Source organism: Pinus tabuliformis, chromosome 8 (genome assembly GCF_031772625.1).
Source record: "Pinus tabuliformis cultivar Carrire ecotype Pingquan chromosome 8, CPIR1, whole genome shotgun sequence".
NCBI classification, from domain to species: Eukaryota; Viridiplantae; Streptophyta; class Pinopsida; order Pinales; family Pinaceae; genus Pinus; species Pinus tabuliformis.
In genome coordinates this window covers 1901167600-1901311778 of record NC_142294.1, presented here as the reverse complement: position 1 = coordinate 1901311778, position 144179 = coordinate 1901167600, and the positions used below count along the sequence as shown (strand labels likewise).

General features: G+C 39.6%; 1 pseudogene; it reads left to right on the top strand.

The window, feature by feature from the left end:
• Positions 1–26748: 26748 nt before the first annotated feature.
• LOC149244015 (T-complex protein 1 subunit gamma-like) lies at positions 26749–134716 on the top strand (annotated as a pseudogene).
• Positions 134717–144179: the final 9463 nt, after the last annotated feature.

Here is a 144179-nt window from a genome sequence, read left to right as displayed (position 1 = left end):
TCCTCATTTTAGGTCATAGTCTAGGGTTTCACTCCATGTGTCATCATTATACCATATGTTTCCAAAAACATGTCCATCATGTGATTAAGTGGGTAAAGGGAGTTAGCAACTTAGGGAAAGCAAAATAAAGATAAAGGTAATGTTTTATTTCAAATAAGACAATGTGGTAGTACACTACCTTGCCTCATCATTTCTCATAGGGACATGTTTGCTTCAAAATATGTTTCCGACCAAATGGAGAGGAATTTTAAAATAGTGAAAGAGGTTTTTGTCCATTATAGCTCAAGTAATGAAAACGTTATTCATTGTATGCACAAGTATTATGATTTGAAACAAATTCCCAAACTACACTTGCTACAGGAGAGTTGTTGCACTTCTGGACAGCTTGACTTCAAGACAATGTTTTAGGGGTTTTGGGAAGGTTTTGGCAGTGCTTAAAGATTATATTGTGTATCCTACATCCTAATATTTCCCATGGTACCTTCAGATTGTGACTTTGATTAGTGGAAGGCATCCAAAATTGATCTGCACGTTGGCATTGTGCTTTTGTTAGAGAAACCCTGAGGTTTTGGAGTGACCGTGGAAAAATCAAATTTTTCTCCTTGATGGGGTGTCCAAATTAAATTCTTTAGGATTCTTATTATAGAATACTTCAATAGCTTTCCAACAAGCTATCAATGTCTCAATTTGGCTCCATTTAAGGGCTCCAATAGTGGTTCTGAAGATGGCACTGCGCACGGGGCAGAGTGTCCAGAAAACGCCCAAATTTCTCCCAAATTTGATTTTTAAGCCTAAAAACTTGACTTCATTGCTTCCTAAGCCAAGAAAAAAGTAAGTACACCATTATTCTTCCTTATTTTCTTTTCAAAATCATCTCATGCCAATGATTTTTCCAATTAGGGTTTGTAGTGAAATTTTCATGGAGAATGATAGGTTGATGATGGCCATTTTTATTTCTTGGTTTCTAAACATGTAAAATGTTTCCCGACACCTATATACATGTTTGATAAACCATTTTAACCACTAAATCAACCTCAAAACATAATTTTACCTCTCTAAATGTGAAACCCTAGTTCATTCCTAGGGGTTTTTGGGCACTTTCACTACAAACTCTGCTTTTCCTTCTCACAAGCAGATCATTCCTCCATTGCTTTTCCACTCATTTTCATCAGCTATCCATAGTTAATTTACACCTCTTTCAAACTCCCTTTTCCATTTTTTCCACTCCACCTACCCATAATTTCATTTTTCGCTCATCCCTCACTGTTTTTTCCCTTTTCCTATCATCTAGGCTTTTCAAAAATGAAATGAGTTGCTTCACCAAGCCATCACCAAGACACATTAGCACAACCTATGGAAGTAGAGTTATCAAAAAAATTAGAGGAGTCTCCCAAGGCACCTAGACTTGAGGTGACCAAAACATACCAGAGATAAAAAAAGACTTGTGTTTGCTTCTCATGGTGAGAAAGGGGCCAAGCCTTCTACATCAGCAAACAGGGACCATCAGTGCAGGATAAGGACATGGTTGAGCATGAATTTGAGCTAGTTGATTTAGAGGCAGAGAATTAGACTTCAAGCATGCAGCAGACAATCAGAGATAAACACTATCAGATCAAGGAGCTTACTGTCAACATGGCAAGAGCTAGATACATCATTTAATTCCTTGAACAAGAGAATAGTTAGCTCAAAGCAAAGCAATTGATCATGGAAAAAAAGAAAACCAAGTTATTACTGTAGGTTGGAAAGGGAAAATAAATAATAGAGTCAAGTGAGCCTAAAGGAGAAAAAGGGAAAGGTAAGAGGAAAAGGCCAAGAACAAAGGGCCTAAAGAAGACATTACAAGAAGAGGAAGAACACATCCTGTTGAATGAAGACATAGACCTAGAGGACAGAATTGCTCTTGGGGCCAATCAAGACAAGGAGTATTGGCTCAACAAGGTGACTTAACACTTGGAGAAGCTCCTTAAGAAGGAAAAAAAAGATAATCAGTTGCTTAGGTATATGGCACACCACTACCAAGCTCAAAACATGACCGCCAATGTCAAGGTCAAGCAGCTTGAAAACAAGCTCAAAGAAGCTAAAAAGGACCAAAAGTATGAGGGAAACTTGGAGATGCTTTATGAAGCATCTATGAAGGCTTAAAATACATAATTTTGTAGCTCCTAGCAACTTTTGAGCAAATTCTAAGCACTTTTAGTTTCTTGTGAATTGTCGAGCTAAATTCAAAAAATCAGCAGCTCCAGAAACGCAGCGCCTTGGCATTGCACTTTTTCCTTGGGCATCTATTTCAGGAAAAGTTTATATTTTTGGAAATATCTTTCCACCCTCTAAAAAAACATTTGCTCATATTTTACAGAGGTGGCTCAGTTTTGGAGAAAAGTGCAAAAAAAGTGGCAAAAAACTGGCATTCTGGACCCTTTTTTGACAGGCGCTACGCACCTGGAGCAACCTTGGGAGAATGGATTATTGAAGGCCTTCCCTTGGTCCAAATTAAAAAATTCAAACTGTTATGGAAACTACAATTGAAGGTCTAGTTGACCGTTCTCTCATATTTGCATTTGGACCTCTAGAAGTCACCTAAAAATCATCTCAAATTTGGTGCTACGCTTCTATAGTTTTCTGTGTTTTAATTTGTAAATTTCACTGTGTAAAATTTCTAGTTTCCAGTTTGACTTAGTCAAAGTCAAACCTCTTTATGTAATGGCACTATTTTCAAGGATAGGTGATGTAGGCATGAATAAATTTACATCATAGGTTGTTTTTGATGTTTATTAGGCTTCATAAAGGAAGCAAACTCCTAAACAAACTCTCCAAGAAGTGTTTGAGTTTCACCTTCTCACTCTCACCTATTGGTTGAGAGAATCTTGGAGTTAGTTCCTCCACTAAGGAATTTGACTCCTGAAGGTGGGAAAGTAGTCTAGGAGATTCTATATGTATCATTTCTCTTTAGGAGAAGAGGGTTGGACTTTTGGTGTAGGAGACTTACATGTAATCATCTTTTTAGTTAATACAGAGACAGTTGCATCTATTTTCAAGGCACTCTATTCCAGTGAGTTCATGGTGTTTGTTCTTCATTCTGTTTGTTTTCTAAAGGTTAAAAAATCTTTATCTACATGATATCTCTTCTTTCTATGGATTCCTTACAGTGAAATATACATAATTCTTGTTTCTCAAGCTCTGTTTATCTCGTTTTCATAGTTATGTTTATGTCTTCCTAAGCTAATGAAATCATGTTACTTATTCTCATTAGTTTCTTATAAATTTTCTCTTCTATACTACACTGAAAATATTCTAAATACACCATGGCTTCTCATATCTAGCTCCTTCTCATATTTTTTCCTGCACTCCTACAACCTAGACCTATTTGTGGTTGCAAACCCTAAAACCCAAATTTTCACAAACAAACAAACAAATATGTATATCTATCCTAAAACTCATTTTCTTTAAAGTCATATCACTGATAAGAGACTTAGAGAGATCCCTCACATGCTTAGTAGGGCTAGCTACTAAGCTGAAGTGGTTTGAGGTTACCCTTCTCGACTTCTTTTTCAGCCTAGGAAATTGTAAGGACTAACAGGGTGGAGATGGAGGTTGATTATCTAGAAGCACTTTTCCAGACCTGAGGTTGATTGCTTGAATTTCCATAGCATACTAAGGGTAAGATGCTTCTCCATTGTAGACCTGTTGTGTCTGTCTGTTGTTTGGGTTCAGATTTGTTTGAGTAGGCATCTGAGGTTGCTTAGGTGGAGCAGGGTGTAGGAGTTGTGATTGAGATGGAGCTAGAAGCAGTAAAGCTGGAGATTGGTTGCATGGGGACCTCTACCCCTAGGATGGTGAATTCCACTGAGGTTGTGGAGGAGCATATGGTTGGAATGGTTGTTTTGTAGGTTGGGAATGGTATTGAGGTGCAAAATACCAAGGAGAAGGTGTGGATCATGAAGGATGAGCAAGAGCGAACCAAGGGGAAATGTATGTATTCTAGTTAAGGTTGTATTATGAATAGGATGCCCCTTGCATGCCTTGCTAGTATGGATGGGGACCTTGAGGCCTCCTTTGGTTGTTATAGCAGAGTATTTCAGTCACCCTTAAGTTCCCTGATACGCATCTTTTAATCCAGGCATAGAAGGGCACTTTTCTATCGAGTAGTTCTCCTCACAAACCAAGCATATTTCTATAAGATTCATTGGACATTCGTTCCTAAGGTGCTTGCTGGTGCATCTAGGGTAGAAGACAGCTAAGGCTCTTTCTGCTTTCTCTTGCTTCCTCTTGATCTACATGGTGTCCATTTGCAGAGCAAGTGAATGAAACATTTCACTCTTGAAGTCTTCCAACATGTTCCCAATTTCACTTTTTTATGGATGTGTTGGAGGAGGATGAACTAGCCAAAGCTTGACTAGCCCTACCCTTCTTTCTAGCTTCCCTAGAATGATTTTTGAAAATTTTCTTGATATCATCATAGGGTAACTGATAGATGTCCCCTCCTGACAGTAGGTTTAAGGTTTCTAGGAGATATTCCTTGATCCCTATAAGAAGGACTATTATAAGTGATTCAGGATCAAGGGTGCACTTGGCCGTTTTGTAGTTGAGTTGGAACCTTTCCTCATAATCTTCCAAAGATTAATCATGTCCCAAGGTCATTCTAAAAATTTCCTCTTTTGGTATCTTTGGACCTGCAATAGTCCCTGTACTTATTATTGAACGGTTATTATATCTGAGGCCAGGTGGTGATGTTGTCGCTAGGTAAACCCATGAACCAGCGCAATGCTCCATCTTTGAGGGTGAATGGGAACAGTTTCAACTTCTAGTCATCAGAGGTATAATCATAAGTTTTGCATATGACAACGAACTCGAAAAAAAGGTATCTAGGTCCTCTAAGGTCAGGACATGGAAGTGAGGAAGGGAAGTGGGACTTATGTTTTTCATCCTAGCATCCCCATCAGTGTCTCTAATCGGAAAAGCATCCTCAGATCTATTCTTAGCTTCTTCTCTGTCGCCAATCCCATTTCTATTTTCAACCATGGTGTAGATCGGTGGAATGGTCTCTTCTTCTTCGCCAATAAGCTCTTCAAAAAATTGTCAGTTGCTCGCCTAATGGGTCCTCTAGCTCATAGCCATCGAAGAAGAGGGAAGGTTGGTTGTTCGATGCGGTGGGGGTATTTGGAAAAAATTTCCTTAAGTTGTCTCTACTCCTACGAGGCATGAAATAAGTTTTATTTTTTAGGGTTTTTTTCAGAATTACTTTCAGAATGGAAATAAATAAAAACAAAATTGCAACTACTTGCTAAATGGAACTACTTGGAGAATTGGAAAGAAAGCAAAAGATTGCAACTATTTGTTGAATGGAACTACTTGTAGAATGTGAAAGAAAGAAAAAAAATGCAACTATTTTCTTAATGGAACTATTTGCAGAATGAGAAAGAAAGCATAAATCACATCTACTTAGACACCTCCTTGGCAATGGCGCCAAAATGTGATGAGCACCTTTATTGCAGCAAGTATGATGCAACTCCTAGGGCTACCAACTTTACTTCATCAACCTAGGGTTCGTACAAACTTGGAGGTGAAAGTGTTGTATACATAGTAGATGCAATGGTCTACCCTTGTCACTTTTCAATTGAGGGGATAGTACACTAGGGTTTTTCAAACCAGCCTTATATTGACTAGAAGGAGACTGACTATCAAATGGAAAAGGGAAAATTATCCTTAATGAAAATAGGGAATGCTACCTACTCTAGGAAATGAAAGACTAAATTGGAAGGTGCTATAATGTGACATGAAATCATCTAACTAAACATCTACACATTTTTCTTGCAAAAGAAACCTAGCTTAAGATTGTTTATAATATTTAATGACCTAGACTAACTGAGAATGGAGTTTGATCTAAGAATTATTATGACTACTGCATGCATGTGCTAATTTAGAAATTGTAGAAAAAACCTTTTTTGATGTTTAGTTTTATGGATGCAAATGCTAATTTTTGCTTGTTCTTTAGCAAGGGATACAAGTATGGAGGAAAAGATATGGACTAGTTTCAAGGGTATGGAATCCAAGTGGAGACCTAATCTAAGCTCAAATGAAAATTTCTGCTCAATTCAAGCTTAAAATAGGATGCTGCAAGGTTTCCTGTAGTACTACAGGATGTCCTAGTTCTACTACAAGATGCCCTGTTTTACTACAGAAAACATGCTGAAAGATTAGAAGATGGTAAGAAAGGTAGAATGAAGTGTTTCAAAGGTGTATGATGGGGAAATAAGGCATGTTGGAGGTGCACACTATCTAACGCTCAGTCAAATGATTCAAGATGGTTGGATTTGCTTAGTGGAAATTACCACTTTTATTACAAAACAAGAATTGAGATTTAGGTTTTGGTGGACCTTAGCAGCATAGGTGGATAGGACTTGGACGAGGAAAATAATATGAGGTCTCCTTGCAAATTAGAAGCTCCTACAACAACATACATTCCTTTCTTCATTTATGCACAAATTCATCTATACATGGAAAAGATGAGTTCAATGGAGGAAAATAGAGTTATTAATAACTAATGGCTAATTTTATGAATGGAAGTGCTTTCAAACCATAGAAAACTCAAGAGATCAAAATGGAAATTGCAAATACTTCAAAGGAATTTAGAGACATTGATCTATTCAACAAGAAACCCTAGATTATGCAGTCATCAAACAAGAAATCGGTTTTTGCATTGTGTGAATGGAACCCTCACATCATGATCCCATAAGGGAGATGAGGTGAAAGCCACTATCACAAGTTTTTTTGAAGTGTTCGTTGTCACTATGATACCACTGGTCTATCTATCCTCAAATGGAAGCAAACTAATTAATCATCCAAATACCTGCAGATTAACAAAACCAAAACCACTTCAAAAACTAACTATGAAAGTAATCTAAGCATACAAGTACAAAAAGAGGAACCTTTGCTGCTATGGTTGGGCCCTAACACAAGAGCTTTAGCCCTCTGAGTCAACTCAATGTTGGGTCAAGGGAATTCTTCTCATTTTCATTAAAATACCAAAAATGCATAAGAGTCATCAGTCACAATGTCTTAGCTCGAAAATTCCTCTTGGCTATGTTGGCACAAAAGAGTCATCAGGGGGGAAGACCCTGGGTTCAGGAGCGGAGGGCCAACAATAGATCATTGTAGTCTAGCACAAAAATGGCATTTTCACCTTACCCAGAGGATAAGTAGTCTCACCTGAAGATTTCCACAACCAAAACTAAGAAGGGTTCGTCATGGGATAAAGGGTGCATCAACCATTAATATATAAACAACATCACATACATACTTGAGACAAAAACGTACCATTCAACACTAAGGAGCTACTACATGCATGAATCTTATAGGATATTTAAAATGTTAAGTGGGTCTATACATCATAAGCAACCATGTGCATCATGCTAAGAAACTAGTCCAAACCTTAATTCATATTAAATCAACAGAAGAATATTACATAGTATATCAGCATTCACCACATATGATTAAAAGGAATACCCGATTATAGATTCAGAGGTTCAGTATTTAACCCAGAGGTCCTACTTGGCCATATCCTTGCACTCTAGTTCTATCCTATCGCAACCAATCGACCCACCAGCAACAAGAACCTTTTTCCATATAGGTCTCTCCTTTTATATTTCCCCTTCCGCTTGGACCGCTAGTTCCCGCTTGGCCCTTGGCTGCCAATCCTCCTTCTTCTCCACTCGGCTGCCTCTTCTTTCTACTAACACTTTGCGACAACCCCCTTGCAACTGCCTGTTCATGATTTCCACTCTAGTTGTCCTCCCTGCAATATGACTGTTGCTACTGCCACCCATTTCCTCCTCATTATATGGCAAGCCAAAATAATAAAAATCTTTTCAAAATCAAAACAAAGGCCCCAATAGGTCCCAGCCACAATTCTGTGACTCTTCCCCAATTCAATTCATTTCGATCTCAGTCAGTTCTATTAGGGTCCACTTGGGTGCTCCGGTTGGTGGTTGCGCTGTTGGGTGTGTTGTTGGGTGTGTTGACTGATGAGTTGATGCTTCCTTTGTTTCGGTCAACACTTGCGGGGTCATTTTTGCTCCCCTTGCACTTTCCTCCTTATGCTTGCCCCCCTTTTCAAATGAACGCTCTAACTATGGAACAACTGCGGTGGTTTGTTTCCTGAATTCTTTATTCTTCTGGAGGGCGGCTTCCCATCTTGTGAGGATTGTGTTAGCATAGTGAGTGAAGTCTTCACTCGTATTAGATGTTAATGCAGTTGGTCATTGAATTTGAAAATTGTCCCATTGTTCTCCGCTGGTGTTCAAAATCTCCTTTAGAGACAGAACCTGTAGACGGACAGATGGGCGCAGGTCTCTTATCACCCTTTTATTTACTACTGACTCTTCCTCGATCTAATCAACCTACGGTTGGATTGCAACGATCTGTTCATTAATCTGCTAAAGGTAGAAAAAATCCATGCAATCTCTTGTACTGGCGAACAATACCTGTATTTTCTCTCTCATGGGGTATACCAGGTGATTTTTCAATGCTAGGCTTCCTGTCTAGTCGTGAACCCTATCCATCAGGGCATAGCCGTCCATGAGTGCATCATCGAGTGATTTTTTCTTGGCTTCAACTTCGCTCATCTTGCCCTCCATCGTTCTCACATATATCTCGACTAGGTCTGGTAGCGTTGATCTTCTTGTCTCCAGTTTCTTCCTCATGTTAGCATTGGTGGCTACTAGATTTTAACATGTTGCTTGGATATGGTCGCAACAGCTCACTAGTGTGCATTCTGTAACATCCTATGGGGCTTTCATGTTTGCATCAACGATCGTTGGCCATAATGATCAAAATTTTTGTGTTACCTAGTTAACTTGTGCTTGCAAATCTGTATTTGATCATCACAGATGATCTTGTTCTTCCATCAACTCCTGCATTTGTTGTCTTTACTGCTTGTGCTCTTTGGCCAGATCATCATGTATCTTCTTGGTCCTTTGTGCTGCTTGTTGTATGAATGCAAATAGTTGCACCGAAGACCCATTCCGTAGTGTGTTGGCTTGCATTGTGCTGGGTTCTGGAAAATTTTGTTGTATTGGTAGGCTGCTGGCTATGGATTTCTCGGAGTGGGAAGTAGATGAATGAATGGGTTGTGAGTGTGGGGTGAACTGGGGAGTAGGGGGGACAATATTAGGGTTCGGGAACACGGGGAAATTTATAGGAAAATGTGGCTGGTATGGTTCATTCCTTTCCTCTTGGGGAATAATAATGGTTGGTCCTTTCCCCTATATTGCGTCTGACCCAAAGAGTAGGGACAATAGTGATGTTTGTTGGGTGTTGCTGGCAGAGGTGGTGCCTGTAACTTGCTCGGCTAACTCAACTTCCATTTCTTCAATTGTTCATCGTTTGTCGAAAGGGAGGGTTTTTGACAGGGTTGCGGAGGTGGAAGTCATGTTTTGGGAAGATTCCCACGATTGATGTAGGACGGTGGAGGTGGTGGGGGGAATTTCTTTGACTATTGGGGATGCAGAGACTAAGTGTCTGACCTCATTAGTAGGGTAGACAATTTGAATTGTTGGAGTAGTTCTCGGCTTTTTAACGGTTGGGTTGCAAACGACTTTTTTCTTCTTGGGCTTAGGGATTGTTGCCTGGGATGGAGAGCGCACAACCTCAGTGGGACGTTTCATAGACAATGGAGTTGTAATGATGGGCGAAAACATAATGGAACCTTGAAATTGCAATGGTTGATTATTCTCACCTAATTTCCCATCGAAACTTACAATTGTCTTCCTCAGTGCGAAAATTTTCTCCTTAATTGGTAGCACCATCGGTTAGAGGTCATATTTCATTGGCCTCTTTCTACTTCTTTCCCCTACTTCTCCCTCTTTCCCTTGTGGCTTTAAGGCCCCGAACAGATATTTGTACTTCCCATCAGTAATCTCATAGGACACCCTCGGCCACAATTCGAGCTCCCTATGTAGTGCCGCTTCAGTTAGGACAAATATTTGTGGCCTCATCTTGAATGTTTCAATATAGAAAAACTGTGATCGAAGGTAGGCGTGCCCATGCGAGGCTCCACACCAAATTTCTTTTGAAAACTCATCTAACAAAGTTTAGGGTATCCTTTGCGTCAACCTTATCGCAATTAGTATCATCTCATACCATTCTTTGAAAGTCATTTCATTTACTTCCTTCATGCTTGGGTCCCCTAACACTCTCCATGGTTTGTATCAGAGCACTAACGACTGTCCTTCAATGATAGGTCATCTCCCTCCCTCTTGGTGGATGCCACTTCAACATCAGCGGAGACATCAAAATATGCCCAAACAAGAAATTGGTACTTCTCCTATAAATATCTTCACATGCCTCAAAGAATTCATTTAAAATGAAAGACGACAAGTTGAGTACCACTCCATTGCAACAGTGTTCTGCAACTGAAAGTACATCTAAAGTGCATTCGTTCCTTGAGAAGTGTCTCATAGTTTTACCTGCTATGATGTAACGACGAAACTTGATGTCAAGCTTGTTTATCATTTCAATTTTTTCTCCTCTTTCACCTCGCTCTATTCCATATTTTTCATAGTAGTGCTCTTTGCCCTACTTCTTTGCTCTCTTTGTGCCTACCTATAATGTTGTGTTTACCGCATTCCCTCAGGCTGACAACCCTGTAAGACAACGAATGTCATCTACATGAATTGGGTACTCCTTGTCAAGCCACAAGGATCCCCCATGCATTATGCTGGCCAGTAATTTAGTACATTGCATGCTAGCCTACTAAGTGTTGAAGACTCGAAAACTTCTCAAGTTTATTAGTGTCAACCTCTGCAATCCTCTAAACGCCTTCCTGACTCTAGATGTTTTAGTGTCGTCTTACTTCTATATTTATTCTGTGTAGAAATCCCTCTTCAGAGTCAGAAATTGGAAGCAATTTGTAAGGTCATTGTCTATTAAGATAGCCTTATCATGTTTTCCATACAGATTGTCCACCAGATCAATTCATTCATCTAGCTTATCTTGTGAAACTGAGAGAATTCCCTTCTCCATTTCTCTACATCTCTGGTAAACAATTGTCACCTGAGGATTCATACTTTTGCGTCTCTACAACTGTTCTTCAGAGTGGGCTTGGATATCTTCTGCTTTTTGCAATTGAAATTATGTAGCTTCCTTCATTATCCTTGCAAATTAAGTAGTCAGGCTTGACATGACGTTTCTTGACTAGACTTTGGCAACTAATTACTTCGACAACTTTCCCCATGTATCCTAACCCTGCTTTTCCATCGTCGGCTTACCTCAACTTGACATTTCTAACATGGACCGGGCAAGGACAGAGTGGGTCGCATGGCTCATTAATTTCGCGTTGTGGAGGTTATTTATTAACTAAACTTGTTCCTAATGGGAAAAGATATTACAGCTCCCATTTGACAGTTGCATTATTGGTTACTTATTATGGAAATGACTACTGGTATGGCAGAAAGAATGAATACAACCTGTGACCATCAAGACTGAAAAAGTGATTGTCTACGTGTAATTTAAGAGCTGTGAAAGCCTATACCTATAGGTGATTGCTAACTCTACTTATTCCCCCCCAAACACAAATGGGTTGCGGTGTGATGAAAATATCTCCGCAACCTTATTGATGTTTTTGCTTATTCTTGTAAAAGGATGGAAAAGACACAACTTGAAATGAATGGTAAAGTGACCAATTAACTTTATTACCTCCTACCTACTTGCGGGCTTGTTTCCGAGACCCCCCTTAATTTGAGTTTGTTTGTTGGCCTGTGGAAAGGCTTCGGGCGTGTGCCATTTACCCATCCCTCTGGAATATTTCCATCTAGTTGCGCCAATCTTACTACTACAGAATATCTGATTTCTACAACTATGAATAGGCCCAGCCAGTGCACCTGTAGTTTACCCGATAATTTTTGTAAATTGTCATTGTATAATAATATGTGATCTCCAACTTTGAATGTCTTCTTCCTGATATAACTGTCATGCCAAGCTTTTTTCCTTCTCTACTCTACTGAATGGTGAAACTAGGCTAAGAACCTAGTGTTTCTGGGAAAAAATAGTATTCCTAGAGAATGCTAGCCCTGTAGGTTTGGCAGCTACCCTGGAAACAATAGTTTAAAGCAATTCAAAAATTTCTTCTATGTGTAACAGATAAGAGAAAGATAATGGAACCAACCTGGAACTTCTGCTTAATCCCTTGCTTGACCTCTCTCCCCTTTGACAAAGCCTGCAACTCCTCCTCGTACTTAACATGCTTGGAGAGTATCTGCACAAGTACATCAACAAAGAACCATCAAAGCATCGTGATCTATTACAACATAAACATTACAGAATCAGATATATAATGAACAAATGATAGCATTCACAAATGATAACATTCACAATTGCACAATCATATGGAAGAAAACTTGAAGAAATTTATTAATAGAAGGGAGAATTACAACCCAGTTATCTGATCCAGCATCATCCTCCCAGCTTCAATCCTTCTTCACCTCATGAAATAGCAAGATCACTCCAACAATACAATGCTCTTTCCTCAATTACAAACTATCAACACTTCCTTGCAATTCACAATATTCCAGCCTCTAGATCTCTTGAATTGGAGATCCATTTATAGATGTGTGCAAGGGTGTGATTCATCCATGGGATTTGATTAGTGTCATTCCACCTGTTACAATTGGTTCCATTTGGAGATTTCTTAGATCCCTTATTCATCCTTGGGTGATTTCAGAGAGGCAAGTGGCACAGGGGAAGTTTCTAGAAGATTCCATGAGCAACCACCTAGAAAATTGTCCCGGCCATTTGTCCATACTCGCCCATCGCACCTATAGAAGGCCTAATTAGTATGCATTGCACCTTGGCAGTGTACCACTCAGTATGCATTGCACTTTGCCAGTGGAGCAGTCAGTATGGTTTAATTTAGGCGATTTATGGATGATTTCTTAGTTGGAACTTTTGGGGAATGATGTATTCAGATGACTATGTTTCTTTAGTGTATGAAACAACTCTTTTAGGGGTTGATGAGCCCTAGTTTATCGACATATAAGTTTGGGGTTGATGTGCCAAAATATGTCTATAACAACTAGATTCGTCAAGTTTCATTAGTTGACTTAGTCATTCTCTCAATGCTACATTGTCGGTCATTCTCGTTGCTTCATAGATGAACATTCTTGGTATTATGAACTCTATTGGAACCACTGATTCCTTCCTGTATACTAGCTGAAATGGTGTTTTTTTATGAAGTGTCTTCATCGTGGTTCTGTATGCCCATGGATTTGTTGTTAGTCTCTCATCCTAGCCATCTCTACTAGCTGATATAATCTTCGTGGGACCCTTTTCCAATATTTTATTGAATTCCTTGATAGTTCTGTTGGCCTGTGGATGATATGGACTACTTTTATTATATTGAATCATGAAATTCTTAAAAAGAGCCTCAATAGTTTCATTTATAAAATGCATCCCTTGGTCACTTTTCAGGCTTTTCGGGCATCCAAATCATGAGATTATTCTCTCAAAAATAAACCTTGTGGAAGTGTTAGCTGTACAGACTCTAATGGGTGCTGCTTCTACCCATCTAGTGAGATATTCAGTAGCAGTTATTATGTATCTTGCACATGACTGCCTTGCTGGTGATGTTATGGGTCCAATGAAATATATTTCCCATTTCTCGAATATTTTCACTATATGAATGGGACTTAAAGGTAGTTCATCCCATCAGGAAGGCTTCCCAACCCTCTAATAGATGTCACAATTCTTAGAATATTCCTTAGAATCTTTGTGAAGGATTTGCCAACATATTCTTGCATGCAGTATCTTTCTTGCGGTGGCTTTTCCTCCCATATGGCCTCCTGCAACCCCCGCATGACATTCCCATAACACATGTTCTCTTTCATGTTGAAGTATGCAGCATCTTAGGAATTGGTCTAGGCCCATCTTATAGAGGTGTCCTGCGATTAGTTGGTAGTCTGTTGCCCTTACTATTAAGTGTCGCCTCTATGTTGTTGTATACCCCTCTGGGCATTACCCTGTTGTCAATAGTGCAACAATCACTTCTAAGAAATCGAGGACAGCCTCTATTCTGAATAAGTCAGCATTGGGTAATTGATCATCCAATGCTCCTTCATTCTCCCATTCTCTAGTCATGAAAAATGATCTGGCCCCACATTTAATCTGATGGATTTGATGATCACTTCAAAAGTGAATTCTTGGAATAGTAATAACCATCGGCATATCCTACCTTCTAATACTGGTTTTCTTACTAAGTAATTCAGTGTGGAATGGTCTGTGAAAAACTTGAATGACGCCCCCAAAAAATAATTTCTGAACTTTTATAGGGAATAGACCATGGCCAAGGCCCCCTCTCTGTTGTCATATAGTTTATTTCTGCAGTTGACAATGTTCTGCTGGTGTAATACACTGGGTGATCCATATTTCTCTCGCTTGGTTGCGCTAAGACTGCTCCTAGTGCGATCTGTGACACATCAATATGTACATGAAACATTTTGTTCCAATCTAGATAAACAAGGATCAGGGTGTTAGAGCGTAGATCTCCCTCAGGCTAAAGGAAGGCAGGTCTAGGGTAACATCAAACCACGCTTAACCTGGTAGCTAGCCCTACCAAGTCGGGAGAGGGCTCTCTTCTTGTCAATCTCAATTAGGATATTGGCAATTAGGGATTGAGATGACTGAAGTTAATGTATATTTTAGGCTAGGTATTGTAGCTCAGGGTTTCAGGTTTGATTTTTAGGTTTTGGTTGCTGGATCAATTGGAGAAGGCAGATTGGGTCCGGGAAATCAACTCAGGGATACAATCATGTTCTGTGGGGCGAGGTAGACAAGGGTTTATGTACTAGAAATGGATTGAGATGGTAGTTTAAGACAGCTGAGGAGTTGAGGAGGGCATAAGGAAACTATGATTCCTCTTCAAACAGTTGAAAACATTGAAAACCAAATGCATTCCCAAGACAAAGCACAACAATGTATTTTGTCTATTCGCATTGATTCATTTAGTTTTAGAAGATAAAGATAGAAGTGGGTACATATAAAACATCAGAAATAACTCATTTACAAAGAAGAAACAATACATAAACTCACTATCACAAGAATCCCACAAAAATAGCTATGAAACCTGGTCTTATTCCTTACCAAACTGTTGATGCAAATGTTCAATGAGTGCCAACACTTCTGCCAAAGTCCAACCTTTACAAATGACTAAGAAATTACATCATATAGGCAAGGAAACCACTCGTGCTAGCTATCAGGGTCGAATCCATGAGAAGAGGGGTGGTTTCAACCATATCTAAACTAAGAACAGGAATATAGGCAGTGGAACAGCTTGCCTCTAAAACCAAGGAAACCAATTCATTACAGCTCAAAACCACTTAGAACTTGATGTATCTACCATATGAAGTTATTTTCATCCATATTTACATAAAATTCATCATTTACCATGCTTACATTTACCAAGAAATGAGGAAAAAATGATCTCCCAAGAAAACTAGGAAAAATTTGGAAAATCAGGCAAAATTGGCAAAATCAATTTAATGCGCAGCGCCAAAATTTTAATGCACAATGCTTTTTCTAGGACAATTTTGGAAGCCTTCTCGGAGTCCAAATCAGGTTCAGGATAGCTCATTGGAAATTTTGTCGAGTCTACTTTCTGGAACAACTTGAATTTCTGAATTTGGAGTTCATTTGCCCCTCCAAAAATTGATTCTCCTAAGACTGCTTCCTATGTGGCAACAAAGTGGCAGAGAGGGCACTTTTTGGGTGTTCTTTTTCCCTTTTGGAGACCTAGAACTTGTCCAAAATTCATCACTATTTTTGAGCTTTCTTATGTTTCCATGTTGATTCCAAATATATAAGTTGTTTTACAAATGGATGCCCCCAACAAAAGCGCAGCGCCACCAAAAACCTGTTTTTCCAATTCAAAAATTCAAAAATGACAAAATTTTCCCCAAATTTCTTGAAGTTTGGCATGAATGATCCTTGTTAGGTGCTTTGATGGGCCAATGATGTTTCAGCCGAGATCTTGAGTTTATCTTTCTCTTTTTTGCTCCTCGAAGCTCTTTTTAGCTTGGCCTTTAACCTCTTTACCCTTGTTTTGCAAATCTTGTTCTGGGTTAGGTAGTGATAGGCCATATGGCGCGACATTCTCTTCTCTTTGTTGGCTTTCTCAAGCAACTTCTCAAGGTGAATGTTCACCCTTTCCAACCATGTCTCTCAGTCATTCTCAATTTATTGTTCAAGGGAGGTCATCCCAATCTTTCTTTTCTTTGCCTCTTGCCTATCTTCCCTAATCATTTACAGCTCCATAATAGCTTGCTTATCTGTCAGTTTCTTATTTTCCTGCTCAAGAAAGTTGATGATCCATTTGACCCTCTCAAGGTTCAGTTATAAAGCTTATATTTCAACCTCCTTTTCTGTGATAATCATGTCCTTGAGTTTTTAGCTTTGAGAGCCCAAATTAGTAACACCCTCCTCAATCAGAGTAAATTCTCTGTCTTGCCCTTCAGGAGGGCTCTTTTCATGCATCTTTTGCTTTCCTTCATCTCTCCACTTTGACTACTAGCCAACCTGTATAGCTGGAGAAGAAGGCAAAGCCCCTTTCACCCCTGGTGAAGATAGCATTTGCCTATGTTCTCGTGAAGAAAACAAGACCCCTTCCACCCTTGGTGGAGATAGTACTCGCCTAGCAGCAAAAAAAAGCCTCCTTGTGCCTCTCTCATAGGTGACAAACACCAGCACACCTGTAGTATCGGTCTCATGACCACATAGCTGTCCTGATGGCCCTCCTTCCTCCTGAGACACTGATGGAATCACCTGAGGACCTTTGAAAAACTCATGGGCAATAAAGGTATCCCATGGTATGTTCAGCAAGCTTAGCTGATGCAAGAAGTGGTAAATATTGTTGAGTTGTTGAGCAAAAGGTTTCCTTTGCACATAGTGAGCCATCTTCTCAATATTCCTATATATAAAGCAAGGGAGATTCATCATCCTTACTCTTGTGAAGTGCATCAACAACCTGATGTGATATGCATATAGGCAGGAAAATCTTCCTTCACAGGTGAAATACTTGATGATGAGTTTCATGAGAGGAGAATAAATGTTCTGCAAGTATTTGAAAGGAAAAACCTTACTTATTTGACTGTGATATCTAGCCTTAAAGTAAGGCTCATAATGTTCTCTACCCACATACTGCCCCTTATTCCATTGCCCACTTACATTAGGGATGCCTGTTGCTGCTGAAATGGTGGTAGGTGTCAAGGTGAAAGAGACACCAACAAGGTTCACCTGGCCATTATGGAGATGGATAACAAACAACCTATCAAGCTCATGATGAAGTTTTACCCTCTCTACCATTTCAAAAAATTGATAACAAGACTGGTGTTTAAAGCTAGCTACAGCAAGAGGGCAAGCAAGCAATTCTGTAAGAGTGGTGGGCTCCTCTCGGATGATCTTTCCCCCTTTGTGTGGATTTCTTGGAACATGAGCTTCTATGGAAGAATCACTGAGAGTTTCATCTTCCCTCTCATAATCTGAATCTCTCTCCATGCTTTTGATAATATCATGGGTAATGAAATTTGCAGTGAAAACATGTGAGTATGAAGAGATTTTGAAATAGAAAGTGATATGTAAGGTGAGAGTGTATGTTTGAAGGAATTAGGGTAAAGGGTTTATGAAGGAATGGGGGAAATGAGGGAGGGAGTAAGGTTTTCAAATGTGAGATTAGGGTTTTTTAATGAAGTAGGTGTAATGAGGATGTAGGATTTCGGAGTTTGGGAATGGGGAATTTGGGGCTAGGGTTTGATGTAGAAATTAGGGTTTAATGGAATGAAGCTTAATGAGTGATGGATAGTGAGGAAGAGTTGATAAACCAAGTGTAACTGGAGGAGAAAGGCAGCCAATGACCCTTAGTGGCTTATGAGAGGTAGGTTATCTTTTTTAAGGTTTATGAGAGAAATCTCAATGCCAATAGGGTTTGCTATGAACTGATGACAACCACACTCAAGAAATCAAGCAACAACTTTCTTTTAGCAAGGAGGATGGTGAACTTACTTGGCACAAGCATCAAGGTGTTTTTGAGGAGTTTGAGGGCAATTTGCAGTGTTTTGAGCTTCCCCATCAAGTGTGCACCATCTACTAACAGATGTGCAACGCAAGTTTAATGCGTAGAACCAGACCAAAAATACACTACCCAACTGCAACAGGTGCGCAGCGCAGATTTAATGCGCAGCGCTGGGAAGATGCTGCAAATTTTTCCTCTGTTTTCTTCCTTTGGCTCGAAATCACAATTTGCAGGTCTCCTTAACTCTCAAATTCAACAATGAAACATTATAACATATGAATTGGCCTTTTTATACTTTTCCCTCTTTCCTAACGTTTTGTCACTTTTGAACAATGCTCTGTTTTTCTGAATTTTGGACATTTTGACTTTTTTGCAGGTGGACTTACTCTATTCATGGACCTTTTGTAGTGGCAGGAGCTGACATTGTTACTAGGTCACCAGGAGCAACATGTGATCATTTATTACATATAAGAACAGTAAATTACATAATTTACATGAAATGAAACCATGAAGTACAAATGCTTTGTTTCACTTCAAAACAAAGTTTGGAGGTGAAAGAGCTTTATTTCAGCATATCAGAAGTAAACTCATGACTATATGAAACTTTTTATCCTCCTCATGTGCCTGCTGACCTTTTATTCAATCTTGGATGACCATAATGACAAACCCTAAGACCTAGTGAAACTAAACCCTAAAACTGGTTTTTATAAATGAAATGAATTGAAATGACTATAAATGACTGAAAAGAGGTTTGAACAAGACAACAGGTATATGACATGAGGGAAAATGAAATGAAACCACTACCATCAATTGATCCATGACCTAATGGAATGCAGCTAATTGAATGAGACACCTAACATGCATGCGAGAAAGAGCAATTTGATCACGAAGGAAGTGTGAAGACACTGACACTAACACATGGCACTTACTAGTTTCTCTTTTAATTTATCCAACGTTGCTTGACAGTCCTTTGTCCAATTGAACATTTCTGTCCTCTTCAGTAATTTCTCCATTGGGGCTGTGATCGATGCATAATTCCTGATGAAGCATTGGTAATACCCTGTATAGCCTAGAGTGGACCTTAGTTGCTTTACATTGTGTGGTGGTTCCATGTTGACAATTGCCGCAACCTTCGCTGGGTCTACACATACTCCATGTTTGCAGATGATGTGGCCTAGCAGTTTTCCAAATGGGACTACAAAAATACCTTTCTTAAGGTTTAAGGAAATTTGCAATTGTCAGCATCTTTCAAACATAACCCTTAGTAAGCTTGTGTGTTTCTTAAGCCTGCTATATACTATCCATTCATCCATGTATACTTCTAGAAACCTATGAATGTAGTCTTGGAATGTAGCTATGACAATTCTCGAGAAGATCGTAGGTGTGTTCTTCAATCCAAATGGCATTACATTGTATGCATATGACCCCCACTCAGTGGTGAATTTTGTTTTCCTTTTGTCTTCCTTGGCTATTCAAACCTGATGGTATCCCGAGAATCCATCTGTAAATGAATATGCTTCACTTCCCGCTACATTGTCTAGGACTTCATCACTGAAAGATGTCAGGAATGGATCATGCACGCATGCATTGTTGAGACTTCTCTAATAAATGCAAACTCTGATTTCAGTCATGTCCTTCTTGTTTTGTATGATTATCAGACTTATTCACTCTGCTTCATCTACCGGTAATATAATCCTCACCTCCAACATTTTGTCAATCTCCTTCTTAACCTTTTCCTTCACCCTGGGGTTCAGTCTATAGGGCTTGTGTTTCATTGGACGGGCATCTGGCCTTAGAACAAACTTCATCTGCCCTATGTCTCCTTTGATTCCTTTTAGCTCTGCTACTAATGCTAGAAACAAGTCAGGGTACTCCCTCAACATGTAAAAAATATATTTCATCGTCTATTCCTCCCAATAATCTCCCACAAACACAATTTTGGGTTTATCCTCCATCCCAATGTTTTATTTTAGTAGTTTCATCGGTAGAAGGTGAGCTCCTTCACCTGAGGGACTTTCCCATATGTCTTTTTCTCCTTTTGTTTCCTCGAAGGTCAGGTGTCTCAATCCTTCTAACCCATCCCCGTCTAGTTCCACATCCACCTTGTCATAGCTTTCATATTCTAGAGAATCCATGTCATAGAGACACTGTAGGAAATTTTCATCAATACAACCTTAAACTAACTATCCTGGGGTGAAAAGAATTCTTTCAATTGCATGTAGTGTCTCAGTCATGCATGTATCATCATTCTTGAATGAGAAGCTGCTAATGAACTATGCCTCCATAGCATTCCAATCCTCCATTTTCCTACGGAGTTCTTCTTTCACGTACCATTCTTGGGGAATGCTACCTAGTGTATGTATGAATACATGTACCCAAAGTTCTTTCGGGATCCCCTGTCTTTTCCAATTTTTTATGCAGGCCTCTATGCTCTTCTTGAGATTTGAATTACCTATGTATTTCATATTATCTCGTGGTTGGTCTTCCACTTGACTGGACCTCTCCCTCATGGCTTGATTTATGGCTTCCCATTCTTGCAATGCATTGCGGCGTGTTCTCCACCACCTTTCCAGTGTGGCAAGGAGCGCGATATTAAGCAATGGAATCTTTTGATCTTCCCTCATTGTTTTGTCTTCTTTTTTCAGGAAGATGTCCATTGGTTCAATGCCCCTTGGAATTTGGGATAGTTGCTTACCTCTACTCCTATCAAATTTATCCAGCCTATCGTTTCACAATGTTTGGTATTGAGTTCATATCTTCCATGCTGCCATGCGTCCCACACAGATTCTGAACCAGTCTCCGAGCTCTGAATACTCCTCCAGCTAACGGATCCTCCTACAATAGGATTTATGTAATCTTCCCTTTCTCTTGCTATCAATGCATACAGCTGGTCTAGAATTCCTGGATTGTCCCTATCGTCCACGGGTTCTGTGAACTTGGGTCCTTGATAAGGGTCTAAGGGTTGTATCACTCTCATTCCTTCTACTTTGAAAATCATAAATTCTTTCGGTTTTTCAATTAAAACATGATTTTCATAGGCTCAGTCGATCCCAAGGAGTGATAGATATGGGTCCTTATCTCCGATTATGTTGATCACTTCGAATTCAGTGTGCATCTTCAACCCTGCCACATCTACTTCTACATTTTCTAGCCTTCCAATGGGTAGGATACAATACTGATTTTCCATTATTAATTGAATCGGAAAGTATTTCAGTTGCGACTTCCCCATTTCCTCCCATGTTTTCCTAGGCATGATGTTTACATCTGATCCCAGGTCTAGCATCGTGTCCTTGGTTTGGAATCCCGCAACTTGAGAATTGACTCAAAATTCCTTTCCACTTCTCTTCTTGTTTTGCCGCACTCTTCTGGTATGCTTTTCTCATAAGTTGGTAGATGATTATTCCACTTCCCTTTCCTCCACTCATAATGTTTCCTTTAAACTCTGGCACAATTCCTTTAGTATGTATTCATCTTCGATAATCTGCAGGAATAGTTTAAACCATTCTTCAATCGGATGATTATTGTTGAGTGCATGGCCATTCTGTCTCTGATCGTCCTTCATCTTAATCATCCCCTCGAAAATTTAGTTGCTTTGTGATAATATTGTTTTTGTTGCTTAGGCTGATATGATTTCTTTGGGGATGTTTCTTTAACGATCAAGGGTGGGTCCACCGTACCATGATCCTCCCCTGTCTTCTTTCCCCCTCTTGTAACTATATTGATATTGGTCGTGGGAAGAGCATCGTCGGTACGAGGTTCAAAGTTAATTAGGTTAACCCCCCTCTGTCTAGTCCTATCTTCCCACTTTGCAATGAGGTCTGGGAAATCCTTCGTGGCATGAGTATTAATTCTCCATTGTGAACACCATGGTCTCCTAGAGAGCGACATTCCCTAGTGACATGTCCCTCTTGGTCACAGTTGTAACATCTTATGGGGCCTCTTCTTCCTATTCTTCATCCTCTCTTATTTCCTCCTCGTCCCCCTTGGTTGGACTCATTAATCGCGAATGTCGACTTGTCGAGCCATTCTGCTAGAGAATCCAATGCTCGGCACTAATGAGTGTGATGTGTTGTGGATGTAAAAAACTCACAATAGTTGTTATTAGGGACATTAGAGTACTTCTACAGTATCGAACACATCTGTGGTAGATGTCCATACATCCTACAGTTCTCACAATATTCCTGGTTGTTTCATCTAATAAAAACTCCTTGCGCTCCTACTACCAGAACTCCTACGGTTGGTGGGGTGACATGTCCTTCCACCATGTAGTGTGTGCACCATACGTTGGGTCTGGCTGGCTGCACTAGTTGAAGATCCTTCAATTTCTTCGTTAAAGTTGAAATGTGATTTTGAAGTCCCACAATAGATGGATCCTGCAAACCCGTCCCTCCTCGATATTCATGAGGGTATCTAGCCATGGCCTCTATGTGTGATGCCTGCTCCAAAGCATCTTGGAGAGTCTCGATCTTCTGTTGCGTCAATGGTGTTCTTGTAAGGGGCAAGAGTGCCTTAATGAACCAATCCTTCTGGTGATTAGGATCTAGAGTGTAACTCATCTTAGCAATGGCGTCCTTAAACCTTTACATGAGTTCCGAAGCAGTTTCACCTTCCTTCTGCTTGATTTCCCACAACTCCGATAGCCCTTGTTGGTAAGTCTGAGAACTTTGAATTCTTGTATGAACCCTCTCTTGATGTCATCTATCATGTGATTCTAGTTTTGTTATACCCATTTTATAAACCAACATAGATCTCTCTCTCTTAGCGTGGTCTGGAACTCATCTATTTTGACATTGTTTGGAGTCTGTTGTGCTCTCCATATAGCTTCGTAGAGATACCAGTGTTGTTCCACATCTTCATTTCCCATACTTGGGAAATCTAGATATCTGGTAAAAGATCTCGCCATTGATCCAGATTTAAACAGGAACACAACAAATTATAGATATAACCACAAATACAAAGATGCAGTAGATATAATGCTTCATTTCATTACTGTAAAATACTGAAAATATGCTTACAAATAGAAATGGAAATAAACCAACTAGGGTGATGGTAGTTTATCTCTCAGAAGAAATGTTGCCACTACATGCATCTGAATTGTGTTACAATGAGGCTTGAAGGCCTATTTATTGTTAAGAAATAATGGAAAACTATAAACATCCAAAAACCTAACCCTAGGAGATGACACGCCAAACTGTGGGCCCCGTTTTGGGTAAATTGGTACATCAACTTCCTCGGGTCGTAACTTTGGCATATGATCTCCATTTAACATGCACAACAGCTTGTTTGAAATATCTTCCCAAGGACTACAACTTTCAAAAGAGGAACATCAATCTATTTTCCCATGTTGCTCCCAGATTTCCCAAAAAATGTCGTTTAGGGCCCCAAAACGGCTCGAGAAGTTCAGGACCTGAAAAACTGCTAAAAATAGTAAATTGTGCTACAATTAAGGAAACTGAAAAACTGAAAGAGACAGTTGTGGGGGTCCAAGTGGGACATGTGGGTGGCCACCAACATCAACCTAGATCAGCCATGCTTACTTGAGTATGTGCCAATAACACAAATCCCTTGGTCCCGAGCTAATGGGATCCCTGTAGTCCCAAGTTAATAATGCTAGTTCTCCTGTTGTTTGCTATATTGAAACTAGTCTTATACTTATCATGCACTCTTTGTACCTATATTGCTTTAGCTAGTTTAATCACAAATTTCTCTGGATTATAGTAAGGTACTAAGGGAAGGTTGATAGGAACACTACCTATACCTTGGGGATATTGTTGCTGACTTCTCGTGGATTCTTCTCCTTCGGAAAATAACCTTCTCAATACGTTTCCCATGTACTCTTCTCCTTCATCTTCATTCTTACCCCACATTACTTCCTCTGACATCCTTCCCACAACTTGTAAGGAAGGATCCCTTTCATCATTCTAGCTCCTCTCTTCCCAATTGCCAAGCTTGTCTTGTCCTGCTTCTCCTTCCACTCTCTCTTCCTCTTGGGGTTTCCCCGACACCACTCCTACCTGGTGCGGTCCCATCTTTCACGTCCTCAGAGTTTGAACTACTTTACCTTGCCATTTGTTGGCTAACAACACTCTCCTCTGTGCCCTAACATCTCTATCTTTCAACAACCCTTCTACATCCATTCCTTCCACAACATCTCTATTCCCCAACCAATCGCATTCTCCCCTTAGGCCCTTCACTCAGTATTGGGGTTTTACACTACCATCTTTACGGTAGGTAAGGGCAGTAATCCTTCTTCTACCATGAACATTTTAATCCACAATGATACTTCCCTCATCAACCTTCCTCTTAATATGAACTCGAACACCGCTTCCGCCTTTGATAAAGATTGATAACTTTCGGCGGAAAAATCGACTGTATACCCTTCCACTGTAGTCTTTACCCAAAAATTGACTGCTCTAGTCAAATTGTTGTCTAACTGTTGGAGTGATATGAGGTCTGAGGGAGTCCAGTTGCGGCGATTTGACGTTGGTCCTTCTGATCAATTCTGCACTTTCAGCCTTTTTAACCAGTTATAGAAGTCTTCTGGGAACTTGCACCAAAGGATCTAATACTAGTCATTAGCACCCCCGGCATACAAAATATCTTCACTAAATCTCTCAATCAGTTGATTCTTTCGGGTAGCATGCTTTGATATAAATTGATCTATTCTATGATCCCACCAATCTCTAATCTCTTTCTTGAATATCCTCGACACCATGTTCCGAACCAGTTCTTGTAAGTTCATGTCCCGGCAATAGAACCATTTGTTGGCACAAAAGAGTCATCAGGGGAGAAGACCCTGGGTTCCGGCGCAGAGGGCCAACAATGGATCATTGTAGTCTAAGACAACGTCAACATTTTCACCTTACCCAAAGGATAAGGAGTCTCACCCGAGGCGTGTCGCAACCAGAACTAAGAAGTGTTCGTCATGGGATAAAGGATGCATCAACTGTTAATATAAACAACATCACATACATACTTGAGACAATAGCATACCATTCAACACTAAGGAGCTACTACATGCATGAATCTTACAGGATATTTAAAATTTTAAGTGGGTCTATACATCGTAAGCAACCATGCGCATCATGCTAAGAAAGCAGTCTAGACCTTAATTGATATTAAATCAATAGAAGAATATTACATAATATATCGGCATTTGCCACAGATGATTAAAAGGAATACCCGATTACAGATTCATCGGTTCAGTCTTTAACCGAGAGGTCTTGCTTGGCCATATCCCTACACTCTAGTTCTATCCTATCACAACCAACAAACCCATTAGCAACAACAATCTTTTTCCTTACGGGTCTCTCCTTTTGTATTTCCCCCACCACCTAGACCGCCAGTTCCTGCTCAACCCTTTGCTACCACTCCTTCTTGTCCGCTCGACTGCCTCTACCTTCTTCTAACACTTTTCCACAACCCCCCCTGCAAGTGCATGTTCTTGCTTTCCACTCCAACTGTCCTCCCAACAATCTGACCGTTGTTGCTGCCACCCGTTTCCTCCTTATTCTATGGCAAGCCAAAATTATCAAAATCTTTTTAAAATCAAAATGAAAGCCCCAATAGGCTACAACAAAACAATTCAAATCCTAATGAGGTTCTAGGCCTTCTTATTTATACAACTAAATCTACCAACGACTTCCTTAAATTTAGGGAGGCTTGGATCCCAACTTGAGATCAACTGGTCTTCAACTATCACTGGCTTGGCTACCAATGAACTCAATGGCTTGGCTGCTAATGAACTCAATGGCTTGGATGCTTGTAACTAAGAGCTGATGAGATTTGGTGGAGGAATCTTCGAGTAAGTGAGAAGTTAAGAAGAGAGATCCAATCTCCTAAAATCCCTCTTGCTGTGTACTTCAAGTTCTTGCACTTTAATTAGCCCAAAAATTCTCAAAAGCCTGCAATTAATGCACATAAGACCACAAGACATAACATCTCATCTTTACCCTTCTCACTAAGAAAAATATAACAAAACCTGTAAAGAAATGTGAGAAAAGTTGATTTTAATAAGTTGGAGAGTGGCATTAAGGTCCATATAATTTACCCATTGATGAGCCTCATCAGTTACTATTTTCAAGAAACTCCTTGAAGGTGTCAAACAAGAGTATGGTCTAGTTTTTAAGTCATAGCTTGCATAGACACTAGAATGAATATATACACTGAATAATTTTTTTCTTGGGCTACTTAAAGACTTGAATGTATCTCTTGAATATGGGTCATTTCATGGATATATTGTAGGGATCAAAGTTGTTCTTGCAAATGGAATTGTGCTTGATATGCTTGGGAACTTGAGAAAACACAATGGGATATGATATGAAGTAGTTATTCCTTAAAAGTAAAAGCACCCTTGGCATCATCACAAAGGTTTCAATACTTGTACCACCAAGAATTTCATCAATAAATGTTTCATTTCTTGCATGCAAAGATTACTTGAGTTATAGGAGTCTTGTCTCTAAATCTAAAATGCAATTACAAGAGATTATTTCAGGATTTGAATTTTTAGATGATATTTTAATCTTTGGACATGTATTTGTATCACTTAGAAGGTCATGTTAGGAATAGTTTACCTTCTCCCAAAGAGAAATTCTATGTTTTGGTTGAGACTAATGGTAGCCACCAGTTGCATGACATAGCAAAGCTAGATGCCTTTTTCGAGAGTTGTCTTCATAATAGTCTTATTGTTGACGGTAATGCTACATCTAGCTTCAAAGTCTATGATTGAATTAAGTTGAACTTTAGATGAGGAAGTAGTTGATGGAACAACATGTCTGATTGTGCTAGTTGGTGAGATGCAACATTAGTTGAAGCCTTCATTGACAAGGCTCATCATCCTATTGTAATTTGTAGATATTACAATAAATCTCTTGAGGATTATATTGTTTTTCTTGAAAATATTTATATTCCTATTGATGCAAATGGATGCCCTACAATGTTGAAAATAGTTAAAAGTTATATTGGTACAAAATTCACTATCCAATTTAGTGACCTTATTGTGGATATGGAAATCAACGTAACAACTACCGCAGGTGCTAATATTGGGAATGGGTTGTGTGAAGTTGATATAAACATGTTAAACTAAAGAAGGTTCTTGGAGGCCAGTTAGAAATATTAAAGGTTCCTAGGGGTGTTATGCTTAAAAACTATGTTGTCTCACTTGGTAAAATGAGGAGAAAAAATTTCAATCCCTTAATCATTCTTCTGGACTATTGCTTGCGTATGTTGTAGTGGCTACAACTACCCTCCAAAATTTTGGCTCATATGCAAATTTAAGAGCCTACCTCGGATCCTGCGATAAATTATCCTTGGTCACTTGATTAGTAAGTTGACGATTTCAAGCCCCCCTCCTTGATCTTTGTGGGTCATGAAAAGTGGATGTTGTCTTGCTTCAAGGGAATTGTGTGCGTATGAGTGGTTGTCTTCACATAGACATGTTTCACACTCTCTTCACACACTCACGTCACAAAGGTTTTTGCATCAAGGAAAGTATGTCTTATGTATTCTTGATGGTCTAAATTGTGTCACTAAGTGTCCGTGTGTGATCAAAGTCAATTCCTATCAATGTTTGCATATGTTTCACTAATCTCACACATAGCCATCTTCCCAAGCAGCCTACCCTCGTCCAGCTTCCCGGAACTATGCGCTTTCTTTCTACAACCATCAAGTTTCCTCCCTTACCTGTAGAAATCTTGCAGTTTATAGAGACACTAACCTCCCTTGCCTGCTGTAACCACATAGCCCGTAGAGGCCCCAGCCAGACTGCTCTCCAAAAATGTGCAGTGTATTCCATCTGCACTCCACTCAGAAATTGTGCAAAGGTGTCCTCTCGGGACCCCTGCCCCACACCAGTGCTTTGAGCCTCAAAATTGCACAGTGTTGTGCAAGCTATATTTTCGGTCTTGCTTGCAAAATTTGCACAAACAAGCCTCCCAGGGCCTCATTCTAGCAACAATCATTGTCCACTAAAATTGCGCAGATCTACCTCTCAATGACTATATGAAAAGATGACATGCTAAAATCGCTTCCAAGGAGTTGAGGAGAAGGACCAAGGAACCGAGTAATGGAAAAGATGAGGACCGCATGCAAACTCCGTCAGATGCATAATCATTGTGGAGAGATAAAAAGGTGTCTTTTTTACTCCTAATTACCTTCACATTAATTATCAACCCAGGGACGACTTTTTATTTCAAGAGTGTACTCAGTCTGAGGCAGCTATTTACTCAAGAGTAATGTTTTGTAGTATAGTGCTTAAAATGCAAAAGTAAATGAAAGTTGGAAACAAAATCTAATTGGAACAGCAAGAAACTGAAATGTTCTAAACTAAATCATTCACTCAAACAACCATCAATCGAGGATAAAGTAGCAATAACTCATTCCTCTGGATATTGATGCAATTGAAATCAAAACGGAACAAGACAATCAATCTGGGAACGAGGAGGCAATAACCAATGTTCTCTACAGTTGACAATCCTGCTTTAAAGCAATCAAAAGGAAATCGAAATTGAACTAAAGCTGCCATTGAAAGTAAACTAGGAAAACTCTTTAAAAGCAAACTATTGCAATTAATCAACAGAAATGAACAACAAAGTAAATGGGTAGCAAACTGAAATTAAGGGAAATCAACAACAAAATACCTTGAAGCTTAAATCATTCATTTGGAAAAATAAGCAAGGTATCAGTCAAGGATCCAGTAACAATAACTCATCCCTTTGGAAACTGATGTAACCAAAAGTAATCAAGGAACAGATCATCAGCCTGGGGACTAGACAACAAATGCCAATGCCCACTACAGTTTCGGACCGTTCTTCACACCAAAGCAAAGATAATGCGAATAACAGGAAATGGAACAACAGATTAAATATGAATGTACAACAATCCAAATCAAGCACGCAACACACTTATCATTAAAAGGGACAGTAATCCGAGCTTCGATACAATATGCATGAATCACAGCTATAAAGTAACAGCAAGTGTAACGGAACAACAATCCTGAATAAACAACAGTCACAATTTAAGAATACATCATACAGTTGTACCAATTTAGGAACATACAACGCGGTTAATCTGTAATCGAATGTCAATCTGTAAGGAACAACAATGTTATATCAATTATCAAAAGGAACAGCAATGCGATACAAAGTTAAAATGATAACATAGCATTCCTGTTGCAGATAGCGATAGTATCCAATCAAGTATATCTAATAGCGCTGATATGTAAAACAGTAAAGTGCGTCAGATTACTGAAAAGAGTAAAAGAAAGAGATCAAACCACACATGAAGCATAAAGATATAATACAGCAGTAGTGTACTCCACCAGAGGCTGGGCCCTTAGCCGCCAGCGGATGCTGCTGGGTTACTTCAGGATCAAAGATGGAATGGCAACTAGATTTATATTAAAATATCAAAGCAGAGTTACAGTGGATTACAACAAGAAGTCTCTCAATCTCTCATCCATTATCCATTTTCTCTTCCATCCTCAATTTTGAATCTCTAATTCATCCTCAATTCCATCATTTGAATCCCTCTCCCTCTCTGATCTCTGTTTTCATTTAAATAGAGAGAGATCAGAGAGAAGTTTCAATAGAGATAATTACAACATGATTTCTATTACAAAATTAGATTGTTTCCAACCAATTGATAAACAAGAATATTGTTTCCATCTAGCTTTCAACAAGAGCAAGAAGAATTTGGCTTTGCAGCTGAGATTTGGAGGACGGCCGCAACAACAAATCTGAGAAAATCGTGCTCAAAGAACCCCTCGTTTCTCTCAGTACAAGCCAAATTTGGGCAAACCGTTCTTTTTAAAGTTAATTGGGTCCGTTCTGGACAAAACCCATGTTCCAGATTTTCCAAATTAGGTTTCATTTGCTCAGAATCGCAACCACAAAACTGTCAATTCTTATTCCAGCGAATTTCTGAGTTGGCACTTTTAATGATCAAATCTTTAATCTGGAAATTATCTTGGAGGCTAAAAATGGTGAATAATGTTACAACTGATTTATTAAAACTATCATTGATAAAATCATGCATAATCATCAATTTATTAGAAATAAAGGAGAATAAATAATATTCATTCATAAGAGCATAAATCTTTATAAAATGGATTTATATAATAAATTATAATAAATGATATGATAAAGAATGGTAGAAATGGGTGGAATAAGTGTTCAAAAGTGATAATAATAATGGCATATTAATGGCCCAACATACCCCCACACTCAATATGTTGCATGTCCTCATGCAACGAAAACTGAATATATTGCATGTCCTCATGCAACCCAAAGACAAAAACCCATGTGTTAACCAAGCAATAAAAAATATGTTCATCTCAGCTCATGAAATGGATAGAACAAATGAATTCTTCTTTAATTAATGAATATTCACTTTTAGTAATCTTGATGAAGGCATAACAATTTTTACATTGACATTCAACTATATGTATATATGAAGTTGCAACAAAATATGATATAAGTAACAGCAAACTTCATTAACCATTTTCTCAAAAACTACAAACCAGCTTTTGTTGAAATTTGGCAAGTAAATTTATAATATATGAATGCCTTTATGATCCAAAAATCAGACTGTTTTGATGCACGGATCATGAGATATAAACAAAATGGCTGTAGGTGAGAGTGCATGATTTCCGAAATTTTATGAACCAATTTATCTTGAAATTGTCTGGGTTTGTATTAATGATACGTCTGTGTTTTCCAAAAATCACAAGAATTGAGTTCATAGCTTTAAAAATATTATGGAAATCAATTTCTACACTGAAATTGTATGCCTTAAATAAGAAAGAAAATAGAAAACATCCATCATGCGTAGCAATTCCTCCCCCTCTTTGAAAAATTAGCATGCCCTCATGTGATGCTAGAAAACAAATAGAGGTGGTTGCTACTATCTGTTGAAGTCTATGCTTGGTGTAAAACAACATGGAATAAGGGAGGTGTTGAGAATGAGTAAGAATAGCAATGGATGATAAAAAATATGAATGACATGGTCATAAGAAAAAAATGAATGAAAGCAACACTCCCCCAAACTGAAAGATGACATGCCGCTGAAAAAGGGGAAGTGGTAACGATGTGGAATGAAGGATGATAAATAATGCTCAAAATGGATTTCATTAAATTCTCCTAAATTCATAATAAATCAGAAAATTATGCTATTTTACCTTAAGTTTTACCTCCAAAAGGAAAAATGTGGAATGACATATATGGACTGGCATTTGTTGAAACTGATGTAGGCAGAGTTGGTGCTGAAAGTGATACCAAAGGTGGAATCCAGGTAAGCACATCATGTCTGAAGAATTGTTCACGTTCGCGAGCCTCTTCTGTTAAGTGCAATAGTGTGGTCATGCTATGAATAGAATTCTGCCCATACTTGTTGTTTTCCAGCAAGCAAAGCACTATTTGGCATACAATGTTCTTGAATCCATAGTGTTAGTTTTGAATAGCAACAGATAAGATGCATGCAAAAATTTCAATCAGAAAAACTTTTGTATACATGTAATACTGATATTTTGTCAAATCAACAAGTTATTGCAGAGTGTAGTAATCATAGCGCATGCAATCCCATAATGCATACATTCCCCTCTCCAATTGAAAAAGGGATTTCATGACCATAAAGCCTATGAAAGGTGTTATGCTGATGGCAAGGCAAGGGAATGAACAATACAGTAGTAGAGTACACATATCAATGATAGGACAGCGAGAGTTATGGTTATAATGAGAGCAGAGTGTGTAAAGATAGTTATGAATAAGAGATAGGACACTTTGAATTGATGATAAGTGATGAAAAAGAGAAAAAGAACAATAATATGCCAAAAAGATGCTTTACTGATAGTATGCTAGCTGAAAATGATGCGATTGATCATAAAACAATTTCTCATGCATAAAGGTTCAAAACAGGGAAAAAGTTAAGGAAATAACTTCTCTGATAAAAAGAAAAAATAAGAAAAGGGTATTATAATAATAATTGATGATAAGATATAACTTCAATACCATAAGCAGAGCCGCTGCTACCAGCAGGCGTCCATAGCCTCAGCAGGGTTGCTTTTTAACGCATATGAGCCAGGATCCTCAATTTATAAATGGAGAGTTACAGTGCTGTTCTACAGAAGAGATCAGTGTGCTGGCATGGTAACCAGATAATCACACTGCCATTCACTGGGATGTAGCAAAAGTGATCAGGTCGGCTCGTGATGAGACCTCCTGTTCCAAGGATAATTTGGCTATCCAATGGATCATAACCTTGGTGTGGTGGCCATAATGGGAATGTCACTTTCTTACAACCTTATGAACATGGTAGGCTGGCTCGTAATGAGACCCCCTATCCTCCATCTGCGAACAAAAGTTTTTTGTTATTACACATTTTTATGATAAAAAGAGGGAGGCTCAGTACTCCTTAAGAGCAGGGATGGTGGAAGAAGTTGAACATGCCAATAGAAAAAAAATATACCCATAATCTCATTTATTACCGACAGAGAAGATTATAACCAAGGAGGATGGAACCAGCATGGTATTAAGATGATCAATCAGTATCATGTACAACAGAAAACAATGCAGTAAAGTAATATATAAATAATTATGTCCCTTTTAAAAAAATCTATCATCAAGGAGTTGTCCTGTTAAAGATCATAACGTGAATGATATTAACTCGCTTCAAAAGAATCCATAATTCTTGTCCTCATAAAAGTAGTGTACTTCATGCCATAAAATGGAATCAGTTAAAATGTGGTTGAGATGAATTAGGAATAATCCCACAAGAAGAAGGAAGGGTTGCTCTCGAAAATAATCCCAAAGTGTTGCTCTTTTGAATGAACAACAAAAACACTCAAAAAGTGGTGTTCCTTAAAGGAAATGCACACAAAAAAAGAAAAAATACACACAAAAAAGTGTGAAAATGCAAATGTCGTTCATTTGGAAAAATGAACAGCAAAAACTAAAAGTGTCGTTCCTTTGGAAAAGGAACAACAAAAACGCAAGTGCCGTTCCTTTGGAAAAGGAACAGCAAAAATGAAAAGTCCAAAGGAACAGCAAAAACGCAAGTGCCATTCCTTTGGAAAAGGAACAGCAAAAACACACGTGTCGTTCCTTTGGAAAAGGAACAACAAAAATGAAAAGTGCAAAAGTGTTGTTCCATTCGGAAAGGAACAACAAATCGTGAAAGTGCAGAAGTGCTGTTCCATTTGGAAAGGAACAGCAAAACGTAAAAGTGAAAAAGTGGTGTTCCATTCGAAAAGGAACAGCAAAAAGTGAAAATGCAGAAGTGTTGTTCCATTTGGAAAGGAACAGCAAAACGTGAAAAAGGAACAACAAAATGAACCGTGGAAAAGGAACAGCAAAATGAACCGTGGAAAAGGAACAACAAAATGAACCATGAAAAAGGAACAATAAAATAAACTGCTGCCCCAAAAGGTGTTGTTCCTTTGGAAAAGGAACAACAAAATGAAAGTGAAAAAGGAATGGCTAACACAAAAGGTGTTGTTCTTTTGAAAAAAAGAACAGCAAAACGAAAATGCTGTCCCTTTAGAAAAGGAACAGCAGAAACAACAAAAGTGCACACAAATGTTGTTCCTTCAGAAAAGGAACAACAAAATGCACAAGCATAAAATGTAAGCACGCAAAGAATGAATTCACTGTTCACTGTATTCATGCTGAGGATGAGTTACACTTTGAATGAAGCAACACCTGAAATATAAAATATAAGAGAAATTAGAAAATAAACAACATTTTATTTAAAAACAATATGTAAATAAATTAAGTTACAACAGCTATGATATTATGTAAAAAAAATGATCTTTTTGAAAAATGTTTTGGCAACAAAGACATGACATGAATCTTCAAATGGAAATCAATTATTCATTTCTTCTATTATGAATCTGTTGGGTAATGAGTTGGATGAAATTCCTTTGCTTCATAAAATTTCTTTCAAAAATCACTCGTCGATAAATTGACCTTCTTTATTTTCCCAGGACCTGCAAAAAACGAGTGTCTACCTGCAATAAAACATTAAATCATGGAGAAAGAGAGGTGATCGGGCTCCCATAATCCAAGAATTATGCAAAAAACAACAAGTAGTTACCCTGTATAACAAATCCATTGAGAAAATAACAAAGTAAAATTTATTTGTCACTTGCGGGAAAGTAGTGGCCAATCATGCTAACCTGCAGTGTTTTAATCACAACTTCTTTGTTTTTCATCAAAATTGAGTGATTCCAAAGCAAAATGAGAGCTAATTCAAAGGGTTATCTCCAGTAGCAACAGGTTTTAAAAATTCAATGCTATGATATGTCAAATTTGTTTAGAACAACCTGCATAATAGAGTCATTTTCGATTACCCAATCTAGACCAACGATTGATATTTCAAGCATAGATTCTTCGTTTGATGTCGGATTCAAATGATTCAAATTGGAAATGAAAGTATATTCATTTATTTATCTCCAATAGAAACAGGTTTTGAATAAAAGAAGAATTGATAGGTCAAATACTGTAAGGAACAGCCAGAAAGACATAGTTTTAAGGGTGCTGATTTACGATAGATAGTCAGTATTTTGATCATAACTTCCCCATACGATATCAAAAATGAGTGATTCCAATTGCATTGTAAACTAGATTCATAGGGGAAACTACCATAGTAACAGGTTTTAAAAATTCAAACATTTATGCCTCCAAAAACTAACTGTCCCAACTCTTCTCCTGAGCTGCCCACTAGACACCCTGTCAATGTTTTGTTTCTAACTTTTTCGTTTCAAATCCAAATTGAGTGGTTCAAATTGGGTTAGAAAGTAGACATCAAGGGCCACCTAGGGTAGAAATAGGTTTTAAAAATATTCACTTTTGGTCCCTCAAAACATGACTGTCCCGACTGTTTTTCCAGAAATCTCATCAAGCCCAAAAGCCAAAAAAATAATATTCAACCATTTTTTCATATTGATGATAAAAATGAATATAAGTGTTTGTAGAACTATTATTTCCATTATAATTCATCTACATACACAAATGAATTAAAAAATTATCATCGATGTTGATTTCCATAGCATGTTGCAACAAAAAACAACTAGCTTTACAAAAATAAAAATAAAAAAAATGTGTTTGTTTTATTTGTTTATTTATTTTATTTTCTCCACTATCCTACTCTTCTTTGAGAATCGAATATGTTTATGTATAAGAGTATTTCCAGTGGAACCATTTTAGAATTAAGGATTTACGTATGCACATACCCAAATTTGAAAAATGCATGTTGATAAAAATTAGGGTATGAAAAGCCAACTTCCCTTGAAAAGATGGTATCAAAAATTGTTGAAGTATGGAGTGATGATGCAAACACGTGATGGAGTGAAACCAATCTTCAATATATCCGTTACTTTCTTGATTTCCCATCATACCATGAAGTTCTTGAGCTTTTAAAATGGTTTGTTGGTGCAACCTATAAGAAACCTCATTTTCTTCCATAGCTTCTACAATTTTTGAATTTGAAACATTCTGAATCTCATTGTAAGTTTTCTCTAATGGCACATGTGAGATAGAATGGGTGGGAAGGTTGGATAAATTTGGCAGTTCAACATTGTAAGCATGTTGTACTGGTTTATTGTGGTGAGGGTGTGGAATTAGTTGAGCAGGAAATTCAAAAAAAATGTTGGACAGTTTCTTACCATAACAGAAGATTTTCCTCATGTGTTCCTTCGAAGCTCCTTCTTCCAATGTTCCTGTCAGTTAGTTAGTGAAATGGGTGGTGCTTACATCACCAATCATGTGATTTATTTTTCAAAATTTCTTTTTTTTTCTATTCATTCACACAAAAATTCAAACATCTATTTCTACCCAACAAAAATTAACAAATCTGCAGAAAAGCGGGCGAGGGAGCAGGGCTGTTACATGCTCCGTACGCAGGTTCTTACCTTCCGTTTTTAATACCCAATTCTCTCCTAGCAGGCACTCATCAGATTCACACTACTCTTTAGAAATGGCTACACTCTCCCCGGCAACGGCGCCAAAATGTGGATCGATAAAAATGTGTCTTTTTTACTCCTAATTACCTTCACATTAATTATCAACCCAGGGACGACTTTTTATTTCAAGAGTGTACTCAGTTTGAGGCGGCTATTTACTCAAGAGTAATGTTTTGTAGTCTAGTGCTTAAAATGCAAAAGTAAATGAAAGCTGGAAACAAAATCTAATTGGAACAGTAAGAAACTGAAATGTTCTAAACTAAATCATTCACTCAAACAACCATCAATCGAGGATACAGTAGCAATAACTCATTCCTCTGGATATTGATGCAATTGAAATCAAAACGGAACAAGACAATCAATCTGGGAATGAGGAAGCAATAACCAATGTTCTCTACAGTTGACAGTCCTGCTTTAAGCAATCAAAAGGAAATCGAAATTGAACTAAAGCTGCCATTGAAAGTAAACTAGGAAAACTCTTTAAAAGCAAACTATTGCAATTAATCAACAGAAATGAACAACAAAGTAAATGGGTAGCAAACGGAAATCAAAGGAATCTGAACAGCAAACTCTAATTAATGGAAATCAACAACAAAATACCTTTAAGCCTAAATCAGTCATTCAGAAAAATAAGCAAGGTATCAGTCAAGGGTCCAGTAACAATAACTCATCCCTTTGGAAACTGATGTAACCAAAAGTAATCAAGGAACAGATCATCAGCCTAGGGACTAGACAACAAATGCCAATGCCCACTACAGTTTCGCACCGTTCTTCACACCAAAGCAAAGATAATGCGAATAACAGGAAATGGAACAACAGATTAAATATGAATGTACAACAATCCAAATCAAGCACGCAACACACTTATCATTAAAAGGGACATTAATCCGAGCTTCGATACAATATGCATGAATCACAGCTATAAAGTAATAGCAAGTGTAACGGAATAGCAATCCCGAATAAACAACAGTCACAATTTAAGAATACATCATACAGTTGTACCGATTTAGGAACATACAGCGCGGTTAATCTGTAATCGAATGTCAATCTGTAAGGAACAGCAATGTTATATCAATTATCAAAAGGAACAGCAATGCGATACAAAGTTAAAATGATAACATAGCATTCCTGTTGCAGATAGCGATAGTATCCAATCAAGTATATCTAATAGCACTGATATGTAAAACAGTAAAGTGCGTCAGATTACTGAATAGAGTAAAAGAAAGAGATCAAACCACACATGAAGCATAAAGATATAATACAGTAGCAGCGTACTCCACCAGAGGCTGGGCCCTTAGCTGCCAGCGGATGCTGCTGGGTTACTTCAGGATCAAAGATGGAATGGCAACTAGATTTATATTAAAATATCAAAGCAGAGTTACAATGGATTACAACAAGAAGTCTCTCAATCTCTCATCCATTATCCATTCTCTCTACCATCCTCAATTCTGAATCTCTAATTCATCCTCAATTCCATCATTTGAATCCCTCCCCCTCTCTGATCTCTGTTTTCATTTAAATAGAGAGAGATCAGAGAGAATTTTCAGTAGAGATAATTACAACATGATTTCTATTACAAAATTAGATTGTTTCCAACCAATTGATCAACAAGAAGATATATTTCCATCCAGCTTTCAACAAGATCAAGACGAATTTGGCTTTGCAGCTGAGATTTGGAGGACGGCCGCAACAACAAATCTGAGAAAATCGTGCTCAAAGAACCCCTCGTTTCTCTCAGTACAAGCCGAATTTGGGCAAACCATTATTTTCTAAAGTTAATTGGGTCCGTTCTGAACAAAACCCATGTTCCGGATTTTCCAGATTCTGTTTCATTTGCTCAGAATCTCAACCTCAAAACTGTCACTTCTTATTCCAGCGAATTTCTGAGTTGGCACTTTTAATGATCAAATCTTTAATCTGGAAATTATCTTGGAGGCTAAAAATGGTGAATAATGTTACAACTGATTTATTAAAACTATCATTGATAAAATTATGCATAATCATCAATTTATTAGAAATAAATGACAATAAATAATATTCATTCATAAGAGCATAAATCTTTATAAAATGGATTTATATAATAAATGATATGATAAAAAATGGTAGAAATGGGTGGAATAAGTGTTCAAAAGTGATAATAATAATGGCATATTAACGGCCCAACAATCATCTTTAAGGTAAGTATGGTAAGTACGGAACATCTTTCAAAGTAAAATTCTTAGTTGAGTTTGTAGGACTAATTGTCATTGTCATATCACCCTGTCCTCAGTAACATGCATGTGTGCAAACATGAAAATTCATCTTATGTGTTTCTTATACATGTCTTTCTTCTTTTTCACTTGTTCGACCAACTCTCATCTTCCACATGTTTATTTCTATGTCATGCTTGCAACCTCATTCTGGTGATTTTGAAGGTTGTGTTCGCTATGTAAACATGTATCGCACTCATACACAATGTTGTATGCATTGTCGTGCAAGTGTCGTCGTAGTCAGTCAACGATCTATCATAAGCGACAAGCTTGTCACTCGCACCATTGGTCAGTGACACTGAGTATATGTTGTCTTGATGGTTTGAGGTTTCTTGTCAACGAGTCATGTTGAGCATGTGTTCCCAAGTTCGTGTATGCACAAGTTCAGTCGCTCATACTCTTAGTCATTTTTCTGAAATTCTGACTACTGGATCACCCTCCAATAGCCAGACCTTTGTTGAACTGCATTGCGCAGTCTTAGCCCTCAATGAACATGTATTGCTGCCCAGAATTGTACATAGCTTGAGGCTGTCTCCCAGGTAGCCTGCACTGTGCAATCCTGAAATAGACTGGAGTGACTGTCATCCAGAACAATGTAGAAGTTCCTCAGAAATCCATCTCAATCTGCGTTTCCTACAAGCAAATCAAGCAACCCTCCTGCTAGTCAACCGGAGAGTTTGACTAGGTAGTCACACCGGGACTAACTCTCCTAAAAAATTGACCAGGAGTTACAGACCTTTCTCGCTCCACTAACCGAGAAAATTGTGCAGACAGGTCGGACAAACACCTAGTGCCCGTCCCTATCTGCCTCCAGAAATTACGCAATTTTTCCAACCAGCCACCCAGACAGTCGACCTACTGCTCACCCAGAAAACTTCACAAATTTCATGAGCAAGCCCCTTAGCTTCCCAATATCCCGTGCAGCTTAGAGATTGTACAGAGGTGTTTAGTAGGTCATCCTTCCAGCCATTGTGCAGTTTTTCTCTCTAGCAAATCCGCAGCCCACTACAAGCTCCCTCTAGGAATTGTACAATTTTTGTTGCCAAGCCTCTTGTAGCCCGTAGCCAGCTCCCTCCAGGAATTTCATAGTTTTTGCTGCCAAGGCCGTTGGCTACCCGAACTGCTTCTCTCTAGAAATTGCGTAGATATTCCCTCCAACTGAGCCAAATCCTACAGACAGTCACTGCTGATCCAGATTGTACATCTCATTCCCCCAATGACCTCTGCGCAATTTTCACCAGTAGTGCCCAGAGCTCGCATCCTAGCTTGAAATGCGTCATGAAGTTTCGCAACCTTGTCCTCTCTACCGATAACCTGCATCTGAAAGTGAACGACCATGCATCATGGTAGACTAGGAGGTTTATGGATTTGATCTCATCAATATGAAAAAATGATGCATGAAAATAGATGTGTTCGCAAACGGAAGACCATGTGATGATGTGTTTGTGAACGGACAACATGCATGGATGAACGGATGAGCAAACATGCGAGGAGATATTTTCACAAATGGACGAACATGTCAAGCATGCCAAAGTACAAACAAAGGAGCAACGTGCACATACAACATCAAGTGAACCCAATGACCATCGAGGACTGTTATGGGCAAATTTAGTGTCTTTTCAAACGACTAACCCCTAGACCTAGTAGCAAGTCTAGAACAACAGTTAAAGTAATTCTATTGCTTTTCGTATAGCGAACAAATAAAAGAAAGAGGAGAAAAAGTACCAACCTGGATCTCTCACTCTATCCATCTTCCCTTTGACCACTTTTGCCACTCCTTTGTATACTTAACTCACTTGAAAGGTACCTGCACACAAGCCGAGACAGAAAACCATCAAAGCATACATATCGATCTATTAACTAAACACATTATAGAATCGAAAATACAATGCACATTTCATAACACATGAATGGAAAAATCATAGAACTCTTTATTGATAGAGAGGAAGATTACAACCCATGTAGATGCATGTCCAATTCAGTGTCATCCTCCCAGCTTCAAACCCTTCTCTCCTCATGGAAACAACAATTTGACATGATAACATTACTCTCTCTACTAATCTCATCCAAGCAGCATTTCCTTAGCTCAAGAAGTTTCAACCTTAGACCAGCCTTGAGAGCTTGGTCCTTTTATAGCTGAACAGAGGAGGTTAGGCCATTAATGGCCCTCATGAATGCTTTGCCATATTTGGGAAGTGGTTCCATGGAGGAAGGGATAATGGATTAAGGTTCATTCATCTCCTTCCTCATCCAAAAGCGAGCCCAATCCTTCTAGAAACCTCTAGAAGCATCCATTGGATGAGGAATCCATTGGATTCATTTGAAAAATTCGATGGATCTTGCTCATTGCAGGTGATACAAAGACGAGGTGTTATGCATAGCACCCAGACAGTGTAATGCTTGCCATTCATTGCAGCCAGATAGAAGGCCACCTGCGATGATCTCCTTAGGGACATTTTTTGGATGAATTGTGTCATGAAACTCTTGAGAAGCAAGCATCATGTAGGTTAACTTCATTAGGGAATGAAAACAACTGAATTAGGGGTTGATGGACCCTAATACCATTGATATGGAAGCTGGGGTTGATGTGCCCAAATTTTCCTATAACAGTTGCCCCCTAAAGCATGAAGTCAAAAATAACCATGTCGAGTGAGATGCTTTACCACTTGGAGAGAAGGTTTCGAAACGGAAGGAGACCTGCATCAATTACAATACATATATCATGATACTTTGATTTTTTTCACAATTTAGCTGAGGGAAGGCATACCCATGCTTAGCTTATAAACTTTCATTAAACATGTACAAAATATAGTCGTCAACAGATATAGACCCATGAATGGATGACCATGAATGTAAGGCCATTGTACATTTGATATAGTACTCCTGAAAAATATATCGCAGCCCGCATGGATGAAACTAGGTCTAGGGTCTTCAATCTCATTCAAACTTTCACTCAAGTACAAGTCTAACCATGTGAATAGATGATCTGAAGTCAAACATGGAGAGACATCATCTGATTACCAACCAATGATGTAAGTTGTTAACAGATGCGAGAGGAATCACCGATAATGATAATGACCCTCAAGGTAGTGTAGTACATTTCGCATGGTGTGAATAAATGATTTGATGTTGAACTCCAAACTAAGTCTTTCGATCAAAGTCCAATGATGTAAACCTATTGCCGGAAGCAAGAAACCTGCCATTGATATTGCAAACCTCAAGGTACTGAAGGGGTGTTTCTAAGTCAACTTCTTGGATGATGTGTTGATGTTGACAAGAAGCGACTTGTCACAGGAGGGCCTTAATGCATCCCACATCAACGACACGAAATGAGGTAAATGATTTTGGAGATGAAACATCGAATGAGGACACAAGGTTCAGGAATGGTGGGCATGAAAATGAAGGTTTACTGTATTGTAAAGGATGAAGTTTTGAACTGAATGACTTCTCTTGAACATATCGGCGACACTGAAGTGAATTGGTAGCATTGACACAAAACAAAGTGATGGATGGTATGATAGATCAATGGTGTGATAACCATCAAGCTAAATGACCCAACCCACATAGTCATGGTGATGAGGTGAAAGTGTCATGTTCAAGGGCGACCTGCTGTCATAAAGTGTTCCCAGCTTTTTCCCATTTTCCCGAGTCATTTCTGACCAGTACCTCTTTATTTTTATCAAGCTTGAGGAGGATAACATATGCTTGTTGTATAATTTCACCCTTCAGGTGAATCCATCTCTATTTGATGTTTTAATGAGTGTAGTGAAGGTGAAACTCGGTTTTGTCTAGATGGACAAGTTTGGCACTATTTGATGTTTTTAATGAGTTTAACGACAAAGATAACTCGGTCCTTTTCATATTTAGAGAGTCTAAAAAGGGACTAAAAGGAAACTCCAAAAGTTCTTTTTTGTAAATTTGTCTCTCAAGCCCAAAAAGGCATAAGACAATACAAGGGAGAACCTATTGATCATGTTCGATCAACGAGTACCTTTTTCATAGTTAATCTATCTCAGCCCGAAGAAGGATTAAAACTATATTGAGTAGATATCGATTCTAATCCGTTAACGAGCTAGAAACAACAAGCACTCAACAATCTTTTCATATTTAGAGAGTCTAAAAAGAGCTTAAAGAGGACTCCATTTTGAGGAATGGCTGGTGTCTAGGGTAGCAACTAGTTCTAGTGATGTTGGAACTTCTCAAAACATGTTGATTTATGTGAAGAGGCTAGCTAATAAAACCACTCATTGCAACTGTTCCTCAAAAAGGTAAAACAACCAGGTGAAAGCGTATGATCAACCAAAGAGATGGTGGTGATGGAATGAAACAACCAAGGCTCATATGATAGAAAAGGCTGATAAAATGACAATCACAAGGGTTAAAATGGAAATGGGTTCATTTTTAGACAAGCTTGAACCATAGGGAACTATGCTTGGATTCAGTTTCATGTTTACGCAAGCTTGAAACGACAAACTATGCTTGGACTTAGTTTCATTTTTACACAAGCTTAAAATGAAAAACTATGCTTGAATTGGTTTACATGCCCCCAGCTTGATGAAAGGGAGAGTTTCCTGTAACCAGATGGAAGTCACTACGGTGAAGCAGGACAGTTATCAAACACATTTTTGGCTTCATCCAGATAGACAAAGGTGAATGGGTTGATTCCCTTCACATAACCTACAAGGAAACTTAACTTTACCACTAGGTGCATGCCCCCCAAGATTAATTACATTCACCTAAGTGGACTACTCATGGCTATCTAGTGGATGGAATGAAGGTTCTTTCACGAGATCAAGTAAAAGATTTGACTGGGATTTTACGAGCTCTAATCAAAGACTCGAATTGGAACTTGGGACCTTGTTTCATTTTTTAATGAGCTTGACACATGACAAGGAACTTTTCTCATATCCTTGGTTTCATTTTTTAACAAGGTTGACACAAGACCAGGAACTATCCTCGAACCCTTGTTTTATTTTTTTAACGATGTTGACACAAGACAATGAACTCTACTCAGATTCCTTGTTTCATTTTTTAATGAGGTTGACATAAGACAAGGAACTATCCTCGAACCCTTGTTTCATTTTTTAACGAGATTGACACAAGACAAAACTATCATCGAACCCTTGTTTCATGTTTTAACAAGGTTGACACAAGACAACGAACTATCCTCGAATTCCTTGTTTCATTTTTAACGAGGTTGACACAAGACAAGGAATTAACCTCAAATCTCTGTCTCATATTTTAATGAGGTTGACACAGTAAAAGAACTATCCTCATAGACCCTTGTTTCATTTTTTAACGAGGTTGACCCAAGATAACGAACTATCCTCGGATCCTTGTTTCATTTTTTAACAAAGTTGATACGAGACAATGAACTATCATCGAATCTTTCGATCACAACTCATAAGTGGTCATGAAGGAGAGATCTGGTTCCAATGCCCCCAATACATGATGTACAACATCACTGAATTAATCGTCAGTTGATTTAGGTATGGAACAAGTTTCCACTTAATTAATCCATGGCAGGGATGATACCATTGGTATAAATGGACCATTTAGGGAAGATGGTTGACTAGGAGCCATACTTGGACCGAGAAATGAAAGTTGGTCAACAGTGACAATTCTTCTTTCATGTGGGAAACAAATCACTCGAAAGAGTGTTGAAACAATAGCTCCCATGTCATAAACATAGTCACTCCCAAGAAGTATATTATAATCTAAAGGTCCTGGGACTACCATCACGTTCAAATAAACAGTTTTTCCTCCCAAAGTAATAGGTAACTGAGGGAGGATCCCTAATGGTTGACTCATTCCTCTGTTAAAACCCAACAAATTCTGTGTAACTAGCACAAGAGGTGGAGAACCAAGTGCTTGCCAAGTAGTTGAGGAAAGGATACTCACTGATGCACCTTCATCTATAATAGTGCCTGATATAATCATATTACAAACTTGTACTATGATTTGGAAAGGCACATAAGAAGGAAGGCGGAATCCTGCCAGTCGATTCCAATCAAAGGAAGTGACTAGACTACTTGGAGGGGGTACCATAGAAACGGGAGGATTAACCCTTGAGTTACCAGAGTGGGAGGATTTTTCTCCTGTCTTGATAGAACAAGAGGACTGCCCCCAAGCTCCTTAGAATCTGAAGAAACAAAAAGAACTTGAGTAGTATCATTTTCACTCTCTTCAAGAAAGGTTCGATTAGCTGAAGGTGAAATCGAGTCAACAGTTACCTCAACCTGTTGATTTGGGTCAGGTATAAACTCAGAGGATTCACATTCAGAGAGAGTGGGTTTGACCGATGGTTGATTTGAGTCAGTTAATTCATCAACTAGTGGAGAATTAAGGGATAGTTTCCTGTAACCAGATGGAAGTTTCTGCGGTGAAGCAGGATAGTTATCCAAAATTCTTTTAGCTTCATCCAGATAGGGAAAAAGGTGAATGGGGTGATTCCCTTCACATAACCTACAGGGAAACTTAACTTTTCCCTTATTTCCATGAACTTTACTATCACTAGTTGATGGTATGTCACCAACATGATCTCCAGAGGTTGATGACACGGGATGATGTGAACAAGAAGACTATTCTTCTAAGATCTGAGGAATATCAGGACAATTTTGAAGAATATGGTATCCCACACAAAGTTTGCATGGACATCGAACTTTGTGAGGCTTGACAAACGGTTTCTCATCAGATCTTGCATTCAAAGCAATGGTTGCTTTGTTGCCCCTCTGTTGAATTTTCTTATTCTTCTTCTTCTTAGCCACCTAGTTACTAGTACCAATACTTTCACCAGGCGAAGAGGAAGAAGGGGAGGAAGAAACAATCGAGGAAGAAGGTAAAGGGTCAACTTTAGGATCAATTGGAGCTTGATCTTTTCCAGTTGGAGGTGTACTCAATTGTGGAGAAATCACAACATTTTGAACCAAGGAGGTTGAAAACAACCATACTGGCAAGCCAATGGTAAATCCCGGAAGGGACAATGTAGCCATATAAGTAGCACCGATATTTTTGAAAGGAGGAAAAAGACTAGGCTTCCCATCAAATAGAATTCCTTGATTGGTGGACTCCGGATTTGTCGCCATATGTTTCAATGTAAGATCAATTAAAACACAAGCTGTTGGAAATAATACTGAGGGGGGGGGGGTGAATTAGTATTATCAAATCAATAAAACTTTTTCATTTCCATACTTAGATACATATACGCTACTTCAGTTAATGGAACCTGCGTGTATACGCAACTGTGTCTGATGCAACTAGCGTATATCCAGGATACTTATGATTCAGTTAATCCATTAAATGTTGATCTTTAGTTAGTGCATCAGAACTTCATTAACCATATGAACAGTAAGTAGGTGTAGTAAAATAGAACAGATCATCACACACAAGAAGCACACATGAACACCATGATATAAGGTGGAAACCCAATGTGGGTGAAAACCACCTACTGCAAGTCATCTCTATCTTCTTTTAATAAGAAACTTCATTTTACAATATTTCTGTACTGGTGCAGTCTTATACCAGTACAAAGGCTTCTACCTGCAGAAGGCTACAACCTTCTCTCGTTCTCCAGACTCTCCTGGATGGGAGCTACAACCCCCTTAGCTCTTGTATTAGCTGATCCATTTACTAGTACGTAGGTGCCTACCTACTGAATGCTCCAATCTTCACTTTTTCTCTAGCTGCTACTGGAAGGGAGCTACTACCCCCTTTGCTCTTGTACTAGCTGATGTACTAGTACGTAGGCGCCAGCCTACAATCTCCTTTCATCCTCCAGGGACCACATTTCATACATTTTTAGACTGGATACTCCTGAAGCACAACACTATAATCTAAAGGCCACGTTTCATCAAATTTTCATACTAGACCCATAAGTATCATTGAAGCACAAAACAATCAATACTAGCATCATCAATTTTTGAATCACTGAAATACTGAAACCCTGTCAACAACACAGTCACCAGAACACAGAATAGAACACTGAACTTTGCAACAATATTCAGAACCAACTGTATCATTAAAATCATGCATCAGAGTGCATACGCTACTTGGAAGTGCTGAGCCAGCGTGTATACGCAACTTCACCAAGGTGGACCAGCGTATATGTCATCAATTACTTACTTATAACTTGATGCACTTCCTGACTTCAGACATATCCAGATTATTACATATACAAGGATAATATGTGTGTTAGCACCAAGATCTAGTCCATCAGATCACATAAATATGACTCATTATGATCCTGATCCAATATTAGTTCTCATCCATCAATACTAAAGCTAAACACAATCAACCAAATAGGATATGCAGAATACTGACACCTTTAAACTGTCATCAGAACTCATCAACAACCAGAACCACCTGTAACTTCAAATATCATAGCTCAAATGGTATACGCTACTACAATGAACCAAACCCGCATACATACGCGCTTACACTGAAGCCAACCCGCGTACAGATCTATAAATATTCAATCATGACTTGCAGAGATTTCAAACTTAAGTTATACCCAGTTCAGATCATTACATGTCAGTATACAGATCTAGAATAAACATAATCAATCATATAGAGATAGTTCATTTCAAACCATTTGATCCCGATATATCCTTACATCTTGTTCTCCATCAACTGGTGAGATCCCTCCTTAGCTCAGATCAAGCAATGCATCATCAACTCATAAGCTGCATACTGGATCTCATACTTCATCTGATATTCAATACTTTTTCCATACACTTGCCTAATGATCTTCTTCACTTTTTATAGTCTTAGGCCTTACTCAATACCATGGTCCAAAACCATAACAAATCAATACCATGGACCCAATACTTGGGATCAACACTTTGGACGCAATACCAAGGACCAAAACCATAGATCTAAATACCACAGACCCAAAAATAAGCTTTCCCACATGTACGCTCTTTTCCATGCATGAAAGTGCATGCATACGCATACGCGACTTTTGATCAGCAATACCACGTGTATACGCGCCTTTGTATATAGTGAAGCTACATGTATAACCTGCGTGTATACCCTACTTGGTATATAGTGAAGCTGCGTATATACGCGACTTAGTACATAGTGAACCTGCGTATAACCTACGCGTATACCCTACTTGGTATATAGTGAACCTGCATATATACTCTGAACTTGCATATCTACTCTTCTTTCTTCATTCTTTGTAGTCTGATCATCAAATCTTTGCTACTGATCTGCTGCACTATGATCTATCCTCTGTGTGAGTTGCCATCAAGGACAACACTTGTATCATAATGCCAACAATCTCCCCCTTTGGACTTGATGGAAAAGCTAACTTGTCATACTGAGAACTATCATCAGATTCCTTTGAGTTGTCCTGCATCCCATCTATTCTGTCACATCTGATATCTCTTCTGTAGATTCATCTAGTTATATATAAGTGAGTTGTTTCTTTTACGAGTGGGTTGCCATCAAGTACAACACATGCATCATAATGCCAACACAAGCGTGGAGGATGTTATCTATGGTCAATTAATTTTCACGAAACTAGAACTTAACTTTGCTTTTTCGTTTTTTAAGAGTTGAGAAAAAGCAAAAGATGACTCTAGTCGCTTTCGTTGTTTAATGAGCTTGAAAGGACAAGAGCTCAAATGAACCTTTTCTTTTAAAGAGTTGAAAAGGAGCAAAAGTGACTGCTCTGGAGATACTAAGAAAGAGGGTTTACCAAACTAATCACAAAACTGCAACATACACCTTGGTGGTAAATTAAAGAGAAATTACCAAGGATTTATTGTACGGCAGTCAGTCTTCCTGAATGCTGTGTTCGGTGTATTGTGTTCGGTAAGGCAGTAGACTCGACTTCCTAGGGATAAAGGATTTAAACCTATTGGGGTCTCCCACTAAATACACGACGGTACAGGGAGCACAAGTCCGTACTAGTACTTACCGGTTCAGAGAGGAGGAATCACCCAACCTCAATGAAACGACAGCCACTAGGTTTTAAGACATTGGAACACGTCTCTAGCCTAGACACCTCTAGATGTTTGCATTAAATTCCAATGTGTTATTAGGTTAATTGAGGTTAATTTTAGGTTGATCTTGCTTAAAATTTTCCCTTTGGTTTCACCATGTGATGTTTTCTGAGATTCCTAAGAATGCAATTAAAATGAGAAGCACACTTTCCATTTTGACAATGAAAATCCTAGCTACAAGGGAAAGAGAAAACAAGTACTTTTTGGATCAAACAATAAAGAGCACTCACTAATGCATTTCCCTAACCATTCCTTTTAAGCACACACATTCAATCTCCTAAAATGCAATTACATGTATTTCTTTTTCTTTTCAGTTCTCCTTAATGTGAATTATGCACTAAAAAGAACAAATGCACAATGATTCAAAAGTTTTTTCACAAAAATGTCGATTTATGAAAATTTCACTTAAAGATAAAGGAAGACTAAATGACACTTTTAACTTTAAGGAAGCAAATATTTTCGACACTTAAATGAAAATATGAATCAGATGCACAAGTAGACCAATCGATTATTTTAATGAAGGAAGATTTTACGACACTTTGTATTTGACAAAACAATCGACTGAAACTAATTTCGACAAGGGACTGCAAATGGTAAAACAAATACATAAACAACCATTTAACAATCCATTCTAAAATGGGTCGAAAAAAGGAAACGAAGACTGCTTTCAGAGACAAGAAATTATCTAAATCCAACAGAGAATTCAAACAACTGAAAATTGACTTAAGGCTTCAGCTCCTAGATTGGAAAACTGATCCAAAAGGAATCATCGCAAGCCGGAGTGAGGGACAGTGTGATGCATAGCACTCCCTCTGTGTAGAGGGTGAAATGCATAGCACCCTATCAGTTACAAAGGTGCTATGATTACAGAATGACAATTTTATGCTCAAAATTGACTCAATTTCAATGAATTGGACTTAAATTCGATGAAAAACAGAGGGTAAAGTATGCCAATGTGTTCTAAGAGATTTATTATCTACTATAAGGGAAAAAATCGATCCCCAGTGGAGTCGCCATTTTTTTATGGGAAAATTTAGTGTCTTTTCGAACGACTAACCCCTAGACCTAGTAGCAAGTTTAGAACGACAATTAAAGTAATTCTATTGCTTTTCCTATAGCTAACAGATAAAAGAAAGAGGAGCAAAAGTACCAACCTAGATCTCTCGCTTGATCCCTCTTCCCTTTGACCGCTTTTGCCACTCCCTTCCGTACTTAACTCACTTGAAAGGTACCTGCACACAAGCCGAGACAAAAAACCATCAAAGCATACACATCAATCTGTTAACTAAACACATTATAGAATCAAAAATACAATGCACATTTCATAACAGATGAGTGGAAAAAACATAGAACTCTTTATTTATAGAAAGGAAGATTACAACCCATGTAGATGCATGTCTGATTCAGTGTCATCCTCCCAACTTCAAACCCTTCTCTCCTCATGGAAACAACAGTTTGACATGATAACATTACTCTCTCTACTAATCTCATCCAAGCAACATTTCCTTAGCTCAAGAAGTTTCAACCTTAGACCAGCCTTGAGAGCTTAGTCCTTTTATAGCTGAACAAAGGAGGTTGGGCCATTAATGGCCCTCATGAATGCTTTGCCATATTTGGGAAGTGGTTGCATGGAGGAAGGGATAATGGATTAAGGTTCATTCATCTCCTTCCTCATCCAAAAGCGAGCCCAATACTTATAGAAACCTCTAGAAGCATCCATTAGATGAGGAATCCAATGGATTCATTTGAAAAATTTGATGGATCTCACTCATTGCAGGTGATAAAAAGGCCAGGTGCTATACATAGCACCTAGACAGTGTAGTTCCTGCCATTCATTGCAGCCAGATAGAAGGCCACCTGCGATGATCTCCTTAGGGACATTTTTTGGATGAATGGTGTCATGAAACTCTTGAGAAGCAAGCATGATGTAGGTTAACTTCATTAGGGAATGAAAACAACTAAATTAAGTGTTTATGGACCCTAATATCATTGATCCGGAAGCTGGGGTTGATGTGCCAAAATTTTCCTATAACAAGGACTCTGCACACTTTTCCATGTGGAGGGGAAGCTGTGATACACCAAGAGGACATCCATCACTCAACAACACCATAGCTCGACATGCACACCATCAACAAGCATGAACATACCAGCCCTATCATGTCGAGTCGTGTCATGATTTGTGTCAGCCAAATCACTATTGTGGGCCATATTGTTGTCAATCAATGTAATGTAACGTGGAAGTCCAAGAGACCCACTTGTAATCTGAAGAGTCATGTAATCTGAAAAGTCATGGAAGTCAAACAGTCATGAGGGAAGTCGAATAGTCACAAGGGCCAGTTTCACCCTTGGCTATAAATACCCCCTCATTTGTACATGCAAAGGACTTTTCACCTTGGCTCCTCCCACATAGCCTTGAGAGTTTGTAATCTTTTCTTTGAGGAGCGAATAGTGGCTCCAACGCCCCACCTACAGGGTTAGTGATGTATGGTGTATCAATGTGTCTTGGAACTTTTGCTTAATTTAGAAGCTTGATAACAAGATAACGCGTTTTCACATGTGTTGTAATTGTTTGTAAGATTAATCTGGAACACTTGTAATACATGTTGCTTTAACCTGTGTTAATCAATTGAACTCATTTAAATATTTTAATACATATATTTATGAAAATGTGGTGTATAAGTTGTTAATATTTTCCTGCCTATGTTGGTTACCTCCCCGGACATCATACAGAACCTTTCACGTAAACTTGTTATAGCTATCGTCACACTTGCGCAGACTGTCCCGTTGGGTGTTGTGCATGCTATGTTCCCTAGTGTGTTGTGAATGTTGCATCCATGTGGATTTCTCCTCCAGAAGATGTGCATGTCCTATTGTGTTGTGTGTCTCTGACAGAGTTGGGACTTCCTCCCTTCCGACTGGAGACTCACCCCCACCATCTATCTATGCTGTGAAAAAACCTTGAGACAAATAACACTAACACTCGCCAGGCACACGAACCTCACTACTCGAAGACAAAGAAGACCACTCTCATGTGTTGACAACCAAGCGCTAAGGCATATCTTTAACATAATGGCAACTGGGCCATCGTACCAGATGGGACTCCTACACCAAACAGTGTGAGGTCTACTTGGGACTTCATAATGGTGAGATCCCTTGATGTTGGCGGCTCCAACACTATCAATAGAGTATGAAAGGGTTGAGAAAATGATAGATATATAATTAATTAGAGAAGAGGAATGGGGTGTTCTATTGAATATGGAAGAGGAGTATATTGAAAAAATGTGTACGAAAATTTTATATTTCAACCCAGATTTAGTAATCACGAAAAAAGGGGCTTAATGATATTTCTACTCATGAATTGAGTAAAATATGAGGTATTGCAATCAAAAGACTAAGGAAAATGGATAACAATAGAATTTCTAGAGCTTGTGGAAATATAGTTGTAAAAATATCGAAGGAATAATAAGAAATTGATGTTGGAATTAGGGCAGGCTTGTAGGATTGTTTGAGGTCAAAAATATTGGATATACACATTTTACTTTTATTGTTTACTACAAGGATCCAAAAGATTGTACAACTCCTTTGGGAGGTCCCAACAAAGACCTATTGAGTGAGGTAAAAAAAAATTGCAGGATGCCATGTTAGTAGCCCAAAATATGATATAAAATACAAATGCTATTCTAGGTAGTGTTTCATTTGAATTCATCATATCAACAACTTTGAAGAGAAAGAGTTCATCGGTTGAGGTAATAGACAAGTGGCCTTATAAAGATGTGGCTTTGGATTTTGAGGAAATTCCAAGAAATTTGGCACAAAATTGTGGTTTGGATGTCATTAGAACCATAAAAACATTGCAATAAAATCATTCCAACGTGGAAAATGTATGGACTAGGATAGATGGAAACATAGGAGAAATCACTAACATGAAATAATGTGAGATATGGGATGGACAACTCCAACGATTTCCATATGTTAAATTAATCAGATAGGGTCAAATTCCACTTTGGATAGCCCATTTTATGGATGTTATGATTGCATTGAATTCCTCTTTTCGAGAGGACTAAAATTGACCTAAAGATCATCAAATTTGGACAAGGGAAAGTGTACTTATGAACAAAATCCCAGATATGCACATTTGGACAGGTTGACCCTAATGGTAAATTGGTCACCCTTGGAAGCCTATAAATACAAGAAAACTCAAGATCATTTGGAAATCACCAAACATCTTCTTCTTCTCTTTTTCATTGATTGGTTCAAATAAGTTTGAGGCTGGGACAACAAAAGAAGTTTGCAAAGGTCTAAAATTACAGGGTCTGAGGCTCACATTTCTTTTTAGGGTTTTTTATCACAGTTGCTAGCTCATCACAGGACAAATTTGACCATATTTTTCTAGCTTGCAAGCTCAAGGAATCACCTAGAATATTTCATTTGCTCCTATATCTCCTTCTCCATGTGACCAAGAAGTTTGATTGTTAACCAAAGTCGACTGCAGTTGACCGCAAACAAGAAATCTTGTCTCTGATATATTCTGATGCTAGAAACATATTTCTGAATTTTATGAGGTTATTTTGCTAGATGATATTATATTGGGCTCAGTGCACTCTCTTCTGAACATTTTATTACAATCTAATAGAAGAATAATTTCAAAGGGTATCCCCCTAGTGGGGTTTTTCCCTGGTCTTTGAGCAAACTTGATGTCTCTCATTGATGTGTTGATTGTCTCCTTTGTCATTTCATTTATTGTTCTATTCTCAATTACTATTGATCATTGGAAATACTAATTGTTATTGGAAATATTTCTAATTGAAGTATGTAATTGGGCTTAAGTAAATTATACAACATAGAAAAATATGAAAATTTACATGGTTTCAGAGCTAAGGTGAAGTAAAAACCCAAAAGGAGACAAGCATTGAAGCAATCATCATTGGTAAAGTTGAAGGAGCTAATCTAGTCAAGTCAAGATGTCTTCCTTATGAAAGGAAAATGAAATGTTGGGTAACTCACCCAATTTTGTTGCATGGAAAGTTAGGTTGGAGATCATAGATGATAACAATGACGCTTTGGAATACATTCAAGGAAAAGTACCTAAGCCTCAGGAGAATGCATCCGTTGCTGCCTTGAACAAGTACAAGAAAGGTGAATTGAAAGCAAGGAAAATTATAGCCGATGGTTTACAAGATAATTTTCTTCCATATGTTGGAAATTTGAGAAAGTCTAAGGACACGTATGATAAGATAGTTAGCATGTATGAAGTCAACAATCTGAATGAAAAAATTTCCTTGAGAGATCAACTCAAAGACGCAAAGTTGAACAAAGGAGAATTTGTGCAATCCTACATAATGAGGATATATCGTCTTACAGATCAATTGTAGAGAGTTGGAGAATATGTCCCTGAAATGGAATTGGTGATTGTGACTCTTAAAGGTATCCCTAAAATTTGGGAAGCCTTGATTACTACTATAAGCAACAATAATGTCCTCCCATCATTTGATGAAATTTTTGTAAAGCTCACTCAAGAAGAGTCAAGGATGATATCAAGTGGAAGGATTCAAAAGCATCAATAAATAGATCCTATTGCATTCATAACTCATGAAAATAAGTATAATAAAGTAAAAAGAGGTCCATCAAATTCAATAAATCCTCCTCCTCTAAATTCAAATAGAAGGGAGGAATTATTGCACATTGAAACCTAGAATTTTCGTAAGAAAGGCCACTATGTTCAAAATTTCCCTGAGAAGAACAATAGACCACACTACAATACTAGAAACAAAAACAATAGGTTCAATGATTAAAGAAGAATATATGACCAAAGGAATGATCATAATGGAAGAGATGAAAGAAGAAGAAGATATGCTCCAAGTGATCATGAAGATCATCGTCAACAAAAGAAGTCAAGATTCTCCAGCTCGGAAAACTATCTTAAGAAAAAACACATAAAATTCATGCTTTGACTTGGTATTTTGGAGTACAACTTCAAGCACATTTTTATATTCTGATGAGGGGAATTAGCATAGCATTACTAATCTACCCCAATTCAGATTAGGTTGGTATCAGAGCTTAGGTTTTCTTCGTGAAAGGAGGAATTGACTATTGTTTCAAGTAAATGTGTTTTGAATTTCATTGAAGAGAAGGTTTTGGAAAGGAGAGAAAGATTGTTTCAATCTCTACCACCAAGTTCTACCTCAAATTGCAGTAGAACCTTCAAGATATCATGTCACAAGGAGGAGAGCCTACAATAATGTCAGAGGATGTGAAGGATTTTAGAAAGGATTTCTTAGACATGGCATAAATGGTGAAAGTCCTCTATGAAGAGAGGAATACCAATTTGCAAGGTGAAGGATCTAGACCTCCAAGAGGAGAATGTTCTCTAAGGGAAGAAGGTAACAAGAATGGTGATAAACCACCATATTCTCCATAAAATTCATGCTTTTCTACAACTTTATGCAAGATGCTAGTGTAGAAAGTCCTTCAGAGAAGGTAGATGGACAATTTTGTACCTGTTGTCCACATGATGTGGAAAATGAGGTGTCGGCCCTCATTTTTTATCCAATTTTTCTTAATTAAATACAATTAATTTATATATTATCCATCCATATACATCCTATTTTGACCAATTTATGCATATCCAGGTATATAAATTAAGATTTGCAATTTTTAGATGTTTTTTAAAAAATTGGATTTTAAGTGCATTTTTGGATAGGACCAGAAATTCCCGTAATGGCTTCATTGATGTCATACTTGCAGGACACCTGGGCACGAGATGAGAAAATTTATAGAAATATTTGGAACTAAGAATGGACTTTTTCCTATTGTTTCGGTCAAACCAAGCTTAAACAGGCCCAGTCAAAGCTACTGAAACAGGACCAATGATTCAGGAAATCCCTAGAAAATAGGCCAAATTTAGGATTTTATGGGATTTTCTCAATTTTGAGTGCTTGGATGGATGAGCTTGACCTAGATAGATAGGATAAGGATAGAGATAATTTTAGAGACTTTTTAGTTCAGTTTGTTTCATATTTCTCTATTTAACCCAAAACATTGAAGGCATGAATATGTAGAATTTGTATAATTTCATATTGAGACTTCTGAATATTGTGAGTTAATTTGAGGAACCAGTTCTATATTATTTTTGTTGTTTGATGTTGGAGATGATTGATTGAGTTTGCAGTAGCTGATAATATCTTCAAGTGTGCAAGGCAAGGGTGGAGGGCCCCCACACCAAGCTAAGTACACTTCATGGTTAATTTAGCTTAATTTTCATAAACTAGTTTTGCTTCAGATTTGTTTAGTTAATTAGATGAATGAGGATTTATTATGTTTTCTGATGAATCTTGGTTTATTTCTAATCTGCATATGAAGGGACAAACCAATGTTTAAGTTAAACTCTCCTTCTATTTGATCAGATATTAGAAACTAGAATTCATCTTTCCTTCTTTTAAGTGATTTTCTGAATTTCTAGTTTTCTAACAATGACATTAATTATGAATGAATTTATAATGAAGAACAACAAGGACCTCCTTAGTTAGGAGCCTCTTCTATTATTCTTTTATGCATCTTGAGCTATTTTTCATTAGTGGTTTTTGATTTCTGTTCATAAAGTAGTATTGTAGAAGAAGGTCAATCTGGTTCTCCTAAGTTAGGAGCCACTTCTCCTGCTTATTTCATATTGAATTAGAAATTACTTAGTTAGATTTTATATTTGTAATATGCACTTCTAATTAGGTTATAATTTCATTTCCTTCAGTTTCCATAACTTATCTTCTAAAGTTGATTATGATTGATATCCATATATGTTGGACATGCTTCTAAGTTCTACAAACCTAGATTGATATTTAAAATAATTGTGTTAATTTACTCAATAAATTGACCCAACATGAGGTTCAATCAGCACCCAAGTTGGAGGAGCTAAAAGAATGGAGCTGAATATTCCAAGAGGACACATCTCGAATCAAAAGGGATTTCGAAAACATCTTCACATGCCAATCAAAGGATGCAGCAAATGGTAAGAATTTACATTCTTCTTCCTTATGTGAAAGTATTTACGTAAATTTATTTACAGCCTTTGAAAAACACAGTAAAGGCATTGGATCCAAACTCTTGACCAAGATGGGTTACAAGGGAGGAGGCCTTGGCATAAACCAACAGGGCATCAAAAATCCAATTGCAGCCAAGGAGAGACCTAAATACGAAGGCTTATGCTATGTCACCAAATAATAATGGTCTTCTAGCAATTTTTCATGCGTCACGTGTTCGTATTTCCATAAGGGATGACACAAGGAGGCAAGGTATTGGAGCTTGCACACAGAACTAGTTCCCGCGTGGTTCATCAAACATAAGGAGGATTCGAAGGGGAAAACGTCTCCAAAGGGAGATGAATGTGTCAAAGAAGAGGGGAAGCATAGTTCTTCTAGACACACAAGTCCCTCACACAGGCAGTGTAAGCCAAAGTACTGTAGACAAACTTATAACCATTCTGTTCATTTGAGTTATGTTTATTCGACTGCTGTTAATTCGAATGTTGTTAATGAAAATGCTTTTCATGATGGAAAACAAAACGTATATTTGAATAACATGTTAAGGAAAATGTTTCTATGCACCTTTTTCATTTCATCTAACCATTGTGTAGATAAGTGCAATAAGAGGAAAGAAATCATCGAGAAGAAGTCTATGTCTATTGCAATTGACACCGATAAAGGCAACGGAGCCAAGAGGATCTGAAAAGAATTTTTATACTCACTACAATATCAGTGGCCATTGGGTCAAGAAGTGTTGGAAATTGTTTCCACATCTTCATCCTGGTTACTAAGGGCAAGCAGATCATACAAGTACCATAAGAGGAAGTGATAATAGAAAAAGTGGTGCAAGATGCGACCATCCCTTAAACAACTTCAAAAGAAGAGAAAGTTCAAATAGAGGGTTCATTCTTCTAGTTGGGTAAGAAATGGGTAGACTATTTGTCCACTTGAAGTCTGTAAATTTCTCTTTTTCACCAGTTGCATATCCCCATAGTTGGGTAGTTTGTAAAAGTGATGAACATAAATAAATCACTTATATGCAACAGTGTTTTTTTTAATAATTACAATACTAGTTTGGCTTGTTGATATTCAATTTGAATGGAGAAATTTGGAAGTCAAGTTCATTCCATTTTGTAAAATGCTTTCTTGAAAACATTTTGTAAACACATTTTAAGACTATTGTATGAGTAGTTGCAGCACATTTAGTATGTTCCAAATGTGTGTAGCACTCTAGTTATACGAGTATTCACTATGTGAAGCTTGTTTTGGGTTCATTTGACAAAGTATTTTAGGATCTTATCCTTGATAAGGATTTGTAGACAATATTCTTGGAATTCTTCTTGGGAAGGATGTTGATGTGCATGGCCATACTGACATGAACAGGTCGAGAAGAACATCAAACTTGAATTCTTTTATCGAGTGGTGAAACATGTAATTTGCAAGATATTATACTACAAATTTGCAGAGGATGTAGGTGTAGGCTCATCGCTTATGGATCCGAAGAAAAAAGGTAAAGGAGAAGGAAGGATGACATGAAGGTTACTTGCGGTGCAGATAAAGTACTAAGAAATTGCAGATTATTTAAACTTTTGGAGACCAATAGTTTTTTTTAGTGGGGAAGAGTGATCAGGAGCTCAAAATTTGTCAAATATTCAAAGTGCCAGAATTTTGATAAGCTCATATTTAGATTGAAGAGCTCGTCAATCTGAATCCAATGTTGTGAACGACATTCAAATCCAAGCTCATATGCAGAAGCTAGATCTGGTCAAAGTTCACGGTTGACTTGATGACATGGCAAGGTCTTTAGCGAATGAGCAAGCACCAAGTGGAAGCCCTCCATTGGCCCTCATGTATCGAAAATTACAATCAAAAGGCAAATCGCATTACAGAATTATCCCCCGGTAAGATGTTGACGGTGCTGGACCCGCCAACATTCAAGGGATCACCCCAGTGTGAAGTCCCAACTAGACCTCACACAATTTGGTGTCAGAGTCCCATTCGCTATGATGTCTAGTTTCCATTATCAAATATTTTCCTTATCTCTTACTTGTCAGCATAGGAGAGTGGTCTTCTTTGTCTTCGAGAAGTAAGGTTCGCGTGCCTGGTGGTTTCTAGTGTTACTTGTGTCAATGGTTCTTTCACTACAGAGGGAGAAGTTCCGAGTGATTCCCAAGTGAGATGGGAGGAATTCCCAACTCTGTCAGGAACAAACAACACAATAGGAAGTGCGCAAATTTTGCAGGATCAGTCCACACGGATGTGGTAGTCACAACACACAAGGAAATATAACATGTACAACACACAACGGAAGAGTCCACGTGAGTGCAATGATCGTTATAACAATTTTACGTGAAAGGTATGTCTGATGTCTAGGGAGGTAACCAACACGGGCAAGACATCGTTAACAACTCATACAACATATTTTCATTAATATATATGTATTACAAAAATTGAATGATTTCAAGTGTTAAACACAGGTTAAAGAAACATGTATTACAAGTGTTCAAGTTTAGTCTTACAACAATTACAACGCATGCGTGAAAACATGTTGGCCTGTTAGCAGGCTTCTAAATTAAGAAAAAGTTCCAAGACAAATCATTACACCATACATAACTAACACCATGTGTGGGGAATTGGATCCATTACTTACTCCTCAAAGAAAATATTACAAAATCTCAAGGCTATGTGGGAAGAGCCAAGGTGAAAAATTCCTTTTCAAGTAAAAATGTGGGGGTATTTATAGCCGAGGGTGAAACTGGCCCTTGTGGATGTTCAACTTCCCTCATGACTGCTTGACCTCTATGACCTTTCAACTTTACATGACCCTTGATATGACAAGTGGGTCTCTTGGAATTCCACGTTACATTACATTTATTGACAGTATGGCCCACAATAGAGATGTGGACAACATCACTTGTGACAAGACCCGACATGACAGTGTTGGTACATTCGTGTTATTGCTGGTGTGCATTTCGAGTTGCAGTGTTGTTGGGTGATGGATGTCCTCATGGTGTGTTGCAACTTACCCTTCACCTGGTAGGCTACACAGAGTCTTTGATGGTCACTGGGTTCGCTTGATGTTGCATTCACACATTGCTCCTTTCTTGTATGTTGGCATGCTTGACAGGTTCACCCGTTCATGAAAAGTGCATGTTCGTCCATTCATGAGAACATCTCTTTGCACGCATTACTTGTTCTTCTGTCAGTGAACATGTCCTTCTACATGTACTCCCTTTCTTCATCCCATTTGTCATCATTCCATGTTTGTTTATGTACCTGTATCTGCAATCACTCATGACGAGACGACATCAAATCCATAAACCTCCTAGTCTACCATGATGCATGATTGTTTTGGATGCAGGTGACTGGGAGAGGAGACAAGGTTGTGATTTTCGATCTGGGATGGAGGTTCTGGGCACTGCTAGTGAAAATTGCGCCGAAGTCGCTAGGTGGTGGGGACGGGCAATCCGGATCGACAATGACTGTTCGCAGGGTCTAGCTCAGCTGGAGGACAAAACTGCACAATTTTGGGAGGAGCAGTCTGAGCTACGGGAAGGCTAGGAAAACAAAATCTGCATAGTTTTTGGAAGGAGTGGGTAGTGGGAGCCTGGTAGCCAATACTACACAATTCTGGAGGGAACTGGCAGTCATCTTTTGGAACATTAGCAGCAAAAATTATGCAATTCCTAGACAGAACTGGCAGTCAGTTGCCAGGAGCTTGGTAGTAACACTGCACAATTCTTGGAGGGAATTAGCAGTCAACTGTTGGGATCTTGGCAGAAAAACTATGAAATTCTTTGAGGGAAATGGGAGTCAGCTGCCAGGAGCTTGGCAACAAAAGCTGCACATTTCCTAGAGGGAACTAGTAATCAGTTGTTGGAGCTTGGCAACAAAAACTACACAATTCCTAAATGGAACTGGAAGTCAGCTGTTGGCGGGAAAAACTATGCTGATGCTATGAGGCTAGACTTTTGATAACCTCTGCGCAGTTTCTGAGCTGAGTGAACTGCTAAGCAGCAAAGGGATTTCTCATGAAATCTGTGCACTTTTCCGGGTAGTAGCCGGTCGACTAACTAAAGGGCTGGCTAGAAAAATTGCGCAATTTTCTGAGGGAGACAATGATGAGCACTAGGTGTCTGTCTGAACTATCTGCGCAATTTTCTCAGATAATAGAGTGGGCAAGCTCTATAGCGTCTACTCAATTTTTGAGGGGAATCGATCTCGGGGTGACTATCGGGTCAAATTCTCCGGTTGACCAGCAGGGAGGCTGATTGATCTGCTTGCAGGTAGCACAACTTAAAATGGCTTGCATGGTGCTTCTATGTTGTTATGGTGAAATTCGATTCAATCGATGGCAGGGTGAAGGTTTGGCTGTAAGAGGGGAATCTGGTCGTCAGAACTTCAGCAAAATGACTAAGTGTGTGATTGAGTGAAAATATGCATGCATGATCTTGCAAACACACACTTACATGACTTGACGATGAGATGACTCAAATCATCCAGACACATATGCTCAACATGAATAACCAATAGTGTGAGTGACAAGTGCGATGCTTGTGATTGATCGTTTGATGACCATGATGACACTTGCATGACAATGTATATGACTCTGCGTGTGAGCACGGTGGATGTTTACATAGCGAACACAACATGTCCACACACAACAAAGACCTTGTGTAGGACCAGAACATGGTCACAAGCATGACATTGATATCAACATGAAAAACTTGTCGGTGGAATGATCAAGTAAGGTGGGTGCGAAGACTCACACAAGCTCACAAAGTGAACCCGAATGCATGCAGTCATCAAGTAAACTCTCAAAGGAGGCTTCGAAATTGGATGCGGGTCAAAATTTTCGAGGGTGTTGTAACCGCTACAACAGTTGGTGACACACTGGTAGAACTCCAGCTTTTTTGTTTTGGTTCATTGACAACACAGGGCCTTGGTCTTTCATCAAGTATTGAATCATTGTGCGAGTTATTTCAGCTTCCCCACTTACCCCATAGACATACATGGCTCACCTTTTGCCAATTCAATCAAACACAACAAAAATTCAGCTTGATCACAGTGTTTTGAAATCGGGAAGGGTAGTTTAGCTCACGAGTTGATGATTTTTCGAGTATAAGTTTTCATCTCTGGTGTTTCTCCATTGCCAGTAGGCCTAGACAGTACCCTGATGAAGTCACATAGGAACACATGCATTTCTCCACTACCAACGAGCTTGGTCAATACCCCAGTGGAGTTGCATGCTTCACCTCTCTATGCAGGAAGCCTTTTTCTTCTTTCACCTTTGTATTTTTTAAGAGGACATCGGATAGGAACATATTGTTTTTTGGGCGAAAGAGGGATCCTGACTTATTGAGAGTAGAAGAGGTTGTTCCTTCAGAGAAGCATGTAAGACCTATGACATAGGTTTGCTTGTTCATATTTTTCCTTTCTTTGTTTCTACTAGTTGGATGAGCTTGAACACACAGAGAAGAAGGCTGAGTAAAGGCATGAGGCTTCCCAGTGTGGGCACAGGTTCATGGTTGGATCAAAACCTCCCTTGCAAAAAGCTTGTATTTTTTGTCAAGACTTCATCGGCCAAAGGTTATAACCAAGCACGGAGAAGACAGACACAGGACTAGCCAAGTGCTGCACTATCACAAGTCTCTTCATATCTCAGCCTCATACTCATTCAAAAGCCAGAATGCGGTAGATGGAAACACTTATTTCTGGAAAACAAAAATAGCAAGGTATTAAGCAACTTGAACAAACAAAAGAAAAAATAGTAATCGAATCAAACCAAATGAAAACTAGGATAGTAATCAAGCAAAACAAAATGAAAACAATAAGAAACAAGCAAACTATGTATATGGCACAGGATGTGGCCCGCCCTACTGGAAATAGTGTTTGAGATCTTGGTCATTTACAGGAAGATTGTCAATCCTCCCGTAAAGTGATTGCATATGGTACGTGTGTGGGCCAAGCTTCTCGTGGACCAGTATAAGACTATCAGGTTCCGCTATCGGAACATGGTGGTATCCCAAAAGACCTTTAGGTGAAGGTGACACTACTGCTTCAAATATTGCATGCAACATAGGCTCTGATGATGGCACGAGGTAGTTTTTTTTATTCTGGGAACAATTCAAGTTTCTGAAATCAATGCATAAGCAGATTTCCTAGATTTCTTACGTACAAAAATTAAATTACAAACCTGTGTATGGTGACAAACTTTGTAAGTAATCTGAACATCCAACAACTTAGTCAATTCTTTCTCTATAAGGGGTTCAAGTGACATATGTGTTTTACCTAGTTTTTGTTACAATGGCTTGGTTCCTCCTTTGCTTGGAATGCCGTGATGGATATGTACTTAGGTCATCATATTCCCACGCGGACACATCTCAGTACTGTTTGATCAAGTGGACAAAGGATTGCCACTGTTGCGGTGTGTAGTACGCACCGAGACTATCTTCGGATCGTGATTGGTTCCCAGGTTGCTCTATTCATTCGCAGTGATGGACGTGTGGGTTCTACTATTTTTTTGCCCTTGACAATGGTTCTGCAAGTCATATAGCTTGTTGAGAGAAACCACACCCTTGGGGATGGGGTTGCCTTTCTTTCCATCAGCTACAGTTTGCAAGGGTTGATCGTGCTCATCTTCATTAGCTTTTGTGTCCTTGAAAGCATCAACAATGTTCATGGAGTGCAATATCAATTGACCATCACCAAAAAAGTGTAGCTCAGTTATGTTATCAGAGACAGAAGGCTTATACAAAATTTCAACAATACATCTATCCCTAAGTAGTGACATGCTAGAAACTGTGTTTTCCAAGGCATTGGAAGCTACAATACGCGTTCTTGGCACAACAATGATATTAAATGCTTAGAAGTTAGAGATCAATCACCATATCTCTAGTTGGTAACTTTTGAGACGAGCTGATAAATAATGAATGGTGTTACGTACCTGTCGTACCACTGTTTCTGAATCACCTACCACTTTGAGTGCGACCACGTTGAGGCTAATGGATTTTTTCAAGCCCAACATGAGTGCTTCGTACTCAACAACATTGTTTGTGCACTCGAACTCCAAGCGGCTTGAAATCATGTGTTTTTTGTTGTTTGGGTAGACCAAGATACACCCGGCCCCTAAGCTGTCATGTGTCTTTGATTTGTCAAAATACATGGTCCATAACTCGTCTGTACACAGATTGTTTGACGCACTTGCACTGCTACTACTGTTGTTGCTACTGCTACTAATAATAATGTTACAATGTACTATACATGTTTCATTTCCGTCAGTTGGGAAATGAAGGAGACCTAACTGTGTGTCTGGTGGGGTTGGAGTTGTCTGTGCAGTATAACACCCCAATGTTGTTTCTAGGAGGTTGTTTCCAACATGAGTTATACGAAGGCTAACAACTCATTCTCCCCATTGATGGGAGTGAAATTATGCTTCATATACCTCTCGGATATCACCCAGATTTGATTTCTTTTTCCCCTGTTCGGAAGCCACATGTGTGACCAGTCTATAGAAAAATATCCATCTAGCTTACTGAACGAGTCTCCGCTGAGTAGCAAACCGTATGCTGCTGGTATGTCCACAACAATAATGTTGATGCATTGGTGGAATTGACTATTGTTAGATAGTCGGATGATCACATCCTGGAGCTCACCAACGGCTGGTACATGTGTACAATCAAGTTGGATTATTTTTGCAGATGTCTTGCTCCATTGTGCATTGATCTTTTTAGCAATGGAGAGCGGCATGACATTGGGTGCTGCACCAGAATCAACCAAGTAGTTGTGAACATTACAGTTGAAAATTTCAAATGGGAGTAGGAATGGAGGGTAGCCTAAGTTTGCTTCTTACATCCGTAGTGTGTTTAGCATAGTCAAAAGTGATCTGGGAGGTGTGCTTGCTCTCTTTCCAGTAGAGGCTGCACTGTCCATTGTTGTCTATCATAATTCGTGCAACAAGATGTCTCACTGACTCTGGATATTAGCTAGCTCGAACAAACTAACATCCACATGATTTTTCTTCATGTCATCCACAATGTTATAGTCCAGAGGGGGTAGACTCACAAAGGTGTCTGGGATAAGACTGATGTTTGTGTTGTTCGGTGGAGTATTATGCAGTTCGCTGCTCATGGATGTACTCATGTCCGTTGTTGTCTTCACAAGATTTCTTTGCATTTTCTACTTTGGAACGGCTGGTGGGTTAACCTACCTCATTAGCAGTCTAACATTTTCTTGCATTTCCCTAACTGTGGGGGGAGCCCCTTTACTTCTGAGATTGTAATGGTCATCCTACTTTTGGGGCTACTTCTCGGTGTTTATCTTCAGGCCTGCCTGAGAGCACTAATACATGTTAACCACATGCCCAGAACTTGATGGCTCACTAGGTGCAACATCTTCATCATTATCCGCATCTTCTGACTATTCTTGCATACAGTTTTCCAGTTCGAGTATGTGAATGTGTACCGAGTTTGCGACTTGCTTCCAGTCCGAACAGAATTCTCTGGGTGACGAACTTTTTGGAATGAACAGAACTCAAGATTTGCACATCGATCAAGTTGGAACATAGAGCTCTGCGCAATTTTGGTCGAGAGATGGTTGTTGCCTGATGACATGCTTCCGTGTCTCTGCCTAGGCAGATGGTTGTTCGCAAAAGTGTCTGTCTTCCGTTGTTTGAGATCAGACACTTATGTTGTCAAGTTCTTCACGAGGCAAGTGAGGGTTTCGATATCACTTGTCTCTTTCTCTCTACCCTTGCTCACTGTCGCTTGGGACTTCCTACTCATGTCTTTGGAGTTTTTTTCTTGTTCATCATCTTGGATGACTCTAATCGTGTGCAGGTCTTTTTCAACAATGATTGCCTATTCACAGTTTTCTAGTAGTGTTGGCTTCGCAGCTCACTTGACGAACTGCACAATGTTGGTCGGTAGTTCAAACATGTAGTATTCAATAGTGATGGAGTCATGAGGTTTTGTGTCTGCTGCAAACTTGTTTAAGATGCACGGAAACCTGTGATTGAAGTCCTTGAACTATTCTTTCCCCTCCACCTTTAAGCTTCCTAACTCTTTAAGCAGCATGGTTGGGGTCTTGTCATTAGCGAATTTCTCAAGAATCATACGTTTGAATGTAACCCAGTTCTATATGGAGTTTACCGAAAGGATATGATACCATGTTGTAGCATGACCATCTAAGGTACATGGGAACACTCTACATGCTACACCATCGTGTCGTACCTCAAGGGTCTGCAATTACAAGTAGAAGTTGTCGATATAGTCTTTTGCCTTCACTATACTGTCAGGGTCGAACTTGATGTTCATTCTCTCCACTCGCCTTGGAATCTTGTGCAAAGCACCCGAGAGAGACAATGGCCCCTTTTTCATCCATTCCATATTCTAGTTAGCCATGTCTTCTGCTTCTTCGTCCTCCTCCTCTTCTTCTGAATCTGATGGTTCTGAATCTTAGTCTGTTGGTTCGTCTCTACCTCCGCCTCCTCCATTACCTTCCCCTCCGTCTCAAGTACCAGAGTTTGAGTCAAATATTACGAGGGTGTCTCTTTCTCCCTATTGGAAGATCGAAGGCTCCTCTCCATCTTCAATGGCTTCTGCCAAACCTTCAAGTGTGGCAAGCACTGCTTCTTCCACTGATGATACAAAAACTCCTGTGGGAGTGGCTTTTGGCTTCCTTGATGCATATGGAAGATGTTGTATGCCTGGGATTAGTCTGACTACTTTTTTGAACTAGTGGATGATGGGACGACGGAGCGAAGGTGATCATATGAAATTTCATGTTCAGTCCTAGGAGGTGAGAAGAAACCAACTGCAGAATCACGCGTAGGTGAGAGGGAGTGTGAGTTAGTGGCTTGACCAGGTGGTTGATGAGTGACTGTGAGAGGAATTTCAACCATATACAACTAGATTCCCTCCTTCTAGCGCTAGAAATGTTGATGGTGCTAGACCCACCAACATTCAGGGGATCACCCTGGTATGAAGTCCCAACTAGACCTCACACCATTTGGTGTGTGAGTCCCATCTGGTATGATGGCCCGGTTATCATTATCTTAAAGATTTGCCTCAGCTCTTACTTGTCAGCACAGGAGAGTGGTCTGGTTTGTCTTCGCGTAGTGAGGTTCACATGCCTGGTGATTTCTAGCGTTACTTGTGTCAATGGTTCTTTCACTGCAGAGGGAGAAGGTGAGAGTGAGTCCCAAGTCGGATGGGAGGAAGTCCCAACTCTATTAGGAACACACAACACAACAGGACGTGTGTAGATTCCGAAGGAGTAGTCCACACGGATGTGGCAATCACAACACATAAGGAAAGATAACACGTACAACACATAGTGGAGGAGTTCGCGCAAGTGCGACCTTCGTTATAACAAGTTTATGTGAAAGGTAGGTTTGATGTCTGGGGAGGTAACCAACACGGTCAGGATAACACTAACAAATCATACAACACATTTTCATTAATATATATGTATTACAACAATTGAATGAGTTCAAGTGTTAAACACAGTTCAAAGAAACATGTATTACAAGTGTTCAAGATTAGTCTTACAACAATTACAACACATGCGTGAAAATGTGTTGTCCTATTAGCAAGATTATGAATTAAGAAAAAGTTCCAAGACACATCGTTACACCATACATCACTAACCCCGTGTGCGGGGCGTTGGAGCCACTACTTACTCCTCAAAGAAAATATTACAAACTCTCAAGGCTATGTGGGATGAGCCAAGGTGAAAAAGTCCTTTGTATGTACAAATGAGGGGGTATTTATAGCCAAGGGTGAAACTGACCCTTGTGGCTATTCAACTTTCCTCGTGAATGTTTAACTTCTATGACCTTTCAACTTTACATGACTCTTGATATGACAAGTGGGTCTCTTGGACTTCCATGTTACATTACTTTGATTGGAATTATGGCCCATGGTAGAGATGTCGATGACATCACTCATGACAAGACTCGACATGACAGTGTTGGTAAATTCATGTTGCTGTTGGTGCGCATGTCGAGCTGCAGTATTGTTGGGTGTTGGATGTCCTCATGGTGTGTCACAGCTTCACCTCTGCGTGGCAAGGTGCATGGAGTCGTCGATGGTCGTTGGGTTCACTTGATGTTGTAATCCCACAATGCTCCTTGCTTATATGTTAGCACGCTTGATAGTTTCACTCGTTAGAGAAAAGTGCATGCTCGTCCGTTAGTGAGCACATCTCTTTTCATGCATCATTTTTTCGTTCATCGATGAACATGTCCTTTTGCATGTACTCCCTTTGTTCATCCCATTTTCATTGTGCCATGTTTGTTTGTGTAACTGTATTTGTAGTCACTCTTGACTAGACAACATCAAATGCATAAACACCCTAGTCTACCATGATGCATGATCGTTTTGGATGCAAGTGACCGAGAGAGAAGACAAGGTTGCGAGTTTTGAGCTAGGATGGGGGCTTTGGGCACTGGTGGTGAAAACTACACATAAGTCACTGGGTGGTGGAGACGGGCAATCTGGATTGACAGTGAATGTATGCGGGGTCTGGCTCAGTTGGAGGACAAAACTACGTAATTTTTGGGATGATCAGTCTAGGTTGCGGGAAGGCTAGGAAGACAAAAATCTGCAGAATTTTTGGAAGGAGTCGGAAGTGGGGGCCTAGCAGCCAAAACTACGCAATTCCTAGAGGGAACTAACAGTCAACTTTTGGGACCTTGGTGTTGGGAGCGAGATCCTCCAAGGGAAGTTTTGGGGCTAAAAGCCCAAGTTTAAGCCAATTTTTGTAATATTATTGTAAAGACTCCGCAATTTGTGGTCGTGGAGCACAAAGGTGTTATGTCTCATAAAGGGTAGTCCGCCCTTAGATTTGTAAAAGTAAAGTCGGTTGTAAGAGAACTACACCATGGGATTGTATAAAAGAGATAATCTCTAAGTAATTGGAAGAGATAGACAATGATGGATGAGGTAAGAGAGTCATAGTTTTAGAGAAAGAAGTCTAAATCTTTGGTTGTAGTGTAGGTAGAGGCTCTACAACTGAGTGCACAGAGGCCTAGTGTAGAAGTCCAAAGCTGAGTGTGCGGACCCCTGCAACTATGTGCACAGGGCGGATAGAGTTTGTAACCACTTGGAAGATATTGATAAAGAGAGATATTCTACAATTTCTGTGTCTTTGTTCTATTGATGCATCTTGGTATGTTATCTATGAATCTTCTTTATTATGCTTATATGGTGCGTGAATGAATGCAATTACATTGAATAACTGAATGCCTATACGAATATCTGTTTATGCGGGGATAAATATAATTGTTTGATAAGATAATAAAGGCACTTAGATTAATTGGGGAACTTGTACCTGACCAGTAGGCTCGGGCTGCACAAAGGGCAATCGCATCCTTTCGCAAAGGTATTGAAGAAAGGAACACAGGGTTTGTCTTGCAAGCCCTAGAGCGAAGCAACCTAAGCAAAGGCAGGGATAGAGGGAATTAAACAACATCATGACCATCTCAGGGTGTAGAAGCTTGGTTCCAGCATCCCCCCATACTGCTTAGGGTGAGACTTTAGTCCACGCTCCGTGGGCTGACGTCGAAAGGGCCAGTAGTGTAGGGATTTGTTTGGCTAATTAACGTTTAACCTGGGTCAGGCCCCCTCAAGTCAAAAAATGGTTCTGTTGTTGGGACCGAAATCTTCATAAGAGATGTCTGATGTCGTATCATTGGAATCCAACTATGAAGGAGATTGGAGACTGGTTGGATAGAAATATCCACGAATTTGCGGCACAAGAGAACAAAAATCTGCGACTGACAAAGGAACAGTGGTTGGATAGATACCTGTATACAAAGATCAACGAAATCTTTTTCTTCTCCTTCCGTATTGAGCTATACGAGTTGATCACGAAGCTAGCATATAGCTAAGGAATGTGAAAACGTAATGGTCCTATTGTGTGGACCCTCGAGCTAGTGCGAAGGTTGGAAGCATCAGAGGATAAGATCGCTCACACTGTCGATCATTGGCTAGATCGTGTCATATGAGGATTTGTGACTAAATTCACTGTCGACACCTCCATTAGCTACAATGAGGCGGAGTGATGATTTTTCAAAGAACCGCAAGGTAAGTACATAAAATCTTTGAATACTTGAATTAAAATGTTGTTGTGAAAAAAACGGATTATGCAACTACCTTGATGTTCAGAACTACACGAAGCAGAAAATCTTATAGGAATGAAGGGAAAAAGGGTCTGGAGTATAGCCCTTTGATTTCACCTCCATGAAGTGACGAAGAAGGAATAGAAAAGGTTTATCCACGAAGTGCTATTCAGTTAATAAGAGAAGGATTCCCGAGAATACCACCTCCGCCCACACCACCTCCAACTTCACCACGATCACCTCCGACTTCACCCATACCACCTCCGCCTCCACCGTGGTTTAGTATGAAAAATACAATGAAGTTACATTTGTTCAAAGGCTTGGGAAATAAGGATTCGGACTAATTCTGGTTCGTTGTGAGGGTTGTATGGAAAGCTTAAGGTGTTATAGATGATCATATAAAGAAGGAAACACTGGTTAGTGCTCTACAAGATCGTGCGCTAACCTGGTATATTATGTACCCTAACGATAACCCGAATGTTGGAGTAGTAGACATCCAAGCAAAACTAAATAGGGAATTTAGTAGGCCTAAATCTAAGGCGCAATTGATTGTGGGATTGAAAGAGATTGCGATGCAACCAGGCGAGATGCTTGGGAACTAGATCAGAGGTTGAAATGCACAATCCGTGAAGCCAACATGAATTTGATCGATGGATAGCATCGTGAGTGGTTTGTGGCTTTGCTACTACCACACTTAAGGAGTGCACTGTCACAACAGAAGATAACAACTCAGGAAAAGGCCTTGGAGATTGCCATGAGACTACATGAAAATCCGATGCAAGATCCTAATCTAGGAGTTTAACAGATCCATGCACAATTGAACAATCTATGCTTTGAGATGCAAAGTCTAAAGCAGGACCAGACCGTTCAACCAGAGGTACGCGAGGAAGTATGGTGCCTAAAATGCAAGAGTCAGGGTCATGACAAAGACCATTGTTTGGTCTTTGCAAACTACATTATAGGAGGAGGACTAATACCTTTAAGGCCAGAAGCTCAAGAAGGACCTAGTGCAGGGCCTACATTATGGTGCACTATCTGTCAAGTAGCCAGAAAACATGCCAAGGATAACTGTCACTTTCTACATAAGTATGTACAAGCACTGCAACAGTTGTTCTGCAACTTTTTTAGGTTAGTAGGACATGATGAGCATACTTTTAGGAACTATGAATTGATGATGGATAGAACTCCCGCCTATAGGGTTTAGGCCGAAATGCGACCCCTTGACTAGAATGCAAGGATGGTCTAGACAATATTTGAGGGGTGCGGGCAAGGCCGAGGTAGAGGAGGACCTGGCAGAGATCGAGGATAGTTTATTTGCTACAATTGCAGAGGACCAGGACACTATGCTCGCAATTGCACTAATCCAACGCGTCTGTCATGCAAGTATTGCACGTTGTTTGATAATGAAAGAGAAGACTATCCTATGCTGATAGCTAGGATACGTGACAAAGGGGCGCTACCACCTCCGCCGACTCAAAACCTGTAGATGATGAGGTCTGCGCTATGCGATGAAGATCCAAACATAAATATAGTGCTCAGAAGTGGAATCCTGATAGGATATGACAAGGGGAAATAGCCAGTAGATAGTACAGGGGTTCGCAAAGCCCCGAAAAAAGAGGCTAAGTTATATTTGGAGCTCACTCATGAATCCTTCATGGAAGCTAAGAAGAGCTTCATTGAGGCCTCCACCTCGGGAAGCAAGGATAACCCTGAGTTGGAGATGGACCCCTCTATGCTCACAACTTTCCTAGAAACCTGTATGAAGTTATTATGCGATAGTAAGGTTGTGAAAGGGTTACAAGAACTCATCAATAGTTGTGTTGGAACCATGCCAGGTGAGCCACGCGTAGTACGAAAGATTGGAAAGCATAAAACAAGGAAGGGACGGGAGATGAGACTGACTACACAGATAGGAGAGTATGAAATGGATCAAGTCATTTTGGGCCTGGGGTCAGATGTGAATGTCCTAACAAAACAGACTTTGGAGTGAAGGGGGAGACATGTGTTGCAATGGTCTCTGATTTAGCTAAGGATGGAAAATCAGCAGAAAATCATCCCCATGGGGCAGCTGTAGGGAGTGACCATGGATATTGAGGGAGCAAGCGCACTAGCTAACTTTGAAGTAATAGAGGTAGTAGATGATAGCAATCCCTATCCTGTGCTCCTGGGAATTCATTGGGCTACTAATATGAACGAGGTAATCAATCTGAAGAAGTAAAAGATGATCTTTGAGAAGAAATCGTTGCGTGTAATAGTACCCCTCAATCCTACTGAAAGATTGTGCTATACTGAACCTGTCTGCAATTATGAGAGTGATGACGACCTGGAATATATCTATAAGATAATAGCGTGAGACCAAGATTGGGTGAATCCCATCGCAGATGGATGGATTACATGGGATCGCGAGAGTTCCTGCACTTCGGACTCCGACGAAGAAATAGAACACTGGCAGAATTGGTTACATGAAGTAACTACGCTGAATTGCAACATGATGACCCGGTCGCTACGCTGTGTGTCATCAGAGGTAAGAAATATACCTACTTATGATGGTCTGAATGAGGTAGATATCTTTTTGGATGCATTTGAAAGGGAGGTACCAGAAAAGCAACGCTTCCAGGCCTTGGACTAGGCACTGCGCGCTACGCCCGCAAGATGGTGGGGTACGCACAAGGGAAGCTTTGATGATTGGCATGAATGTAGAAGGATGATGAGGACACAATTTGGAAAGCCTAAGATGCAACTAAAAGACAAGTATGATGGGAAAAATGATCCACGCACACATCTGGCCAAATGGACACAGGCTTATGGAGAAAAGCCCCAACATGAGTGGGTGCACCTATTCTATCATACCTTGGATGTTATCCTAATGAATTGGTATATAGAAACAGAGCTCCTCCATGGAACAGGTGAATGGGATATCCTACACGAAGGATTCATGATGACATTCAGTTTTGAGGACAGGTTTGACAGTATCGATGAAGCGTCACAAGAGGTGAAAGAAGCTATCTTTAGGATACCACATGATCCTTTAGACCTGATTCAGCCTGAATGGGCTACTCAGCAAAGTTGCGCGCTGGAATGTTATAATGTAACTACTAAAGAAGAGGATGAGGATCCACAGAAGATTAACATTCCAGAAATAGAAGGCCACCGCAAAGTTCAAGGACCATAGATTGTGAACCCTGATATAACTGCATCATTGAGAACGAAACAAGTGAACATTGGTATGAAGGCAGAACCCAAATTCATGAAGATTGGAGACTACTGGGATGACGCGACAGTGGATAAGGTCACTGAATTGCTCCACGAATACCAGGACTTATTCCCTACCAAGTTTATGAATCTAAAAGGAATAATCGAGGACCTAGGAATGATGAAGATCACGTTAAAGCCCGACGCGAAGCCAGTTAAGCAAAGGCCTTACCGTCTCAATCCGAAATATAAGGAGAAGGTCCACTTAGATCTAGACAAGATGCTTGTGGTAGGCATCATTGAGCCTATGGAAGAATCTGATTGGGTAAGCCCAATGGTGGTGCAAGAGAAGAAGCAGAAGGATGAGATAAGGATATGCGTGGATAACAGAAAATTGAATGACGCTTGTGTGCAAGATCCTTTCCTGACTCCGTTCATGGATGAAGTGTTCGAAAATGTAGGCGGCTAGGAAGCATATTCCTTCACTGATGGGTTCTCTGAGTACCACCAAATCAAAATCACACCGAAGGATAGGAGCAAGACCACCTTCGTGACTGAGTGGGGTTTTTTTCAATACAATGTAATGCTGTTTGGATTGAAGAATGTGCCTGCAATATTTTCACGCGTGGTGGTTTTTGGCATTCAAGGAATTTATTCATAAGTTCCTGGAGGTATATTTTGATGATTGGACTATATTTGGACTAGTTAAGCGCCATGTAGCAAGCTTGCATCTGATGTTGGATACCTATGAAGATAACAGATCGCGCTCAATCTTAAGATGTGTCTATTTTGCGTTACTTTTGGGAACCTATTGGGGCATGTGGTTTGCAGACAAGGACTAATGGTAGACCCCGTGAAGATCGCGGTGATACAGAACTTGGAAGCACCGAGCATGAAATAGTTGCGTGATACTCTGGGACATACAAGATATTACAAAAAGTTTATCAAAAGCTATGCCCAAATCACTGCGCCTATGGAAAAATTGTTAAAGAAGGATGTCACATTCTGCTGGAATGATGACTGTAAGAAGAGCTTGGATATATTGAAAGAAAAGATGGTTATTGCGTTGATTCTAGTCTTCTCAGACTGGAAGAAAGAGTTTCATGTACATGTCGACGCGTCATGTATAACACTGGAGGCATTACTAACATAGGCTAGCGAAGAAGGCTTAGACCATCCTATCACTTTCACAAGCTGCAGATTATCCAAAGCAGAGAATAACTATTCTACCACTAAGTGCAAGGGGCTAGCTATGGTGTATGCACTCAAGAAGTATAGGCAATACTTTCTAAGAGGCCATTTTAAGATGTATACAGACCACTCTGTGCTGAAGTACCTGGTCAATAAGCCTGTGTTGGGGGGGCGAATCTTAAGATGACTCTTATTATTCTAGGAGTACAATTTTGAAGTTGTTGTGAAGCCTGGATGATTAAATGCGGTACCAGACCATCTGTTGCACATCGAAACGGAGGAGGAACCTACTAACTTGGAAGAAGGATTACCTGACACGTAGCTATTTGCAGTACGTGTCACGGATGGTCATTTTGAGGATATAATACACTTCCTAACAATAGGAACTGCATTAGAAGGATACTCTGTCCAGCAAAAGAAGGAATTAGTGGTGCACCCGACAAATTTCTCTGTCATTGCTGGGCATCTGTACAAAATGGGGATTGATGAGATATTGTGACAGTATGTACCTGAGTTGAAAAGAAGTAGCATCCTCGCGGACACTTATGGGGGTGCCGCAGGAGGACATTATGCATTGAGAGAAATTGCGCAGAAGATTCTACATGCAGGATTATGGTGGCCAACCCTTCATCGGAATTATAATGCATATTGCAAGGCATGTGATGTATGTCAAAGAATGGGCAGGCCATCATGGAGGGATGAAATGCCTTTTAATCCACAAATGACATTGCAACCCTTCGAGAAGTGGGCGATCGATTTTGTAGGACCCATTCAGCCACAAGGAAAGACAGGAGCAAGATACATTATCACTGCGATGGAGTATTTGACTCGTTGGGCAGAAGCGCAGCCAATGAAGGATTGCATGGGCACGACAACCACTAATTTCCTATTTGAGCATGTATTGATGTGATTTGGATGCCCAAATATCTTTATGAGTGATTGTGGTACGCACTTCCTGAATGAGACGATCAACGCGCTGACGGAGGAATTTCAGGTATATCACCAGAAGAGCACACCTTATCACCCACAGGCTAACGAGACAGTGGAGACGTTTAACAAAGTGCTTGAAAACACACTGGACAAGGTTTGGAATGCTCAGTGAAGTGATTGGGACCTAGGCATACCTACAGTATTGTGGGCTTATCGAACAACATGCAAGAAATTGACGGGACAAAACCCTTTTAGGCTTGTCTATGGTGTGGAAGCCGTAATGCCTATGGAATACATTGTTCCTTTTCTATTCATGGTAGTGCTCATAGTATGATGGATCACAAAGCCCTGGAAGAGAGGCTCGCCCAGCTGGATGAGCTTGAAGAAGAAAGATTTTTGGCTGGATTTCACTAGTAGGTCCCAAAGCAACGCAAAAATGCATGGCATGATCAACACATTAAGCTACACACATTTAAGGTAAATGACCTAGTTTTGTTATATGATAGTAAGTTTGATAAATTTCAAGGGAAATTCAGGATGCACTGGTTAGGGCTTTATGTTATTAAGGAGATTACCAATGGAGGAGCGATACAGTTGGTCAAGTTAAATGGAGAACCCTTCCCAGGAAAGGTGAATGGCAGTGGCTTGAAGCCATACACCGACGGTCCGACCATGTGACTAAATGAAAGTAGCACAGTCTTAGCACTCCAGGTAGTTGAAAGGAGACGCGGGACTATAAAATACACTGCCTAGGTTGTAGAGTTGAGTGATTGGAATATGGTGTGGAGTGAGGACATGTCACTGGGTCCGCAGCAACATGGAGGGAGCTGCGCTACCTAGGGAGAAATCGTGTCGGTCAACTGGAGAGTGATCATTAAAGTCACTATTCATGAAAAGACGATAGAAGTGAGGCCCAATGGAGTGGTCGATCGGCATTTAAGATGAAATTTATGGCTTATATCCTTGAAAATCTGCCACCAATCTGGCATTAATGAACCGATTTTCGGGGGAACGGTCAAATTTGAATTCAAAATTCCCTATAAATTACGAGTGGCTGTCTAGCGAAAAACACTTGCAATTTTGAGAACTGAGTTGTTGTGCTCTTAGGTGCACATGAACTGTGAATTCTTTCAAGATCTGGTAGCGAGTCCAGTGTTTGAACAATTGTCAAAGGAGACACAAGCACTAGTGAATAGCATCATGTCGACATGCGCAGGAGCTATGGACACCGAAGTAGTGGCCATTGAGGAGAATGTGCAAGAGATCGATATGGAGGCTGAAGTAGCTACCATGGAAGTAGCCAAAGTATTGGCAAAGGTCCCTAAATTCCCAAGAACACCAATACCGAAGCCAACCCCAACCATGGAGACAATGAAAGACAAGAAGGGAAAGCAGCCTACCATATCGGTGTGCGCGTTGCCAATATGAAACCCACCAAAGCTCACTGACTAGGAGAAAGGAAAGTCTATAAACCTAGAAGCGGAAGAGGAGGATAATGAAGACATCCCCATGGATGATGAGGATGTGGGAGTGGAAATAGAGGAAGTTAAAGCCTGGGGTGTGGAACCTATTACACAGTTGTCAGAGTATGTCCCTCCATGCAAGCCTAAGTCCAAGGTCCCAAAGGATATTGATGAAAGTAAGACTCCCCTGCAAACCCCTTTGCTACCAGATGAAATCACTTTCGATAGTTCGCTTTTGGCACGGGTGCTGATTTTGAAGCTCGAAGACTGGGACTTGATGGACCATGAGAAGTTCCCCCACCTGGTTACCGAACAATTGATGTGCTGCATCATAGACACAAATATGGGGATAACTACATCGGAGCCGCAAAAGTGGCTCAGAGGAGTAGAGAAGGCAGGATTACTCAACCTGCTTTGGGTGTCGCATTATAACCGCACCCCTGTGATAGTTTTAGTCATCAAGCAGCTGCTGTGCTTGGTGCATGATGGGTGTCTATGGCTAGAGGAGATGATATCCATCACTGATATGTTGATTCACCACATAACGTGCCTATCGTATACAAGCGAAAATCCAGCTATGCTCTTTGGTGGCAAGGGTGGCGAGATGGCACTGTTAGGAAACCAGCTCAAAAAAAGATAAAAAGATATATCCACACCTTAGAATTCAGCCTCTTTGAGGGGGCAACCTCCTTTACATTACACAAATGAACAATTATTTGATGATACAAATGACAAGACCTCCTTTCTATATATAGGAGTCTAAGGGGTCATAATATAATCAGAGCCAACATAACAATAATAATAATAGTGGGCTTCTATGGGGACTACATGGGTACAAAAATATAATAAGGGGGTTGTACTAATAACAATATGGGGTTACACTAGTAGTATAGGGGCCTAACAGGCACTTGCAGAATCAATGAAAGAAAAGTTCAAGTTCATGAAGAAGCCACACGGGTACGCTATCTCAAGCATCTGCGACCCCGCTGTGAAGGTGGCAATGTAGATCCTTGCAGAGGTGATACAGAAGTGACACACTGATGAGGTACCAGTGCCTGTCGTCGTGCTCGCACATTAGTGCATGGAAGGAGTCCAATTTAACTGGTCTGACTACCTTCGTAGAGAGTTCCTGGCAAATTCCTGCCAAGCGCAAGAGCAAAGCAAGACATTCCATTAGGCGTTGATCTTGTTGTCGATTGTGCTCATAGCGTGGAAATTACCAGGAGAGAGCCAATTCCCCTCGGTCAGGCCAGACCTTCCTAAAGCAGCTAAGTACACTTCACTGTGGGTGACCAAGGACGCGAAGAATGTTCAGGATAGCAAGATCTTTTAGATCTTGATGGAAATGAATATCAGGATGGCTATCAATCGCAAGCCACGATTATCGCCCACTGCATATGCTAACCTACAGAGCTATGCCAAATTTAAAGCTGATTTCCATCAGATATCAATCAGGTGCGAAAGGACCCTGCGTAGAAGTGGTATGATTTTCCGTACCTAGCCAGAGATGATGCCATCGATGCAATGTTGGATAAAGGCTGACAGAATGGTGCACCACCACAAACTTGGCAGTGGGTGGAAGCAAGTCTACCACACAAAAGAAGAAGGAAGAGGCCAAGTTGAAGATGGCGTAGCTGGTCGAAAAGATGAAAAAGGAGGCCACTGAGAAGGCTTAGGCAGAACGGGCAGGAAATGAGGCAAGTAAACAGAGAGGTGGCATAGAGCAGGTTTCTGACAAAGGCGCATGGTCGCCTTCATCTCAAACTAAAGAGGAGGACACAAAGTAACATGGCACAGACCCTCAAGAGATATTCGGCCGCATTAACCTCCCGAGAGAGTTGGAGAAGGGAGGGTCCAAAAATAAATCCAAGGCAACCAAGACCTCGCTGGACCCTATCACACTAACTAAGGGGGACTTATATGACATCAGTGACACAGTCCGAGATGCCACCGTGGAGGCCCTACAACAATTCGAAAAGTAGCAGCAGATCATCCTAGGGGCCATCTAGACAGGACTGTAGGAGTTGCAAACCCACGCGTCACAAGTTGATACGGTGTCTACCAGCTTGGCTATTGGCACATCAGAGGCTGTCGATATGTTGTGCACGAAGGCTTCCAATGTGCTAGTGTTTCTAGATGGAGCACTGCCAACAAAAAATGAGGCTGATAGGCCCACTATCAGCGCCTTGAAGGGAGTGGGATTGAACCTGGTTGTGCTTCCACGCGAAGCACTCCACATCTTGAAGGATGGAGTCATTACAGAGTTGAGGGCCCATGAGCACCACGCCCTCTAGGTGATCAGTGAATAGAAAATAAACAATGAGTAGATGGCCTTATAGAGGAATGCTGCCATCGCCATCAAGGCCGAGGCGACCAGCTAGAGTAAGAAGATCATATAGGTCATGGAGGAGGCCTACAGAATGGTCCCAGAGTTGGCCATTCTGGAGGAGGAGCCAGTTGAGGTCTACATCTATAAACTGGCCACAAGGGAGTGCGACAATCGGACAAAGATGGCGCAGGTTTAGTTGGAGCTGAAACTATAGATTACAGAGCTCCAGTTGAGAGCTTAGGCTTCAACACCACCAGAGGTAAAGGAACATCAAGCGACCACTATCACAGAAGCAGTTGTGGCAGTGGAGAGTGCACTGGCAGACTACACACAGTTGTTTGAACAATCGTTTGAGGTCCTGATCGGCTTGCAGGAGGACCCAAACATCTAGAGGCTAGAGACGGAAGTGTGCAAACTCCAACAATGTTATGATGAAGTTAAGGGCACAACGCAAACTGTCCCACTAACATAGAGGTTAGCCAAGCTGCAAGAAGGCAAGCAGCTAAAGGAATAGGTGGATGTAGCACTGCACAAGGAAGCAGTGTTTAAGGTGCAACTAAAGCCCTGACTGGAGGAAGCTTATGCAGTCATAGGAAACATTGAAGGCAAGCTTGCAACTTTGCAAGCGACACAACAACAGCTTCGGGCTGACAACGCAGGGGTAGTAACTGAGAAGACAGTTGAAGATGCGAAGTAGGCAGTAGCTCAGTTCACAACCGAAGTTGCGATCATTAGGGTCGAGTTGGATGGGCTTCGCACAAAGATCTCTGTGGATACTAGGTGACTTGAGGGCTGGTCACGATGTTTGTGTTGGGGGCCTGCTAGGAGCGGAATCTCCCAAGGGCAGTTTTGGAGCTAAAAGCCAAGGTTTAAGTCAATTTTTGTAATATTATTGTAAAGAATCCGCAATTTGTGGTTGCGGAGCGCGAAGGTGTTATGTGTCATAAAGGGTAGTCCGCACTTATTTTTGTAAAAGTAAAGTCAATTGTAAGAGAACTACCCATGGTTCGCAGACCATGGGATTGCATAAAAAGAGCTAAGCTCTAAGTAGTTGGAAGAGATAGACAATGATGGATGATGTAAGAGAGTCATAGTTTTAGAGTAAGAAGTCTAAATCTTGGGTTTCCATGTACGTAGAGGCTCTGTAGCTGAGTGCATAGAGGCCTGGGGTAGAAGTCCACAACTGAGTGCACGGACCCCTATAGCTGTGTGTGCAGGGTGGAAAGAGTTTGACACCACTTGGAAGATATTAATAAAGAGAGATATTCTACAATTTCTGTGTCTTTGTTTTTTTGATGCATCTTATATGTTATGTATGAATTTTCTTTATTATGCTTATATGGTACACGAATGAATGCAATTACATTGAATAACTGAATGAATATATGAATATCTATTTACGCAGGGATAAATATAATTTTTTGATAAGATAAGCAAGGAACTTATATTAATTGGGTAACTTGTACGACACGCTACCATAGCAACGTGAAAGTACCTGAGCAGAAAGCTCGGGCTGCACGAAGGACGATCGTATCCTTTCATGGAGGTATTGAAGAATGGAACACAGGGTTTGTCTTACAAGCCCTAGAGCAAAGCAACCTGCGTGAAGGAAAGGATAGAGGGAATTAAACGATATCACGACTATCTCAGGGTGTGGAAACTTGGTTCTAGTATCCCCCCATACTGCTTTAGGTGAGACTTCAGTCCACACTCCATGTGATGATGCCAAAAGGGCCAGTAGTGTAGGGATTTATTTGGCTAATTAACGCTGAAACTGGGTCAGGACCCCTCAAGCCAACACTTGGCAGCAAAAACTGTGCAATTCATGGAGGGAACTCGTAATCAGCTACCAAGAGCTTGTGTTACACTAAAAAATGTCACCATGACTATTTGCAGTTAGTATGGCTCCATCAATAGTCATGCTATCCTCCTTGGCAAGTCTCATACCTCTGCTCTCCATGTCAAACTCCAAGAAAGAGAGAAAGTCTTTAAAAATGTATTTATCTCTGGGTACGCAGATTCTCTCAGCCTTACTTGCGTGTACGCAACCCAAGTTCACAATACCTGCGTACTTGTACGCTCTGTATGTAAAGCCATGGGTGCGTACCCCTGTAAAGGTCAAAAGGCGCGAGTTTCATCTTAAAAAAGTTACTTGTGGTCATTTCTAGAGCATTCTAGAAGCCTGTTTGACGTGTATTGAGCGCCTCCAGATGGTTCATGTATCCCTATGAAAGAGGAACTTATCCCATCAAGAGGGGAGCTAACCCACCCAAAGAGGGGCTTATCCCATTGATGGTGGACCTGATTAACTTCCTCTACAGTACTATAAATACATGCATTGGGCCAGAAGGAGAGGAGGTTGAAAGCTGAACATTCCTAAGGGTAGATGCTGCTGGAATTAGGACTTCCTTGTAGAAGCTTGTGAGGAGAGATTCCCATCCTTTCTTGTTTCATTTGGAAGTGGGTGAGCTTATCAAAGTAAAGGAAAACTCTTGCTGGACCCTTGGAGGGACCTGCACAACACCAAGGCTCAGGTTGTAATGGTTTCTTTTGTTACCTTTTAATGCAAATGAACTTATTTTTCTCAACAGATTGTTATTCATGGTTTGTTTCATATACTCCTTGGTCTATATGATGGATATGTATTGTTTTATGAGTTTATCAGGTGCTATTTAATCTTTTGGCTTGTTAGTGAATGCAGGTTTCGAAGAGAAGGAGGAGCTCATCCGGATCGACGAGGCTGGACTACTACAAAGCGTTGGACTAAAGGTATGTTAAAGATCCCCTGATTACTTGTATTTGCAATGCATGTTTAGAGAAAGGTAGGATTTATTTGTCTTGTTTGTCACTAGAAAGCTTTTGCTTCTAGGGAGGTCGGTTGTGTCCGCACTAACGACTCTTTCCGCATGACAAAATGGCGACTCCACTGGGGAATCCATTAATGTGAATGTTTTTTCCTTTGTATGAACTTTTGATCTGAGAAAAGTCTTTTGTTTTCTGGTTTTTGGCTGTCTAACTGTGTTTTTGGGTGGGCTAGCTTACAGTTAAATTAGATTTTAGTTTTTCTTTGTTTTGCTAGAAGTACGCAGCCTCTGAGTTCAGCACAGTGCGTACTTGTACGCACTGCGACTGTGTGCACAGAGCATACCCGCACCTGTGTAAACAGGTCGCCTGCGTACCCCTGTCAAAACTAAGAAAATTTCATTTTCCTTCTTTTTTGCCTTTTACATTTTGTTTTTAATTTGTTTTTCTGCCCAGATCCACTAGTTTTCTGCCATAAATCTTCACCTAATTTTGTTTCGTCAGTGTCGAGGGTTTTAGTGAAATTCATAGGGATTTTGCCTTAGGGTTTGATTTTTAACTGGTCCTGTAGTGACTTTGGCGTTAGAGGTTGTCGAACTTTGGATCTCCTTGGTTTTGTTCAATCCTCTTAAGAGTCGGGCCTGTCATAGAAATCACCCTTGTGAGAGACCTACCTTTGTGTCTTCTCTTTGCAAATCTCGAAAAAGTTTGTCCTTTGAACTTTGAATTTTATTCTTGAGAAAAGAACAAAAATATTTTGTTTTTTGTTTTGACTAGTTTTTGGTTCTGCATTAACTAGTCCTTAGTTACATTTTGACTGAGTAAAACATCCAGGAATCATCTTTAGTAAGCTTTTGACTCGTTAGATTTACTTTTATATTTATTTCTCTTAGATTTGCTTTTGAGTGAAATTGAGTTGATTTGATTGCCATAGCTTTTTTAACTTTGATTTTTGTTAAAATAGTTTTATATGCTTTGTTAAATAGAAAAATACAAAAACATCTCCTTTGAAAAGTTTGTTTTAAGTAGCATTTGAAGTATTTTGAAAGAGAAAGGAATTTTCGTGCACGTAATGAGTGGTCATGTGTTGTATGCTTTGAAAAGATAAAGAGATTGTTTCTTTGATTGTCTGTTAAGAAAGTTGTCTTTATCAATTTTGCATTCTCCAACTCTCTTAGCTCGGGAATTCATTGAAAAATAAAAGTAGTGTAAATCATCCTAAGTGCATCTTTTTAGTGGTTTGAGTCGAGTCTACACACCATCAGTTTCATCTCCACTACCTTTTGTCTTAAAGAAAAGTCATAAAAATTAACGCTTAAAGTAAAATCAATTTAGTAACTTTTTCTTTTACTAGGGCTCTGAAGCACCAATATAGATCAGGCTAGTGTCTTGGAGTAGGAGAGTAATTAACTCTCCAAGACAGCAAAACCAAACAAGTAGCTCATCTTGTGTTAGGATAAATCCAACTGTTGCATTTATACTCTGGGAAAGCTCCTCTTAAAGGAGAAGCACGAGCTCGTGTCCGAACCAGTGAGGGGATCAATCCTCCCTCGTTGGGAACGACGCCAGACACGCACGTATTACAAACGGTAAACCTCGGATTAACCATTGTCGAGGAGCCAGGGGTCACTTATCGATAAACCTTGGATTATTGTCAAGGAGCCGGTAAGGGGATTGAGCTTGATACTCTGCCCTTGTGTGCTGTCGGAGTGTAGACTATTCCCCCAAGTGTATTTGTTGCTGTTGGTGACCTTAGTGACCATTATCTTAGGATTCTACCCAAGGTGACGGTGGAGGGAAGATCCCACTGTACCTGGAGCAGACGTCGGTTATACTCACTTGGATTTTCTGGGGGGTTCACTTCACTCGAGACGGTTAAAGTGGAGGAACTTGGTCCAGTCTATTCATTAAGCAGGTTGTCGGGGTAACTGTTCCACCCACCACTTCTGTACTGAATTCGGCGATGTTGGGTTTCATCTCCAACTAGTGTTTTCGGTCTGGAAGGCTACTGTTTGTGCATGGTTTGATGCCCTAGATTCTTTAGGCGTGTGATTCGAATTTGTTTGGTTCTTTAGAGACTTTAGGTGGTTTGCTTTGAGATTTTACTTTGTTTTCGTGTGCAGTAGTTAAAAGTTTTTAACTGTGGCGGAATTACCGAGACAGTCCCGTAGACTTCGGGGCAAGTCTCCTGAGATTGTTACCGTGACCGATTTGTTGAGGAAGTCCCGTAGATTGCGGGGTGAACCTCCCGAAGAAGTCCCGAGTCATTACGAAGGTTTGAAAGTCCTTGTAACTCCTCCTAGTGGCAGTAGAGTAGGTTCACCTGAAGAAGGAGAGTCTTCGTTGGTAGTCCACCCAGATTACCAAAGTCTAGAAATAGGCTATAATCCTGAAGCTGTTGCAGTTTCCGAGCTTGCTGGTAGTTTTTCATCTACTATTGATATAGGTGAGGAACCTGAAATATCTGAACCTGTTACTCCAACTTCTAGTGTTCCTGATTCACCTAGGGTAGAAAGAGTCATCACCGAAAATCTTCCGTCTGGTTTGATAGCTATTGAAGAACTTGCTCCAGAAGAAGAAATCGTTTCTATCCTTGAAGATCAACCTACTATTGATCTACGGGAGCGTGAATCTATATTTTACAGCCCTCCTAGAAGTACTACTTGGTATCTTTTGTTAACTAATTATTTAGACAACTCAGGGTCAAGTTTTTCTCCACCTCGTACTCCTTTTCCACCCGGAGGTATTTATACTCCTGTAAATATGTCTGGTCAGTCGTCTGTGTTTACTCAATCTCCTGAATCATTTTTGTACGGCGGTCCTTCTGTTCCCTCTGGATATCAGTCATTGTCTGGTACTTTTGCGGGAGCATCTCCTCAACCCGTTGAACATGGGTTATTAGCTGGAAACAATGGTAATAAACCATTGAGTGTAGGAGACATTTACATGATGTCAGGTTCAAATCCCGGTTCTCAACCTCAAGGTGGTCAGTTACCGCCTGGGGGGCAGCCTCAATTAACACTTGGGGGGCAACCTCAAGGTACACAAATTGCGGCTGGGGGGCAGCCTCAAGGATAGTATGTACCCATGGTGCAATACATTCCTCAAGGTCAACCCCAGCCTCAATATGTACCCCAGGGTCAACCTCAGTATCAGTATTTACCTCAAGGGTATCAACCTCAAGGTCAAGGTCCACCGCAGTATCAGTATTTACCTCAGGGTTATCCACCTCAAGGTCAATACTCAAGTCAAGGTTATCAACCACCTCAAGGTCAATCATATGTTCAAGGTATGGGAAATGTACCTTTCAATTATCAATCCTACCCTCAACCCGGTTATGGATCTCAATATCCTCAACCTGTTATGGGTCAATACCCCAGAATGACTGTAGTGTGGGATCCTTTGCAGGCTCAACAGGTCTTGCAGCCAAGTGTACAGTTGTCATCTCAAGCTGGACAACCCTTAGTTTCTGGTTCACCCCAGCAACCAGTCCAGTCAAATGTTCAAACTTCTGTACCTTCGGTAGTTACTCAGTCACCAATTGCACCTAGTACTCCATCTCAAACGACTGCTGCAACTACCACAACCTCTGTTTCATCTACCACACTTACTTCTGGAGTATCGACAACTCCTATTTCTACTATCTCTGCAACTACTCCTCAGACATCTTTACCTTTGTCTGGATCTACGATTCAAACTACGGTTCAGATGCCTGTAGGCCAACCTGGTATAAGTATGGTTGTCACTAGCCAACCACAATTCGTTTATCAACCGTACCAGGGACAGTATCAATATGGGTCGGCTGTCCAGCAGCCAGTTTACCAGTATCAACCGTATCCTGGGTACACTTATCAACAACCTCAACAACCCCAGTACGGTCCGGTTAATCCTGGTTTTCCGGGAGGATACAATATCCCGAACGCGATTCCTATTCCAAGTTATCCTGGATATCCTCCTCCTGGGGCTGGTATAATGACTCAGAGTTTTAGGGATCCGAACCAGCAATTGCCGTTTATCGCAACTTTGGATTTACCAAAGTTGTCGTGCCTAACGAACGATCCAATCAATTATCTTCCGTTTTGGCCGGCAATGCCAAATAAGTTGCCCAGTGATATACCTAAGTTTGAAGGTAAGTCTGGAGAGGACCCGTCGAATCATGTGATGACTTACCACCTCTGGTGTGCTTCAAATTCTATCTCAGATGATTCGATCCGCTTACGTCTTTTCCAGCGTACGCTCATTAGTCTCGCAGCCAAGTGGTACATTGAGTTACCACGGGCCTCTTTTTACAATTTTAGCCAGTTAGCTACCTCGTTTTTAACTCACTTTCAGTTGCCGGTCAGATACGATAATGGCACGGAGTTATTAACTTCACTAAAACAATCGACGTCCACATATATTTCCGATCATATTCATGAATGGAGACGTCGAAGAAGGTTAGTGAAAGTTTTTATCCTGGACCAAATCTTAGCTGAATGGTTTGTTAAATCATTATTACCGAAGATTACTAAAGACGTAGCTAAGGCCGGAGTAGTTACTGAGGAGCAAGTCATTTCTCAAGCGCAGTACCTTGACTTAGTTTACACTCAGTCGGGTACGTTACACGAGAAGATCCCAGATCTTCCAAAATCAAATCAAATCGCTGCTGCTCCTTTGGGATCTCATGCCACTGATGGTATGATTGGTACGGTGAACACAAAGAGCAAGAAGAAATCTTCTAAGAATTCTACTCCTATAATCACCCTGCCTGATTCCCCGACAGGAGAGTCTTCTCCTGAAATTTCCGCCGATATTCACGCTGTAGAGTCATCTACGGCCAAATCAAAAAACGGTGGAAAGAAGAAGGGTAAGAAGAAGAATAAAGCAGACAAGGCTCCGAAGGAGAAAACAGAAAAGTCGGAAACCAATGACGAAAAGCGCAAACCTCGATATCCTTGTCTTATTTGTGAAGAGGATCATTTTACAAGAGATTGCCCTCATCGGGCCGAGGTTGTGAAAATAGTCAAAGGTTCTCCAACTCCTGCTGTTTTGAAAGATCCATTCCCAAAGCAGGAGAGTAAGATGATAGGTTCTTCCTCGAGTGCCAGTGAAGAACCCATATTGATGATGTCTCATGTGAGGATTGCGACTCGATCGCAAGATTATGGTAGTAAAAGTCCTGTTGATGGCAAGGAAGTAGAATCTTCTCATTCAAATCCATCAACCTCACCTCCCGGTTCCGATCCACTAAAGATCGAGAAACCTAACCCGGACTTAGTAATCAAACCGCCCGCCAAGGGTGTACTTCGAAGGTTTGCTTTTAATCCACATGCGAGAGCGGCCCAGAATTACAACATTGTTGAGGATTTAGCTGTTTCACCCTCAGCAATGTCGGCTTTAGAAGTGCTGCAATCATGCCCAGCACAGCGAAAATTACTTTTGTCGGCTATAGGAGCTGTTGATGTTCAGGACCCGAACCTAATAATCTTTGATCTAGAAAATAGTACACCGCATTTGCCTCATCAGATGGCTTTCCAGATCCCAGTGATAGTAAAAAACAGGCCCATTCATCAGACTGTAATTGATGAGGGAGCTTCCACGTGTATTATGTCGATTCAGTGTTGGAGATCACTTGGTTCTCCTTCGTTGAACCAATCCCCAACCATCCTTAAGGCCTTTGATGGCCGCGGGTTCCATCCGTTTGGCATTCTACAGGAATTGCCTATAGGGGTCGAAGGAAAAACCGTTAGTCTGGATGTGGAGGTGGTTGATGCCCCTCTAGACTACAACCTTCTTTTGGGTCGAAGTTGGTCATATGCTATGACAGCGGTCGTTTCATCGGTCTTCAGAGTAATAAAGTTTCCATATAATGGCAAGATCGTGACAATAGACCAGCTGGCTTACTTTTCATCCGACCCAGCCTCTTCAGAGAGTATCCAACATGTCAGTAAAACGACTATCCCTTACAGGGACGTTGGCGTAGGTTTAGTTAAAGATTCCGGTTTACTGGGAACTTTTCCTTTTCCTCCAATCAACGCAGACCCTTCATTTGCATCTATTCATATGATTTCATCAGACACCATTATTTATGACGATCCTTGGATTGTCCCATCTGAATCTGAGATAGACTCATTCGGTGATGCTATGCCTTTAAGTCCATATGAAATTGCTTATGAAGCCATTGTGTCTTTTACCGACTTGCGTTCAACCGAAATTGACCAAATGAATGTGGTCAGTGAGGAATCACTTTTCACATCAACCTCAGAACGGATAGCGTTTCCTGAAGTCGTGTCATCTGATGAGCAACTTCGTGAAATCCTAAGTGTAGACGATCTACCATGGGAAGATCTCCATCATAGATCTTCGTTTTTACCTGAGGATGATGCCTTTGAAAATGATTTTTCATCTATCTTTATGGCTGAATATGTCAAGGACGCTCAGAATCCCATGAAACATCCTGATTCAGAGTTGAATTTGGGAAACATTTCCCAAACTATTGTCATTGACATTTCAGTCAAAACTGGAATTGTTGAGAACATTCATATAGGTGCCTCGTGTACAGATGATGAAATTCAAACTTACAAGGCCCTATTCCAAGAATTTCGCGACGTGTTTGCCTGGTCCTACGAGGAAATGCCAAGAATTGATCCCGCCATTGTTGTCCATGAGATCAAAACCTACCCGGATGCTAAACCCGTCCGGCAACGGTTGTGTCAGATTCACCCTCGAAAAGCGGCTGCAATTAAAGTAGAAGTCGAGAAGCTGTTGAAAGCAGGTTTCATTTATCCAATCCCGTTAACGGATTGGGTATCGAATATTGTTCCGGTTAACAAGAAACAAGGAACAATAAGAATCTGTCTCGACTATAGGGATATAAATCGCGCTTGTCCAAAAGACAACTACCCAACGCCCTATATCGATCAAATAATTGATGATTGTGCCGGAAGTGAAATGTTTTCCTTTATGGATGGTTTTTCGGGCTATAATCAAATCAATATTCTACCTGCCGATCAACCAAAAACGGCATTCATTTGTCCATGGGGGACATTTGCTTACTGCAAATTACCTTTTGGGCTTAAGAATGCCGGAGCCACTTTTCAACAGGCGATGTCTTATGCATTTCATGACATCAAGCACATTGTGCAACCGTACCTCGATGATTTACCTGCTCATTTTTTACATCGAGCTGATCACCTTGTCCACTTACGAGCAATCTTTATGAGGTGTAGGCATTATCGTATTCGGTTGAATCCGCACAAGTGTGTATTATGTATAGAAGCAGGTCGATTGCTGGGATTTGTTGTTTCAAAAGCCAGTATTCGCGTCGATCCCTCGAAGGTCGAAGCTATCATCAAATTGCCTCCTCCTTCGAGTTTGCGCCAACTCTAAAGTTTGCAGGGGAAAGCAAACTTTTTACGCCGATTCATTCCTAACTACGCCGAGGTCACTAAAGGTTTTACCCGGTTGTTGAAACAGAACGCTCAATTCTCTTGGGATGAGATTGCTCAGCAATCTTTTGATGCACTCAAGCACGCGTTGACCCATGCACCATTGCTGCATCCTCCCAACTACAACCAGGACTACTTTTTATACCTCGCAGCTTCGCATTCAACTATTGGAATGGTGTTAGTCCAGGAAGACGAATTCGGAACAGAACATGTGATATATTATCTTAGTAGGACGTTAAATCCCACCGAGCTAAAATATTCGCATGTGGAGAAATTGGCCCTGGCAGCCGTCCAAGCTGTCCAGCGTTTCCGTCACTACATTCTTCTCCGTAAAACTACAGTTATTTCGGATTGCAACCCTATGATTTATATTTTGACTAAACAACTGCTAGGGGGCAAGTACTCTAAATGGATTGTTATCCTGCAAGAGTTCGATTTGGAGTTCGAGAAGTCCAAGTCTAAGAAATCCTTAGTTTTCGCGGAATTAATGTGTGATTTCCTGCGTGTTGACACAGAGATTGTGGCAAAGGAGTCCATTGCGGACGAATCTCTGTTTCTCATCAGCACTTTAGATCCGTGGTTTGGGGATATAATTGTCTATCTCCAAACCCAATCCTTTCGGCCTGAAGCTTCAAAGTCGGAACGTCGGAGAATTCGATTCCAGTCCCAACAGTACAAAATTATTGGAGATACTCTTTATCGCCGTGGGGCAGACTTGGTTTTCCGACGTTGCTTAACTCACGAAGAGGCAGAAAGGGTTTTGAATGACTGTCACTCTGGGGCGTGTGGCGGTCATATGTCTGGGTATGCCACAGCTCAGAAGGTGTTGCGTGCTGGCTATTTCTGGCCGTCTATGTTTAAAGATTGTATCATTGCGGTCTGAAAATGCCACAACTGTCAAATGTTTGATCGCAAGATGCACGCACCACCAGCTCCTCTCCACCCCATAATTGCCGTTGGTCCTTTCGCCAAATGGGGTATCGACTTTATTACATGTAACCCTCACTCGGCCGGGGGGCATAAGTATATCATCCTTGCGGTTGATTATTTTACTAAGTGGGCCGAGGCGATGCCTACATTCGACGCAAACAGCAAGACAGCTGCATTTTTTGTATTCAATTACATTATTGCTAGGTTTGGTGTCCCACAAGCGATCATCACTAACCATGGGCGCCATTTTCGAAACATTATGATGACAGAACTTACAGACCAGCTTGGTTTGCGCCATGATAGCTCTACTCCTTATTATCCACAAGCCAACGGTCTGGTTGAGTCTATCAACAAAGTTCTGGTTATCATGATTCGACGAATCATTGGTATTCATCGGTCAAATTGGCACAACATGTTATTTTTAGCACTATGGGCATACTGAACCTCAGTAAAAACATCAACAGGGTTCACTCCTTTCCAGCTAGTTTATGGCTTGGAAGCTGTGTTGCCCATTGAATGCGAAATCCCATCACTTCAAATGGCTGTCGAATTACTTCCAGCTACTTTCGAAGAGGAGAAGCGTTTATTATACTTAGCTCAGTTAGATGAGACTCGACGTGATGCTGCATTGGCGATCGAGACTCACGCAAAACGAATGAAAGCTCAGTATGATAGAAATGTGACCCCTCCAAGTTTTTCGGAAGGAGACCTAGTGCTATTATACGATCAAGCTAACGATAAACTAGGTGCTGTGAAATTCATTCCTATGTGGCATGGGCCCTACATTGTCAAGCGAAAGCTAGCAAAAGGGGCCTATGAGCTGGTTGATTTTGACGGGGACTCTTTGGGTAAACCCAGAAATGGACTTTACCTAGAGAGGTATTATGCTAAATGATGGGTATGGAGAATTTTTAGTTAGGTTAGTTTTTCTTTCTAGCTGGTGTGTTTGTTAGTATAGACAGTGTGCTTAGCTTAGAGAGTGTGTTTTTCGTCGTTATTCTGGCTTATCTTGGTTTTACTCTTGATATTGCAGATGTCGACGCCTCTCCGAACGTACATTGGATTTGCTGATGGTGCTTGTCGTAGTACACGGAATATCTCTTCTGCAACTTGGGTTATCTATTCGCCCTCTGACGAGTTAGTTTCTATGCATGGGGTGAGCCTCGGTCAAACAACAAACAACATTGCAGAATATAGTGCAGTGATTGAGTTATTATCTGAATCCATTTCGTTTGGGATTCGGAGTTTGATAGTGAGGTTAGATTCTGAACTCGTTGTATTACAACTTAATAGAGTATATGCCATTAGAAATCCAGTGTTATTAAGGTTATTTTTGAGAGTGTGCCTCTTGGAACGTGAATTTGATTACATTGAATATCAGCATATTCCAAGGTCATTAAATACATTAGCAGATGCAATTGCTTCTTGAATGTTAGACAGACATTTGCAATAATCATAAATGTAAATTTAAAAACATTTCATCATACATGTTTAACAAGATAAGCCGGTAATAATGATATATATAGATAGGAGTGTGTCAAAAGCATACATCGTCTTCGATCATAGGTTGAAAAACACCTTATGATCGGCAAAAATGATAAGTACAAAAAACCAAAAATGTCATATGTGTCTACAAAAAGTGACTAGCCAATCACTGGTGGTGCTCTCTATACGAGACCACTGCCCGCGCTACCCTACACAAGAACCTCCTGAAAGGTCCTGGGACTGCGACCACATAGCGCTGAAGTCGGATAGGAATATCGTCTATAGTCATCTCTGGTATGTCCGCCGTGAGACGCTCTAGGTCCTGTTCCAGCTCGGTTAAGGTCTCTGCGGCCGCATCCTGTGGGGCCGGTGCTGGTGCAACTGGTACTCTCCTCTCGAAAGGCCGGAGATTGGCCGGTCGCTGTGGGCCTACATCTGCATCTTGAAAATTGTCACTGTTAGTTTTGAGATGATATATAAAAAAATAAAAAAAAAAAAAAAAAAAAAAATAGATAATTTAAAAACTTGTGAAAGATGAAGTACCTCTGTCGTCCCATTGTTCTCCCTTTGGAAGAACCATGTCCAGATCACCGCGAAAATCCACTCCGGCATAAGGAAAATCTTGGATCGCAAAGACCTGGTCCTCCAACCAATGAAAGTAACCCGCAGGAAATCGAACAACTCCCGCTCCCTCATCAGGATGCCGGGCCATCACCGCAACCCATCGCATCAACTTTGGCTCCCGAGGAGGCCCAGCTGCAACAGTGAGATGCTGTGGGATCAGCATCGGAACCCTCTCTAGGGCAAAGCTCACAACTAGAGGCCCATACCCAAAGGTCTTTAATTGCCCGTTCTTTTCCCTAGTCAGTTGGCCCTTCATATTGGCCAACACAGCGTCACACCAATTGAAAATGGTGCCTCGGTAGCAATCTATCGCCATCCGCATTTGGGACCCGGTGGCAATATGCAAGGCGGCTGCGCCACAGAGTCTGTGGTAACTGTAAAGGCAATTTCCATAAGTTCAGGCAGGGATATGTATTTGATTTCTATCCCTTTCTCCTGGTTCTGATTGTTGCACCACTCTAGCCGGAGGCTAGCAAGGGATTGGCCACCCGGCCTAGTCCCGGAGAGAGTCAGTTGCTCGCCTCTATTAGGCAAACCAGTGAGAAAATATATGTCAGAGGGCTCTATCTCAAGCTGGTGCCCTCCGATGTAGAAGCATTGATCCTGAACGTTCCACCTTTCAACCAGCCACTCTAAGAATCTCACCTGAGCCCTCATGCCAGGTATGGCCCAGTATTTGTATAGTCCGCATGCCTTCAAAGCATCAATGGAAGGTTGATGATCTATTGCGGCCAAATCGACATCTTCGTGTTCTCTTTTGCGCCAATCAAGCATGGTGGGCAATCTACACACCAGAAAACATTCATTAGAATTCATTAAATCAAAAATTAATTGTTAGGTTTTGAGATTTGGGGTTTTGAAATTGCTTTGCGCGGGGTACGCACCCCGCGTTCAGAAACAGAGCATATGGGCGCAGCTGTTCTGAAGGTAGGCTGCGTACTCCGGCCATTTTCCCATGAACGAAAATTTCGGGGTACGCAGGTCACCCATGGGGCACCTGCGTACCCCGAAAGGCAGATCCTAAAACCCCAAAGCCCTCAAAAAATCAAAATAGGGCTTAAAATGAAATTCCAAACGGATGAAAACAAAGAGGAGGATGTTGTGAAATACCTGAAAGAGACGGCGTTCGATTCCGACGGTCGGATTCTCCGCAAAGTCCACGGGAAGTTTCTTGCCAAAAGCCTTTTTCTCTCCCTCAACAATAAAATGGTAAAAATGACATGGTAAAAAGTCTTTTTATAGGTTTTTTGGATAAATGAATGCTAAATTTGTTTATTTTTCACCATGGAAGGATATTTCTCAATGCATTTTTGCTTACCTTAAACAGGTATGAGTAATGTGTCGTTTTTGTGCCGGACAATAGGACTTTCAAGGAAAATTATCATTTTTCACGAACCAAAACATTAGAGTCATCTTTTAAGGCCTTTTCTGACTCCTAAAACATGAAAAGATTGCCGAGCGTTTCTTTTACACTCGTTAAAACGGATTTAAAAGACGGTCCCCTTATAGCCCTTTTCTGACCGTAAAAACAGGAAAAGATTGCCGGGTTTTTGTCGTTTCAAACTCGATATTGGAAATAAAACGACGTGTCCTTGATCGCTTTTTACTTTTCATGTCAGAGGCACTAATCATGAAAGTACTCCTTGGTCGCAAGACTAAGTGGTTCTCTCAGGTATTACTTTATACTTTTTCGGGCTTGGGAGACACAACTTTACGAAAAAGTTCAACCTGGAGTCTTCTTTAGTTTTTTCAGACTCTCTAAAAATGAAAAACGCCGAGTTTCTCCTATACTGGACTCGTTAAAATTTCACAGTAAAGGACCTGTTCGATTACAAACAGGAACGGACCACTCCTTCTTAGGGTCCAAATTTAAACTAAGTTGGACTCATCCGAAGGATGAGCTTATAATCAAGCATATGTTATCCTCCTCAAGCTTGTAAAAAATAATGAGGTACTTGCCATAAATGGTGGGGGAAAAGAGAGAAGAATAAGCCCATTTGTTATCTTTTGTCTCAGAAGAAGCCTTATTACCACTCTTGAACACGACACTTTCATTCACCTGGGTTGGGAACTCCTTTGCCTCACAGTTGATCAAACCACATTGAAAGTCTTTAACCGGGTATTGACTTTGGGTCAAATGTCACCAAGCCATCTGTCGTGTCGTTATGTGTTCAAGAGGTCTCTGCAATAAACATTCATCTGCAAAATACTCGTCATCCATTTTGACCATCCCTGAGTCAGTCCTTACAGCTACATTTCTTCAACTTGATCTATGATTTCGTGTTGTGGGCTTGCCTGCAACGGGTCGCTTTCTATCGACATCAGCACATTATATAGAAAAATGACCTAGGAATCGTCAGTACCTTGGAATCTGCATGCAACAATGGCAGGTTTCTCGCCTTTGACGACAGTTTACATCATTGACTTTCGATCGAAGGATTCCGTGAAATGTTCGACATCAACTCATTCATTCACATCTCATGGATTGTACTGGGTACTTTGAGAACCATTGACATCACTGGTGGTCTCTCTCACGCTTGTTAACAGTTTACATCATTGACTGGTAATCAAGTGGATTCTACCATGTTCGACATCAACTCATTTATTCGCATGGCTAGAATTGTACCAATTCGGGAAGTAGAAATGAAGACCCTGGATCTAGTTTCCACCATCCAGGCTGCAAGGAGTTTTGTATTCATTATATAGTAGACCAATTATAAACAGATGGTTGCGTCCATACTGTGTCTACACAAGTCTATGATTATGATGTACTGCAAAATCATTCCTGTATCAGAGCAGTAGTTAGTCTGTTAGTTAAAGTTTTTTGATCTGAGTATGGGAATGCCTACCTCAGCGATGATATAATCTTATACATGTATTTTGTGTTGAAAATTGCAGGTTCTGACCGAGATCTCCACGAGATAATCCTTGAAATGATAAAGCGCTTCACCCTTCCTAGATGATATAAAACCCTAATCTACTACAGGCTTCGCACTTTAGGGGGCAATCTGTTACACTAAAAAATGTCACCATGACTACTTGCAGTTAGTATGGCTCCATCAACAGTCATGCTATCCTCCTTAGCAAGTCTGATACCTCTGCTCTCCATGTCAAACTCCAAGAAAGAGAGAAAGTCTTTAAAAATGTATTTATCTCTGGGTACGCAGATTCTCTCAGCCTTACCTGCGTGTACGCAACCCAAGTTCACAATACCTACGTACTTGTACGCTCTGTATGTAAAGCCATGGGTGCGTACCCCTGTAAAGGTCAAAAGGCGTGAGTTTCATCTTAAAAAAGTTACTTGTGGTCATTTCTAGAGCATTCTAGAAGCTTGTTCGACATGTATTGAGCGCCTCCAGATGGTTCATGTATCCCTATGAAAGAGGAACTTATCCCATCAAGAGGGGAGCTAACCCACCCAAAGAGGGGCTTATCCCATTGATGGTGGACCTGATTAACTTCCTCTACAGTACTATAAATACATGCATTGGGCCAGAAGGAGAGGAGGTTGAAAGCTGAACATTCCTGAGGGTAGATGCTGTTGGAATTAGGACTTCCTTGTAGAAGCTTGTGAGGAGAGATTCCCATCCTTTCTTGTTTCATTTGGAAGTGGGTGAGCTTATCAAAGTAAAGGAAAACTCTTGCTGGACCCTGGGAGGGACCTGCACAACACCAAGGCTCAGGTTGTAATGGTTTCTTTTGTTACCTTTTAATGCAAATGAACTTATTTTTCTCAACAGATTGTTATTCATGGTTTGTTTCATATACTCCTTGGTCTGTATGATGGATATGTATTTTTTTATGAGTTTATCAGGTGCTATTTAATCTTTTGGCTTGTTAGTGAATGCAGGTTTCGAAGAGAAGGAGGAGCTCATCCGGATCGGCGAGGCTGGACTACTACAAAGCGTTGGACTAAAGGTATGTTAAAGATCCCCTGATTACTTGTATTTGCAATGCATGTTTAGAGAAAGGTAGGATTTATTTGTCTTGTTTGTCACTAGAAAGCTTTTGCTTCTAGGGAGGTCGGTTGTGTCCGCACTAACGACTCTTTCCGCATGACAGCTTGGCAACAAAAACTGCGTAATTCCTAGAGGGAACTGGTAGTGAGCTGTCAGGAGCTTGGTAGAAAAAACTATTCAATTCCTAGAGGGAACTGGAAGTCAAATTTCAAGAGATTGACAACAAAAACTGTGCAATTCCTGGAGGGAACCCACATTCAGTCGCTAGAGCTTGGCAGGAAAAACTACGCAATTCCTGGAGGGAATTGGTAGTTAGCTACTAGGAGTTGATGGCAGGAAAAAATATGCTGATGCTGGGAGGCTAGCCTGCTAATCACCTCTGCGCAGTTTCTGAGTTGAGTGGATTGCTTGGAAGCAGAGGGCTTGCTCATGAAATCTACATAGTTTTTTGGGTGAGCAGTCAGTCAACTGACTTGAGGGATGGCTGGAAAACCTGCACAATTTTCTAAGCGAGACAGGGATGAGCACTAGGTGTTTGTCTAGCCTCTCCACGCAATTTTCTCAATCAGCAGAGAGGGCAAGGTCTACAACCTCCATGCAATTTTTGAGGGGAATTGGTCCCAGGGTGACTACCATGTCAAATTCTCCGATTAAGCAACAAGAAGGCTGATTGATCTACTTGTGAGTAGCACAACTTGTAAAGGCTTGCTTGGTACTTCTGTGTTATTCTGGGTGACAGTAGATCGAGTCGATGGTGAGGTGAAGGTCCGACTATCAAAGGGGAATCCCATTTTCAGAACTTTAGCAAAATTACTAAGTGTGTGATCGAGTGAAAAGATGCATACGTGATCTCGCAAACACACACTTACATGACTTGACGACAAGACGACTCAAACCATCTAGACACATATCCTCAACATGACTGACCAGTGGTGTGAGCGATAAGCGTGACACTTGTGATTGATCATTGGATGACTGTGACAACGCTTACGCGACAGTCTATATGACTCCATGTGTGAGCATGATGGATGATTACATAGCGAACACAACATGTACACACAAAGAAAAGACCTTGTGTATGCCCAAAACATGGTCGCAAGCATGGCATTGACATCAACATGCAAAAGTTGTCGGTGGAATGATCAAGCAAGGTGGGTGCAAAGACTCACACGAGCTCATGGAGTGAACCCAAATGCGTGCAGTCATAAAGTAAAACTCTTAGAGGAGGCTCTGAAATTGGATGCAAGCCAAAATTTTGGAGGGTGTTGCAACCACTACAACACAAGGGAAGGGATGAGATGTGACATTGACTGAAGTTGTGATTGCGATGGATCGCAATCGCATATCGGAGCAAGGTGAATCGGGTAATAATCATCCCACAGAAAAAGATGATTGCAATTAGCGAAATCACATATCGCAGAAAGGATATCAGACCCTGACATAAGGTAGGTTGTGATGCGATCGAAATTGCACATCGTGTAAAGTCATGGTAATCAACCCTGGTTCAAGAACGGATGCGATGCGATTATTCAGATATCACAATCACAGAAAGTCTCGCATTCCATTACCACTGGTTCTCCATCGATGCGAAATGCAAAGAGCGATGGATTCGGTACGCGATTTGACTTAGAGTTGGAGTTAAATATTACAGCAGGTCCACTTATTTGCCAGATCACATGTTTTACAACGTTAAGTCATGTGTTAAGGATTACTCTAGGTAAAGACTGATTATGACATCTGAGAGACTATGGGTTCGTTGTCGTAACCGCTGAACTTAACCGCAAGTGTGACCACTCAGCCCTTAACCGTGATTGGCGGGATTAAAGGCAGAACCATTGTTTGTGACGTAACTACTAGTTGAGACTATGGATAAGGATTTAATTGGTAGTAAGCCAGATTTGGAGGAGGAAATTGTGGGGAGACTGGTAGAAGTCATAACTAAGGAAAATTTCGATCAAATAGGATGCAAAAAGAGGCTAGATATCCATTTTTGGTCATTTTGAACTCATTGGAATAGGTTTCAAAATCAAAGGAGAACTTCTAGATAGGATTTTTGAAAAGTGAAGCCTATGGATGTCCTGGTCAACCAGAGTGTTGATTCAGTTTATGGAGGAGTTCCAAGATGGACATAACCTTGTAGGGGTATTCCAGCCTCCATATGTCTTTTGTAGCAGCCATTACAGTAGTTTTGTCATTGTATTTATTCTTTTCTCTATATGTGTATGGAAAAAGAGACTTGTTTAAGTGCTTCAAGTGGACTTTTGTACTTGTTTATTCTCTTGGAAGTTAGAGTATGGGGTCTTGATTTGAGAGCCCTTAGCTTTTTTATTGTTCCATGAATAATTAGGCTCTCATATGTTTAGAGTGAGAATTATTTGCAGAATAATGTTTCCTTGGAGGCGAACAAGCCACTCTTTTTTCAACACATTTATGTACTCTTTATCTAAAGAATTTGAGCATAATGAGAAGGGGTCATGCCTTTAGAGCTGATCCAAGGAGATGTAGCCTAGGAGGGGTGAAATCCTTTATCAATGGCTGGTGTATTATTTTTTGATGCATGTTTCCATTTAGTTGTTTGGTTTCATGTTTTAAGTTTTTTCTTCATGAAACTATCTTAAGCAAAAACACATAAAATTCATGCTTTTACTTGCTATTTTGGAGCACAACCTCAAGCACATTTTTATATTCTGATGAGGGGGAATAGCATATCATTACTAATATGCCCCAATTTGGATTAGATCACAATGGAAGAGATGAAATAAGAAGAATAGATGCTCCAAGTGATCATGAAGAAGATCATCGTCAACAAAAGAAGTCAAGATTCTTCAGGTATGAAAGTAATGTTGAAAATCAATATGAATATATTTTTGTTTCTTCCTTTACTAGTTCATCTCCTCCTGATTCATGGGATAGTTGGTTGGTTGATAGTGGGGCCACTCATCACTTCTCTAGTTATAAGGAAGTTATCTCTAATTTGGTAGAGAGGGAGTCAAATTTGAAAATCATTCTTGGAGAAAATTCCACTCTTCCTGTTAAAGGTTTTGGTTCCTTCAAATTTCATTTGAATTTTGAGGAATCTATTTGGCTCCATGATGTGATGTATGTGTCAGGATTGAAGAAGAATTTGGTATCAATATCCACTCTGGAAGACAAAGGGATGAGGGTTGCCTTCATAAAGGGAAAGCTTCTTACATCACCTGTTAGGTCTCTATAATACTAGTGATGCCTCCATTAATATTGTAGTTGTATCCCTTATTAATATTGTTGTGCCCCTATTGTCCCCATATTGTTATTACTGTGCCCCATAGAATCCCTCTATTGTTATTTTTGTGCCCTTATATTATTGTTGTTAGGTTGACTTGGTTATATTGTGACCCCTTAGACTCCTATATATATAAAGGAGGTTTTGTCATTTGAATCATCCAAGAATTGTTCTATTGTGTAATGTAAAGGAGGTTTCCCTCTCGAAGAGGCTGAATTCTAAGGCATTCAACTATCTTTTCTATCTTTTTGTGAGCTGGTTTCATAACATTTGGTATCAGAGCTTTGGATTCTAGGGTTTCACTACTCCAAATAGGTCATCATGGCAGTTTCACTATAACTTTTTTCTGCGATGTTTCATAAGTGAAAAAAAAACCCATTTGAGATGAAATCGCGCTGAACCTTGGATCTAAATTTCAGAGCTTTTCAATTTCTATTTGAGGAGATATGATATGAGGAAGTTGGTCTTTTTGCAGACTCCTGAATTACATTCCAAACAAGTGACCTGGGGAAAATTGTTATAACTTTCTCTTTGAGCATCGGATTGAAATTTTGTAAGAAGGTACAAAAAGAGGACGGACTTTAGTCTTTTGTATATATTTTTCAGAGCCAAAGGTCGAAACAGTGACACGTGGCACTTCATACAAGTTCGCTCTTCTAGAAAGGTCTATAATCAGGTCATCTTGGGAGGTTGTGCATAACTCTTCCTTGGAGAATCCAATTCAGATCAGACCGGTGGCATTGGAAAGAGGACACATAGGGCTACTATAGGTCACAATTTAAAAACTGGATGATCCGTGTTATCACCCAAAATTATCTAAAACTTGAATAGTTTACATTTTTTCCTAAGTCATAATGTTAGATGGTGGTTAAGTCACTTTTATGATTTTAGAGTCTAAGTCATAGGGTTAGAGTCTCATTTCCATCATCAAATAAAGTTCAACAACCTTGTTTTACACTTTATGGGTCATATATCATGTTTTGAAAGTCATGTGTTTAGCCATTTTGAAAAAAAAAATTAAACTAGATACGAATCCACGTTTTTGTAGCGCAGACAATGTAAAAATCCTGTTTTGAGCTACGAAATCACTGAAGCAACCTTTTTTAGCAGAAACAATTTCTTTTACTAGTCAACTTCCATAAGCTTTTCTGAGCAGCTGAGAACTCAATTTTGAAACTTGAAAGAGGCTTTTCTTCCTAACATACTGAACTACAAAAACCTCTTTCAGTTTCTTCAAATTCATTATTATCTAGGAGAAATGGATGACCCAAATTGCACAACGAAATTGCTGTAGGTGCAGTTTTTCACAAACAGATTTTTCCTGTTTTACACGTGTTTTTCAAGGATAGATTCTGGACAGCTGGAGAAGTGTTTTAAAACACCAAGAGAGGTTTTTTTTCTAGACAGCATGGACTGCAAAAGCCTCCTTTATTTTCATAAAATATGTCATGGATTAGAAGATAAAGGCTATATCCCACGTGCTAATTTTCAAGGATCCTAAAACTAAAAACAGGGAAACATGTTCCCTAATTCCTAGGGTTTATCATCAGCAGCAAGGTGACAACATGGGAGGCTTCATCAAATTCGAAGTCATGGAGTTATAGGTGTCAAAAGGAATGTTTAATTCCTAGATAAGGTTGTTGTAATCATAATAAGGAGTTACACTCCTAATTGTATTAGGACTCTAGGACTATTTGTTAGCTGTCAAATGCATTTGAAGGTTTGTTTTATGGTTAGAATAGGTGTCACTCATAGAAAATTTGAATTCTCTTGATGAGGGATGAGGGAATCCATGTTGTAAATGCTTTATATAGAGCAAGAGGTCAAATTAGCAAAGGGTTGGAGACTTTTTGGCTCAGCTGCTGCTCTATGTGTAGACTGTGTATATTTTTAACCTAATGCAGGGTTTCTACTTAGACAACTCAAGATTCATGAAGAGTTCTTGTATGTTTTTGTTTTGATGGCATCGTCCAATACTTACATTGCAGTGGTGTTTACTTATGATACTCATAACTCATCAATGATGCTCTGACTTCCTTCATAGATAAACTAACTGTGTTTCACTGTTTTATATTTGCATTTCTCCACTTGAACTCTATAATGCCTTAACTTCCATGCTAGGTAGAATGTTTTGGCTTCACTACTCAGGATTCAGAGAGATTTTTTAATGTCCTATTGTCTCATGGCTTTCCTCTTTCACTTACTTCCAGTGGTATGAATACAAGTTACTTAGAACTCATCAATGATGCTCTAACTTCCTTCATGTATTTATAAATTGTGTTTCCTTACATTGTATCTTTTTTTTGTTGATGTATAAATACTCTCTATGCCCTGACTTTCATGTTAAGTTGATCTTGCTATGGTACTGAAACATACTTTGACTCCATAGCCCAATGGTAGCCAACCTTCATCTTTCAACCTATAAACATATAAAATCACAAACCATAGAGTTATCCATCTATCCATATCTTTAATCAATATCATTAACCCTTCTAGAGAGCCCTCTCAGGCTGAGGAAGCTAAGCCTTAGCTAAAATATTGGTTTGAAATAGTTATACTAAGATATTATGATCAGCAGCCTATCAGGGTCCTATTTTTGTGATAACATTTTGGTGTGTCTGCCGGGAGTCTGAATATTATTCATTCCCAAAATCAAGAAGCTGACTTCTAAAGACAGCAGGAGCTTAGAAACATTTTGAGGCTGCAATCTACCTTGGTGACTCCACACATCGAATAACAAATTGGAAGGTGACTCCACTGCTAGAAGATTAGTAGCTTCATGAAGTTTCAAGATGAGTTCCATTGCAAGAATGAATGCTAAGTATGCCCATATGAATCGGTCTCATATCCCTGGTTTTCCAAATCCTATGCCAAAGGTTGATTGGTTAGATGATCTTCCAATATTCAAAGATGAAAAGAAAGACATTGCTGCTCTTCATTTGGTCAAGTTCCACATGGATATACGTAGTCTTAAGGTTCAGTTCCCTGAAGATTGTCTCATGAGGATGTTTATGACCACTTTAGAAGGAAAAGCATGGTCTTGGTATAAAATCTTGGAAAATGGTTCATTATATTCTCGTTCTGATTTCCATGATGTATTCTATGACATGTATAAAGAGTGTCATCCCTCCTTATTGCTGGTCAAATATTTTTGTAAACATTATGCAAGTTTTATTCAATATTTGGAGGATTGTTATGATGATGATGAATTTATGGATGAAGAAATTTTAGAGGCTCTTCATAACAATACATTTCAACAACTAGAAGAAATGATAACATCCCATGAAATGCAACATGAAAATTAGCAGGGGTTTACTTATGAAAATCATATTACATCCTCCGAGATTGATGTAGAGACGCAGCAGACTTGTCAGTCTTCGGATCATAATGAAGATGAAAATAATTGCAAACACCAAGAATAAATACTGGAAGAAATTTTTTATAACCCTCAAGCAGAGGAAAGGTTTGATCATTTATGTAATTCCTTGCAGCATATTACTTCAAAGAATGATCATAATAGTGAGGAAATTACATTGTCTATGGGAATCATGCAGAAAGGCAATTGGATAGCATATCAAACGAATTTTGTGTGGCTGAGAATCAGTTGTCTAAAGATATAGAATGTTATGAGAATCATCAAAGCAATCATGCCTTTTTTGACCCTATAGCTGATTACATGGAGAAGATTTGTTGTTCAGATTTCCAGTTATATTTTCATCTTGAAGAACAGTTACACCTCATCCTACCTTGGTTATTTCAGTATCTGGTTTATTTTTGCTTCAATCACAGTCAAGAGATTCAAGTGTTAGATCAGATCGATGACTGGCTTCATTGGAAATTTCATGTTCCTTGAGCTACAAGTGGAGATTGCAGCTGATAGGGTAGGTAGGAATGTGCAAATAAGCACAAGGTAGGTTGACTGAGCATCTGTTTCAGTAGGTGCAGTTTGAAGTCTTCTTATAGAAATCAGTAAAGGCTTGAGGAGCAGATTGGGCAAAAGTTCAGAGTTTTATTCTAGAGGATGGATAGCGGCACTGGAGCTACAGGTTCTTAGTGTACCACTGGGGCACACTATCCCTAGTGGAGCCACTGTTATCACCCAAAATTCTCTAAAACTTGAATAGTTTACATTTTTTCCTAAGTCATAATGTTAGATGGTGGTTAAGTCACTTTTATGATTTTTAGAGTCTAAGTCATAGGGTTAGAGTCTCATTTCCATCATCAAATAAAGTTCAACAACCTTGTTTTACACTTTATGGGTCCCATATCATGTTTTGAAAGTCATGTGTTTAGCCATTTTGAAATTTTTTTGAAACTAGCTATGAATCCACGTTTTCGTAGCACAGACAGTGTAAAAAGCCTGTTTTGCGCTACGAAATCACTGAAGCAGCCTTTTTTAGCAGAAAAAATTGCTTTTACTAGTCAACTTCCAGAAGGGTTCCTGAGCAGCTGAGAACTCAATTTTGAAAATTGAAAGAGGCTTTTCTTCCTAACATAATGAACTATAAAAACATCTTTCAGTTTCTTAAAATTCATTATTATCTAGGAGAAATGGATGACCCAACTTGCGCTACGAAACTGCTGTAGGTGCAGTTTTTCACAAACAGATTTTTCCTGTTTTACACGTGTTTTTCAAGGACAGATTCTAGACAGCTAGAGAAGTGTTTTAAAAAACCAAGAGAATGTTTTGTTCTAGACAACATGGACTACAAAAACCTCCTTCAGTTTTGTAAAATATGTCATGGATGAGAAGATAAAGGCTCTATCCCACGTGCTAATTTTCAAGGATCCTAAACCTAAAAACAGGAAACATGTTCCCTAATTCCTAGGGTTTATCATCAGCAGCAAGGTGACAACGTGGGAGGCTTCATCAAATTAGAATTCATGGAGTTATAGGTGTCAAAAGGAATGTTTAATTCCTATATAAGGTTGTTGTAATCATAATAAGGAGTTACACTCCTAATTGTATTAGGACTCTAGGACTATTAGTTAGCTGTCAAATGCATTTAAAGGTTTGTTTTATAGTTAGAATAGGTGTCACTCATAGAAAATTCGAATTATCTTGATGAGGGATGAGGGAATCCATGTTGTAAATTCTTTATAGAGAGCAAGAGGTTGAATTAGCAAAGGGTTGGAGACTTTTTGGCTCAGCTGCTGCTCTATGTGCAGACTGTGTATATTTTTAACTTATTGCAGAGTCTCTACTTAGACAACTCAAGATTCATGAAGATTTCTTGTATGTTCTTGTTTTGATGGCATATTCCAATACATACATTGTAGTGGTGTTTGCTTATGATACTCAAAACTCATCAATAATGCTCTGACTTCCTTCATAGATAAACTAATTGTGTTTCACTATTTTATATTTGCATTTCTGCACTTGAACTCTATAATGCCTTGACTTCCATGCTAGGTAGAATGTTTTGGCTTCACTACTTAGGATTCAAAGAGAGTTTTTAATGTCCTATTGTATCATGGCTTTCCTCTTTCACTTACTTGTAGTGGTATGAATACATGTTACTTAGAACTCATCAATGATGCTCTAACTTCTTGCATGTATTTATAAACTGTGTTTCCTTGCATTGTATCTTTGTTTTGTTGATGTATAAAGACTCTCTATGCCCTGACTTTCATGTTAATTTGATCTTGTTGTGGTACTGAAACATACTTTGACTCCATAGCCCAATGGTAGCCAACCTTCATCTTTCAACCTATAAACATATAAAATCACAAACTATAGAGTTAGCCATCTATCCATATCTTTAATCAATATCATTAACCCATTGAGAGAGCCCTCTCAGGCTAAGGAAGCTAAGCCTTAGCTAAAAGATTGGTTTGAAATAGTCACACTAAGACATTCTGATCAACAGCCTATCAGGGTCCTATTTTGGTGATAACAATCCGAAATTATAGAGATACATCAGATTCAATATCAAGCTCCTACAAAGTGAAAAAAGGTGTGTAGTTTTTTTTAAATTTTTGCATAAGCTTGGTTTGAAAAATTAGTTTGAAGGAATTCAAAGGGCATAGTAAAGCATTATTATTGGTAATTGATGCCTTGAGGAAAGAAAATGCAAACGCCTAGTAAGCAACCTAAAAGATCTAGCATGACTCATGAAGAAGAGGAAGAAATGCAACATGATATATCAAAATTACGAGACCAAGTGCAACAAGTGTCACTTGCACAAAAAGGTGTAGAAGCTAAGATGAATGATTTAAAGAAAGGTATGGAAGCTAAGATGAATGGCATGGATGCTAAGATGGATGGCATGGACGTTAAAATGGATGGCATGGAGGATAAGATGGAAGAATTGAAGATAAATTTGAATAAGTTGCTACAAGAAATGGTCACTAATGGTGAAAGGGTAGTAAAGGAAGCCCATGATGAGAACAAAAGAAATGTTAATCATGATTCAATAGACTCTATTGTTGGATCGAAGACCCACCATATTCAAAAAATCGATATGAGGAAGTTTGATGGCAAGGATCCCGCAACATGGATATTACAAATGGAGCAATTTTTCGATCTCAATAATGTGCAAAACACACAAAAGGTACGTATTGCAACTTTATATTTGGAACCAAATCAGTTTGTATGCTATCAATGGCTTTTCTCTCATAAACAAATTATCACTTGGGCAATTTTTACAAAAGAATTGACAGCACATTATGAGGATACAAAAAGCAACACTTTTTTTAGCCAATTGATAAGTCTCAAACAAAAGGGTTCAATAATGGAGCACATTGAGGAGTTTCAAAAATTGATTATAAGGGTAAAAAATATTCCAGAGGAGCATAGGGATGATGTGTTCATAGGGACTTTAAAGGATAATATCCAACATGATGTTCGCCTTTGGGAACCTGATTCATTAGAGAAGGCATTCAGGTTAGCAAGAAAAATGGAAAGCAAAATTATGGCAACCAGGAAGCATACCACTCACAACTATAACGATGGAAGTGTTGTTGCCCCTAGCCTTCCACAACCTATAAGGTTGACACCACAACAATTGGAAGAAAAATGAGCAAAAGGGCTTTGTTATAGTTGTGATAGCAAATACACTAAAGGTCATAAGTGTGCTGAGAAGAAATTATTCTACATAGATTGTGAAGAGGAAGAAGAAAAGGAGAAAGAAAGGTCAAAAGAAGAGGATATACTCCAAAATCCTAGATAAAGAAGAAATGAATCTGACCATATCTTGTAATGCATTGGCTGGAATTACCACTCCTCAAACCATCAAGATATAAGGACAAATCAAGAAGAAAAAGGTAATAGTGTTGATTGATTCAGGAAGTACCCACAATTTTATTCATTGTAAGATAGCAAAAGAATTGAATTGCTTCCTATATCCAGCACCAGAGTGTTAAGTGATGGTTGCAGATGGAGGAACAATAAACTGCTCTGGAAAGTGCTATAATATCAAGCTATCCATGGGAGAATCTGTATTGAAAAGCCCAATGCTTTCCATTCCAATGGGAGGTGCTGATGTTGTACTAGGAGTTCAATGGCTACAATCCTTGGGTACAATAGCTTTTAACTTTCAAGAAATTTTCATGAAATTTTATGCGGAAGGAAAGGAAGTTGAATTAAGGGGTATTGCAGGGAAATCAGAAAGATAATAAGCTCTAACGGTATGACAAAGCTTATAAAAAAGGAAAAACGAGGTGTAATTGCACAATTATGTTCGCTAGATGTTTCCACATCGAAATCATCTATTTCTCCAGATCTCCAAAAAGTTTTGGACAATCATTCCAAGGTATTTGAGACTCCCCAAGGTCTCCCACCTATTCGTGATCATGATCAGGCTATTCTTTTGATTCCAAGAAGTGTTCCTCCAAACATCAGGCCGTACAGATATCACTATGCCCAAAAGAGTGAAATTGAATGTATGGTTGCAGAAATGCTGGAGGTTGGTATAATTCAACCTAGCCAAAGTTCTTTCTCTGCTCTAGTAGTATTGGTGCACAAGAAGGATGGATCATGGTGCATGTGTCCGGATTATAGGGATCTCAACAAGATCACTATTAAAGATAAGTTTCCCATTCCTATCATTGATGAATTATTGGATGAATTGCATGGATCAATTTACTTCACCAAGTTAGATCTTCATTCAGGATATCATCAAATCAGAATGAAGACTCAAGACATCCCGAAAACAACATTTAGAACTCATGAGTGTCACTATGAGTTTTTGGTCATGCCTTTTGGCCTTACCAATGCACCTTCTACATTTCAAGGTTTGATGAATTCCATTTTCAAACCCTTCCTTAGAAAATCTGTGTTAGTATTTTTTGATGATATACTAATCTACAACAAGTCTTGGAAGGATCATGTTGAACATGTTGACAGGGTGCTACAACTATTGGAGGAGAAACAATTATATGCAAAAAGATCCAAATGTTTCTTTGGAGTACAAGAGGTGGAATATCTGGGTCATATTGTATCTCATGAAGGAGTTAAGGTAGACCCTAGCAAAATTAAAGCCATTAAGGAATGGGAAAGCCCCACATCCATAAAGAATTTGCGAGGATTTCTTGGGTTGACAGGGTATTATCGCAAGTTTGTTAAGAATTATGGGAAAATAGCAGCACCTTTAACAACATTATTGAAGAAAGATGCATTTTCATGGACTCCAGAAGCAACAAAGGCCTTCCAATATCTTAAAGAGGCAATGTGCCAAGCACCAATATTAGCTACACCAGACTTCACAAAAACCTTTATTGTGGAATGTGATGCTTCTGGAAATGGAAATGGTGTTGTTTTAATGCAAGATGAAAGACCCATTGCTTTCGAAAGTCATCCAATCAAGGGAAAGTATTTACACAAAGCTATTTATGAGAAGGAAATGTTGGCAATACTACATGCACTTAAGAAACGACGACCCTACCTAATGGGAAGACACTTCAAGGTAAAAACGGATCATGATAGCCTTAAATACTTTTTAGAACAAAGATTATCCCCTGAAGAACAACAAAAATGGGTCACAAAGATGTTGGGTTATGACTTTGAAATCATATACAAAAAAGGGAAGCAAAATCTTGTGGCAGATGCACTCTCAAGAAAGGATGAGGATGTGGAAGCATTGTTGTGCGCCATTTCTATTATCCAACCAGATTGGATAAACGAAGCAAGGGAGGAATGGAAGAATGATGAAGAAGTGTGGGAACTTATTCGAAAGTTACAACAAGATTCCAGTACATCTGATACATTTAGCTAGAAAAATGATTCATTATGGTACAAAGATTTCTTCTACCTCTGTAAGAATTCCCAACTCAAAAAAAAAAGATTCTTCTGGAATTGCACGCTTCTCCCTTAGGAGGGTGTTAGCGCTCGAATCTGCCTCAGGCTGAGGAAGGCAAAACTCGAGGCCACATCAAACCACGCTCAGCCTCGTAGCTAGCCCTACGAGGACAGGAGAGGGCTCTCTCCGGGTCTATCTCGGCAAAAGGTCTTCAAAAGGGTTGAGATGACTCAAAATTAATACAGATTTTAGGCTAGTAAAGAGATAGGAAAGTTTGATTTAGATTTTTTGGTTTTTTGTTGGAGAAACAGGAAAAACAATTTTGGGTCCGGGGATAAGGCCAGATCTTTGCAGAATTCGAGTTGGGGCGAGGTAGGCAGTAGTCTTGATGCCTTTGATCAGGTGTATGGATGGATCAGAACAACAAGGAGCTAAAGAGGGTAAGGGAGAACATGGATCCTCACCAAACTGGCAAAAATATGTAAAACTAAACAAATTTAAAGGCAGGGCACTGTAAAAAATGGATTCAACCTCATTTACTCATTCATTTAGTTTCAGAAGCATAATAAGGGAATGGAATACATTAAACATGAATTAACTTACAATAAACTGAGAGATAACACCATCAAGAACTGAAAGCCACAAGAATCCCAATAGGTGCTGCAAAACCTCTGATCTTTCCTTAGCCAAAATATGAAAAATATGTACAATAATGTGCCAAAATCTTCCCAAGAGTCCAACCCTTGCTACTGACTGAAAATTTACATCATATAGACCAAGCTAACCCATTCCCTAACCTCTAGGGGTCAAGCTCCTCCTTCTAGGAGTAGTTTCAACCAATTCTAAACAAGGAACTGAAATCTAGGTAGTCAAACAACTAACCCCTATATGCTAGGAAACTGATTCATTACATTAAATTTTTGCTATTTTGTGAATGAATCATCTAGAATAAGGTAAATAAGTGCCAAGTTACCTCATACATATCAAATTACATCAATCTGGGTCAAAAATCACATCAAGAAGTGAAACTGGTGAAAACTGGTCGAATTCCTGAGCTGGAGGATAAAAATTTGACCAAAAACCTCTATGCGTAGCGCCCTGATCTCTATGCGTAGCGCACCTTTCAGCCTATTTTTGGGGCACCTCCTGACATCGAAATCAAGCTAAAAATATCTGGTTGGAAAGCCATGGATGTCTACTATCCAGCCCAAGTGGAATTTTTCAATTTGGAGCTCATTTGCCCCCTCAAAATTGCATTCTCCCAGAAGTACTTCCTGTTGTTGCAAAAGGTGGCACCAAGGTGGTTTTCATGGTGTTTTTGGGCCTTTTGATCATCCAGAACTTAATGAAATGCTTCGGAAATAAATAAGCATGCATAAATTACCATGACAAACCCAAAAATACAAATTTTCCCTCCAGAAAGTGTCCCAATCAAAAGCAAGCACGTCGACGCGCTACTCGTATAGCTGAAAAATCTGTTTTTGGGACCAAAAATTTCAAAATGACAACAATTTCTCCGAATTTGCTCAAATTCAGAGCGAAGACCCTCCATCATATATCATGCCCAGCCAGTGAAGCCTCGGCCAAAATCCAGAATGGATCAGGGGTTTCACGGCGCTTCAGTGTCCTCCTAGTGTATGCAGTTCAGTGGTGTAATCTTTGTCTTAGTTGTATGATGTGTTGTTGTCCGCCTCCATGATGTTGCAAAATCTGTGTTGGCTTAAATGAGATGAAGAATGAGGATTTGGTGCTTTTGTTTCAAATTCCAAATGTGGGAGGAACTGTGGGAAATAGGGCCGTGTGAATAGTGGACTGCAAGAGAGTAGGGTTTGTGTTTTTCAACATTCATACTCTTACAACCGATCTTCAAACAACTCCAAACACTGACCAAAGATAATACCAAGATGATTTAAACTTACAGGAGGAAAAGAAGACTGAGAGAATTTGAATTTTGAAGAGCAGTGGCAAAAAAATTTTGTGTTTTGGCCCAATGCGTAGCACTCCTTATATGCATAGCGCCAGTGTTATTTTTGCAAAGGGAGGGGAGGCTATATGCGTAGCGCCATTTTGCAGGAGGCTTTTGGAGGCCTTCCCAATGTTCAAATTGGGCGAAGAATAGCTTGTTGGAAAGGTATTTGAGTCTAATTTCCAAATAAATTGTAAAGTTTCAATTTGGAGTTCACTTTCCTTGTCAAAAATCAAATCTCCCAAGATGGGTCAAAATGTGCCAAATGAGGCTGCCTCAAGGCAGAGTGTTGTTGCAGTCAACCTTTGAATGCCTTCCTCAACTCCAAATTGAGCTCATGATAGCTCATGGGAAATATATTTTTGTCTAGTTATCCTTTGACGCATCAAGAAAGTTATTTGGACAACCAAAATAGGAGAAAATTTGATTTTCCCAAGGTCACTTCAGAGGTGCATCAATTCTCCCGAGGCGATAGTATTTTTGACATTTATCTAAAACCATGACACCTGTATAAAAAGTGAAGGAGGGTTTTCTTCCTTGGAATGTTGTGAACAAAAACCTCTCTCCGTTTTCCAAAATTCACCTTTTATGGCTATGAAAAATCATTTGAGTGAAACCTATCCCGATGTGCGAAACAAGGGATTTTGTCGAAATGAAGCGAAATGAAGGGGATAAGGGGCTTCTAAATTCTTGGGGAAATTTTTGGAAGTAGGGAGGGATGTTAGGAAGTAGGAAAAAGTGGAATATCAGATATTGAGTGAGGGGAAGGGGTCCAAAAGGGAAAAACACAGGCCTAGCCTAGAAAATTGCCAAGTTGTGGCAAGAAACTAGGGTTTGTGGAAAAATGAGGAATTTGGGGAATATCAGTGATGGGAAGTGTTTAATAAGGTACATTAATGATAGGGGAAGGTGTATGAACATCTGGATACAAGTTTTGCTAATGATTTGACCATTCAAGAGAAATTGCCTTCAAAACCCTAGGAGAGGGAAATGAACCTTGCCTAGGCGCAACTAAAGCATGAACAAGGTGTAACATGACCAAATGGAACCTGATATGATGATAAAAACCATATGAATGATGATAGACTCAGCTGAATGATGACATGGACTGCCATTTGGACAACTTTGAAAAGAGTGAAAACAAACCCTAGACCTAATGCCCAGTGACCAAATTTTGCTTGAAGACTCTTTTAAATGACAAAATTGACCTTGACACCTTAAAATCACTTTGTAAGAGCATATTTTATCACTGGAGGAAGGCTACAAATGCTGACACTAACATTGGCTCCAATGGGAATGGTAGCTCCTTGGAGGTGCCAAGAACGGCAGATCTTTGGGAGAGCAGACCAGTGCCTTCATCCATTGGGAAATGGAGTCAAAAACTCAAGCTAAAATGCATGACTGAAAAATGAGACAAACTAACTTAACAACAAGACTGAAAATTGATTCACAAATGATTCATGACTCGACTAAAAATTGACGCGATACTTAAACACAACCGACAAACTGAAAATGATGCTCAAAGGGGAGCTTATTCAGCACAACCTACTCTAACAGTTTCATTCATCACCTGATCAAGTGAAATGAAACAACCAGTGCAACCAAGTAAGTATTCCATCTGCTGTTCGAATTTTCCGCAAGTGCTCACTTATGAACAATAAGAGAGAACTACTGAAAGGCAACTCCCATGATAACTTAGAAACAGATCCGTTGAATGATATGAATTCTCTATCCGCCTCCAAAAACACTGCATAAGGATCTTGAAATTCAAGCACATTGGAACTTAGCTCATCCAATGGATTACTTCTCATTTCCTCATACCATGAATGCAAACTTTGATCTGAGCCTTGTGACAAGGCCTCTGCTGAAAATGACAAAGAAACAGACTTCCGGATCAAGTTTGTATCAATACACGTTTCAAGCTCACAAATAGTTAATGGAGAAAGACTTTGATTGCAAACCTCATCCAAAACATCAGCTATTGGATCATAAAAAACTTGAATAGACTGCTGCAAAACATTTTCTATTGGTTCCAATGTGATTACATGATTGCCTACATGCTGCTCATTCTTCACTAAAGATGTACTATGCAATTTTCCCTTCAAAAGCTGAAATGATTCAAAAAAAATGGTATAAAATCTTCTCATATCATTTGATCATATGTGCCTGCTTCCATGTCTTCATCTGCAACTTGACAATCAATGGCATTCGGGGGCTGCAAGGCTGAATATAAGAAGTCTTGAACAAGGTGTTTATTGCCTTCAAGATGGTCCAGATCAAGACTTGTTGACAGCTGATTTTTGATTGCATGGAGGTTGTCTCTGATGAACTGACATGAATCAAAACAAAAAGGCAAAGATCCTTCACTTACTTCAAAATTTGCTGCACTTTCCTCGCCATTGTCATAGCTAATATGTGACGGCTGAACATTGTATTCAAGCTGCTGAAAATGAACTTCTTCCTCCCACAAACTAGCTGCTTGTTTGATTAAAAGATTAGCTTCTGTTTGGAGAACATAATCATCATCATGCTGATCAAACTGAGGCAAATCATTGGTATAAAACATATCATCAAGCATGCAGGTCATATCAACAGTTCTTTCTTCGCCAAGGTGATCTACAAAACAATCATTATCAGATCTATGACAACTAGGATAAGAAACAAAATGTTTTGGATCAGCAACTTGTTCTTCTTCAATCGGTGAGGAATGAGCTTGAACATCATAATCATTCCTTGGGGTGATCCTTCGCATCATCTCTTCTACTGCACTTACCAAAATGTCAAGCTTCACCTCTAGAGATGTTGATTCGGTCGGATCTATGTTTTTCATCTCTTCTTCCTTCAACCTTGCCCTTCGGATCAGTAGATGCGCCTCTACATTTACTGCATTGTTTTGCATCTCGTGAAGTGTTGCAATATTCCTTTCTCTCAGCTGAAACTCCATCTCCGAATCAAAGGCACCTGGATAGTGCAAGAGAGCAGATCTAGGAGTAGGCCTTATATCAATTGGGATCGAATAATAAAATTGGTTAAATCTGGCCGAAAATTGTTGTACTGTCTCCCCTGGTAGTCTTTTCAGCTGGTTATACTCTTCTACAATCAAGAAAAGGTTCTGCCCGATCATCCACCTGTCGAGAAAAACTTTGACGAACTGTCGGAAATCTGAGATGCTCGTATCAGGCAAGACTTTGAACCAACTCTTCACTTTAGCTTGAAAAGAAAGAGAAAAAAGCCTTATACTAACATCTTCGCTATCAACTTCAAAAAGGTCTAGAAAAGACTCAAAATTCTGCACATGTTGCTCAGCGTTGACATTCTTACTTTCACCATCAAACCTCGGCAAGTATAGATCATAGTTTTTGGGGAAAGCATGGAGAACAGAAGGTAAAACAAGAGGTTTATACCGATCTGGAATTTTACAAGGTGTAGAGGTATGTACAGCAAGTATAGAATTAGTCTTGGTCCCTTGGGGCTCACCAATTTGAAGATGGTCATCACAAAATTTGGAAAAAGGATCCTGGTCAAGCTCAAAGGCATGCAAATCTTTGGTATTTACAATCTTCAAAGGGAAATAATCAACTGCAGGTCGAGGATCTCTTCTCAAACACAATATACTTTGCAAAGCCTTCTTGAAATTCTTGGGAAAAGAGAAGAAATAATTTATGACAAAGAACAAAATGCCTTGGATGAAATTCCAACTTGAATACCTGATCTGTCCCTGTTGTCCTTTCATGTTTTTGCTAGTCGAGATCATCCTCCAGTGGAGTCGTTGGATCTGATCTCGAAAATAATTTAGAGTCGCCAGGTGAATGATTTCAGCCTTGCCAGTGTTTGATCGTTGTCCACCATCAACAATCAGATCTGAACTTGATACATGTACTGGGGTACTTAACAAGTTAGATGTCACGTTTACAAGCTAGACTGGAGATTGACTGAAGCAACGTTTATCTACTTCCGCTAATGCAAAGCAAAAGTGTTTCGAAGGCTACCTGGCATAACTTCAAGCTCCGTTTGTAGCTTATAAAAAAAATGACATCAACAAGCAAACCATTTTCATTCCCCAGTAAGGTCGCCACTATGTTAGCGCTCGAATCTGCCTCAGGCTGAGGAAGGCAAAACTCGAGGCCACATCAAACCACGCTTAGCCTCGTAGCTAGCACTACGAGGACAGGAGAGGGTTCTTGCCGGGTCTATCTCGGCAAAAGGTCTTAAAAAGGGCTGAGATGACTCAAAATTAATACGGATTTTAGGCTAGTAAAGAGATAGGAAAGTTTGATTTAGATTTTTGGGTTTTTTGTTGGAGAAACGGGAAAAACAATTTTGGGTCCGGGGATAAGGCCAGATCTTTGCAGAATTCGAGTTGGGGCGAGGTAGGCAGTAGTCTTGATGCCTTTGATCAGGTGTATGGATGGATTAGAACAACAAGGAGCTGAAGAGGGCAAGGGAGAACATGGATCCTCTCCAAACTGGCGAAAACATGTAAAACTAAACAAATTTAAAGGCAGAGCACTGTAAACAATGGATTCAACCTCATTTACTCATTCATTTAGTTTCAGAAGCATAAGAAGGGAATGGAATACATTAAACATGAATTAACTTACAATAAACTGAGAGATAACACCATCAAGAACTGAAAGCCACAAGAATCCCAATAGGTGCTGCAAAACCTCTGATCTTTCCTTAGCCAAAATATGAAAAATATGTACAATAATGTGCCAAAATCTTCCCAAGAGTCCAACCCTTGCTATTGACTGAAAATTTACATCATATAGACCAAGCTAACCCATTCCCTAACCTCTAGGGGTCGAGCTCCTCCTTCTAGGAGCAGTTTCAACCAATTCTAAACAAGGAACTGAAATCTAGGTAGTCAAACAACTAACCCCTATATGTTAGGAAACTGATTCATTACATTAAATTTTTGCTATTTTATGAATGAATTATCTAGAATAAGGTAAATAAGTGCCAATTTACCTCATACACATCAAATTACATCAATCTGGGTCAAAAATCACATCAAGAAGTGAAACTAGTGAAAACTGGCCGAATTCCTGAGCTGGAGGATTAAAATTTGACCAAAAACCTATATGCGTAGCGCCCTGATCTCTATGCGTAGCGCACCTTTCAGCCTATTTTTGGGGCACTTCCTAACATCGAAATCAAGCTCAAAATAGCTGGTTGGAAAGACCTAGATGTCTGCTATCCAGCCCAAGGGGAATTTTTCAAATTGGAGCTCATTTTCCCCCTCAAAATTGCATTCTCCCAGAAGTACTTCCTGCTGTTGCAAAAGGTGGCAGCAAGGTGGTTTTCATGGTGTTTTTGGGCCTTTTGATCATCCAAAACTTAATGAAATGCTTCGGAAATAACTGAGCATGCATAACTTACAATGAAAAACCCAAAAATACAAAGTTTCCCTCCAGCAAGTGTCCCAATCAAAAGCGAGCGCGTCGACGCGCTACTCGTATAGCTGAAAAATCTGTTTTTGGGACCAAAAATTTCAAAATGACAAAAATTTCTCTGAATTTGCTCAAATTCAGAGCGAAGACCATCCATCATATATCATGCCCAGCCAGCAAAGCCTCGGCCAAAATCCAGAATGGATCAGGTGTTTCACGGCGCTTCAGTGTCCTCCTAGTGTATGCAGTTCAGTGGTGTAATCTCTGTCTTGGTTGTATGATGTGTTGTTGTCCGCCTCCATGATGTTGCAAAATCTGTGTTGGATTAAATGAGATGAAGAATGAGGATTTGGTGCTTTTTTTTCAAACGCCAAATGTGGGAGGAACTGTGGGAAATAGGGCCGTGTGAATAGTGGACTGCAAGAGAGTAGGGTTTGTGTTTTTCAACATTCATACTCTTACAACCGATCTTCAAACAACTCCAAACACTGACCAAAGATAATAGCAAGATGATTTAAACTTACAGGAGGCAAAGGAGACTGAGAGAATTTGAATTTTGAAGAGCAGTGGCAAAAAAATTTGTGTTCTGGCCCAATGCGTAGCGCTCCTTATATGCGTAGCGCCAGTGTTATTTTTGCAAGGGGGGGAGGCTATATGCGTAGCGCAATTTTGCAAGAGGCTTTTGGAGGCCTTCACGGTGTCAAAATCAGGCGCATTATAGCTCGTTGGAAAGGTATTTGAGTCTAATTTCCACAAAAATTGGAATTTTTCAATTTGGAGTTCATTTTGCTTGTCAAAAATCAAATCTCCCAAGACTGGTCAAAATGTGCCAAATGAGGCTGCCTCAAGGCAGAGTGCTGTTGCAGTCAACCTTTGAATGCCTTCCTCAACTCCAAATTGAGCTCATGATAGATCATTGGAAAGATATTTTTGTCTTGTTATCCTTTGACTCATCAAGAAATTTATTTGGCCAACCAAGCTAGGAGAAAAATTGATTTTCCCAAGGTCACTTCAGAGGTGCATCAATTCTCCCGAGGCGATTGTATTTTTGACATTTATCTAAAACCATGACACCTGTGTAAAACGTGAAGGAGGTGTTTCTTCCTTGGAATATTTTGAACAAAAACCTCTCTCAGTTTTCCAAAATTCATCTTTTATTGCTCTGGAACATCATTTGAGTGAAACCTATCCCGATGTGTGAAACAAGGGATTTTGTCTAAATTCTTGGGGAAATTTTTGGAAGTAGGGAGGGATGTTAGGAAGTAGGAGAAAGTGTAATATCAGAGATTGAGTGAGGGGAAGGGGTCCAAAAGGGCAAAACACAGGCCTAGCCTAGAAAATTGCCAAGTTGTGGCAAGAAACTAGGGTTTGTCGAAAAATGAGGAATTTGGGGAATCTCAGTGATGGGAAGTGTTTAATAAGGTACATTAATGATAGGGGAAGGTGTATGAACATCTGGATACAAGTTTTGCTAATGATTTGACCATTCGAGAGAAATTGCCTTCAAAACCCTAGGAGAGGGAAATGAACCTTGCCTAGGCGCAACTGAAGCATGAACAAGGTGTAACATGACACAATGGAACCTAATATGATGAGAAAAACCATATGAATGATGATAGACTCAGCTGAAGGATGACATGGACTGCCATTTGGACAACTTTGAAAAGAGTGAAAGCAAACCCTAGACCTAATGCCCAGTGACCAAATTTTGCTTGAAGACTCTTTTAAATGACAAAATTGACCTTGACACCTTAAAATCACTTTGTAAGAGCATATTTGATCACTGGAGGAAGGCTACAAAGGTTGACACTAACATTGGCTCCAATGGGGATGGTAGCTCCTTGGAGGTGCCAAGAACGGCAGATCTTTGGGAGAGCAGACCAGTGCCTTCATCCATTGGGCAATGGAGTCAAAAACTCAAGCTGAAATGCATGACTGAAAACCGAGACAAACTAACTTAACAACAAGACTAAAAATTGATTCACAAATGACTCATGACTCGACTAAAAACTGACGCGATACTTAAACACAACCGACAAACTGAAAATGATGCTCAAAGGGGAGCTTATTCAGCACAACCTACTCTAACAGTTTCATTCATCACCTGATCAAGTGAAATGAAACAACCAGTGCAACCAAGTAAGTATTCCATCTGCTGTTAGAATTTTCCGCAAGTGCTCACTTATGAACAATAAGAGAGAACTACTGAAAGGCAACTCCCATGATAACTTAGAAACAGATTCGTTGAATGATATGAATTCTCTATCCGCCTCCAAAAACACTGCATAAGGATCTTGAAATTCAAGCACATTGGAACTTAGCTCATCCAATGGATTACTTCTCATTTCCTCATACCATGAATGCAAGCTTTGATCTGAGCCTTGTGACAAGACCTCTGCTGAAAATGACAAAGAAACAGACTTCCGGATCAAGTTTGTATCAATACACGTTTCAAGCTCACAAATAGTTAATGGAGAAAGACTTTGACTGCAAACCTCATCCAAAACATCAGCTATTGGATCATGAAAAACTTGAAAAGACTGCTGCAAACCATTTTCTATTGGTTCCAATGTGATTACATGATTGCCTACATGCTGCTCATTCTTCACTGAAGATGTGCTATGCAATTTTCCCTTCAAAAGCTGAAATGATTCAAAACAAAATGGTATAAAATCTTCTTGTATCATTTGATCATATGTGCCAGCTTCCATGTCTTCATATGCAACTTGAAAATCAATGGCATTCGGGGGCTGCAAAGCTGAATATAAGAAGTCTTGAACAAGGTGTTTATTGCCTTCAAGATGGTCCAGATCAAGACTTGTTGACAGCTGATTTTTGATTGCATCGAGGTTGTCTCTGATGAACTGACATGAATCAAAACAAAAATGCAAAGATCCTTCACTTACCTCAAAATTTGCTGCACTTTCCTCGCCATTGTCATAGCTGATATGTGATGGCTGAACATTGTATTCAAGCTGCTGAAAATGAACTTCTTCCTCCCACAAACTAGCTGCTTGTTTGATTGAAAGATTAGCTTCTGTTTGGAGAACATAATCATCATCATACTGATCAAACTGAGGCAAATCATCGGTATAAAACATATCATCAAGCATGCAAGTCATATCAACAGTTCTTTCTTCGCTAAGGTGATCTACAAAACAATCATTATCAGATCTATGACAACTAGGATAAGAAACAAAATGTTTTGGATCAGCAACTTGTTCTTCTTCAATCAGCGAGGAATGAGCTTGAACATCATAATCATTCCTTGGGGTGATCCTTTGCATCATCTCTTCTACTGCACTTACCAAAATGTCAAGCTTCACCTCTAGAGATGTTGATTCGGCCGGATCTATGTTTTTCATCTCTTCTTCCTTCAACCTTGCCCTTCGGATCAGCAGATGTGCCTCTACATTTACTGCACTGTTTTGCATCTCGTGAAGTGTTGTAATATTCCTTTCTCTCAGCTGAAACTCCATCTCCGAATCAAAGGCACCCAGATAGTGCAAGAGAGCAGATCTAGGAGTAGGCCTTATATCAATTGGGATCGAATAATAAACTTGGTTAAATCTGGCCGAAAACTATTGTACTGTCTCCCCTGGTAGTCTTTTCATCTGGTTATACTCTTCTACAATCAAGAAAAGGCTCTGCTCGATCATCCACCTGTCGAGAAAAACTTTGACGAACTTCCGGAAATCTGAGATGCTCGTATCAGGCAGGGCTTTGAACCAACTCTTCACTTTAGCTTGAAAAGAAAGAGCAAAAAGCCTTATACTAACATATTCGCTATCAACTTCAAAAAGGTCTAGAAAAGACTCAAAATTCTGCACATGTTGCTCAGCATTGACATTCTTACTTTCACCATCAAACCTCGGCAAGTATAGATCATATTTTTTGGGGAAAGCATGGAGAACAAAAGGTAAAACAAGAGGTTTATACCGATCTGGAATTTTACAAGGTGTAGGGGTATGTACAGTAGGTATAGAATCAGTATTAGTCCCTTGGGGCTCACCAATTTGAAGATGGTCATCACAAAATTCGGAAAAAGGATCCTGATCAAGCTTAAAGGCATGCAAATCTTTGGTATTTACAATCTTCAAAGGGAAAGAATCAACTGCAGGTCAAGGATCTCTTCTCAAATACAATATACTTTGCAAAGCCTTCTTGACATTCTTGGGAAGAGAGAAGAAATAATTTATGACAAAGAACAAAATGCCTTGGATGAAATTCCAACTTGAATACCTGATTTGTCCCTGTTGTCCTTTCATGTTTTTGCTGGTCGAGATGTGAATGATTTCAGCCTTGCCAGTGTCTGATCGTTGTCCACCATCAACAATCAGATCTGAACTTGATACATGTACTGGGGTAATTAACAATTTAGATGTCACGTTTACAAGCTATACCGGAGATTGAATGAAGCAGCGTTTATCTACTTATGCTAATGCAAAGCAAAAGCGTTTCGAAGGCTACCTGGCATAACTTCAGGCTCCGTCTGTAGCTTATAAAACAAATGAAATCAACAAGCAAACCATTTTCATTTCCCAATATGGTCGCCACTATGTTAGCGCTCGAATCTGCCTCAGGCTGAGGAAGGCAAAACTCGAGGCCACATCAAACCACGCTAAGCCTCATAGCTAGCCCTACGAGGACAGGAGAGGGTTCTCTCTGGGTCTATCTCAGCAAAAGGTCTTCAAAAGGGCTGAAATGACTCAAAATTAATACGGATTTTAGGCTAGTAAAGAGATAGGAAAGTTTGATTTAGATTTTTGGGTTTTTTGTTGGAGAAACGGGAAAAACAATTTTGGGTCCGGGGATAAGTCCAGATCTTTGCAGAATTCGAGTTGGGGCGAGGTAGGCAGTAGTCTTGATGCCTTTGATTAGGCATATGGATGGATCAGAACAACAAGGAGCTGAAGAGGGCAAGGGAGAACATGGATCCTCTCCAAACTGGCGAAAACATGTAAAACTAAACAAATTTAAAGGCAGGGCACTGTAAACAATGGATTCAACCCCATTTACTCATTCATTTAGTTTCAAAAGCATAAGAAGGGAATGGAATACATTAAACATGAATTAACTTACAATAAACTGAGAGATAACACCATCAAGAACTGAAAGCCACAAGAATCCCAACAGGTGCTGCAAAACCTCTGATATTTCCTTAGCCAAAATATGAAAAATATGTACAATAATGTGCCGAAATCTTCCCAAGAGTCCAACCCTTGCTACTGACTAAAAATTTACATCATATAGACCAAGCTAACCCATTCCCTAACCTCTAGGGGTCAAGCTCCTCCTTCTAGGAGCAGTTTCAACCAATTCTAAACAAGGAACTGAAATCTAGGTAGTCAAACAACTAACCCCTATATGCTAAGAAACTGATTCATTACATTGAATTTTTTCTATTTTGTGAATGAATCATCTAGAATAAGGTAAATAAGTGCCAAGTTACCTCATACACATCAAATTACATCAAGCGGGGTCAAAATTCACATCAAGAAGTGAAACTGGTGAAAACTGGCCGAATTCCTGAGCTGGAGGATGAAAATTTGACCAAAAACCTTTATGCGTAGCGCCCTGATCTCTATGCATAGCGCACCTTTCAGCCTATTTTTGGGGCACTTTCCGACATCGAAATCAAGCCGACAATAGCTGGTTGGAAAGCCCTGGATGTCTACTATCCAGCCCAAGTGGAATTTTTCAATTTGGAGCTCATTTTACCCCTCAAAATTACATTCTCCCAGAAGTACTTCTGCTGTTGCAAAAGGTGGTAGCAAGGTGGTTTTCATGGTGTTTTTGGGCCTTTTGATCATCCAGAACTCAATGAAATGCTTCGGCAAAAACTGAGCATGCATAAATTACCATGAAAAACCCAAAAATACAAATTTTCCCTCCAGCAAGTGTCCCAATCAAAAGCGAGCGCGTCGACGCGCTACTCGTATAGCTGAAAAATTTGTTTTTGGGACCAAAAATTTCAAAATGACAAAAATTTCTCCGAATTTGCTCAAATTCAGAGCGAAGACCCTCCATCGTATATCATGCCCAGCCAGCGAAGCCTCGACCAAAATCCAGAATGGATCAGGTGTTTCACGGCGCTTTAGTGTCCTCCTGGTGTATGTAGTTCAGTGGTGCAATCTCTGTCTTGGTTGTATGATGTGTTGTTGTCCGCCTCCATGATGTTGAAAAATTTGTGTTGGCTTAAATGAGATGAAGAATGAGGATTTGGTGCTTTTGTTTCAAATGCCAAATGTGGGAGGAACTGTGGGAAATAGGGTCGTGTGAATAGTGGACTGCAAGAGAGTAGGGTTTGTGTTTTTCAACATCCATACTCTTACAACCGATCTTCAAACAAATCCAAACACTGACCAAAGATAATAGAAAGATGATTTAAACTTATAGGAGGCAAAGGAGACTGAGAGAATTTGAATTTTGAAGAGAAGTGGCAAAAAATTTTGTGTTCTGCCCCAATGCGTAGCGCTCCTTATATGCGTAGCGCCATTTTTCAGGAGGCTTTTGGAGGCCTTCTCGGTGTCCAAAGTGGGTGAAGTATAGCTCTTTGGAAATGTATTTGAGTCTACTTTCCAAAAAAGTTAGAATTTTCAATTTGGAGTTCATTTGCCTTGTCAAAAATCAAATCTCCCAAGACTGGTCAAAATGTGCCAAATGAGGTTGCCTCAAGGCAGAGTGCTGTTGCAGTCAACCTTTGAATGCCTTCCTCAACTCCAAATTGAGCTCATGATAGCTCATTGGAAATATATTTTTGTCTAGGTATCCTTGGACTCATCAAGAAAGTTATTTTCCCAACCAAGCTAGGAGAAAAATTGATTTTCCCAAGGTCACTTCAGAGGTGCATCAATTCTCCCGAGGCGATTGTATTTTTGACATTTTTATAAAACCATAACACCTGTGTAAAAAGTGAAGGAGGTTTTTCTTCCTTGGAAGTTTTTGAACAAAACCCTCTCTCAGTTTTCAAAAATTCATCTTTTATTGCTCTGAAACATCATTTGAGTGAAACCTATCCCGATGTGTGAAACAAGGGATTTTGTCGAAATGAAGCGAAATGAAGGGGATAAGGGGCTTCTAAATTCTTGGGGAAATTTTTGGAAGTAGGGAGGGATGTTAGGAAGCAAGGGAAAGTGGAATATCAAAGATTGAGTGAGGGGAAGGGGTCCAAAAGGGCAAAACACAGGCCTAGCCTAGAAAATTGCCAAGTTGTGGCAATAAACTAGGGTTTGTGGAAAAATGAGGAATTTGGGGAATCTCAGTGATGGGAAGTGTTTAATAAGGTACATTAATGATAGGGGAAGGTGTATGAACATCTGGATACAATTTTTGATAACGATTTGACCATTCAAGAGAAATTGCCTTCAAAACCCTAGGAGAGGGAAATGAACCTTGCCTAGGCGCAACTGAAGCATGAACAAGGTTTAACATGACCCAATGGAACCTGATATGATGATAACAACCATATGAATGATGATAGACTCAGTTGAATGATGACATGGACTACCATTTGGACAACTTTGAAAAGAGTGAAAACAAACCCTAGACCTAATGCCTAGTGACCAAATTTTGCTTGAAGACTCTTTGAAATGACAAAATTGACCTTGACACCTTAAAATCACTTTGTAAGAGCATATTTGATCACTGGAGGAAGGCTAGAAAGGTTGACACTAACAGAAGGCACTCAGGATTTTTAAGAACTTACCACAGGGTTAAGAAGGATTTTTTTTGTGATGGCCTTAAATCGGATATTCAAAATTTTTTGGCGGAATGTTTGGCATGCCAACAAAATAAATCTGAAACAATTAAGACACCAGGTCTATTACAACCTTTATCCATTCCAAGCCAACGTTGGGAGAAGGTTTCAATGGATTTTATCACAGGTTTACCCAAGTCTGAGGGAAAGAGTGTCATCATGGTGGTAATTGAAAAACTTACCAAGTATGCACACTTTTGTGCATTATCACATCCATTCAAAGCCAGTATAGTTTCTACGACATTTATGGAAACAATTCAAAAGCTACATGGAAACCAAAAGATTATTGTAAGTGATAGAGATCCCATTTTTACAGGAAATTTTTGGGAAGAATTATTTTCTTGTCTTGGTACTCAGTTAGCTCATAGCTCATCTTATCATCCGCAATCTGATGGGCAAACGGAGATAGTAAACAAATGTTTGGAAGGATATATTCGTTGCTTTGTATTTGATAAATAGACACAATGGGTCAAATGGTTGCCTCTGGTTGAATGGTGGTATAACACTTCCTTCCATACTGCAACGAAAATGACCCCATTTATGACACTTTATGGATATTAGCCACCATCCATCACATCATATTTAAGAGAAAATTCTAAGGTTCAAGCAGTGGAACATCACATCGAGCATCAACAACAAGTTCTCCAACTCTTAAAGGATAACCTCGTGTTGGCGCAGAATATAATGAAACAATAGGCAGATCAACATTGCAGTGAAAGAAGTTTTGATGTAGGTGATTGGGTATTCCTATGGCTACAACCATATAAACAAATGTCCCTCAAGCAAGCTAAGAAGGATAACAAATTGTCACCAAAGTATTATGGTCCATACAAGGTGCTGCAAAAGATTGGTACTATGGAATACAAATTGGAGCTTCCTGCAGCTTCTCGAGTGCACCCAGTTTTCCATGTTTCATGTTTAAAGAAGGTTATAGGCGACAAGCTCCGAGTTCAAACAATATTACCAAAACTTGATGAGGAAGGAAAAATTATATTGGAACCGGAAGCAGTCATAGAAACAAGAACTCGACACCTATGAAATTGATCTATTTCAGAGTATCTCATCAAGTGGAAGAACTTATCCACTAAATATTCCACATGGGAGGATGAAAATTTTATACAGAAGCATCCATAACTACTCAAGCGTTGAGGACAACACTTTTTTGAAGGAGAGGGACATGTTAGGTCTCTATAATACTAGTGATGCCCCCATTAATATTGTAGTTGTATCCCTTATTAATATTGTTGTGCCCCTATTGTCCCCATATTGTTATTACTGTGCCCCATAGAATCCCTCTATTGTTATTTTTAAGCCTTTATATTATTATTGTTAGGTCGGCTTGGTTATATTGTGACCCCATAGACTCCTATATATAGAAAGGAGGTTTTGTCATTTGAATCATCTAAGAATTGTTATTTTTTGTAATGTAAAGGAGGTTTCCCCCTCGAAGAGGCTGAATTCTAAGGCGTTCAACTATCTTTTCTATCTTTTTGTGAGCTATTTTCATATCACCTGTCAAATAACCTATGAGAAATGCATTCACATTGGGATCAAGATATGAAGGACTCTACAGAGTTACTGGAAGACCACTTCTAGAATTTGTCCATGATACTAATCATATAATAGATCTATGGAACTATATACTAGCCCATTTACATTATGATGCTCTTCCAAAATTGGAGAAATTGGTCTCAGAGATTCCCAAGGTTCAATCCCATCATGATGGAGTATGTCTAGGTTGTGCCAGTGGAAAGAAGACAAGGGCACCATTCCTCTCTAGTGACAAAAGGACAAATGACATCCTCCATCTCATTCATTCTAATATATGTGGTCTGATGCCCATGCATTCTATTGGTTTCCATCTCTACTATATCACCTTCATTGATGACTTCTCAAGAAACACATGGATACATTATTTGAAGAACAAGGATGAAGCCTTCACAAGATTCAAGGAGTTCAAAGCTTTAATAAAAAAGTCAAATAGGGAAGAAAATCAAAATATTTAGGTCTAACAATGGTGGAGAGTACATAAGAAATGAGTTCATTGATTTTTGCAAGAACGAAGGTATCAAGAAAGATAAAAGCGTACCCTATACTCTAGAACAAAATGTAATGTCTGAAAGAAAGAACTGATCCATTATTGAAGTAGCTTATGCCATGCTCCAAGATCAAAATTTGTCGAAGTTCCTTTTGGGAGAAGCAACAAATATCATCATATATGTTCAAAACAGGGCGCCTCATCAAGAATTAGACAACAATAACCTTGAAGAAGTGTTCATAGGTGTCAAGCTCGATGTTGTCCATCTCTGTATCTTTGGCTACTCCATCTACTTTCATGTGACGAAGAAAAAATGAAACAAGGTGGAGGCCACTAGAAGAAAAGGTACGTTTGTTGGATATTGTGAAAATTCTAAAGCATTTATAATATATATTCATGGTCAAAGGAAGGTTGAAATTAGCAGGTATGTTACATTCGATGAAGATGCCACCCTTGGAAAATAAAGGGACCTTTCTCCACCTCCTCTGTTAGAAAATTATATATTACGGAGCAATGGAACACATAAAATATTGCAGAAATATAAACACAGAAAATGCACAAAACAAGAGAGACACAGATATACATGGTTCACCCAGTTTGGGCTACGTCCACCTCGAATAGCCAGTCCTTCCTTTCTATTATCCAGCAAAATGAAGAGACACAACCTACAGCAAATCCGCTATAATATCCTCTGTTTTCTCTTACAGTCTCACCTCTCTGTTTCTCGCTCACAGAATACACATCTATCACACAGCCTCAAATACAATACCCTCATACAAAGAGAGGGGTTGCCTTCTAGGGCAAAAAACCCTAAACTAAACATAAGTTCTACTTTCAGATCATCTGCCTAATGAACGGCCCAGATTGACTAGAAATTACTATACTTTTACAAGGCAATTTTACAGCTGTTTTTAGCTTCGGGGGCAGCCGCCCCCCCTGGACCCCCCTGCAGTGAATATTTTACGGGCGGCGTTGCCGCCCCCATTTCGAACTGGGGTCCTATGTGGCGATACCTTTGAATATAGAAGATAATCAGGCTCCACACCCAACAATCTCGCACTTGGAGACTGATTGTAGCAACTCCACCGCTGCTCCATTTGCTGGACAATGACTCCTCTTTGGACTTGGTTGTTTCTCATCTTCATCGTCATCCTTGAAGACCAACTGAAACTGAGCATATTCTCAGTTTCTTCCTAGTTACAACTTTTGTTAGCATATCTGCAGGATTCTGGCTAGTGTGTATCTTTTCCAACTTCAACTCTCCATCTTCCAACACTGATCGTATGAAATGGTACTTGCGCTGTATGTGTTTAGTCCTGGAATGAAATGCTGAGTTCTTTGCAAGATGAATGGCACTTTGGCTACACTGTATAACGTGCCCATATCATGCTCCTTACCCAATTCACCCATAAACCTTTGTAACCAAATCATTTCTTTACTAGCCTCTGTAGCAGCAACATACTCTGCTTCTGTTGTTGAAAGTGCAACAACACTTTGGATTTTTGAAACCCAACTGATAGTTGTTCCTCCAATAGTAAATACATATCCTGTAGTGCTCCTCCTCTTATTTCTGTCACCTGCCATATCTGCATCAACATATCCTTGTAGGGAGATGTTTGAACCACCAAAGCATAATGCTTGATTTGTGGTACCTTTCAAATATCTGAGAATCCATTTCACTGCCATCCAATGTTCCTTTCCTGGATTGTTCATGTACCTGCTTACAACTCCCACTGCATGTGCAATATCAGGCCTTATGCAGACCATTGCATACATTAAGCTTCCAATTGCTGATGCATATGGAACTTTAGACATATAATCCATGTCTTCTTGGGTCTTTGGGCACATTTCCTTGCTAAGTTTGAAATGGCTAGCAAAAGGTGTACTAACTGGTTTTGCATTGTGCATGTTAAATCTTTTCAACACCTTTTGTATGTACTCATTCTGAGACAATGTTAATTTACGATTTTTCCTGTCTCTAGTTATTCTCATACCAAGGATTTGTTTTGCAGCTCCCAAATCCTTCATTGCAAATGAATTTGCCAATTTTCTTTTGAGCACATTTATTTCCTGCATGTTAGATCCTGCAACAAGCATGTCATCTACATACAATAAAAATATAATATAGCTGCCATCATTTTGCTTTTTCAAATAAACACAATGATCAGAGTGACATCTAGTATAACCTTGTTTAGACATAAACTTGTCAAATTTTAGATACCACTGCCTTGGAGCCTGTTTTAAGCCATACAAGCTCTTCTTCAACCTGCACACTAGTTTCTCCTTCCCTTTCACCTCATATCCTTGTGGCTGCTGCATATATATCTCTTCCTCCAAATCCCCATGGAGAAAGGTTGTCTTTACATCTAACTGCTCAAGATGCAAATCTTCAGCTGCTACAAGACTTAAAATAGTTCTGATTGAAGTCATTTTAACAACAGGAGAAAATATTTCATCAAAATCAATACCTTTCTTCTGTGCAAACCCCTTTACCACAAGTCTAGCTTTATACCTCTGTTTTTCTCCATCTTCTTCCTTCAGCCTGTAAACCCATTTATTCTTCAATGTAGTTTTTCCTACAGGCAACCTGAGTAAATCTCAAGTCTGGTTATGCATTAAGGAGTCCATCTCTTCTTCCATGGCTACCTCCCACTTCTTCCTGCTTTCAACTTGCATTGCTTCTTCATAACATTCGGGTTCACCGAAATCAGTCAACAATAAATAATATAATGAAGGAGAGTATCGTTCAGGGGGTCTACTTATCCTGGTAGATCTTCTAACACCACTTTCAAGTGTTTGGGGTGCCTGTTGTTGTTGTGGTGGTTGTTGTTGTTGTGGTTGTTGATTATTATTATTTTCAGACACCTTTACTTTTTCAGTGATTTCATCAAGAACTGCGTATTCCTTGTTTTCCTTTTCCTGTTTCTTTTCCTGGAACTGATTCTTATACAAGACCTTTTCATTGAATCTTACATCTCTACTCCTAATGATTTTGTGGTTTTCGTAATCATATAAGCGATAACCAAAATCATTAACACCATATCCAATAAAGGTAAATTTCTTTGACTTTTCCTCAAGCTTTGTTCTATTTTCTTTATCAATATGGACAAAGGCCTCACAACCAAAAGGCTTTAAAATAGAGTAGTTTACCTTTTTACCTGTCCATGCTTCCTCTGGAACACCACCATCCAAGGAACTTGAAGGCCCTCTGTTTATTAGATAAACAACAGTATCTACAGCATCTGCCCAAAACTGTAAAGGCAATCCTGCATGCAATCTCATGCACCTTGCACGCTCCATGATTGTTCTGTTCATCCTTCCTAACACACCATTTTCTTGTGGTATTCTTGGAACTGTCTTCTCTCTCTGAATTCCATGCTCTGAACAGTAACTATCAAACTCTTTACTGCAATATTCACCTCCATTGTCTGATCTAAGACACTTCAATTTCTTTCCTTTCTCAATCTCAAACAAAGCCTTCCATTTCTTGAAAGTATCAAATACATCAGATTTATTCTTAATACAATAAATCCAAGTTTTTCTAGTTGCATCATCAATAAAAGTAACATAATAACGAGAGCCACCGAGAGATGATACCTGAGCAGGTCCCCATACATCTGTATGCACAATCTCTAATTTTTCATTCTTCTTTTCTTTCCCAACTCTGAGAAATCCGACTCTCTTTTGTTTTCCATAAATGCAATTCTCACAGAAGTCCAAATCAACATTCTTCAAACCTGGCAACAAATTCCTTGAGTGAAGAATCTTCATCCCCTTTTCACTCATGTGTCCGAGCCTATGATGCCATAATGCTGCATTTGCTCCTTTGGAAGTTAAAGCATTAACAAAGTTAGAAATACCATTGCATAAATACAATGTACCAACCTTTTCGCCTTTTGCTATTACCAGGGCTCCTTTGGTGACCTTCCAAGCTTTATCTGTGAAAGTTGTCACACAACCTTCACCGCCTAACTGCCCTGTTGAAATCATATTTTTCTTTAGATCTGGAACATGCCTTACCTCCTTTAATAGCCATTGGTTTCCATTCTGCTATTTTACAAGAACCTTACCCATTCCAACGATTTTACAGGGTTTATCATCACCCAGACGAACTTGTCCAAAATCTCCTTGAACATAGTCATGAAATTCTTTCTTATCAGGTGTGGCATGGAATGAAGCCCCTGAATCTACCACCCAGGAATCAGTAATATTTTCGAAAGAAAGAATCAAAGAATCTTGTAACACCTCACCTGTCACATTTGCTTCATGATTGTTTTCTTGCTGTGCATATCCTTCTTTTCCCTTCCGAGATCTACAGTCTTTCTTTAGGTGTCCTTTCTTTCCACATTTCTAGCACACTATCCCCGATCTGGACTTGGATCTGCCTTTCCTTAATTTACTGCGATATCCTGAGCTCTTTCCTCTTTCCATTTTTCTTCCTCTAGACTCTGCACTCAAAGCATTTCCCGATGTCTCACCGGAGCTTTTCCGTCGCATTTCCTCGCTAAGGATAGCACCGACAACATCATCAAACTTTAAAGTACTAGATCCAGAAACGGAGTTACTAATGGCCATTACCAAACCATTCCAACTTTCTGGTAATGAGCACAAGAATAACAGAGCTCTAACTTCATCATCAAAGTTTACCCCTACAGAACTTAGCTAACTTGTAACTGTATTAAAATCATTTAAATAGTCTTCAACAGATCCACCTTCCGACATCTTCATATTAAATAACCGTTTCATAAGAAATACCTTGTTTGAGGCCGAGGGTTTTTCATATAGTTTCAACAACGTCTGAATCAAACCCTCTGTCGTGGTTTCCTTCGAAATGTTGAAGGCGACTGACGCAGCAAGGCACAACCGTATTGTTCCGAGTGCCTTTCTATCGAGAAGGTTCCATTCTTCGTCTGTCATACCCGTCGGCATATTTGATTTTCCACCCAATGGTAGGTATAGATCTTTCTGATACAGATAATCTTCCATCTGCATCTTCCACAGCGAGAAGTTTTTGCCATTAAATTTCTCGACCCTAAACTTACCGTCTTCCGCCATTGCTCCCACTCGAACCAGGAACCCTTCTTTCTTGCGAGTTTATCAGCCAAATAGACCTTTGGCTCTGATACCAGTTGTTAGAAAATTATATATTATGGAGCAATAGAACACATAAAATATTGCAAAAATATAAACACAGAAAATGCACAAAACAAGAGAGACACAGATATACGTGGTTCACCCAGTTTGGGCTACGTCCACCCCGAACAGCCAGTCCTTCCTTTCTATTATCCAGCAAAATGAAGAGACACAACCTACAGCAAATCCACTGTAATATCCTCTGTTTTCTCTCACAGTCTCACCTCTCTGTTTCTCACTCACAGAATACACATCTATCACACAGCCTCAAATACAATACCCTCATACAAAGAGAGGGGTTGCCTTCTAGGGAAAAAAACTCTAAACTAAACATAAGTTCTACCGTCAGATCATCCGCCTAATGAACGGCCCAGATTGACTAGAAATTACTATACTTTTACAAGGAAATTTTACAGTTTTTTTTAGCTTCGGGGGCAGCCGCCCCCCTGGACCCCCCTGCAGCGAATATTTTACGGGCGGCGCTGCCACCCCCATTTCGAACTGGGGTCCTATGTGGCGATACCTTTGAATATAGAAGATAATCAGGCTCCACACCCAACATCCTCCTCTTGAGAAGAATGATGATATGGATATTTTGGATGGTCCTTCTTTGCCCGAATCCGAGATAAACATTGTTGATAATCCCATGGAACCCATGGATCCCTTAAATCCTCATCCATGTGATCCTCCTTCTAGGAAGAAGCCACTTTGGCTTCATGATACTTTAAAAGATGATGAGAGATGTGTTCCTATTCTAAGATGATTTAGAGAAAGGAAGAAGCCATTTAGGTACTAGGGATATGTTGTAGCCATTTGCACCATAATTCAAGTTGAACCTCCCACCTTTGAAGAAGTTGTAACATAAGAAGTTTGGAAATATTCTATGGCCAACAAATATGAATCAATAATGAAGAATGAAATACAAGATGTTGTGATGAGACCAAAGGGTAAATTCATGGTAACTTCGAAGTGGTTGGTCAATATCAAGCATGGAGTCGATGGTAGCATCGAGAAATACAAGGCAAGGTTCGTGGCTTGAGGATTCTCCCAAAAAAGAGGGAGAATATTATGTTGATATATTTGAACCTGTGGCTCAATATACAACCATTCACTTGATAGTTTCCCTTGTTGTAAGTCAAGGATGTACCCTTCATCAGATAGATGTGAAGACTACATTCCTTTATGGCATGTTACAAGAAGAAGTGTACGTTGAGCAGCCATGGGGATTTGAAGTAGAGGATTGAAAGACACATGTTTGTAGGTTGAGGAAGGCATTGTATGGTTTGAATCAAGCCCCCAGAGCATGGTACACCTGCATAGACAGTTATTTGGTGAAGCTGGGATTCACAAGAAGCAATGTCGATCCCAACCTATACATCAAGATATTCCAAGGCATGTCATTGACTTTGGTTTTATACGTTGACGATTTATTTTTTGATACATAGTGAGCACCTAATGATCGAGTGTAAGAGGGATCTAGCCTCTGAGTTCAAGATGAAAGACCTTGGAATCATGCACTATGTTTTAGGCCTTAAGGTATGGCAAAGGACTGATGAGATTTTCCTTTCACAAGGAAAATATGGTATGAAGCTATTGAAAGATTTGAAATGATAGAATGCAAGTCCCTACCCACATTGATGGAAATGAACTTCAAGAAGTTATGTGGAGAGACTGCAGGACCCGATTTAGCTATACTAGTTGAGTATAGACAGTTGGTTGGGCTCTGATGTTCCTTGTGAACACTCGTCTAGATATATTCTATGTAGTAAATACATTGAGTCAATTCATGAACAAACCTCTCCAAACACATTGGATCGCTACCAAACACATTTTGAGATATTTTCATGGGATGATAACACTTGGTCTAAGGTATTTTGACAAAGATGTTCACCTTCATGGATAGACCAAGAAATGTTGGGCAGGAAATGTTGTTGACAAGAAGAGTATGTATGGATGTTTTTTATCCTGGAATCTTCCATGATATCTTGGATGAGAAGGAAGCAGAAGTCTGTAGCATTGAGTACGTCAAAGTAGAGTATATTTCCACTAGCATGGCTAGCTACGAAGTAGTTTGGTTGAGGAAGCTCTTTGGAGAGATATTTGAGTAGGTCCTAGACACTACATCGATATATTGCAATAACAAGAGTAGGAGCCATCTGGCAAAGAATCTTGTATTTCATGACAAGTTGATGCGCATAGAGATCTGATATCACTTCATTCGAGACATAGTGTAGAGAGGATTCATTTTACTCCATCACATATCGATAGATGAAAATATTGCATATATTCTCACCAAGGCTTTACCAAAAAGGAGGCTGTTGGTCTTCAAATAGTAGGCTGGATTGATGGATGTGACCCCTCCTTGTAAGGGGCATCATTGATATAGGACACTAAGACAACTCTTCCCCCTTGTTTGAGCTCGCAAGGCATAGAATTGAGATGGAGGGCTCCTAGGGTTGAGGCATCTATGGACAATAGGGTATCATCCATATTTGTTATCCATAAGGTTGGAGATGTTGCTCCCTTATCTTGATCTTTTCATAGTATACCCTAGTTTCCATCATACACATAAGACAAGTATGTTGGGATTATCCCTCCCCATCTGGCCAACGAATTGAGGAGAATTGGGGCATGTGATCCTTACCTTTTGGTAAGTCAGGTATCTAGCCCAAGCTTATATTATGATATAGTTGTTCTACCACATGACTCTTGAGGGTCATTGTTGGGAAGATAGGTAGGAAATAGGATGGGTTGAGATGTTATCCCATATATCACCTATTTCTTGATATGAGGTCGGAGATATTTAGCTCGCCCATGAGATTTTGGATTCAAATGTACTCCTCGATGTTGCTTCAGACTGAGATGTGCTCTCCAACAATGTAGAGAGTGGTAGATTTAGCTCCGTAATGATTATTCTTCTTTATATTCGAGCATGTTTCATCAAATAGAGTTGAGTAGAGATGGGACATGATATGATAACAAGATGACATGCTGATCGATGGCCAGATATTTATAGGTCAAATTCTCCCTAATTGAGAGGGAGATTTAAATTATGCATCTACGGTCAAATTCCACTTTTAACAACTCATTTTATAGAGATGATGATTTCATTTCATTCCTCTTTTTAAGAGGACCAAAATCAACCTAAATATCATCAAATTTGGACAAGGCAAAGTGTACATATGCACATTTGGATAGGTTGACCCTAATGGTAAATTAGTCACCCTTGGGAGCCTATAAATACAAGTGACCTCAAGTTCATTTTGACATCACAAATAATATTCTTCTTTTCTTCTTGATTGATTGGTTCACACAGGTTTGAGTTTGGGACAAAAAAATATGTTCGCAAAGGTTCGAAATTATAAGGTCTAAGGCTCACGTCTATTTTTAGGGTTTTGGGTTATAGTCATTGGCTCATCACAGGAAAAATTTAACCATAGCCATTGGCTTGTAGGCTCAAGGGAGGGTCTAGAATCTTTCATTCACTTGAATAGTTCCTCCTTCATGTGTCCGGGAAGTTTTACTGAAATTTGACCATTTACCGAAGTTGACTGCAATTAACTGTAGACAGGAAAAGTTGTCTCTGATATATTCTAATGCTAGAAACATATTTCTAGATTTTATTGGGTTATTTTTCTAAATGATATTGTATTGGGCTCATTGTACTCTCTACTGAACATTTTATGAAAATATAATAGAAGAATAATTTCAAAGGCTTTTCCCCTAGTTGGGTTTTTCCCTAGTCTTTGACAAAACCTAGTGTCTCTTCTTGATGTGTTGATTGTCTCCTTTGTCATTGCATTTATTGTTCTATCTTCAATTATTGTTGACCATTGGAAAGACTAATTGTTATTGGAAATATTGCTAATTGAATTATTGAATTGGCCTTAAGTAAATGATACAATATAGGATAATCAAGAAATTTAACAATGTGGAAAATGTATGGACTAGGATAGATGCAAACATAGGAGAAATCACAAACGTGAAATAATGTGAGATATGGGATGCATATAATGTGAAGGTCCAAAACTATATATAAGAAAAAAAAAACATTGAGGCAATCTACATGCTTCTTAGAGTTGATTAATTTTTAAGTGGAACAAAGAAGAAACAAGTTCCAAGTGGTTCAACTCCAATGAAACCTCAAGTAGAGGATGAAAAGGACATTGACAGTGAGCAAATGATTCCAGAATAATGAGATACCTATTTATAATTAATTCATGCTTTCCAATTCAAGCAATTTTTATTATAATTTGGATGATAATGTTTTCTTCAAGAGTAGCCAAAATTATTGTTGAATTCAAGTGCATGTCCAAGGAATTCATTTTAGAATAAAGGAAATTGCAGAGGATGCATGGGAAATACAATTTTTATGATATTTTTGTAATTTGTCCTCAATTAATGACCATTTACATTTCCTTGCAGAAGTTTGCATTTTTCATAGTATTCTAGAGGATCAATTTGTTTTCCCATCTATTGATCAAAAGGTTAAGAAAGGTGTTTCATTTTTCAATGATAATTCTCAAGAAACGAGTCAGTTTATGTCATGTTGGGAAAGGACTTGGTATTGATTTCTTCCATTGCATGACTTGCAATGGTTTCATGTCATTGAAACTAGCAATGCATAGATGTTGAGAAAAGGGCTTTGAGTCAAACTGTGAATATGGAGTGACTTTTTCTTCACTTCTGGTACCCTAGTGAAATATATTCCTTGTGTCATGTGGAATTCAATGAGAATATGATAAGTTATTAGGAGTGTGATAATTTATGAGGTAGTTCATAAGTCATGAGGAAAGTGAAGAATCACCTAACCATTTGTATAAATATACCATCATGCCTCTAGGAGAGATGTTGGTTTTGGATCACATAGGTCACTCTAAGAAATCTTACTCTTGGTACTTTAGGGATTGAGTTGTAGTGAAGCCTGGAACTTATTTTGGAGATGATAAAATTCGCTTTCCTTCCACTATTAGATTTGATGGACTTGTGGGGAATATTCTTGTGAACTTTCATGATGGTTGTAAGATTTTATTGTACTCTAATTATGTGCGCATGTTTTCTTTCATGTGATTTACATGTTAATGAACTAATTTGTGGCTTATGACTCATATACCTTCTAATGGAATTTTTCTTTTTCATTCCAGGCATTACACTAGTTATTAGTTGTGAACTAACTTGCAATTAGTTTCTAGTGCTCTCTTTACCCTTGTATGCCCTGGATGGATTTAGATAACTAACACCTCTTGAGATGTACTTCATCTTATTACTTTTCTTCCATATTATTGTAGGTTTTAACCCATACAGAAATTACCTGTATACGAATTCTAAAACACAGAAAATAAATAATGCGAGAGCGTAACACATAAAACACATATACACAGAGATTCTCCCCTGGATCCCAAAACCGGGACTACTAACTTGATTTTTCATTATATTCCTTTCAATTTTATAATACATATTTATAAATGTTGAAGCATCCAATACCATGGACCGAAAAACCATGGCCTCCAATACCATGGATCGAAAACCATCGCATCCAAAAACATGTGCGAAAATCATGCACAAAACCATAGGTGGGTCCGCCCAACCAAACATAGGGTGCAGAACCAAAATTTTCTAGGGCGCTGCCCTGGACCCCATAAAGTGGGGTTATGGGTACCTCTCAAACCCCCTATGACCCCCCCTGTTACACAATCGGTGCAACGAAGGGGGGGCTTCACTCCCCCCCCCCCCCTAACCCCCCAGTTAATTATGTGGGCTAGTCGTGGAAAGAATATAACACAACCCAACATTCTCCCACTTGTTGTTTTCTTTCCACAGGGGGCCACAAGAGAGCTTAGTCATTTTTCCAGCCTTGAAATGCCCATTGTTTCTCTACACCAAGAGAACTTCTCAAAGCTCACAGATTTTGTCAATGCATCTGCAGTATTCTTCAAAGTGTCCACCTTTACCAACAACACCTTTTTGTCTTCTATCATATCCCTCACAAAGTGATACAGAACATCAATGTGCTTTGTCTTTGAATGATAAGCGGGGTTCTTTGCCAATAAAATTGCACTTTGGCTGTCACAGTCTATCCTTATAGCTCCCTGTACTAACTCCATACTTGAACATAATCTCTGCAACCATACTGCTTCCTTGCTTGCATGAGTGGCTATCACGTATTCTGCCTCTGTAGTTGATAGTGCCACTAAATATTGTTTCTTACTCATCCAATTGGCTGCACCTCAAAATAGGTTAAACACATACCCACTTGTACATCTTCTCTGATCCATATCTCCATCCCAGTCTGCCTCAACAAAGCCACGAATATTCAACATTCTGTCCAATCCTAGTCTTCCTTGGTAGCACAAACGATAATCACTAGTGCCATGCAAATACCTGAAAACCTGCTTCACTGCTGTCCAGTGCTCCTCCCCTAGTTTTGACATAAACCTACTCAACCTTGAACACAATCTCTGCAACCAAACTGCTTCCTTTCTTGCATCAGTGGCTGTCATGCATGTGCAATGTCTGGTCTAGTACAAACCATTTCATACATCAGGCTACCAACTGCACTTGTATATGGAACATGGGACATGTCCTCATCCTCTTCTTGTGTCTTGGGACACTGTTCAACAGATAACCTCACACCTACAGGAATAGGAACCTTCACCGGTTTACTATCCTGCATATTAAACCTCTGCAGTATTGTCTTGACATACTTCCTTCAATTTCACCAGAGCTTCCTCTTTGCCCGATCTCTTTTAATTTCCATGCCCAAAATATAGTTTGCAGCACCAAGATCTTTCATGTCAAATTTGGAGGACAATTGGTTCTTAAAATCCTAGATAATTTCTTTGTCATTTCTAGCCAGCAACATATCATCCACGTATAAGACCAGATAAATAACATGGTCATCGATTAATTTAAAATACACACAGTGATCTGCTTTGCTTCTCGTGAAGCCAAGTTCCCACATAAAAGTATCAAATTTCTGATACCACATCCTTGGTGACTGTTTTAACCCATACATAGACTTCTTTAACTTGCATACCAATTCTTTCTTACCCTTCACCACAAAGCCTTCAGGTTTCTTCATGTAGATCTCCTCTTCTAGATCCCCGTGAAGAAATGTTGTCTTCACATCCATCTGTTCTACCTCAAAATCAAAAGCAGCAGCAAGTTACAGATAAAAGTAATTTAATAGAAGTTACCTTGGTAACAGGAGAAAAAACATCACCAAAATCAATTTGCGGCACCTGGGAATAACCTTTTGCTACCAACCAAGCTTTGTATTTCTCCACCTTTCCTTCTGCATTTGTCTTCTTATTGAACACCCATTTGCTGCCAATGGGTTTCCTTCCAACTGGAAACTCCACCAAATCCCAAGCGTCATTTTTGTGCAAAGATGCCATTTCATCAACCATGGCCTCTTGTGGAGTTTTATCCTCCAATGCTAACGAAGGTGATTTGTTGACCAAGTAACATGTTGTCTCCACCGCCTCTACCCAGAATTCTTGTCCTAACCCGGTACCATTGAGCATGCTTCTTGCCCTTTCCATCAACGTCTTGTTCATTCTTTCCGTAACTCCATTTTGTAGAGGTGTATATGGAGTAGTCTTCTCCTATGCTATACCACACTTCTTACAAAATTCTTCAAATTCCTTACTGCAAAACTCTCCATCGTTATCTATCCTTGGCACCTTTATCTTCTTCTTTGTCTAGTTTTCCACCAGAGCCTTGAATTCTTTAAACTTGTTAAAGACTTCATATTTCTTCCTAAGGAAATATATCCATGTATTCCTTGAGAAGTCATTTATAAATGATACATAGTACACAGACTTACCCAGTGATGGACCCTTCACAGGTCCAAACACATCACTGAGCACAAGCTCTAATATCTGTTTCGCCCTCTTACCACCAGAGGGGAAACTCACCCAATTCTGCTTCCCATATACACAATTTTCACAGAAATCAATATCCAGAGAGCTATTACTCATACCTTCTACCATACCTTTACCATGAAGTATTCAAAGGCCCTTATCTCCAATATTTCCAAGCCTTTGATGCCACAACATGGTCTTCTCTCCAGAGACCACTAGATTTTCTGCTCCACATTCAGGAACCACAGAACTGTTGCACCCATCAACAACAGTGCTACCTTGCAGCTTGTACAAAGTTCCAATCCAAACTCCCCACATCAATGCCAGTGTTCCCCAAATCATCTTGCAGGTATCCTTCTCAAACACTGTTTTTACACCTGCATCATCCAACTTGCTTACAGAAATCATATTTCTGGCTATTGCAAGAATATGCAAACACCCGGAAGTGTTCTAACCCTTCCACCTTGCAACTTCAACTTTACTTTTCCACGACCAATGATTCTAGCCTTCCTATCATCCCCTAAGAAGACATCACCACCATCGTATTTCTCATACTCGCAGAACCACTCTCTATGGGGAGTGAAGTGAAAGGATGCACCTGAGTCAATCAACCATGCCTCATGATCCACATGTGTACTTGAGGAAGCCAAGTACACATTCCCACCTTCATCTGAGGTGGTTTTTGCCTCTGTAGAAGGAGCATCATCAGATCCATTTCCTTTATCAGAAGCTTTATATTTACAGTCTCTTTTGTAGTGCCCTTCCTTTCTGCATTTCCAGCACACCACCTTTACAGGTTTTCCTGGAGATTTATATCTCCCTCTATATTTAGATCTCCCACACGATGACATATTTTTGTTTCTGTTCTGGGACCGTCCTCGTACAGACAAGGCATCACCATTATGGCTCTCCATATTTTTCCATCTCATCTCCTCCGTCAGCAAGGATGAGACTATTTCATTAAACTGCAAGGTAGTTGCATTGCTACCTATTGCAATAACCAGACTATCCCACGAATCTAGTAGAGAACACAACAAACTGATGCACTTATCTTCATCTAAAATTTTAATATCAACAAATTCTAACTGACTTACCACAGTATTAAATGTGTTCAAATGCTCTGTCACTGAGTCTCCATCTTTCATCCTCAGGTTATACAACTTTTTTCTCAGGAATAGTTTATTCATCGGAGACTTAGATTGGTACAATGTACCTAACTTGTCCCACAAAGCCTTCGCCGTAGCTTCGCATGATACATTCAGCAATACTGAATCTGAGACACACAATCTTATTATTCTCTTTGCCTTCTGATCCAACTTCTTCCATTCTTCATTGGACACTCCCATTGGTTTAGTACCCGGATCTACTGCGATCCACTGATCTTTATCCACCAACAAATCTTCCATCTTTAGTTTCAACAACTCAAAACTCTGACCATTAAATTTCTTGATCTCTATATTTCCACTGCTCACCATCTTCTTTCACCACTAGAATCAATCTCGCAGATCACCCACTGAACAAGGTCTACCACAGGCTCGAGCGAAACCCCTCAGCAACAAAGGCATCCCCTTGAAGCCAAAACTGCTATGATACCAAATGTAGGTTTTAACACCATACAAAAATTACCTGCATATGAATTCTAAAACATAGAAAATAAACAATGCGAGAGCAATAACACATAAAACACATATACAGAGAGATTTTCCCCTGGATCCCAAAACCGAGACTACCAGCTTGATTTTTCATTATATTCCTTTCAATGTTATAATACATATTTATACATGTCGAAGCATCCAATACCATGGACCGAAAAACCATCGCATCCAATACCATGGACCAAAAGCCATCGCATCCAAAAACATGTGTGAAAATCATGCACAGAACCATAGGTGGGTCTGCCCAACCTAACATAGGGTCCAAAACCAAAATTTTCATAGGCGCTACCCCGGACCCCATAAAGTGCGATTACGGGTACCTCTCAAACCCCCTGTGACCCCCCTCCCCCCCTCCCGCTACACAATCAGTGCAACGAAGGGGGGGCTCCCCCCCCTCCCCACCACTAACCCCCCGGTTAACTACATCGGCTAGTCGTGGAAAGAATATAACACAACCCAACAATTCTTGTACTTTTTGTTTCAAGTTTATCATTTGTGAGCTTATTCATATTTGCACACTAAATATTTTACACTTACCTTCACATTAACACTTCTTCACTCAAAACCCAAGAGAAAATAAACAAACATGGTTGAAACCAAGACCACATACCAAATGGGATTCCTATTCCAAATGGTGAGAGGTATAATTGGGACTTTATATCAGGGAGATCTCCTTAATCACTGGGGGTTCATTTTTCCCCATCATCAATTTTTTGTCTTTTTGGACTCTTAGAGCACTTAAAATGGAAAGTTTGAAAACTTCTTTGAAGATAAAATTCTAGTTTTTCATTCCCACTATTGGATATCTTGGAGATATTGTACGTGTTAGAAAATTATATATTATAGAGCAATGGAACACATAAAATATTGTAGAAATATAAACACAGAAAACGAATAAGACAAGAGAGACATAGATATACGTGGTTCACCCAGTTTGGGCTACATCCACGGAGAAATAGCCAATCCTTCTTTTATTATATTATCCAGCAAACTGAAGAGATACAACCTACAGCAGATCCGCTGTAACACCTTCTTCGCTCTCAATCTCCTCTCTCTTCCTCACTCAGAATCAGATATATGTAGACGCAATACAATTCCCTCATATATAGTGAGGGGTTGCCTTCTAGGGAAAAAAACCCTAAATTAAACATAACTTCTTCCGTCAGATCACCCACCTAATGAACGGCCCAGATTGACTAGAAATTACTAGACTTTTACAAGCCAATTTTACATCTATTTTTAGCTTCGGGGGCGCTGCCCTCGAACCCCCGCCGGGGGATCGCAGGCCCCCGAACCCCCCAGCCAGGGGGGATTAGCCCCCTCGGACCCCTGCATGGGGGGAAAGTCCCCCTTGCATGGAGGGGAGTACAATCTTCCTGGGGTATACATCCGGCTGAAACCTTTGAATACAGAAGATAATTAGGCTCCACACCCAAAAATCTCCCACTTGGAGACTGATTACAACAACTCCACTGCTGCTTCATTTGCTAGACAATCACTCCACTTTGGACCTGGTTGTTTCTCATCTTTTTCATCATACTTGAAGACCAGTTGAAACTGAGCAGATTCTCAGTTTCTCCCTGGTTACAAATTTTGTTAGCATATCTGCAGGATTCTAGCTAGTGTGTATCTTTTCCAGCTTCAACTGTCCATCTTCCAATGCTTACCGTATGAAATGACACTTGAGTTATATATGCTTAGTCTTGGAATGAAATTCAGAGTTCTTTGCAAGATGTATAACACTCTGGCTATCACTATATAACTTGCCCAACTCCTACTTCTTACCCAATTCATCCAGAGACCTTTGTAACCAAATCATTTCTTTACTAGCCTTTGTAGCAGCAACATACTCTGCTTCTGTTGTTGAAAGTGCAACAACATTTTGGATTTTTGAAACCCAACTAACAGCTTTTCCACCTACAGTAAATACATATCCTGTAGTGCTCCTCCTGTTATCTCTATCACCTACCATATCTGCGTCAACATATCCCTGTAGAGCAATATTTGAACCAGCAAAGCATAATGCTTGATTTTTGGTACCTCTCAAATACCTGAGAATCCACTTCACCGCCATCCAATGTTCTTTTCCTGGATTGTTCATGTACCTGCTTACAACTCCCACTACATGTGCAATATTAGGCCTTGTACAAAGCATTGCATACATTAAGCTTCCAACTATTGATGCATATGGAACTTTAGACATATGAGCCATTTCTTCCTGAGTCTTAGGACACGCCTCCTTACTTAATTTCAAATGGCTAGCCAAAGGTATACCAACTGGTTTTTCATTATGCATATTAAACCTTTTCAACACATTTTCTATGTACTCACTTTGAGACAATGTTAATTTGTGATTCTTCCTGTCTCCAGTTATTCTCATACCAAGGATTTGTTTTGAAGCACCCAAATCCTTCATTGCAAATGAGTTTGCCAATTTCTTTTTGAGCACATTTATTTCTTGCATGTTAGAACCTGCAACAAGCATATCATCTACATACAATAACAATATAATATAGCTTCCATCGTTTTGCCTTTTGAGATAAACACAATGGTTAGAGTGACATCTAGTATAACCTTGTTTAGACATAAACTTGTCAAATTTTAGATACCACTACCTTGGAGCCTGTTTTAAGCCATACAAGCTCTTCTTCAACCTGCACACTAGTTTCTCCTTCCCTTTTACCTCATGTCCTTGTGGCTGCTACATATATATCTCTTCCTCCAAATCCCCATGGAGAAAGGCTATATTTACATCTAACTCCTCAAGATGAAAATCTTCAACTGCTACTAGACTTAAAATAGTTCTAATTGAAGTCATTTTAACAACAGGAGAAAATATTTCATCAAAATCAACACCTTTCTTCTGTGCAAACCCCTTCACCACAAGTCTATCTTTGTACCTCTGTTTTCCTCCATCTTCTTCCTTCAGCCTGTAAACCCATTTATTCTGCAATGCTGTTTTACCTGTAGGCAACCTGACTAAGTCCCAAGTCTGGTTATGTGCTAAGGATTCCATCTCTTCTCTCATGGCTTGCTCCCACTTCTTCTTGGTTTCTACCTGCACTGCTTCTTCATAACATTCTGGTTCACCAAAATCAGTCAACAATACATAATATAATGAAGGAGAGTATTTTTCAGGGGGCCTACTTATCCTGGTAGATCTTCTAACACCACTTTGAGGTGTTTGAAGTGCTTGTTTCTGTTGTGGTTGTTGTTCTGGTTGTTGATCATTATGATTTTTAGGCACCATCACTTTTCCTGTGATATCGTCAAGCACTATGTCTTCTTTGTTTTCTTTTTCCTGTTTCTTTTCCTGCAACTGATTCTTATACAAGACCTTTTCGTTGAACATTACATCTCTGCTCCTAATGATTTTGTGATTTTCATAATCATATAAGCGATAACCAAAATCATTAACACCATATCCAATAAAGGTACATTTCTTTGATTTTGCCTCAAGCTTTGTTCTATTTTATTTATTAATGTGGACAAAGGCTTCATAGCCAAAAGTCTTTAAAAATGAGTAGTTTACCTTTTTACCTGTCCATGCCTCCTCTGGAATACCACCATCCAAGGAACTTGAAGGCCCTCTGTTTATTAGATAAACAGCAGTGTCTACAGCATCTGCCCAAAATTGTAAAGTCAATCCTGCATGCAATCTCATGCACCTTGCACGCTCCATGATTTTCCTGTTCATCCTTTCTGACACACCATTTTCTTGTGGTGTTCCTGGAACTGTCTTCTCTCTGTGAATTCCATTCTCTGAACAATACCTATCAAACTCTTTGCTGCAATATTCACCTCCATTGTCTGATCTAAAACACTTCAACCTTTTTCCTATCTCATTTTCAACCAAAGCTTTCCATTTCTTGAAAGTATCAAATACATAAAATTCATTTCGAATACAATAAATCCAGGTTTTTTTGGTTGCATCATCAATAGAAGTAACATAATAACGAGAGTCACCAAGAGGTGATACCTGAGTAGGTCCCCATACATCTGTATGCACAAGCTCTAATTTTTTGATCTTCTTTTCTTTCCCAACTCTAAGGAATCTGACTCTCTTCTGTTTTCCATAAACACAATTCTCACAGAATTCCAAATCAACATTCTCCAAACCCGACAACAAATTCCTTGA